Source organism: Rhinoderma darwinii, chromosome 2, assembly GCF_050947455.1.
Source record: "Rhinoderma darwinii isolate aRhiDar2 chromosome 2, aRhiDar2.hap1, whole genome shotgun sequence".
Taxonomy (NCBI): Eukaryota; Metazoa; Chordata; class Amphibia; order Anura; family Rhinodermatidae; genus Rhinoderma; species Rhinoderma darwinii.
This window is the reverse complement of record NC_134688.1, coordinates 291,872,087-292,016,265: the sequence shown is the minus strand read 5'-3', so window position 1 is coordinate 292,016,265 and position 144,179 is coordinate 291,872,087. Positions and strand designations below refer to the sequence as shown.

At 43.9% G+C, this 144,179-nt stretch overlaps 2 protein-coding genes and 1 long non-coding RNA gene across 4 annotated transcripts in view; 2 read left to right on the top strand and 1 right to left on the bottom strand.

Annotated features, from left to right (window-relative positions):
• LOC142741189 (uncharacterized) overlaps positions 1-62,819 on the bottom strand; it is a 69,848-nt gene extending 7,029 nt beyond the window's left edge. Inside the window, exon 1 of the long non-coding RNA XR_012881027.1 lies at positions 62,595-62,819. This is a non-coding gene — a long non-coding RNA (uncharacterized LOC142741189). The remainder of the gene's footprint in view (positions 1-62,594) is intronic.
• LOC142743733 (pancreatic secretory granule membrane major glycoprotein GP2-like) lies at positions 14,840-46,081 on the top strand. The gene is made up of 7 exons (XM_075854757.1): positions 14,840-14,861; positions 15,813-16,021; positions 29,895-30,049; positions 37,409-37,645; positions 39,893-40,049; positions 44,404-44,476; positions 45,996-46,081. Exons 1-7 carry the CDS (start codon positions 14,840-14,842, stop codon positions 46,079-46,081), a joined length of 939 nt encoding a protein of 312 aa, XP_075710872.1.
• Positions 62,820-77,199: 14,380 nt separating the features above from the next.
• CEP85 (centrosomal protein 85) lies at positions 77,200-142,933 on the top strand. 2 transcript variants are annotated; one of them, XM_075850579.1, is made up of 14 exons: positions 77,200-77,473; positions 77,754-77,822; positions 77,918-78,070; positions 87,242-87,753; positions 87,841-87,965; positions 90,594-90,711; positions 90,789-90,974; positions 91,067-91,219; positions 93,095-93,249; positions 93,328-93,457; positions 93,882-93,932; positions 140,683-140,790; positions 141,275-141,500; positions 142,274-142,933. In XM_075850579.1, the coding sequence occupies exons 2-14, from the start codon at positions 77,768-77,770 to the stop codon at positions 142,432-142,434; spliced, it is 2,133 nt and encodes a 710-aa protein (XP_075706694.1). In that variant the 5' UTR covers positions 77,200-77,473; positions 77,754-77,767; the 3' UTR covers positions 142,435-142,933. The 2 variants fall into 2 exon arrangements, with proteins under 2 accessions (XP_075706694.1, XP_075706695.1); XM_075850580.1 differs by lacking the exons at positions 77,200-77,473; positions 77,754-77,822; positions 77,918-78,070 and adding an exon at positions 84,534-84,594.
• Positions 142,934-144,179: the final 1,246 nt, after the last annotated feature.

Below are 144,179 nucleotides of genomic sequence, written 5' to 3'. Positions count from 1 at the left end.
CTGAGAGGCAATCGGGACTGGCGAATGCTGTTATGGCAACAGGAGACACAATGGTCTCCTGCTCTGCCATTACGGAAGCCGATTTAGGCCCCGCCGGGAGGCGAAGCCTAATCGGCTTGCTGTCAGTGAATGACTGACAGATCTAATACATTGCACTACATAGGTAGTGCAATGTATTAGAAAACAAAAAATCTGACCGTTGGACCTTCAAGTCCCCTAGTGGGACTTGAAGAAAAGTGTAAAAAAAGTATAAAAAAGTGTAAAAAAAAGTGCAAAAAATAAAAGTTTGAAAACAATAAAAGTTTCAAGTAATCAAATAAAACACAATCCCCTTTTTACTCTTATCAAGTCCTTTATTATTGAAAAATAATAATAAACCATATGTATTTGGTATCGCCACGACCTGAGGTATCAAAATATTATATTATTTATTGCACGCTGTGAACAGCGTAAAAAAAAAACCGTAAAAAACTTTACCAGAGTTTGTTTTTTGGTCACTTTGCCCTACAAATATTACAATAAAAAGTGATCAAAAAGTCGCACGTATCCAAAAATGGTACCTATAAAAACTATAGCTCGTCCCGCAAAAAACAAGCCCTCATACACCTCAGTCGACAAAAAAATTAAAAAGTTATGGTTCTCACAACTTGGCGACAGAAAAAATACATTCTTTTTACAAAAGTAATTTTATTGTGCAAAAAGTTGTAAAACATAAAAAAGTGCTATAAATTAGGTATCGCCAGAATCGTACTGACCCGCAGAATAAAGTTAACATGTAATTTATAACGCATGGTGAACGCTGTATAAAAAAAATGAAAAAAGCTGTGCCAGAATTGCGGTTTTTTGTTTACCTGGCATCCCAAAAAATAGGATAAAAGGTGATCAAAAAGTCACATGTACCCCAAAATGGTACCAATAATAACTACAGCTCGTCCCGCAATAAACCAGCCCTCATACCGCTACGTCTATGAAAAATAAAATTAGTTATGGCTCCAATAAGTCAGGAAATAAAAAAAATATGCAGTTGTGCCCGAGGGGAACATTTCTTCTGTTTCAAGAGGCGATTTATCAAGGACCTAAAATTAGGGAACCAGGAAGGGGAGAGCCCAAACATATCCGCTGGAAGCGACGGTGCCCGTATTATACCAGGACAACACTTTCCCAGCAAAATTCCCCAAACTACAAAAGGTGCGGAGTGTGGACCAAAAGGGGGATAAGAAATGACACCATTTATCAGTGCGACACTGGCCTGTGCGGAAAGTATTGCTTCACAGCATAACACACATCTATGGATTATTTTATTTTTTTATACCACCTGACTATGCCCCTTATATACTCCGCCCCGCTTACATGTACCCCCACATTATAAAACACCAGCAATACTCAAACAAATATAGTACCAAGCAAAATCCGCTCTCCAAAAGCCAAATGGTGCTCCCTCGGCTCTGAACCCTACAGCGTCCCCAAACAGCAGTTTCCTTCAACATATATGGCATCGTCATACCCGGGAGAACCCTTTTAACAATTTTTGGGGTGTGTGTCTCCAGCGTCATAAGCTGGGCATGACATATTTGCCACTGAATGGCATATCTAGGGAAAAATATAAATTTTTAATTTGCACCATCCGCAGCGCATTCATTTATGGAAAAGACCTGTGGGGTGAAAATGCTCACTACACCCCTTAATAAATGAGGGGTGCAGTTTCCATAGTGGGGGTCACTTATCAGGGGTTTCTTTTTATTATTTCACATCTGAGCCTCTGCAGTTGTGAACCAATACTTTGTAAATCGCCAAATTAGGCCTCCACTCCGCATGGTACTCTTCACTTCTGAGCCCTGTCATATGTCCAGACAAAAGCTGAGGGCCACATGTAGGGTGTTTCTAAAACCGGGAAACACTGCATAATAATTAGAGAGCTGTCTTGTTATGGTGGCACAAGCCGGGCACCACATATTGGCATATCTATGGAAAAAATCCCATTTTCACTCTGCAACATCGAGTGAACACTAATTTCTACAAAACACCTGCAGGGTTAAAATGCTTACTACACCCCTTGGTAAATGCATTGAGGGGTGTAGTTTCCAAAATGGGGTCACTTCTGGGGGGTTTCCACTGTTTTGGGCCCACAGGCGCCCAGAAACCAATCCAGCAACATCTGCACTCCAAATGGCGGTCCTTCCCTTCTGAGCCCTGCCGTTTGCCCAAACAGCAGTTTATGACCACATATGGGGTATTGACATACTCAGGAGAAATTGCTTTACAAATGTTGGGTTCTTTTTTTCCTTTATTTGTTGAGAAAATGAAAAAATTTGCGCTAAAGCTACGTCTTATTGAAGAAAAAGGACTGTTTTTATTTTCACTGCCTAATTCTAATAAATTCTATGAAACATCTGTGGGGTCAAAATGCTCACTACACCCCTAGATGAATTCCACAAGAGGTGTAGTTTCCTAAATGGAGTCCCTTTTTGGGCGTTTTCATTGTTTTGTCCCCTCAGAGGCTTTGCAAATGTGACCTGGCCTCCGCAAATCATTCCTGCTAAATGTGATCTCAAAAAGCCAAATAGTGCTCTTTCCCTTCTAAGCCCTGCCGTGTGTCTAAACAGCCGTTTATTACCACATGTGGGGTATTGTTTTACTCGGGAGAAATTGCTTTACAAATTTTGTGGTGCTTTTTCTCCTTCAGTCCTTCTGGAAATGAGAAAAAATTAGCTAAACCTAGATTTTTTTTTAAAAAATGTAGATTATTATTTTCAGGGCCTACTTCCAATAATTTCTGCAAAAAAACTGTGGGGTCAAATCGCTCACTATACCCCTAGATAATTTCCTCAATGGGTGTAGTCTCCAAAATGGGTCACTTGTGGGGGGTTTCCACTGTTTTGTCCCCTCAGGGGCTTTGTAAATGTGACATGGCCTCCGCAAACCATTCCTGCTAAATGTGAACTCCAAAAGCCAAATAGCGCTCTTTTCCTTCTCAGCCACGCCGTGTCTCCAAACAACCGTTTATTACCACATGTGGGGTATTGTTTTACTCGGGAGAAATTGCTTTACAAATTTTGTGGTGCTTTTTCTCCTTCAGTCCTTGTGGAAATTATAAAAAATTAGCTAAACCTACATTTTCTTTGAAAAAATGTAGATTTTCATTTTCACAGCCTACTTGCAAAAATTTCTGCAAAAAACCTGTGGGGTCAAAATGCTCACTATACCCCTAGATAATTTCCTCAAGGGGTATAGTTTCCAAAATGGGGTCACTTGTTGGGGGTTTCCACTGTTTTGTCACCTCAGGGGCTTCGCAAACCATTCCTGCTAAATGTGAACTCCAAAAGCCAAATAGCGCTCTTTCCCTTCTCAGCCATGCCGTGTCTCCAAACAACCGTTTATTACCACATGTGAGGTATTGTTTTACTCGGGAGAAATTGCTTTACAAATTTTGCGGTGCTTTTTCTCCTTTAGTCCTTGTGGAAATGAGAAAAAAAATCGCTAAACCTACATTTTCTTTGAAGAAATTTTGATTTTAATTTTCACGGCCTACTTCCAATAATTTCTGTAAAAAACCTGTGCGGTCAAAATGCTCACTACACCCCTAGATAATTTCCTTGAGGTGTCTAGTTTCCCAGATGGGGTCACTTTTGGGGGATTTTTACTGTTTTGTCGCTGCAAGAGCCCTTCAAACCTGACATGGTGCCTAAAATATATTCTAACAAAAATAAGGCTCCAAAATCCACTAGGTGCTCCTTTGCTTCTGAGGCCGGTGCTTCATTCCAGTAGCAAGCTACGGCCACATGTGGGATATTTCCTAAAACTGCAGAAACTGGGCAACAAATATTGAGTTGCATTTCTCTGGTAAAACCTTCTGTGTTATAAAAAAAAATTGTATTCAAAATTTATTTCTGCAGAAAAATATGAAATTTGTAAATTTCACCTCTACGTTGCTTTAATTGCTGTGAAATGTGTAAAGGGTTAAGACATTTTCTAAATGCTGTTTTGAATACTTTGAGGGGTGAAGTTTTTAAAATGGGGTGACTTTTTGGGGGTTTCTAATATATAAGGCCCTCAAAACCACTTCACAACTGAACTGGCCCCTGTAAAAATAGCCTTTTGAAATTTTCTTGAAAATGTGAGAAATTGCTGCTAAAGTTCTAAGCCTTGTGAGGTCATAGAAAAATAAAAGGATGTTCAAAAAACGATGCCAATCTAAAGTAGACATATGGGTGATGTTAATTAGCAACAATTTTGTGTGGTATAACTGCCTGTCTTACAAGCAGATACATTTAAATTGAGAAAAATGCTAATTTTTGCAATTTTTCGCTAATTTTTGGTGTTTTTCACAATTAAATACTGAACATATCGAGCAAATTTTGCCAGTAACATAAAGTCCAATGTGTCACGAGAAAACAATCTCAGAATCACTTGGATAGGTGAAAGCATTCCGGAGTTATTACCACATAAAGTGACACATGTCAGATTTGAAAAATTAGGCTCTGTCAGGAAAGTCAAAAGTGGCTAAAGAGGGAAGGGGTTAAGATGGGGGAGAAATACTCACATACACATGTGAATGTCTCTCCCTCTCCTATCTCACTCCCTGTTCCTTCCTTCCAAGCCTAGTATGGGAACTAAGGTCAAAGATAGCTCAACTTAGAAACATAAAAACCTGTCTTAAAGGAGTAAAGACTTTCTTATTCATTGCAAAAGAAACAAGATGGGGACTCCAGACAAGATGTCCACTGCACAAAATGAAATCATTTAAACATTATTTTAAATCACCTTCACGTTGGTCTATGTATCCAGCCGCCCTTAAAAGACTATGTAAACCTTTGAAGGGCCTCTGACACGCAGGATCCACATGTAATCTATCACATCCACCTGTAATCTATCAGATCTAAGTTTATAATTTAGATGTGATAGATTAGAGAAGGAACTTGCGTATCAGAGACACACAGGACCAGCTGACACTGAACCCGTCAGGTCCGCGGGACTGATGGATTCAGGTCAAAGAGAACGACCCAACTGCTCTGTATAGAAAATACAGAGCAGCTGTATCTAGAAAAGAATTTGTAATAAAAACTATTTATAAATTTACACCAAATACACTGACTGATCTGTTTATTAAATAAAAATGCCCTGCTAAGGTTTACATAGTCTTTAATATTCGCATGTGCAATCCCAGCTACATGACTGAGCTTTTAGCAACAGAGGAACCATGAACTAAAAATGATTGGTTCCCAATCCCGTGATAACAAACCCCCCCCCCCCCCCCCCTCATTACTATATATTACATGTAGGCGTAAGACAATACCCATTACTATATATTATATTCAGCATGTAGGCTAAAGACCCCCCTCCCTTCTTACTATATATTATGGTATATGCAGGCTAGAGACCCCTCACCACCATTACTATATGTTATATGCTGGCTAGAGACTACATCCTCATTACTATATATTACATGCAGGCTAGAGACCACTCACCCCATTATTATATATTAGATGCAGGCTAGAGACAACTCACCCCTATTACTATATACATACCTCCCAACCTTCAAGTATTACAAAGAGAGACAACCTATGCGGTGCGCATAGCGTGGAAATATTTTTTCCTTTTAAGACACACCTCTAATCCCGTCCAATCCCTGCCCATAAACACCCGGTCCAGCCCACATATTATCATGCACTCATAGTGCCTCCCACACAGTATAATGCCCCCATAGATGCCCCCACACAGTATAATGCCCCATAGATGCACCCATACAGTATAAAGCCAACACAGATGCCCCCATGCAGTGTAAAGCTCATGCAGTATAATGCCCAAACAAATTCCCCTATACAGAATAATGCCCCATAGCTGTCCCCATACAGCATAATGCCCATACAGATGTCCCATACCATATAATGCCCCCTCAGCTGCCACCATACAGTATATTGCCCCCTTAGCTGCCCCATACAGTATAATGCTGCCTAGCTGCCCCTACTGCCAGTGCCCACATATAAGGTGCCAGTGCCCATCATATAGATAGTGCCACCCTGCCCATGTAGATAGTGCCACATACAGTGCCCATGTAGATAGCACCATAGTGTTGCCTGTAGATAGTGCCCCTATATAGTGCCACAGTGCCCATGTAGATAGCGCCACCGCCCTGTGGATAGCGCAAATCCCCCTGTAGATAGCGCCATTGGGACTGCCACTGGGAGCTGTGGTCGGGACAATGACATCGGGTGTTCCCTCTAGGAGCGGTATCTTCCGCCAAAGCATTGGCAGCGCTCTAGCCAGGGATTCGGCTCCTGGAGAAGCCACTGACGTCACTGTCCATAAATGGACAGTGACATCAGAGGTTCTCTCTAGGAGCAGAATCCCTGGCCAAAGCATCGGCAACGTTCAGGCAGGGGATTCCACTCCAGGAGTAGACCCTGACATCACTGTCCATATATGGATAGTGATATCAGAGGTTCCCTCCTCTAGGAGCAGAATCCCCGGACATTGCGTCGGCAACGCTCTGGCAGGGGATTCTGCTCCAGGAGTAGCCCCTGATGCCACTGTTCATATATGGACCGTGATGTCAGGGATTCCCTCTAGGAGCGGAATCCCTGCTCCTAGAAGAAACCCATCTAGGCAACGCTCTGGCAGGGGATTCTGCTCCTGGAATCCTGACACCATTGTGCATATATGGACAGTGACATCAGGGGTTCCTTCTAGGAGCAAAAACCCCTAACCAAAGTGTTGAGAACGATCTGGCAGGGGATTCCACTCCGGGAGCAGTCACTGACGTCATTGTCCATATATGGACAGTGACTTCAAGGGCTTCCCTGGGCTCAGTGCTTACAGTAGCGCTGTGCCCGGTGAGTCCGCGATGAGCGGAGGAGCTCCCTCTGCTCCTCCACTCTGTACTAAAGCTGAAGAAGGAAGCTGACGGTTCCCTGCTTCAGCATTGGGTTCAACTGTATCTGCGTTCTAGAGATGCAGATACAGTTAATACCGGGACATACCACTGGCCGCCTGGGATAGCAGGACACCGCCCGGAATCCGTAACTGTCCCGCTGAATCCGGGACTGTCCTGCTGAATCAAGAACACTCGGGAGGTATGCTATATATTACATGCAGGCTAGAGACCCCTCACCACCATTACTATATATTAAATGCAGGCTAGGGACCCCTCATCTCCATTACTACCCCCTCCAGTGGCTTATGTACATTATTTTTTTTATTATTAGATATTAATTAACCCTTTCAGGACTGATCCTTTTCTGCTTTTTCATTTTAATTTTTCACTCCCCGCATTCCAAGAGCCATAACCTTTATATTTTTTCGTCCATAGAGTGGTGTGAGGGCTTATTATTTGCGGGAGGAGTTTTAGTTTCTATTGACATAATTTAAAGTACCATATAATGTACTGGGAAACTGAAAATAAAATTCTTTGTGGGGTGAAATTTGAAAAAATTGTGATTTCTCCATTCTTTTTTGCGTTTCGTTTTTACGGCTTTCACCATGCAGTAAAAACATCAACTTAACTTTGTTCTGCATCTCCATACGATTACGGTGATACCAAATTTATATAGTTTTTTTTTATATTTTACTACTTTTACAAAGAAAAGACTATTTGTTAAAAAAAAAATTGTTTTCTATCACCACATTCTGAGAGGCATAACTTTTTTATTTTTTGGTTGATTGAGCGGTGTGAGGGCTTATTTTTGGCAGGACAAGCTGTAGTTTTTATTCGTATCATTTTTTGGTACATGCAACTTTTTGATCACTTTTTATTACATTTTTCTTTAGAGCTAAGGTGACCAAAAAACAGCGATTTTGGCTTTTTGATTCCCTTATTCCTTACGGCGTTCACTGTGCGCTATAAATTATATTTTGCTTTATTCTGCAAGTCGGTACGATTATGGTGATACCATATGTATATAGTTTTTTTTTTTTATGTTTTGCAGCGCTTGCACAATAAAATCTCTTTTTTATAAAATAATTTATTTTTTGTATCACCATATTCTGAAAGCCATAACTTTTTTATTTTTCAGTCAAAAAATCTGTGTAAGGGCTTGTTTTTTGTGGCATGGGTTGTCGTTTTTATTGGTACTATTTTGGGGGAAATGCGACTTTTTGATCACTTTTTATTCTATATCTTGGGAGGGGTGGTAACCAAAAAATAGAGATTCTGGCATTGCTTTTTGTTTATTTTTTTATGCGGTATTCACAATTTGGAAAAAATAACATTATAGTTTTATAGTTTCGGTCGTTATGAATGCGCTGATATAAATTATGTGTACTTTTTTTTATAACGTTTTCATTTTTTTACTATAATAAAATACTTATATGAAAAAAAACTGTGTTTGATTTTTTAACTTATAACTTTTATTTTTACACTTTTATAAAACATTTTTATAAACTTGTTTTTTACTTGTCACACTTTTTATTTTGATCTGCAGCATTGATCGCTGCTAGAATACATTATACTACCTACGTAGTGTAATGTATTCCAACTGTCAGTGTGCGTCACAGTCACTCTGAGAGTAAACCTATAAGGACCAGCCAAAGGCTGGTCCCTATAAGCTTCCATACATGGCAGACCTGGAGGCTGTTGTTTGGCCTCCAGTTGCCATAACAACCATCAGCAACCCCCACAATTGCATGGGGGCTGCCGATGTGCTACAAACCCACAAAATGTGGTGATCGCAATCGATCGCCGAATTTAAGGCATTAATTGCCAAAATCAGCGTTGATGAACCGATGATCGGCAACAGTGGAGTGGAACAGTGTCGGAGTCAGCTAACCTCCCGGTTCCTGATGCACACTGTCACCGACTCAGTGACTTCCTGCCACTCTGACAGCAGCCTATCAGGATCGTGACCGATCGCCGCATTTAAGCGGTTAATTGCTGAAATCCGCAGCAAAGAACCGCTGGCCAGCAACAGTGGAGTGTCAGCTGTCGGAGCTGTCACCGACAGTGTGCACCGGGAACGACTCAGTAACTATACATCCTCGTGCGGGAAGTAACCTCCCGCGACAATGTATAGTTACTGAGTCGTACGAGTAGAGGTTAAACTGCTCAAGCTAGCCCCAGTAATACACATATAATTTAACCCCCTTTTGCTTACCCAAACCTTACAGGTCTTCTATGCTAAAACCCCATCAGGCCGCCTATTCTGCTATGCCTGCGTCTTCGCTGCATGGCTCTCAATATATTGGTCAGATACCTGTTCTACTCAGCTCTTTACAGATTATCACGGTGCAGACCCTGCAAGAAAATACAGAACTTATCAGATGCAGTTACAGGCAGAATGCAGAACAATTAAAGAGAATCTGTCACCTCCCCTTAATTTGTCTGTTTTACCTATGAAATAACAATTCTGGAACATCTTTTTTAGATTTCTGTATTGTGGCATTCCTCTGTTATTCCTCCGGGAAATGTAGGAATAAATCAACAACAGGGTGATAGCATTCTTCTTGTCAAAGGGCTGTGTCCCTACAAACTGACAGTATCAGACTGTGTAGGGACACATGCTGTTGATAAGGATAAGTGTCAATTGTCCATTAGGCCTGCACTACACAGAAACTTTTTGTAGCGCTACTAATTGATTTAAACTATCGAGTGCATCTCTGAAGTTAAAATCAGTTTGTTAAATCACGATAAGTCTCAGTATAGGCCAGGCTTTATGCATTCACTTCCAGGAGGAATAACAGAGGAAGGCACAACATAGAGTAGACGCTCTAGAATTATTACCTCATTAGGAGAGGTGACAGCTCCTCTATAAATTCAGTTACACACAGGTGACATTGTTCGCTCTCCTTTTCTTCTTCATCCAGGACAGACCACCATCATGGCTTTCCCGACTACTGCAGTGTTTCCTGCCAAGACATCTTTGGCCCCTCACTCCTGCAGACATTCTAAACCTCTATAGCAACACAGATAAATTCATACCCCAGACCAGACTCCTAAATCAATGCAGAACCCAGAAATATAAAAATATATATATATATTTAGACCTCAGATCAGACACCTCTTTATACTCACAGCTCCCTCTTCTGCTGCACTGTATGTCCAAGCGGGCGGCACCTGATGTAATGTGCCATGGGTGCCCTGTTCTCACAATCGGTGGGGCCCCCGGTGACGAGACAATTATTACCTATCCTGTGAATAAGTTATAATTTTTTATTCAGGGCTAGGAACTGGAAAACACCCATCTGTTCCCCCCTCCCAATTCTCCAATATCAGGAGGCAGATACAAATGAACTAAATTCTGAAACAGGCAACCATCAGCTCCCTGCTTCAAAATTAGTTCAGAGCGGAGGAGCAGAGGGAGCTCCTGCATGGGTCCACGACATAGCGCACATAGAGAAGAGGAGAATCCTGCTCTCCTATCGCTATCACATATACAGTGAAGGAAATAAGTATTTGATCCCTTGCTGATTTTGTAAGTTTGCCCACTGTCAAAGACATAAACAGTCTAGAATTTTTAGGCTAGGTTAATTTTACCAGTGAGAGATAGATTATATAAAAAAAAAAAAAAAAGGAAATCACATTGTCAAAATTATATATATTTATTTGCATTGTGCACAGAGAAATAAGTATTTGATCCCTTTGGCAAACAAGACTTAATACTTGGTGGCAAAACCCTTGTTGGCAAGCACAGCAGTCAGACGGTTTTTGTAGTTGATGATGAGGTTTGCACACATGTTAGATGGAATTTTGGACCACTCCTCTTTGCAGATCATCTGTAAATCATTAAGATTTCGAGGCTGTCGCTTGGCTACTCGGATCTTCAGCTCCCTCCATAAATTTTCGATGGGATTAAGGTCTGGAGACTGGCTAGGCCACTCCATGACCTTAATGTGCTTCTTTTTGAGCCACTCCTTTGTTGCCTTGGCTGTATGTTTCGGGTCATTGTTGTGCTGGAAGACCCAGCCACGAGCCATTTTTAATGTCCTGGTGGAGGGAAGGAGGTTGTCACTCAGGATTTGACGGTACATGGCTCCATCCATTCTCCCATTGATGCGGTGAAGTAGTCCTGTGCCCTTAGCAGAGAAACACCCCCAAAACATAATGTTTCCACCTCCATGCTTGACAGTGGGGACGGTGTTCTTTGGGTCATAGGCAGCATTTCTCTTCCTCCAAACACGGCGAGTTCAGTTAATGCCAAAGAGCTCCATTTTAGTCTCATCTGACCACAGCACCTTCTCCCAATCACTCTCAGAATCATCCAGATGTTCATTTGCAAACTTCAGACAGGCCTGTACATGTGCCTTAATAATAATAATAATAATAATAATAATAATAATAATAATAATAATAATAAGATTTATATAGCGCCAACATATTACGCAGCACTTTACAATTTAGAGGGGACATGAAACAAACAATATCAGACATTACATAGTGACAAAGTTCATTTACAATTCAAACCTGGGGAGTGAGGACCCTGCTCGCAAGAGCTTACAATCTATGAGGACATAAGGGAGACACAAAGTGTAATAGTGTTTGTTCTGTACAATGGTCCGGCCAGTTTTATACACATGCGGTGGTAACATAAAGCTGCATGAGCCGGTCACCAGCCAGTATCCGTGTATGACAGACATGAAGAGAAGGAGTGTGAGGGAATCTTATTCTGATGACTAATCTAAAAGGAGGGCCATGGAAAGCAGTCAGATTAGGGAATGTTATAGGCCTGTCTAAATAGATGTGTTTTCAGGGCACGTTTAAAACTGTGGATATTGGGAATTAATCGGATTGACTGGGGTAGTGCATTCCAGAGGACTGGTGCAGCACGAGAGAAATCTTGGAGACGGGAGTGGGAGGTTCGGATTATGGAGGATTTTAATCTAAGGTCGTTGGCAGAACGCAGAGCCCGAGTAGGGTGGTAGACAGAGATGAGGGAGGAGATGTAAGGAGGTGCAGCACTGTGGAGAGCTTTGTGGGTGAGAGTAATAAGTTTGAATTTTATTCGGAAGGGGATGGGCAACCAGTGCAGTGACTGGCACAGATTAGAGGCGTTGGTGTAGCGGTTGGTCATAAAGATGAGCCTGGCTGCTGCATTGAGGATAGATTGGAGAGGGGAGAGTTTAGTGAGGGGAAGACCGACTAGTAATGAGTTACAGTAGTCAAGACGAGAGTGAATCAGAGCAACAATGAGAGTTTTGGCGGTTTCCTCCGTAAGAAAAGAGCGGATTCTGGAGATATTTTTGAGGTGAAAATGACAGGAGCGTGAAAGTGATTGTATGTGAGGAGTAAAGGAAAGATCTGAGTCAAAAATAACCCCGAGACAGCGGGCGTGCTGCTTAGGAGTGATGGTAGTGCCACACACAGAGATGGAGACATCAGGTTTAGGGAGGTTAGTAGATGGTGGGAACACAAGGAGCTCAGTATTAGAAAGATTCAGTTTCAGATAGAGAGAGGACATGATGTTAGAGACAGCGGACAGACAATCACTGGTGTTCTGTATTAGAGCAGGGGTGATGTCACGGGAAGAGGTATATAATTGGGTGTCATCAGCGTAGAGATGGTACTAGAAGCCAAATCTGCTGATGGTTTGTCCAATAGGAGCTGTGTAGAGAGAAAAGAGCAGCGGACCTAGGACTGATCCCTGAGGAACCCCGATAGCAAGGGGAAGAGGAGAAGAAGTGGAACCAGCAAATGACACACTGAACGAGCGGTCAGAGAGATAGGAGGAAAACCAAGAGAGAGCCGCGTCCTTGAGGCCAATAGAGTGGAGCATGTTAAGTAGGAGTTTGTGGTCTACAGTGTCAAAGGCTGCAGAGAGATCCAAAAGAATAAGGAGAGAGGATTTACCGTCCGATTTAGCCACCAAGAGATCATTTGAGACTTTAGTAAGGGCAGTTTCTGTGGTGTGTAGAGTGCGGAAACCAGATTGTAAGGGGTCAATAATGGAGTTAGCAGAGAATTAGCAGATAAGGCGAGAGTAGACCAAGCGTTCCAGGAGTTTGGAGATGAAGGGCATGAAGGGCCTTCTTGAGCAGGGGGACCTTGCGGGCACTGCAGGATTTTAATCCATTACGGCGTAATGTCTTACCAATGGTTTTCTTGGTGACTGTGGTCCCAGCTGCCTTGAGATCATTAACAAGTTCCCCCGGAGTAGTTTTCTGCTGAGCTCTCACCTTCCTCAGGATCAAGGATACCCCACGAGGTGAGATTTTGCATGGAGCCCCAGATCGATGTCGATTGACAGTCATTTTGTATGTCTTCCATTTTCTTACTATTGCACCAACAGTTGTCTCCTTCTCACCCAGCGTCTTGCTTATGGTTTTGTAGCCCATTCCAGCCTTGTGCAGGTCTATGATCTTGTCTCTGACATCCTTAGAAAGCTCTTTGGTCTTGCCCATGTTGTAGAGGTTAGAGTCAGACTGATTAATTGAGTCTGTGGACAGGAGTCTTTTATACAGGTGACCATGTAAGACAGCTGTCTTTAATGCAGGCACCAAGTTGATTTGGAGCGTGTAACTGGTCTGGAGGAGGCTGAACTCTTAATGGTTGGTAGGGGATCAAATACTTATTTCTCTGTGCACAATGCAAATAAATCTATATAATTTTGACAATGTGATTTTCTTTTTATATATATATAATCTATTTCTCACTGGTAAAATTAACCTAGCCTAAAAATTCTAGACTGTTCATGTCTTTGACAGTGGGCAAACTTACAAAATCAGCAAGGGATCAAATACTTATTTCCTTCACTGTATATACAACACCAGAACAAATACAGCTCAATTTAGTGCAAACCCTGCCGTATATGTTTGTATGGTGTAAAACTACAGGTCCCAGCATGGCTTGAACAATGGTAAGGATATGCTGGGAGATACTGTTTCACACAAAAAATCATACCACCAATCATCTTGCTGCAGATCACACAGTGACTACACTACTGGTTAGAGGCAGAATAATCATTTACATTAAGTGACTCACCGGTGACGTCTCAGATTCTCGTTCTTTTTCCTCTCTCTCTCCGGTCCAGACCTCTATGATGGATTTCTCCTGGCCACGACCCATTTCTGCAGTTTTCTGCTCAAAAGTCTTCAGCTTCTCACTTTTAAAACACTTCTGCACCTATAAACGAAGATAAAATTCTCAACACCTCTAAATATAATAGCGTCATACACTGCACCTCTAACTATAATAGCGCCATACACTATGACCATGATCATAATGGTACCATACACCGTGTCCCACACACACCGTGCCCCGTGTAGATAGTGTCCCCATAGCCCCCTGTAGATAGTGACCCCCATAGAGCCTCTGTAGATAGTGCCCTACATAGAAGCCCCTGTAGATAGTGCCCCACATACAGCCCGATGTAGATAGTGCCCACAAATGGACTTCAGAGCTCCAAGGCAATAGTGCTATTCACTGAGCCACCGTGCTGCCCTACATATAGCTTCCCCTATAGATAGTGCTCCACATATAGCCCACCTCTGTACATAGTGCATCACATAAAGCCCACCCCTGTAGACAGTGCCCTACATATAGCCCCCTGTAGATAGTGCCCAACAGGGAACCCATCCCTGTATATAGTGTCCCACATATAGCCCACCCCTGTAGATAGTGCCCTACCTATAGCTCCCCCTGTGTATAGTGCTCCACATTCCCACATATAGATCCCCCCTGTAGATAGAGCCCCCATTGTAGATAATGCCCAAAAAAAAAAAACCTTTACATACTCACATGATCCAGTTCCCACGCCGTCCTGTGGCAATGCAGATCTGCTCTCTTCTGAGCAGGTCTGCTGGAGCTGAACGACGCAAGTGGCGCGTCGTTGAAAGGCGCTGATTGGATGGGCAGAATGACTTTCCCCCTCAAATCAGCGCCTTTCAACCACGGAAGCGGCGCAATGACGGAATCATGCCGCTAGCGTCGTTGAAAGGTACTGATTGGTGGTGCAAGTCATTTTGCCCCGCCAATCAGCGTCATTGTAAGGTGCTGAATGTTCGGGCACTGAACGTGCCCGGCAATTCAGCGCTAATGCAGGTATTTGTACCTGCGTGCTATAACCCAGCCCATAAATGTTAGAGGCTTGGCAGCGCAGGCCCCAAAGAAACGGCCCCATAATGGTTGCTTGCGGCTCCACCGGGCATGTCCATGGGGGCGGACATGTGGTTGGGTGGCATGGGCCCCTACGGCTGCTACTGCGGTAGTTTCGCCACTGCTACTTACTTCCATTGGTCTAGCTCTTATGCTCACATGCCTATTGTAGGTGCTTTTGACAGTGAACAGGGGTCAGCACTGGAACCTAGAGCAGTTTTGGATTATAGCTTGCAATTACTTTTTTTTAGCAATTTGTGCTGCAATAGCTCTTCTGTGGGATCGGACCAGACAGGTACGCCTTCACTCCCTTCGCGCATCAATGAGCCTTGGGTGTTTATAACCCTGACCCCGGTCACCGGTTGTCCTTCCATGGACCACTTTTAGTAGGTACTAACCACTACGTACCTGGAACACCCTACTCGGCCTTTTGTTTTGGAGATGCTCTGACCCAGTCGACTGTTCACAAGCTCTCTAAGGCTGTGTTCATAGGCTGCGGTCAATTTGTGTTTTTTGCTGAAATCTCTACAGAACTGCAGCAAAAAACAAGTTTTGACTGTGACGTGTGAACACAGCCTACAGCCCCTTGGCAGGTGTTGTTATAAAATAATAAACTTTACTCACCTCACCCTACTCAGTCAGTGGTTTTAATGTTGAATGGTGTATGTTATAATTTATTTTGAATAAAATATATAAGGCCTAACAGATTTCATGCTTTATTAACTCATTACATCTATAAACTTTATTACATCTATATATGTTTGTCAAGTGTATTTTTCTTTCTTTTTAACAGGCAGTGCCCCATCACCTACTGTTAACTGCAATAGTGGAACTATGAGTGTCTATATCTCCAAATGTTGGCTGGAGAAAAATAAATACAACACCACAAATATAAGACTGCAAAACGCTACATGTCTAGCTGGAAGAGAGATTGTGAATGACACTGCTCTCATGACTGTCCACAGACCACTGACTAGTAATGACTGCGGTAACAATGTATATGTAAGTCAGTACCATAAAGCATTATTACTATTTGAACATAAACTAAACTCTGAAATGGCAGTAATCAAGGAACGTGTACAGTGGTCCCTCAAGTTACAATATTAATTGGTTCCGGGGCAAAGATTGTAAGTTGAAAATATTGCAACTTGAGCTCATATCTCTATGGAAAACTAGGAATTGGTTCCAAAGCCCCCAAAATGTCAACCACAGATAAGAAAAAAGCTGATTTAGCAGATAACTAATACAGATAAAGCAAGTTCTCACATACAAAAGTCAGAATTACTGTAGCTGCTGGAAGCTGTAAATCACTTTATATGATGAGGACAAGAGCTTCTTCAGGAGTCCGTACTGTACAGTGTACCAGAAATATAACATGGAGTTGCCCTCACATGGTGTCCAAAGGAACAAATCATACTGTCGCAGGTAAAGAGCTGTACAGGACATGCAGTACTGTACTGTAGAGAGGCGCTACTAGACAGCCAATCAGGGCATGCACCACATTACAACAGGTGTTTTACCAGTAAAATGCCCATGCTGATTGGCTGGATCTCCCAGTCAATCACACGCGCCTGAGATCCAGACCTTTTGTGGCATTGTATGTTGAATGTGGTTTCACGTTACAATGGCCAAGGAAAGACCATTGTATATTGAAAATATTGTAACCTGAGGCCATTGTAACTTGAGGGACCACTGTATTTCCTTATACAGAAAGCTATACTGTGAATTGTGCTAACTGTGAGCATAGCAATAAACTATTAATACTTCATAATCTATATTCACAAATAATTATCTGTGGAAAGTGATAGATCCACCTGCTGTCGATAACATCTAAGTTCCACCTTTTATCGATCACATCTAAGTTATGAGCTTAGATGTATTCGATAACAGCTGGATCCAGGATCACGCAGGACCCGCTGTCACTGAGGCCGTCAGTCCCGCTGACCTGACAGATTCGGGTTTCAGCGCACGATACAGCTTCTATGTATCCAGCATAAATAGAAGCTTTTTCCTCCCCACATTCCAAATGCCATAACTTCTATATTTTTCAGTCGCAATAGCCGTATGAGGGCTTGTTTCTTGCAGGACAAGTTGTAAATGTTATTGTACCATATAATATACTAAAAAAAACGGTAAAAAAATGTATTGTGGGGTGGAATAGAAAATAAAAACAGCAATTGCTCCATTAATTTTTGGGTTTTGCTTTTACTAAGTTCACTATGCGATAAAAACGACACGTTCACTTTATTCTGCGGCTCAATACGATTCTGGAGACACCAAATTTATATAATTTCTTTGTTTAATGTAATAGTTTTACAAAGAAAAAATTATTTGGTAAAAAAAAAATTGTTTTGTGTCGCCATATTCTGAGAGCCATAACTTTAATTTTTTTTTTATAGAAATAGTAACATGTTGCGGAGTTAGACCAAAGCTCCACGGCGACATATCACTTGCAAGAAGTCGTGAGATTTTGCCTGTAATGTAAGCTTATGGGGGCTATGATATTGCATGTGCACATGCAATGTCATGCGTCCACGATTGCAAAAATTCAAACAATGCAGTTAGCGCAAACCACAAGTGTTCTCTCTCACCATAGGTGCTATAGTATCTAAATACATATGGCGTTTGGGCCAAGCATTGTAATTTTAAAGCACTTTTGTCATTTATTCTAACAAAGGGCAATACATGACAAAAAAAAGGGCATTTGAAAAATACAAATCTAAGGGTACAGCTGTAGCCTTTGTAAAATATAAAGAGCTTAATAAAATCTGTAAAAAGGTAATAAAATCAGCAAAAATACAAAATGAAAAGGCATGTGGCCAAGGATAGTAAAACAAATCCCAAAAAATGCAAAAAAGCCAAGGTCTGAACATGTGGGACCCCTAGATAATGGTAATGGGGAGTTGGTCACAGGGGATCAAAAGAAGGCAGAGTTACTAAATGCGTTCTTCCGCTCTGTATATACAACAGAAGAAAGAGCAGCTGATGTAGCCGCTGCCAGTGCTGTTAATATATTAGTTGATATACTGAATTGGATGAATGTAGATATGGTGCAAGCTAATTAAATAAAATAAACGTACACAAGGCCCCGGGACCAGATGGGTTACACCCTAGAGTTCTTAAAGAGCTCAGTTCAGTTATTTCTGTCCCCCTCTTCATAATATGTAGAGATTCTCTCGTGACTGGTATAGTGCCAAGGGACTGGCGAGGGGCAAATTTGGTGCCTATTTTCAAAAAGGGCTCTAGGTCTTCGCCGGGGAATTATAGACCAGTAAGCTTAACATCAATTGTGGGGAAAATGTTTGAGGGGCTATTGAGGGACTATATACAGAATTATGGGACAATAAATAGTATTATAAGTGACAGCCAGCACGGTTTTACTAAGGACAGAATCTGTCAAACCAACCTGATTTGTTCTTATGAAGAGGTGAGCAGAAGCCTAGACTGAGGGTCCGCTGTGGATATAGTGTTTTTGGACTTCGCAAAGGCATTTGACACTGTCCCCCATAGACGTCTAATGGGTAAATTAAGGACTATAGGTTTAGAAAGTATAGTTTGTAATTGGATTGAGAATTGGCTCAAGGACCGTATCCAGAGAGTTGTGGTCAATGATTCCTACTCTGAATGGTCCCCGGTTATAAGTGGTGTACCCCAGGGTTCAGTGCTGAGACCACTATTATTCAACTTCTTTATTAATGATATAGAGGATGGGATTAATAGCACTATTTCTATTTTTGCAGATGACACCAAGCTATGTAATATAGTTCAGACTATGGAAGAGGTTTGTGAATTGCAAGCGGATTTAAACAAACTGAGTGTTTGGGCGTCCACTTGGCAAATGAAGTTTAATGTAGATAAATGTAAAGTTATGCACCTGGGTACGAACAACCTGCATGCATCATATGTCCTAGGGGGAGCTACACTGGGGGAGTCACTTGTTGAGAAGGATCTGTGTGTACTTGTAAATCATAAACTAAATAACAGCATGCAATGTCAATCAGCTGCTTCAAAGGCCAGCAAGATATTGTCGTGTATTAAAAGAGGCATGGACTCACGGGACAGGGATGTAATATTACCACTTTACAAAGCATTAGTGAGGCCTCATCTAGAATATCAGCATTGTGAGAAAATAGACATGGACCGCACAATCCACAATATATACGTTGATCTGAGCCGCTAGGCATAATTTAGAAACATGAACATGAGGTTCTTTGTAAACATTTTGATCAAACTGTATAAGGCCACTTGCCACTTCACGGCGACCTCTTTAAAGGGGGTCCCTACTCTATCAGCTGCAGCACCGCATGGCGGCCCACGCCACCGCAGCACCGCTCCCGCAGAGGGAGCAACCCAGTGGTCCAAAAGCACCCATGCTAACAGACCGTGCCAAGCCACCTTGGCTCTGGGCCACACCCCCCCACAAGTGCAGCACTACAGCAACAGACACCACCATACAGCACCACAACATGTGAACAGATGGAATGAGCTCACCTTATCATGCGCCCCCAGTGGCCAACTGAGAGCACAAGCAAGAGCAGGAACACTTATGAGGTCATTCCTGAATTAAAATCAGCTGGGTATTTTTTCAAATACATGGAGTGCTGGTGCCAAGTAAAACAAAAGAAATGAGGAGGATAGTCTATACAATATCAGCATTGTGAGAAAATAGACATGGACCGCACAATCCACAATATATACGTTGACTGAGCCACTAGGCATAATTTAGAAACATGAACATGAGGTTCTTTGTAAACATTTTGATCAAACTGTACTCTCAGTTGGCCACTGGGGGCGCATGGCAAGGTGAGCTCATTCCATCTGTTCACAACTTGTGGTGATGTATGGTGGTGTCTGTTGCTGTAGTGCTGCACTTGTGGGGGGACGTGGCCCAGAGCGTATATATTGTGGATTGTGCGGTCCATGTCTAGTTTCTCACAATGCTGATATTGTATAGACTATCCTCCTCATTTCTTTTGTTTTACTTGGTACCAGCACTCCACGCATTTGAAAAAATACCCAGCTGATTTTAATTCAGGAATGACCTCATAAGTGTTCCTGCTCTTGCTTGTGTTCTCAGTTGGCCACTGGGGGCGCATGGCAAGGTGAGCTCATTCCATCTGTTCACATGTTGTGGTGCTGTATGGTGGTGTCTGTTGCTGTAGTGCTGCACTTGTGGGGGGACGTGGCCCAGAGCCAAGGAGGCTTGGCACGGTCTGAAGGCATGGTTGCTTTTGGGCCCCTGGGTTGCTCCCTCTGCAGGAGCGGCGCTGCGGTGGCGGTAGCCGCCATGCAGTGCTGCAACCGTTAGAGTAGGGACCCACTTTCAGAGGTCGCCGTGAAGTGGCAAGTGGGCTTGCATACAATTTGATCAAAATGTTACAAAGAACCTCTCGTTTTATATATTTTGCCTAGCCGCAATTGATCATTGTATACAGTGGATGTGCGGTCCATGTCTTTTCTCTCCCCTTTGATATGATACAGAGTCTATCCCCTCTGTTGTTTTGTTTTACTTGGTACCAGCACTCCACACTTTTGTCCCAGCTGATTTTAATTTAGGAATGACCTGATAAGTGTTCCTGCTCCTGCTTGTACTCTCAGTCGGCCACTGGGGGCGCATGGCAAGGTGAGCTCATTCCATCTGTTCACATGTTGTGGTGCTGTGTGGTGGTGTCTGTTGCTGTAGTGCTGCACTTGTGGGGGGACGTGGCCCAGAGCCAGGGCCGCCATCAGGGGGGTATTAGGGGTAGTGGTGTGAGGGGCCCGGCCAAACCTAATTGAAAGGGGGGCCCGGCAACTGCCTCGACATTCTTTTGGTAGGAAAAAACGGGCCCCTGCAATGGGGCAAGTTTTTCTCACCAAAAGAATGTCGTGAGCTGCTGCTGCTGCTGCGGGCCCCCTCCCCTCGTCATGGGGGGCCGTCAAACCGTCCGCCCGCGCGCGCGCACCCGATCGCGCGCACAAGGAAACTCCCGCGCGTGCGCACTCGCGAGCGCGCATCCACGAACGCCCGCACTGGAGACCGCCCGCGCGCGCGCGCACCCGCGATCGGCCGCGCGCGCGCGCACCCGCGATCGGCCGCGCGCGCACCCGCGAACGAAGCGCGCGCAGCCGCGGACACACATGGACAAAACTTACCTGGAGCCTGGCTGGAGGTGAAGGACTGGACGTCTGGACCGAAGACCTCCCCTGGAAGACCTCGCCGGAAGAGGACTGGAGTGGGAGCAGCTCTTCTGACACAGTGAGTAAATTATCTCAAAGTGCTGATCATGTATGGCCCTGTTCACACAGTATTTTGCAGGCAAAAAAAAATCTGCCTCAAAATTCCTTAAAGAATTTTGAGGCAGATTTTGACCTGCCCACACTATCTTGCCGCGTTTTTTTGCCGCGTTTTTTGCTTGCGGCGATTGAGGACAGCAGACAAAAAACGCAGCGAAAAATGCATTTTCTGCCTCCCATTGATTTCGATGGCAGGTCAGAGGCGGAACCGCGGCAAGAAAGGACGTGCTGCTTTTTCTTTTTTCCGCGACTGGCTCCCATTGATTTCAGATTAAATCAATGGGAGGCGGTTTTGGAAGTTGTTTGGTGCTGATTCTGACGCAGTGTCCGAGTCAATATCAAGGCCCAAAAAGTCTGTGAACTGGGCCTTATTGTTAGGGCTTATTCAGACGAACGTGTAATACGTCCGTGCAACGTGTGTGATTTTCACGTGCCTCGCACGGACCTATGTTACTCTATGGGGTCGTGCAGACTGTCAGTGATTTTCACGCAGCGTGTGTCCGTGTGTCCGCTGCGTAAAACTCACGACATGTCCTATATTTGTGCATTGTTCGCGCATCACGCACCCATTGAAGTCAATGGGTGCGTGAAAATCACGCCCAGCACTGCCGCAGCCGTATAAACTATCAATGAAAACAGAAAAGCACCACGTGCTCCAAACATACAAACAGAGTGTCATAATGATGGCGGCTGCGCGAAAATCACGCAGCCGCGCATCATACGCTGCTGACACACGGAGCTGTTATGGACCTTTTGCATGCGCAAAACGCCACGTTTTTTGCGCGTGCAAAAAGCACACGCTCGTGTAAATCCGGCCTTAGGGTAGGAACACACTAGGCATGAACGCTGTGGATTTTATGCAACACATTTTATTGTGGAAAATCCGCAGCGTATCACAGTCGCAGCAGAGTGGGTGAGATTAGAACAAATCTCATCCACACGCTGCAAAAAAAATGGACCTGCCGTGTGGCTTTTTAAGCCGCAGCGTGTCAATGTATACTGTGGAATCGCTGCTCCTCTGTTGCGGAAATGCTGCGGTTCTGCCGCAAAAATCACACGAGAAGAAAAAAAAGGTACTTTTTTAAATTGATAAAGTTTAGACTTGCCCCGGCCGTAGTCCTGGTGACGCGATCCTCTATTCTTAGCGCAGCCCCGCCTCCTGTCATGACGTTTCATCCCATGTGACTGCTGCAGCGGTCACATGGTCTACAGCGTCATCCCAGGAGGCGGGGCTACGTTCAGAAGAGAGAGATGCGTCACCAGGACTACGGCCCTGGCAAGTCTAAACTTTTTTTTCCCTGCAGGATTCCCGCAGCGGACACGCCTCACGAAACCTGCGCCACTATTTGGTGCGGTTTTGCTGGCAGAATTCCCTGCGGCTACCAGGGCGGATAAGCTGTGTAGTTTTACTCAGCATATCCGCCTAGTGTGTCCCTTATGATGTCGCTCCTGGAGCTGCTGCCGGTCTCTAAATAGGCAGTTGGTTCAGTAGAATTTGGAATTATTTTTTTTTGTGAACCAGCTTAAAAAAATACAAAACTTTTGTGTTAGGGCCTGTTCACATCACTGTTCGCTTCCGCTCCGGGGTTCCGTCTGAGGTTTCTGTCGGGTGAACCCCGCAACGGAAAGTGAAAGTGACAGCACAGCTTCCGTTTCAGTCACCATTGATCTCAATGGTGACGGAAACATCGCTAATGGTTTCCGTTCGTCACCAATCCGGCTGGTTTTCGGACGGAATCAATAGCGCAGTCGACTGCGCTAATGGTGATGGAAACGGAAGCTGTGCTGTCACTTTCACTTTCCGTTGCGGGGTTCACCCGACAGAAACCTCAGAAGGAACCCCGGAACGGAAGCGAACGGTGATGTGAACAGGCCCTAACACAAAAGTTTTGTATTTTTTTAAGCTGGTTCACAAAAAAAAATAATTCCAAATTCTACTGAACCAACTGCCTATTTAGAGACCGGCAGCAGCTCCAGGAGCGACATCATAAGGGACACACTAGGCGGATATGCTGAGTAAAACTACACAGCTTATCTGCCCCGGTAGCCGCAGGGAATTCCGCCAGCAAAACCGCACCAAATAGTGGCGCAGGTTTCGTGAGGCGCGTCCGCTGTGGGAATCCTGCAGGGAAAAAAAAGTTTCGACTTGCCCCGGCTGTAGTTTAGGTGACGCATCTCTCTCTTCTGAACGTAGCCCCGCCTCCTGGGATGACGCTGTAGACCATGTGACCGCTGCAGCAGTCACATGGGATGAAACGTCATGACAGGAGGCCGGGCTGCGCTAAGAATAGAGGATCGCGTCACCAGGACTACGGCCGGGGTAAGTCTAAACTTTTTTATAAATTTAAAAAAGTGGCTTTTTTTTTTTTCTCATTTGTGATTTTTGCGGCAGAACCGCAGCATTTCCGCAACAGAGGAGCAGTGATCCCACAGAATAAATTGACATGCGACTTAAAAAGCCAAAAAGTCACACTGCAGGTCCATTTTTTTTGCAGCGTGTGGATGAGATTTGTTTAAATCTCATCCACTCTGCTGCGACTGTAATACGCTGCGGATTTTCCACAATAAAATGTGTTGCATAAAATCCGCAGTGTTCATGCCTAGTGTGTTCCTACCCTGAGGCCGGATTTACACCAGCGTGTGCTTTTTGCGCGCGCAAAAACGTGGCGTTTTGCGCTTGCAAAAGGTCCATAACAGCTCCGTGTGTCAGCAGCGTATGATGCGTGGCTGCGTGATTTTCGCGCAGCCGCCATCATTATGACACTCTGTTTGTATGTTTGGAGCACGTGGTGCTTTTCTGTTTTCATTCATAGTTTATACGGCTGCGGAAGTGCTGGGCGTGATTTTCACGCACCCATTGACTTCAATGGGTGCGTGATGCGCGAACAATGCACAAATATCGGACATGTCGTGAGTTTTACGCAGCGGACACACGGACACACGCTGCGTGAAAATCACTGACAGTCTGCACGGCCCCATAGAGTAACAAAGGTCCTTGCGAGGCGCGTGAAAATCACGCACATTGCACGGACGTATTACACGTTCGTCTGAATAAGCCCTAACAATAAGGCCCAGTTCACAGAGTTTTTGGGCCTTGATATTGACTCGGACACTGCGTCAGAATCAGCACCAAACAACTTCCAAAACCGCCTCCCATTGATTTAATCTGAAATCAATGGGAGCCAGTCGCGGAAAAAAGAAAAAGCAGCACATCCTTTCTTGCCGCGGTTCTGCCTCTGACCTCCCATCGAAATCAATGGGAGGCAGAAAATGCATTTTTCGCTGCGTTTTCTGTCTGCTGTCCTCAATCGCCGCAGGCAAAAAACACGGCAAGATAGTGTGGGCAGGTCAAAATCTGCCTCAAAATTCGGTGCGCGGTTCCAGGCGGTCGCCGGTGCGCATGCGCGGGAGTTTGCGGGTGCGCGTGATCGGTCGCACGGGCGGCGGTGTTTGACGGCCCCCATGATACCCAGGGCCGCCATCAGGGGGGGTATTAGGGGTACTGATGTGAGAGGCCCGGCCAAACCTAATTGAAAGGGGGGCCCGCAGCTCATGACATTCTTTTGGTGAAAAAAACGGGCCCCATTGCAGGGGCCTGTTTTTTTTTCTACCAAAGGCAAGTCACGGCAGTTTGCCGGGCCCCCCTTTCAATTAGGTTTGGCCGGGCCTCTCACATCAGTACCCCTAATACCCCCCCTGATGGCGGCCCTGGGTACCATGATATAGTACTGGACGGAGTACCGTTAACAGGCGGTGCCACGGTAGGGGGGCCCAGAAAATGTAGCTGTAGGGGGCCCTGAAATTCCTGATGGCGGCCCTGCCCAGAGCCAAGGAGGCTTGGCACGGTCTGTTAGCATCTGTGCTTTTGGACCACTGGGTTGCTCCCTCTGCGGGAGCGGTGCTGCGGTGGCGGGGGCCGCCATGCGGTGCTGCGGCTGATAGAGTAGGGACCCACTTTAAAGAGGTCGCCGTGAAGTGGCAAGTGGGCTTATACAGATTGATCAAAATGTTTACAAAGAACCTCATGTTCATGTTTCTAAATTATGCCTAGTGGCTCAGATCAACGTATATATTGTGGATTGTGCGGTCCATGTCTAGTTTCTCACAATGCTCATCTAGAATATGCAGTCCAGTTCTGGGCTCCAGATCATAGAAAGGATGCCCTGGAGATGGAAAAAATACAAAGAAGAGCAACGAAGCTAATAAGGGGCATGGAGAATTTAAGTTATGAGGAAAGATTAAAAGAACTAAACCTATTTAGCCTTGAAAAAAGACGACTAAGTGGGGACATGATTAACTTATATAAATATATGAATGGCACATACAAAAAATATGGTGAAATCCTGTTCCATGTAAAACCCCCTCAAAAAACAAGGGGGCACTCCCTCCGTCTGGAAAAAGAAAGGTTCAACCTGCAGAGGCGACAAGCCTTCTTTACTGTGAGAACGGTGAATTTATGGAATAGACTACCGCTGGAGCTGGTCACAGCAGGGACAGTAAATGGCTTTAAAAAAGGCTTAGATAATTTCCTAGAACAAAAAAAATATTAGCTCCTATGTGTAGAAATTTTTTACTTCCCCTTTCCCAACCCTTGGTGGATGTGTGTCTTTTTTCAAACGTTAAAAACTATGTAACATCTGAATAAATATGATTAATTTCCTTAGGACGCAGATACAATTGAATATTATGGCAGAGCAGGAAACTATCAGCTCCCTGCTCTGCCATTTACTCCTCCTGGAGCGGAATCCCTGTCCAGAGAGTTTCCGACGCTTTGGCCGGGAATTCCTCTCCTAGAGGTGGTCCCTGACGTCATGGTTTATGTATGGTCAGTAACATCAGGGGTTCCTCTAGGAGAGCAATGCTCTGGCTCGGGATTCCACTCCTAGAGGGAGCCCCAATGGAGCTATCTACAGGGAGTGGGGTGTAGCGCTATCTACAGGGGGGTGGCGCTATCTACAGGAGGGTGTGTGTGGCACTATCTACAAGAGGTTTGTGTGACACTATCTATAGGAGGGTGTGTGTGGCATTATCTATAAGGGGGTGTGTGGCACGATCTAGAGAGGGCACTGTGGCATTATTCATGGGGATGTGTGGCATTATCTACAGAGGGCACTGTGGCATTATCTACAGAGGGCACTGTGGCACTATCTAAAAAGGGGCTGTGTGGCAGCATCTACAGGGGGCTGTGTGAGTCTATCTACAGGGGGCCATGTGGCACTATCTACAGTGGGCACTGTGGCATTATCTACTGGAAGCAGTGTGTGGCAATATTTACAGGGAGCCGTGTGTGGCCCTATCTACTGTGGGCAGTGTGAAGCACCATCTAAAAGGGGCACTTACTGTGGCACTATCTACGCTGTTTTTTATGCAACCAGTAGAGGTTGGCACATAGCACCCAGCCCCGGTGATAAAATAAGACATCACCTGCCTGTAAGCAACCGGAGAACCAGAGAGAGGTACTGGCCACCGTAATAGTTGTTAGTCAAAGTAGTGATGACATTTTTGTTCATTTATTTGTATGCAGAAATTCTAGGAAGAAAGCCACGCCTCATGAGTCACTCCCACCAAATAAACCATGCCCCATAAGACACACCCATCAAAGAACTAAACCAATATGGAGGACGAACACAATCCCCCTCTTCTAATAATCTAATAAATATGTCATGAATCATATATGGAGAAGGGCATATGTAAGCCCGATACTACATCACCAGTGATGACTTATTGAAATGGTAATAATGACCTACAAAAAGAGTCAATACCACACCTCATTTATTTGTATGCAGAAATTCTAGGAAGAAAGCCACGCCTCATGAGTCACTCCCACCAAATAAACCATGCCCCATAAGACACACCCATCAAAGAACTAAACCAATATGGAGAACGAACACAATCCCCCTCTTCTAATAATCTAATAAATATGTCATGTTTCATATATGAATCATATATGGGGAAGGGCATATGTAAGCCCGATACTACATTACCGGTGATGACTTATTGAAATGATAATAAATAATAATGACCTACCAAAAGAGTCAATACCACACCATTACTATAAAACATATACATTTTATTGTTTACAAAAAACATAAAACTACAAGGAAAATATATCAAAGATGATTGCCACAGTGTGATGGAGGCCAGACAGCACTAATCTTGAATAGTTATGAGTATATGCAAAATGCATGTATGTGTAGTATCAAATGTAAAAAGAGAAAGGATTAAGAATCCATAATCAAAAAGACCAATTATTAGTCCTGTATGGTCTGCAGGACTATAAGGTCAAACGGTAGTATAGATATATTTTCAGGAAAACAGCAGCACAGCCACAAAAGATTCTTCAGTGTGGAAGAACAACTCCCCAAACATGGGTGGTGCACGCAGCAAAGAATCCCAGGTCCAAGGGAGACAATCAATATGCAATTGAAGAAAAGAACTGTAGCACTCCAGATAATCCAAACAAGTGTATTTGATTTATTCACCAAGCATAAAAACAGTTGCAACGTTTCAACCCATGAATGGGTCTTTATCAAGCATAGTATAGATATATTAGCATTTATAATTAGTATTAATGAAGTGATAACAGAGGACACAGACAGCTAGCGGCCCCTGTGCAAGAACAGTATATGGGCCTCTTGTTTTCCAATATCTTATCATAGATCACCCCCTATGGCGCTCTAACAATCCATCAGTAGTTGTTAGTCATAAAATGTATTAGGCCTCATGCACACTTCCTTCACCGTTTTATCGGCCGTTTTTGACGGATTCATGTGTCAGTTTTGTTATCCGTGTGGTTTCCGTGTGCACTCCGTGTTTCCGAGCGCCGAGCATGGTACTGTCCAGGGTGCTGAAAGAACATGGTTGTTCAGCGCTAGTCACTGTACAGGGTGCTGAAAGAGCTAATGGGCGGCACTGATCGGCGGTAACGCTTTCAGCACCCTGGACAGTGACTAGCGTTGAAGAATGACCATGCTTGGCGCTCGCAAAATACAATTCTAATGAAATAAAAAAATAACAAAATCAGTTCATACTTACCCTGCACTCCCTGCTTTTTCCTCCTGTCCGGCCTCCTGGGATGACGTTTCATCCCATGTCACTGCTGCAGTCAATCACAGGCTGTAGTGCCAGTCACATGGGATAAAAGTGATAACAGAAGGCCGGACTGGATGAAGTCAGAAGGCCGGCCTCCTGGGATGACGCTTCATCCCCTGTGATCGCGTTTGCAGCAAATCACAGGCTGCAGCGGCCACATGGTCTGCCACGCCATACAGGAAGGTTGGACTGGAGGAAGAAGAGAGACTCGTCACCAAGACAACGGGCGGGGTACATATGAACTGCTTTTTATTTTATTTTTATCAGCAGCCTCTTCTCTCTACCAGTGCTGGATAGAGAGAAGTGACTGCCGATTAGTGTAATATCTCTAATGTACTTCTGCCCACCCGGTCGTTGCTAGGTAACAGCTCCGTCACACACAGACGGCATACGGATGCCTTCAGTTTTTTTGACGGCCCCATTGACTTGCATGAGCCTCACGGTCTTGGAATCTCGGACCAAAGTAGGACATGCTCTACTTTTGTCGGAACGGAGCAACGGGACCATCAAAAAAACTGACGTGTGCATTGCCCCATTGAAATGAATGGGTCAGGGTGCTAGCCATCAGAAAAACGGCTAGCACCCTGAAGGAAAAGACTAAAGTGGGCATGAAGCCTTACCCCAGGCATTCACATGCAATCTAATAGACAGAAGGAGGCTACTTTAAGGTGACAGTGAGCCCCTTACCTACTGGGCCCCTGTGCCACTGCACATGTTGCACCAATGGCATGTCCGCCCGTATGTGTGTGTGCGTGTGTTTGTGTGTGTGAGTAATGTCAAAACTACTCTACATAAAGATACATATTTATATATCATACATGCATAATAGTAATTCAACCGAGAGACTAAATACATATGTAATACAAAATTATAATAGATGGAAGCTTACCCATAAGAAAAATAACTGGCTGCCTGGTGTCACACCCCATGTTAATGAACCCTAAGGCCCTGTTCACATGGAGTTTTTTGCAGGTAGAACAGGCAGAAAATGCTGCCTAAAAATTCTGTTTGGAATTTTGAGGCAGATTTTGATCTGCCTGCACGTCGTTTACCGCGCTTTTCAGCCTTTTTCGCCAGAGGCCATTGAGCGCCGATGGGCAAAAACGCAGCGAAATACGCTTTCTCTGCCTCCCATTGATATCAATGGGAGGTCAGAGACGTAAACACCTCCGCCTCCCATTGAAATCAATGGGTGGCATTTTCAGACTTTTCTTGCTGCAGTTTCCAACGCGGTTTCCGTGTAAAAAAAAAACTTGTAAAAAAACTTTGTGTGGACTGACCCTAACAAGTAGGAGTGTTTTTACTGCACTACAGTGAGTATTCAAATTGAAAATGGAGTTAAAACATAAAAAAAATAGTGAGAATTGATTACACTGTTGTTACTGCTTCAATTTAGTTACTTTTCTTTACTTTAGAGTTATTATAAAGTATAAATTGATAGATGTGCTTAGCTACTTTCTCTATGTAAACTGTGACTATGTTTCTTTGTTTTTCCAATTTTTCACAGATAAATTCAACCCATGTCACATACTCCAATAAATTGTATATTTATGCAATGACAAGTCCAATCGCGTTCAGAAATGATGTGATTTTAAACGTTTCCTGCATTTACGCCCTCAATTTGAATGTTCAACTGAACTTTACATTGAAGCCAATAATTGGGTAATTATAATTCAATAAGGCTGGGTTCCCACACAGCATAAACACTGCTTAATTTCTGCAATGGAATTCTGTGCGGAAATTCCTTAGCATTTACAGTAGCGGCAAAGTGGATGAGATTTCTGGAAATCACAGCAACACGCTGAAGGAAAAAAAATGCAGAAAAGTCGTGTGGAGAGTGTTCTGTGGTGCAACTTTCAAATACCCAACATGTCAATTTTTTCTGCAGGTTCTAAACAGAGTTTCTTTGTGTTTGGGGCATTGACTTGAACGGGGAGCATGAATTCTTCACTAAAATACGCAAATTGAATTTTGACGCATCTTGTACCGCCATTACACACTGTAAAAACCATTGGAAATCCGCAGGTGCATATAAAGTTTGCTATAATTATTGATTGACACTAAGGCCGTGTTCCCACATAATGTAAAAATCTGCCGCATTTACAGCAAAAACATTCATAAAATTGACATGTGGTGTGTTTTTTTAATCTGCAGCATGTCAATTTATGCTGCAGAACTGTTGCTCTTTTGTAAATAGCAAATGTTGACTTTTTTTGTGGTGGAAATGCTGTAATTCCGCCACAAAAATTCAAAATCTGAAAAAAATTACTTTTTTTTGTTTTAAATTTAATATAAAAGAATATACTTACCACCCTGGCATTATCATAGCGACAGCTCCTTTTATTCCCGGCTGTTCTACATGCAGCCAGACCTCCTGGGATGACGTTTCATCCCATGTGAGCTGCATCAGGGCCGGCCTTTGGGGTGTGCAACCTGTGCCATCACACAGGGCGCATCACTCCAACAGGTGGAAGGAGGTGCTGCGCTGGCTCCCTTCCCCTGCTTGTGTTTCTGAAGCGGTAGATACGTGGAGAGCAGAGAAGGAGTGCCCGTGCAGAAAGGCAGCTGCAGAGTCGCTAGGCCCAGGAGTTTCTTTTCTGCTCTCGGCGTAACTGCCGCTGTAGCAGATGTAGCGGCCGCTACGTGGCCCACGGCATGAGGGGGCCCATGCCATCCGCCGGGAAGGGCCCCCTATTGCCCAGTGGCACAGCTAGCAGCCGCTATGGCTGCTACAGCGGTAGCGCAGCCACATTCAATAGTATCTGCAGGGGCGTAGCTAGGGGGGGGGCAGGCGGGGCATGTGCCCCGGGCGCAACCCGGAGGATAGGGAAGGGGGGCGCCGAAGAGCAGTTGATCGCTGCTGACAGGCACCCCGTATGTCGGACACCTGCAGCAGCTTAGAAAGAGCCAGGACATTACGGCGTTCTGACTGGGGTCTGTGACGGCCAGGGAGTGGATCAGTCCAGTCACCTGACCTCACGTCAGTGGCATGAGGTCAGATGACTCAGGTCAGGGGACAGGTCCACTCCCGTGCTGCAGCCTTCCAGCTCCGCGCTCTCTCGAGAAGCAGAGAAGAAGCTCCGCCCACACACAGCCCGTCCTGACCTGTCAGCAAGGAGACATAGTGAGTGTCTGTGTGTGTAATGTGTGTATCTGTGTTTGTATGTGTATATGTTACAGTGTGTGTGTGTGTGTCTGCGTGTGTTTGTCTCTTACATCTACTATATTATCTGTACTAAGAGCGTTATCTCTGTGGTGTTACATAGGACTGCAGGGAACATCTACTACATTATCTGTACTGTGTGCTAAATTACAATCTCAGCTCTGCTACACAGTACAGATAATGTAGTAGATGCCTGCAGTCCTATGTAACACCACAGATAACACATTGTGCTAAATTACAATCTCAGCTCTGCTACAATGTGTCATCTGTGGTGTTACATAGGACTGCAGGCAACAGCTACTACATTATCTGTAATCAGAGTTATCACTGTGTTATCTGTGGTGTTACATAGGACTACAGATAACATCTACTACATTATCTGTACTCAGAGAGTTATCACTGTGTTATCTGTGGTGTTACATAGGACTGCAGGTAACATCTACTACATTATCCGTGCTGTGTATATATGTGCCTGTGTACATATATGGGTCTGTTTATGAATGTGTCTTTGTGCTTGTATATTTGTGCCTTTTATGTATTTGTATATGTTCCTGTCTGTGTATTTATATGCCGGTGTGTGTGCGTATATGTGTCTGTACTTATATGATATGTATGTATATATATATATATATATATATGTATGTATTCCAGAATGTGTGTATGTATATTTGCCTGTATGTCTAAATATCTGTCTTTATGTATGTACAGTATATATGTGCCAGCGTGTCCATATATGGGGTTCATTTTTTGTTTGTGTAGGGGGCAGCAATAGAGAGTCCCACACAGGGCGCCATCCAACCTAAGGCCAGCCCTGGCTGTCACCAACCCTAGTCAGAAGGAACTCCGTCGCTGCCTGCGCCGAATGACCTCCTCGGCTCCTCCGGTAAGTCACACCAGGCAGAGCGGAGAGTGGTAGCGGTAGGCTACTGCTCACCGGTCTGTTCACAGTGTGGCGCTAAGTACAAGGGGTGGGAGTGTGGCGATATTTAAAAGGGGGGGGGGGAGTGTGGCGCTATTTACAAAGGGGCAGCGGGCTGTGTGTGGCACTATTTACAAGGGGTGCTGTGTGGCACTATTTACAAGGGGTGCTGTGTGGCACTATTTACAAGGGGGGCTGTGTGGCACTATTTACAAGGGGGGCTGTGTGGCACTATTTACAAGGGGGGAATGTGTAACTATCTACTGGGGGCTGTGTGTGGCACTATCTACAAGAGAGGGGCTGTGTGGCGCTATCTACAGGGGGCTGTGTGTGGCCTCTTTAATTTATTTTATTTTAATTTATTTTTATGTTAATTACATTATAGAACTATATCGCTTGTAAAATGTAGAAATGCTTTTATACTCAAGTTACATTAAAAAAATTGTGAACAAAAAATTACATCTCATTGTTTGGTAGGGAAAGAAAACATGGCGAGGGGGAAGGAGATGTCGGGAAATAAGTTGGGGGGGGCGCCAATCTGAATCTTTGCCCCGGGTGCAGGAGAACCTAGCTACGCCTCTGGTATCTGCATCCCTAGGACACACATACTATTGAACACTATTACAGAGCAGGGAGGTATCTCCCTGCTCTGCCATTTACTAGGCTACAGGCCATTCGGCCTGCAGACTATTAAGTGCAGGGACAGGATCCCTGCGCAGGCCCTCGTGGTGACATCACCGGCCTATGCAAGGATCCCGTCGCCGTAAAGCAGCTCCGTTCGTCGCAGGAACGGGGCCTAGGTGAGTATAACGTTTTTGTTTTATTTGTTAAGGGGGCACTATCTACAAGGGGGTGGTGGGGGGCTCTATGGCACTGTCTACAAGTGGGAGGTGGGGGCTCTATGGCGCAGTCTACAAGGGGGAGGTGGGGGGCTGGCACTGTTTACAAGGGGAAGGTGGGGGGCCATATGCGGATATCTACAAGTTGGAGGTGGGGGCTGTATGTCACTGTCTACAAGGGGGAGGTGGCGGCTGTATGGCGCTGTCTACAAGTTGGAGGTGAGGGGTTGTATGTCACTGTCAACAAGGGGGGGTGGGGGCTGTATGGCACTATATACAAGGGGGAGGTGGGGGCACTGTCTACAAGGGGGGACTGTATTGCTCTGTCTACAAGGGGGAGATGGGGGGCTGTATAGCACTTTCTACAAGGGGGAGGTGGGGGGCGGTATGGCATTATCTACAAGAGGGAGGTGGGGGCACTGTCTACAAGGGGAGGTGGGGGGCTGTATGGCACTGTCTACATGGGGAGATGGGGGTCTGTATGGCAGAATCTACAGGGGGGACTGTATGGCATAATCTACAGGGTGACACTATATACAAGGGGGGCTGTGTGTGGCACCCAGGGGAGAGGAGGTGTGACATTATACTGTGGGGGGCACTAAGGGGGCATTATACTGTGTGGGGGACACTAAGGGCACATTATACCATGTAGGGGCACAATAGGGAGCAATATACTGTATGTGGCACTTAGGGGGCATTATACTGTGTGGGCACACTTGGAGGACAAAATACTGTGTCCTTAAAGAGGTTATAATCTATTATATTAAATATTATTATTATTATTATTATTGCTATTATTATACTGTATGGGCAGCTATATGGGCATTAGAATGTATGGGGGCCACTGTAGGGCATTATACTCTATGGGGGGCACTAAAGGGGCATTATACTGTGTGGAGGCAATATAATGTGTAGGGGCACTAAAGGGGGCATTATACTGTGTGGGGGCGCTATAAAGGGCATTATACTTTTTTATGGGCCATTTTTTTTATGATGGGCTGGGCGCCGAAAGAAAATTTTGCACAGGGCGCCATCTATCCTAAGGCTGGTCCTGAGCTGCATTATCATCACAGGATGCCAGACTGCATGGAAAACCAAGGGGCTCATCACTTTGGCAAAGCCAGGGGGAAGTACTGGCTTTTTTTCACCTTTGTTTACTGCAGAGGCAACTCCAGTCGAAAATCTGTACCACAATTTGGGGGGGGTTTTTTGTCCGGATTTCCTTGTGAGTTCTTGGTCGAATACGCTTTATTACTTTTAAGCAGCGTATCTGACCTGAGGGAAACATACCCTAAATCTCCAGGTAAAACTGCTGAGGAAAATCCGCAGCATTTTCGCAGCAATATGCACAGCCAAACTTTTTTCTGCGTATTTCTGTGACTGATTTAGGCCCCATGCACACGACCGTATTTTCATCTATCCGTAAATACTGTCCGTAAATACGGATCCGTAGTCATTCGTAGTTCATCCGTATATACGGATCTATAAAAAAAAGATGGAAGCTGAAAATGATGTCTCCAACATGTTGCATAGCAACATTTCCGTAAATACGAACGGTTTACGGATGCACATTCGAAGCTGTCCGTATTAATGGAAGCACCCATAAGCTTCCATGGGAGAGTCTGTGCCGTAGTTACGGACAAGTATAGGAAAGGTTCTATAATTTTTTCAGCACAGACACCCATCAGTAAAAATACTGAAAGATGTCCGTGGCCAATAGAAATGAATCGGTCCGTAATTACGGAAAAAATTTACGGTCATGTGCATGTGGCCTTACCTGCGTTTCTGCGTTCTGGAAAATCTGTATTACTCTATATACAGGTTGTAAAGACATATACATTTGTAAACCATTTAAAACTGAGCCAGGAGCAGATTTTAGTACATAATTCTAAATTATGTTAAGAGGTTCCACACAAATCCAGTATTTCTTCTAATAGTGTACATATCTATGCTCAATTCCGGTATACAACTTTTGCTGTTAGAATTCAGATGCCAAATATAGACTATACCATAGGAAGGAGTTTTGTTTATTAGAACTAACATTGAGATAAGTCTGTCTTTTTAAAAGTTCATAAATTGAAATGAAAGAACACTACAACAAACTCTTAAAAAAAAAAGTACAGCTTTAGCAATCCTTATCTTGACTCTCATAGCTTGCTGAAGTGTGATCACTTAAAGGTTATGCAGACCTTTGACAGTTTTTAAAAATATAAATGACTATCAGTTTGTTTGTTTGGTGCAACTTCCTAAACACATTTTATTTTATTTAAAATAATTAGACTTTTTGAGATACAGCTGCTTTGTATTCTGTATAAAGAGCAGCTGTATCTTGAACTGAATTATGTATTCATCAGGTCCGCGGGACTGACGGGTTCAGTGTCTGCGGGTCCTGCATGTCGGAGCTGTTAAAGTTCACAACTAAGTTCATAGCTTAGATGTGATCGATTACAGGAGGATCCTGCGTGTCAGAGAAATGTAAGACCCCCTGTCACTGAAACCATCACCTGACGAATTCAGGTCTTAGCGAACTATACAGCTGCTCTGTATACAGGATACAAAGCAGCTGTATCTCAAAAAGTAAAAATACATTTTAGTAAAATAGATTTAGGAAGTTGCACCAATCACATTGATGCATAATTTTATTTAAAAAACAAAAACAAAAAATTATATCAAAGGTGTACATAGCCTTTAAGCCATTGAAAAAGTCAAGTTAAAAGAGTTGTTCAGTTTGGTTTTGTCCACAGGATAGGTCATCAGTGCTGGGTAACTGCAGTTCTGCTCCTAGTCACTTAAAGTATAGCTAAATGTTTGACAAACTTCTGACATGTCATAGTCACATGTCAAAAGTTTGTATTGGTGGGGATCCGAGCACGGAGACCCCCACCAATCGCTAGAACGAAGCAGCTGAAGCGTTCGTGTGAGCGCTCAGCTACCTCTTTCTGTTTGGCTTTTTCCAGAAATAAATGTATCGGAGTACGGGCTCATAGACTTTCTATTGACACCGATACATTTATTTCCGGAAATAGCCGAACAGACACAAAGCAGCTGAGCGCTCACACGAACGCTTCAGCTGCTTCGTTCTAGCGATTGGTGTGGGTCTCCGTGCTCGGACCCCCACCAATCCAAAATTCTGACATGTCACTATGACATGTCAGAATTTTGTTGAACGTTTAGCTACACTTTAAATAGGATCAGAGCTGCAGTACTGCAGCACGGCCACTATACAGTGGTCGTAGCCATACAAGTCAAGTTAAAGGGAGTCTGTCACCAGAATGTCAGAGTTAAACTAGTAACAGGGTATTGTAGAGGAGACTAACCAGTTTCTAGCGTTTATTTTCATTTTCTGCTTACTGGCTCCTTTGTAGAGAAATATGTAAGGAAATATGTTTTATTAAGTTTATGCTAATGAGCATTTAAGTGCAATAAGGGCGTTACAAATGCACCAAAATGCTCTTACTTCGCTCCCCAGTTCAACTCCCCTTCCTTCTTACATTGATTGACAGGGGCAGCGTAATCAGTGCGTTCATGCCTGGCCTGCCTGCAACGTGTGAGTGTCCCTGCTCCTCACTCGGCGCATGCGCAGTACGATCTTTCTGCTCGATGTTCGAATCGGCAGTACTGCGCATGCGCCGAATAAAGAGCAGGAACACTGCACATGCGGAGTACTGCCGATTAGAACGTCGGCATTTAGCTGAGTGGTTTTTCCACTCACTATTAATGCAGCGTGTGGATGAGATTTGTTCTATCTCATCCACTTTGTGCTACTGTATTATGCTGCAGATTTTCCGCAACTAAGCCTGTTGCGGAAAATTCGCAGTATTTATGCAACTGTCCTTAAAAACTTTTTCATTTTTATTTTATTTCCATTTAACTGCAGTGCAAAAATGGTTGGGGACTGCTGCCCTAATAAACTCAACTATATGAGGGATCTGGGAAATCAGGTCCTGCATGGATGCAAATCAACAGTGAAAAACGGAATTTTTTTACAGCCGATTTGACACCTGTTCGTGTGAAAAAGTCCTATGGGAGGACACATCTGGATGGTGCAAAAGTACTAAGAGCTAGGTGTCAATTATTTTATGTTGTATTTTATTTTTCAGGTCCACAGAGATAAATGTCCCTGGTACACTCAGTTCCTTCACAGTGAATATGGTTATTTATACAGATGCGGATTTTGGCGTATTGCTGACTGAAAATGAGCAGGTATATGTGGAAAGCACTGTCTATGTTTCAGTGATCATACCAAGTCTGGAAACAGAAACTTTTAAACTTAAAGTGCTTGACATATATGCTGAAGTCTCCGAATCCGGCCCAACATACTATCTACTAAAAGATGGGTAAGTTTGCAGCCCACTTAGCTATGGATTATGGATAGTAAATACAGATGTAACAGAGCGGAGTTTGTCAGAAGACTTGATCTTGTCCTCAGACACAACATGATATCTTAGAGTGTTTGCTGTCGTTCTACATAGGACATATTATACTATCTCACCTCAGACAGATAGTAACACGATGTATAGTCACAATACAGTCACAAATTTATATTCACCTCTTCAGCATCTGTAGCTATGTTTGCGCTTGTGTTGTTATAGATAATTGCATGAAAAGATAGAAATGGAGCTCCAGCCCCTATAAAGATATTCTTTTAGATTTATCGATATAGAATCTTGGACCTATTCAGATATAATGATAATATTCTGGCTGCCTGTAGATGCCAATAGCAGCCACTTGCTTCATATACAGCTCCGGTTTAGGACGAGGCACCATTTAGCCATTTTTAGAACGCGTCAAACGGTCGTAACACTCATTTGTTGGGCTAGCAACGTGACGTTTTTTTGTGATCAATGCAGGTTTATTTTCTTAAACACATAATTTTTGCTTTTGTAGCATTTTTAGTCTTCTAGTTTTAAAAAAAATATATATATATATGCTTTTTTTCATTTTTAGCTCATTTATTCTGGTACTAATATAGTTGAACCTTAAAATAGACTTTTTATTTGTGATCATCAATGTCTACCATAAATTTTGAAATGCTGCATGTCTATTTTAGGGTAGTTTGGCCCAGGCTAGCGTTCCAACTATGATTGCCACAGTGGAGCGCTTTTTTTCTTTTTTGGGGGGGGGGGGCGGATATATTATGTGTAATTTATTATTTAATTTAAAAAAAATTACACTATACCTTTCCACTGTAACTGGTGCACAGCAGCCGTGTTACAGGGGAAATCAGCCCTGTCACAGTGAATATTGTCATTTATAGTGGAAGGTTGTTGCTGGGTCTAAGACCCAGCAAAGACCTAGTGGCATCCCGGCAGGACCAATAGAGGCAGCAGCCTCTTTTCTATACATAGCGCTCTTTGAGCGCTGTGTACGGGAGTACAGACAGGACAGAAGCGGCAAAAGCTACTTCTGTCTTTTCTCCAGGGTATCTGGCAGCCTCTCACTGGCTGGCACCCGACATTCAGCTGCCCAATTTTTCTGCAAGCTTAAACCCGTGCCATATATATACAGTGGGCAGTACTCAACCGGTTAAATGAAATCTTTATAAGGCCAGGATCACACACATAATTTTGATACAGTTTTTGGTTCAGATTTTTGAGCCAAACACAAAAGTGGTCACAAAATAAATGAGATGCACCAGTCTTTACTTTATAAATTTTCCACTTCTTGCTTTGGCCAAGAAAAACGGAGCCAAAAACAGCATCAAAACTGTGTGTGTGATCCTGGCCTAACGCTATGTTCACACAGCGCCATTTGAAGGCTGAAAAAATGATGCGTAAAGCACAAGCGGTTTTTAAGCTGTTTATCAATAAATCGTGTATTTTGATGTGTGTAGGAGGCTGTTTTACAGGCGTTTTTTTATGTGTTTTTGTCTACCCTGAAATTCAATGTTTCACTGAAAGAAAAAAGGGGTACAAACAGGTGCAAACATAGGGCATTTCCCACGTAGGATGTGGAACAGGCGATGGTGATGGTGATATCGACCCCTGTTCTTTAGGTTTGTAGATTTTTTCAGGGAACTGCAAGCCACGGTTTTTGCCAGAAACAAAGGCTTTGTCCGGTCTTGAAATGATAGCAGTATTCAAGAATGGCACCTTGGACAGATGAAGATATCTAAAAAAAATCAGCCCTTGGATCGGCGCTATGCCCTAGCAACTCTACTCCCTCTGCTGCTGCCACAGTGAGGACTCCTCCACGGATCTCAGGACTCTGTATCAATATATGTATTGCTTCTCACATTTCCTTTATCTCTGTGATACTGCCTGAGGAAGGAGCCGGTTCGTCTCCGAAACGCGTCGCCTGTATCGTACTTATTAAATAATTTTTGATCTACAGAATGTCTGCCTCGTTACCATGCGACACTAGAAACCAGCACTACATTGCGCTTAAAGGGAACAGCGCCGATCCAAGGGCTGATTTTTCAGGTATCTTCACCTGTCCAAGGTGCCATTCTCGCAATACTGCTATCATTAAATTCAATGTACGTATGACACAACACTTAGAATTATCCAAGATCCAACGATCCCATTGAAATGACTTTTCTACACAATGAGTAATGTAATTAAAATTTTGTTTTTTTTGTGAAGATGTACAACTAGTGGACTAACTGCTGATCTGATGAGTGTGCTGAGTAATGGAATATCCTCGGAATCACGGTTTTCAATGAAAGTTTTCCAGATTTCTGGTTCTTCCATTGTCAATCTCTACGCTAAAGTTAAAATCTGCACAGACGATTGTCAAACAGTAAGTTCTATAGATGTCATAGGTGATTTTATTATCTGAGCCTAAGAAACAATGACATTACTTTATCATTTCATTTAAGTACTGCAATATGTCAGTGATTTCATAGTTACATAGGACAAAGGAAAATTCTATCTTGCATCTACCCTACAGACCTAGCTGATTTCATAACAGTCGCTGGTAACCAGAAGTCCACACCTACCAACATTTAAATCCCCAAAATCTGTACAGTATTTTGCCCCGACCCCATTGTGCCCAGGAACACACCCAAAATGCTTGGCAGCCCCCACCTTGCATGCAAATTTGCATAAAACCACCCCTTTCAGTGGTCCGCTTTGCGGGATTGTCACACAAAAAATTTAATCGTTGGCAAGTTTGGAAGAAGTCTGTAGTCTGAGAAAGAAGGACATTGCAGGATCTGAGATAGGCCTGCTCTTCTGAGAAGAGCCCAGTGTGATCATACTGTTCCGTATGCAACATGAAGATTTTTCTAACAACCCAATATAAACATATTCATTAAAGTGGTTTTCCCATGAGGGGAATTTATGACATATCCACAGGATATGTCATAAATGTCAGATAGATGAGGGTCCCACCATGGGACCCGCACCTATCTCTAGAACGGGGCTGCCTAAACCCCGTTCTGGCTTTTTGTGCTCACACTGCCTCCCGGCCACTTACTGATTACATGGTCTGCATTTACGAAACAAGCGTAACTCGCTAAGCTACGCTGTTTCCGTAACTCCCATAGTAGTGAATGGCAGTTACAGAAGCAGAATAGCATGCGAGCTGTGCTGTTTCCGTAACTATCATTCAGTTCTATGGGGCTTACGAGCACAGCGTAGCTCAGCGAGCTACAATGTTTTCTCCTTCATGGTCGGAAATCAGCCAGAACACAGAGAGGTAGAACGGGGGTTTAGGGGCCCCATTCTAGAGATAGGTGCGAGTTCCAGTGGTGAGACCCACATCTATCTGACATTTATGACATATCCTGTGGATATGAGGAAACAAAGTTTGATCAGCACATTCCAACAAAATCAAACAAAACATGTATAAAGCAGCAAAGAAGCCTAAGACTGCAAACAATACATTTTCCAAAACTGGCGACAGCACATTGAGAACGCTAATGTCACCTAAACACTATGAATAAATAAATAAATAAATAAATAAATATGCATTACTGCTGAATTTACTTACAATAGTGAGGTTCTTAGCGCACATTTTGATCAAACTGTGTTTGCCCACCTGCCACAACAAGGCATCCTCTGTAAGGTGGGAACCTACTCTGCACATACACCCAGGACTGGGACTAAGCCTACATATGTCCAGGGATGGTAGGAACCAGCATTAAACTAATAAGTGTATGTTCACACGCACTGTTTTCAGACGTAATTCGCTCCATTACGCCTACAAACATCTGCCCATTGCTTGCAATGGGTTTTACGATGTTCTGTTCCCACGAGGTGTAATTTTACGCGTCGCTGTCAAAAGACAGCATGTAAAAAGACGCCCTCATCAAAGCATGTCACTTCTTGGGACGTTTTTGGAGCCGTTTTTCATTGACTCCATTGAAAAACAGCTCCAATAACATCTGTAAAAAACGCAGAGAAAAACGCGAGTAGTTACAAAAACGTCTGAAAATCAGGAGCTGTTTTCGCCTGAAAACAGCTCCGTAATTTCAGACATATTTTGTTAAGCCGTGTGAACATACCCTTAAAATCACCCAGGGTAGAATGGGAGGAGTGCAAGATCAAAAAATGCAGGCAGTCAACCCCACATATATGCAACACATAAGAGGAAACAAAGTTTGATCAGCACATTCCAACAAAAGGAAACAAAACATGTATAATATTTTTTTTACTTTTTGAGATACAGCATCTATGTATCCCTGATACATAGAAGCTGTATCTTGCGCTCACACCTGAATCTGTAAGGTCTGCAGGACTAACGACTTTGGTGACAGCGGGTCCTTCATGCCTCTGACACACAGGACTTACCTGTTATTGATCACATCTATGTTCATAACTTGGATGTGATCGATAACATGTGGATCTGACACGCAGGACCCGCTGTCACCAAAGCCGTCATTCCCGCTGACCTTACAGATCCAGGTTTCAGCACAAGATATAGCTTTTATGTATTCAGGATACATAGGAGCACTATCTCAAAAAGCAAAACATTTTTTTTAATAAATACCAATTACAAAGTTGCAATAAATACCACATTACTACTAATAATAAAAAAAAATAAAAATGTATTTACTAAAACACAGTTTTTAAAGGTTTACATAGCCTTTACAGGGGTTGTCCAGGCATATTCACACAGTGCGTTTTGCTGTTTTTTTGGTGATGTTTTTCAATTTTTCAAAATACAGCATGCGCAAAAGAGATAAAAAAAAATCTAATTACCGGCCCTCAAACACTACCCAAAAATGGTATTTGAAAATGTATTTATATAAAAATAGATAAAACAGACAAAATTTACTCTATCATACATATACCACAAAATCTATCAATAAAAACAATATATCAAATATGTAGCATGAATATATATTTCACAATAGAAATAGAATATTGGATCGCAATAGTTTGACATAGGTGTATGAACCTAATTGCAATAGAAGCTCTCTACTTGAATTCTTTAGGTTTATAATTCTGCTATAATGAAATGCGCTATGTATATCCGCTGCAGGGCTCTTGCTATACGGACTAATTATAATTCCTCAAATCCATGCATTTGTACACGACTAGTCCGTATCACAAGGGCCCTGCATCAGACATACATAGCGCATTTCATCTATAGCGCACCATAAGTGTGGAATATTGTTATTGATAATATTGTGGTATACATTTGATACAATATATTTTGTCTGTTTGTATTTCTATAAAAATGTATATAAAAAGCATTGTCAAATACCATTTTTGTGTGGTGCTTAAAGAGGCTCTCACAGAAAAGATTCAGAAGTGTCAGGATTCTGAGTACACATGACGTCCAGGCTGGATTTCATGTGTATTCATTATCAGGACACTTGATTAACGTTAATCTCTGTGTATGTGGCTGCACATCGCTGCTGTGTAAATGAATGGAGAGGAGTGTATGATGCTGACTGGTCACTGATTGGTCAGCGTCATACACGTAAACACGCCCAGTTAAAAACACAATACACGCCCAGTTGGACATACGAAAAAAAACACGCCCAGTTGTCCATTTCAAAGCTCATTTGCATATATATAAAATAGCTCATAACTTGGCCAAAAATGAACGTTTTTAAAAAAACAAAAACGTTACTGTTATCTACATTGCAGCGCCGATCACATGCAATAGGCGATAGGGATTTGAGAATCTGGTGACAGAGCCTCTTTAAGAGCAATTGATTTTTTTATTTAAATATAAAATTCACTACATACAACTGTGTTTTGGTTTGTGGCGTTTTCATAGCTTTTTTTATGGTCAGTGTTTTATTTAAAACGCAGCATGCTCTGGTGGTGGAGTTTTTTTTTCCCAAAGGCCTCTCTATAGCATTTTCAAAACTCCAGAAAAAAAAAGTACAAAATAACACTAAAAAAAAAAAGTAACACCACTAAAAACGGCATAACAAAAGCCATTCCATTTTACAAAATGCTGCCATTTTAACGTGCATTTTTTTTCATGCAGTTCAAAACGCCATAAAAAAAACTCTGTGTGGTATAAAAAAAACAAACATATACTTTCTGCATACATTACCGTAATAAATATTATAAGGCTGGAATCACACGTGCCGTTTTTGTGGTGGTTTGCCATTTAGCAAAGAAAAATATACATCCACATGTTGCTCAATCAAAGTCACATTGTATCCCTAACCTTTAGGACACCCACAGACGTAGACGATTTCTTGCCAAATTTCTGCCGTGTATACGCAGCATTTCCACAGCACAAATTCGAACATGTTACATGCAGATTTTGCTGCGGATTTTGCTGTGGATTTCACTCCTACTGCATTGAAAAGAGTGAAATTAGCAGTGAACATCCAGAACAAAATAATTATGCTGCGTATTTGATAATCCACAACATCGTCTCTGATTTCCTTGTGAAAAATATTCAGCAGCATGTGGATGAGTTTTTTAAATCTCAACAACTTGCCAGCGACAGTCTTCCACTGCGGATGGTAAATCTGCAACAAATCTGCTATGTGTGCAGGGGACCTTAGAGAAAAAATTTTGTGAGCTGTACGTCATAAGGTGCATTTAAAAATGTTTTAATTTTGTGCACCTTTGTTGATTTATAAAAGGAGCCACAATTCGGAAACATAGGAAGGAAGTGGGTGATCCGGCTAAAGGACTGTACAATTTATCTTATAAGAAATTTTTGTTTATTGCAGAATTGTACCGCAGGAACAAAATCATCATCCAATCAGGACCAGACTGCCTTATTAAATGTATTACTATATGCAGGTACATTCCCTATTAGCAAATGTGTTATTTTAACATCTGTATATAGAGGTGAGGGGGCCATTGCAAAGATTAAAATAGCACCCCCTATTGGTGCTGGTTAACACTACCACACCCCTAACTACTTGGGACAGAAATTTACACAAAATATGCAGAACCAGTAAGAAACCACTCAGGACACACAGACCAATACACAATATAATTGAATGCGGTTGCCCACTTTGAACATGCCCTTTCCATATGCGCTAACATGTCAAATGGAGATAATAGAGGGTGGTCCTCTATTTAGAATTAAAAGGGGAAGAACCTCCAGCAGCTCTTGATTTGGAAATCTGCCGGCATGACGACCATTCATTTTAATGAGAGCTGTGTAATATCTGATTTTCCCCTGCAACACTGGGGAATTGAACACTCGGTGTCTGGTTTCCCCAGTGACAACAGCTAAATGGTGTTCATTTACAAGCATATAGCAACCCTTATGTAAGCGCTGTCCTTTTGATGGTCAAAGTACGCAGTGCATTGATAAAATACAGTCCGCTGAATGGATGCTCCTGTGTAAATACACAACGGACATTTTTACTATCGCAGTCCATGCTCGGGCCTCAAATTGGGACACGTAAATGACAAAGTTCCTCAACCTTTTATGGGTTCATTTATTGTATATGAATACAAGTTAAAATGAGATATAAAAAGTCCCCCACATCTAATATCAAATCTAATTCAGTAAAATATTAATGTTTTGAAGGGGTTATCCCCCTTTTACAATCCCTTTTGTTGAAAGCATCTCTCGAAAATACAGAAAGCTGATGATAATCCGTAATCTGTAAGGGAAACCAGTAACAAGTGTGATATTCCCCTACAGTTCCACCACAGTAAAAATAAAACATTACATTGTGGTCATTAAAATCAATGGACTGTCCATGTAATGCTCAGATTGGTCATGTCTTCCAAGAGTGAGAGAGACTTCCTAGCAGCACTTTACTTAGGTTGATTGATGGAGATTCTCAATGAGGGACTCCCCTCTATTCAAGAATTGACAATTATCAACTATCAACAGGATAGGTGATCATTGTTTGATTGCTGCAGACCCCACCGATCGCACGAATGTGGGTCCTGAACCACAGTTCCTCCTCACTACTTGACTGCAGTGAGGAGGACTTTAAATGGAGCGGTGGTTGACCATACGCACTGCTGCTCCATTTAAAATTTATAGGAATGGCGGAAACAGCCGAGTACAAAGCTTGGCTGTTTCCGTCAGCACCGCAGACATTGAATGGAGCGGCAAGCGCATACTTGACCGCCACTCCTTTCAATCTCCTCCTCACTGTAAGAGGTGGCCCGAGGAGAAATGGGGGGGTTTGGGATCCTCGTTCAAGCAGTTGGTGGGGGACCAAGCTTTGCAGCCCCTAGCGAACAGACAATTATTGTACAACCACTTTAACTCAAAATATGCTAATAACATGCCCCTAAATATAAAATATTTAAAATGAACTCTATAACAGATTTCACATACCACTCATAGTTATCAGCGACAAGAGCTCTAGCGCATACATTTTCTTGGAAAATATGTTTTACAACTCTCATAACAAACTCAATGATTCATGGTAAAATTGCACATTTTAACAACCTCAAGGCTATGTATTGATGAAAGGGTGGGAAATGCAAAGTTCTTGTGAAACAGTCAGTTATAAGCCAACATTTTCAGGTCTAACTAGTATATTTCATTCTGAAACATCATATCTAAGTGTATACTTTGCTTTTTTTTTTTTCAGATGAAAAATTTGTGGATAGCTCTGTTAATGGTAAGTATACTGTTCTGTGAGAGTATATATAAAGAAAATTGTAGATATACAGGTATATTCAGACATTGCGGTTGAGGTGCAGTTAAAACCACATTAAAAAAAATGCATGCAAAAACTGCATGCAGTTTTACACCGATTTGGTGAGGGTTTTTTTATGCACTTTTAACTGTACCAAAAGGCCCCTCTGCCACATAACAAGACACCAGTTGTCTAAATGGCACATAATAGGTGAGGGGTCTTGTTACAGATTTTGCATTGGGGCCCAGAAGCTTTAAAGGCTATGTACACCTTTGAAGACTTTATTTTAGTAAAAAAAAAAATATATATATATATATATATATATATATATATTTATTATAGTGTTTAATGCAACTCTTTAAAAAAAATTGTGACAGTTTTTTTTTTTACTTTTTCAGATACAGCTTCTATGTATCTTGAATACATAGAAGTTGTGTCTTGCGTTGAAACCTGAATCCATCTGGCCAGCAGGACTGATGGCTTCGGTTTACGACGGGTCACGCATTATCCACCTGTTATCGATCACATATAAGTTATGAACTTAAATGTGATCGATAACAGGTGGATCCTTCGTTTAAGAGACACGCAGACACGCAAGACCCACTGTCACGGAAGCCATCTGTCATGCTGACCTGACGGATTGAGGTTTCAGCGCAAGATACAGCTTCTTTCTATATATCCAAGATACATAGACGTTGTATCTCAAAAAGTATCAAATATTTTTAATAAAAACCAAGTACAAAGTTGCATTAAACACTATAATGATACATTATTTTAGTAGAAGAATAGTCTTCAAAGGTGAACATAGCATTTCTGAAACACTCTACACATAAGAAAGATAAGTATACCCTCTCATATGCTGCTGAGGAGGCTGTGGAGCTGCTCCGTGTGTCACAGGAACGGGGCTAGGTAAGTACATGCTTTTTTTTTATTTGTTTGTGGGATGTGTCTACAAGGGGGGGCTGTGTGTCGCTATCTACAAGGGGGCTGTGTGCCATTATCTGCAAGGGGGGCTGAGTGGCACTGTGTACAGGGGGGCTGTGTGCCACTATTTGCGATGGGGCTGTGTGGTACTATCTACAAGAGGGGGATGTCTGGCACTATCTACAGGGGTGTGTGTGTGTGTGTGTGTGTGTGGCACTATCTACAGGAGGCTGTGTGGCTTTATCTACAGGGGGTGTGTGGCAGTATCCACAAGGGGAGCTGTGTGGCACTATCTACAAGGGGGGGTGACACTATCTACAGTGGTTTTGTGTGTGTGTGTGTGTGTGTGTGTGTGTGTGTGTGTGTGTGTGTTACTATCTACTAGGAGGGGAGTGTGGCAATATCTACAAGAGGGGGCTGTGTAGCACTATCTACAAGGGGGTGTGGCACTAACTACAAGGGGAGGCTGTTCATTATGTCACCATACAGTCTCATTAGCCTCAGTTATACAATCTGTTATAGTCCGGCACTGACCTCTTTATTTATTTTCTTTAAATTTATTGTTATGTTAACTCCCTTATATAACTATATTGCTTGTAAAATGTACAAATGGTTCTATGCTCGAGTTACATTTAAAAAAATGCATTACAAAGGGGGAATTCTGCCGTGAAAATCCCCACCTTTTTGTTTTTTTTCTTTTGCAAAAGAATGAGCATGCTGCGGATTTCAAAACAGCAGCGCACTCTAATTTCCACACAGATTATTCCGCAACATTTGGATGGGGTTTTTTTTTTTGTATTTTTTTTAAATACCCTTTTTATTATCAGTTTTCACATTTTCTTACAAACATTTCACGTAAAAGTTACATCATGAGTGCGCAGCACTCTACTGTCATGGAATTAACTTTGAATTAAATTCAACATAACACATAAACATATAAACATATGAACATGGCATAATTGTCTATCTTCAGATGGACCGAAAGCATGACTTCCCCCAACCCCGACACGACCTAGGTCATTAATAAGTTTCTACTCATCCTTTTTCCCCCAGCTGATTCAGAGTTGCAACCCCCCCCCCCTAAAGTGCCTGCCAAGAGCTGTGTACAATACCACTTTGTGTACTGGAAGGGCCTAACAATTTCCGCTATTTCGGCTGCTGTACATTGCGATTCTATGAATGTTTGCCACTTATCAAATAGCTTCTTGGTTCCCGTTTCCTTCCGCCTTTCCACCTCCACCCTCTCAAGAACCAATAACTGTTTCAGCCGCGACACAATCATTTCTAATCCCGGCATGTCTGCCTCTAGCCATTTACTCAGGAGGCATCTCAAGGCTACCAGTAGAACCGTGTGCACCAGCACGGGAGGTGATCTCACTCCTCGAACACCCTCTTCCTCCGGCGGCCGCGCCTGATGGAATAGTAGCGCTTGCGGTGTCATTGGGAGATTCGTTTTCCAATGGTCCTCAATATATTTCTGTACCATCCCCCAAAATCGTTTTGTATGTACACACCCCCACACTCCATGCCACAAATTCGTCAGTGGTGTATTGCACTTGGGACAACTTGTAATGCGGTCAGGGAAAGATTGTGAAGGCAGAATATTAAAGCCATATATAGCTGCATGCATCAACTTAAAATAGGTTTCCCTCCAGCTCTCATTTATCACACTCTTCCGTACCGTCTCCCAACCCCCCAGTATGATCTCTCCTATACCTGGATCCTGAGTCCACCGTTCCCAGCTTTTAAAACTAATCCTTGATTGCGGCCAAACAAAACCATCTCTCAATGCTCCATACAGCCCCGAAATGGTCGCCTGCCCAGTTGTTGGACCCATGACCTCATCCAGAGTGTGCGAGGTAGCTTCCTTACTCAAATCCCTGAGCCTGGAGGTGCAAAATGCTCGTACCTGAAGTACTTGCAAAAAATTGACCCTCCCTGCTATGTGTCTGAGTTTAGTGGTGATTTCCTCCCCAGTTAACCACCTCTTTTCCTCTGTGTGCATAAGATCCCCTGCATTTCCCATGCCTACCCTCCCCCATGAGGCAATTCCGTCCCCCTTGTCTATTCCCGGTAAAAACTCTGGATGTCTGCTTAACGGCATATATTTCGAGACCAGGTGAGGCAGCCCAAACTGTTTACGTACCACTTTCCAAGCTAGAACTGTATCTCTCAATACAATGGAGGTTTTGAGAAGGCACGGAAGAGAAGCAACTCTACAATGTAACAAAGCTTTTAGGTTCCAGGGTGAGGCATACTCCCCTTCCAGATCTAAGTTGGAATAATTGCTTGTCTCATGAAGCCAATCTACTACATGGCGAAAAAGACAGACCACGTTATAACCCCTGACATTCGGAAAGTTCACACCCCCTTCTTGTTTACCCATCATAAGCTTGGTAAGTGCTATGCGCGGCCTTTTTCCTGCCCATATAAATTTAGTGAATGAAGCCGTCAGTTTCAAGACATCCACATGCTTCAATAATAGAGGAAGTGTTTGAAAGGGGTATAGCAATCTGGGGAAACTAACCATCTTAATCAGATGGCATCTTCCCAGGAGGGACAACGGCAATTGGCCCCATCTAGTGAGTTCCGCTTGTATTTTTTTAATTAACGGGGGATAATTTAGGCCATACAGAGTGTCTGGTGCCCTCCCTATTTTGATACCCAGATAAGTAATGCAGTGCTCAACCGGTGATATCCCGCAACCCAAGGATTTCCAAAAGGTCTTAGGCAATGGCCTGCCCAACTCCAGCAGTTCGCTCTTAGCTATGTTGACTTTATATCCCGAGCATTGTCCAAATTCCTGTAAAAATTGAAAAACCTTCCCTAAATGCTCTTGAGGATTCGACATAAAAAGTATGACATCATCAGCGAACAGGGCTAATTTCACTGCACAAGACCCTACTTGAATGCCTCTGAACATATCCGATTCCTCCAGGTATCTAGCCATAGGTTCCAATGCCAGATTGAATAACAGGGGTAATAGGGGGCAACCCTGTCGTGTTCCTTTATGTAATTGGAAGGGATCTGATAGGAACCCTGAGGAGTGAACACGTGCTTGCGGGCTATTGTAGACTCCCTTCAGGAAGACCCGGAAGTCTCCCTGAATGTTCATTTTGTCTAGCACCATCCCCAGCCATTCCCATTGTATGTTATCAAAGGCTTTCTCTGCATCTAGCGCTAAAAGTGCCGGCCTGGTACCTGGATGGGGATCATGCCTGACTGTTTCTAGCACCGTCAACACCTTGCGTAGATTTGTCACTGCTGCCCTGCCCTTTACAAAGCCTACTTGGGACTTTCCCACCAGTATGGGTAGATACATAGCCAGCCGATTGGCCAGAATTTTTGGGAGCAATTTCTGATCTTGGTCTATCAGCGAAATGGGACGGTACGCCCCCGGGTCAAGAGGATTCTTCCCCTTTTTGGGTAGCACCTTTATATGCGCTACTTTAGCTTCTGCTGGTAAAGCCCCCGTGCCTAGTAAAATATTATAGTATGCCACCAAGGTAGGACTGATTTCCTCTCTCAGAGATTTAAAAAACTCCCCTGTGAATCCATCCGGACCCGGGGCCTTTCCGTTAGATAAGGTCTTAATGGCGCTCCAGACTTCCTCTAATGTAATCTCTGCGCTCAAGTGACCATTTTGCTCCTGGGTGAGCCCTGGCAGCTTCACCTTCTCCAAAAATTCCCTCCCTTTTTGGAGATCTATGGGTGTTTCTGAGTAAAGGGCTTGGTAGTACTTACTTAATATGGTATTGATTTTTTTTGGGTCTGAAGTAGGAGTTCCATTTGATTCGTTAAGTGTTGATATGTGCGACGGTGCATACCTCCCTTTTGCTAATCGCGCTAATAATTTGCCCGCTTTATTGCCGAAACGCATTAAATCGGCATCAAATTGGGACCGGTAAATACTCTCTCTTTTGTCTAACCACTGATCAAACTGTCGCTTGGCTTCCCTCCATTCCTCCCCCAATGGCAGTGATGGAGAGTGTAGAAATGCTGTGTATGCACACCGTAATCTGTCGCTCGCTGCCTTGTATCCTTCGGTCGTCTTACGTTTAAGATTAGACATATATTGCATGATTTTTCCTCGTATTACCGCTTTAGCTGTACGCCAATACAATGACGGTTCCGAGCGATGCGATACATTATCCCCATCAAATTCCATCCACCACCCCTTAAGCTTCTGTATAAAGCCCTCATCCTTTGCCAGAAAGGCGGGAAACCTCCAGATAAAATCCGTTTCTCTAGCTACTGTGTCGGCCAAGGTAATGGTAACCGGAGCATGGTCCAAAATGACTAGATCTTCAATTGTCGCTTCACGTAAACGCCGCGATAATGCGTCACTAACTAGCAAGTAATCAATACGCGACCATGACTGATGAACATGGGAGAAATGTGTATATTCCCGCGCATCTGGGTGTAGACTCCTCCACGCATCTATTAGGGCCGTGTGTCTTAAAAAGTCGGGCAAGATCTTATCTCTATTTCTCTGCGAACTAGTCCCTGCGCTCCTATCCTCCTTTGAAGATCTTACAGTGTTAAGGTCTCCCCCTAGAATCAAAAACCTAGTGCGATCCTGCTGGAGTTGGGATTCCAAATGACCAAAAAAACCAGTGTTAACCGTATTTGGGCCATACACATTATGAATACTGACGGTTTCCCCTGCATGCTCCATCACTAGATGGATCCAACGGCCCTCGTCATCCCGCTCCTGGGACACCAGTGTAAACACAAAATTTTTATTTACCAAAATTATAACTCCCGCCTTACCCTCCCTTGCCGACGAGCCAAAAACCTGACCCACCCAGAATTTTTGCAAATACTTAAAGGAACAGTGTCATCACAAATTATTTTTTTATATGTTAAAGATGTTAGTGCTTTATTAAAAACGTTTATATTCATTTGTGTGTTTGTGTTTTACTTTTTCTTATTTTTACACTTTTTCTTCCCTATGGGGGCTGACCTTTTTTGTTCCATTTCTGTGTGTGTCGATTAACGACACATACAGACATGGAATACGGCAGCCACAGTCCCATAGGGACTGCGAACGGCTCCCGTCCCATTGACTTCCGTGTACGGCGTCTGTGTGGGAACTGCGCATGCGCCGCTCCCACACAGTCCAATTCGAAATTGGCGCCGTCCGGCGCCATTTTCCTGTGGACCGGAAGTCGCGGGCGGACAGTAATATTACTACTTCCGGTCGCGGCTTCCGGATTTGTGCACTTGGACCAGCGGCAGCAAACGGAGCGGACGGGCCGGAGGGAGCCGCAGCGGCAGGAGCAGGTAAGAGATTTCAATGTATGTTCGTGTTTGTGTGTGTTTACTACTGTATGTAAACCTACTACGCTGTGTGTTAGCTCAAAAAATGGCGACACACAGTGTAGGAGGTTACACCGTTCAAACCCCTCGTTTATCCCGGCACTAGCCAGGATAAAGGAGGGGGGGATGCTGAGAGCTCACTAGAGCGAGAGCTTTTAACCCAATGTTGCAATGCTGCAATTTTGGGAAATAGCTCCATCTAGTGACCAAAAATGGGTAGTATTATAAATTAGAAATAATTTATAATATTTCCTGACTCGTGAAAAAAATAAAAAAAATGTGAACAATGTTTAATCACCCACACACTAAATGTTTAATAAAAAAAAAACAAACATGTTTTTCGGGCAACACCATGCCTTTAAACTCCGGCTCAGTAAGGTGAGTTTCCTGCAATAGGGCCACATCTGGGTGCAATCTTTTCATGTGTCGTAAAAGTTTGGTCCGTTTCTGTGGGGATCTCAGCCCTTTAACGTTCCAAGAGACTATTTTCATGTTATTGGGCCATGTATAAGATGAGCTAAAGTGCCTAAAAGTCGTGCTAAGTTCGGGGAGTCAGATCCGTCTTTTTCCAAGAGCCATGTATAAACATTAACAACATAACCAAAACCCGGCGTATAAGCCAGAACCAACAAGGCCAACCCCCAGCCCTTATCTAACGAAACCCTCAAATCACCTGCGGCAAGGGTTAGCAGCCCCTTCATACCCACTGGTGTACGTGACTTCACTTTTTTCTGTTATGTCAGAACACGCCCCTCCCTCCCCCTCCCCCCCAGCCTACACATATGACTCCTTCCCTGAGGAAGTAACACTTGCCCTTGCCCCCTCAATAACTCTTTGTCGCCTGTGCACACTCTTATACATTTCCATATCATCAATTTTAACAGCCTAGCGTCCGTTTGGATTATATCTTCATGACTTTTATGCAAACAGACTTAAAATCACATATCCACATGAATCTTGCTTCGCCTCAAGGTTTCCCTACCTTCTTTTCCCATATCTTCTATCACAATTTCCCCCAATCTGCCATCTGTGACAGATACAGCTAATCCCTTGCGTGGGGGAGGCATTGTCTCATTCCCGATCAATCCCACCCACAAGGAAAAATCTCAGAGCCTGATCTAACTCCCTCACTAATCTCCTGTACTGAAAATGCAGGGAAATACCAGAGTGCATACATTTCAACCTTATAACATTGTAACATTATAACCATAGGCCAGCTGTTGACCGGTACAGAGTGCCGTATACTACCGCCAAATATCTCCCTCAAAACTTTCAAATTATCTGTAAACTTATCTGTATCTGGTCGGAATCTGCAATTGGTCTACAGCGTCCACAAAATCATCATCACATCAGCTGAAATAACATGTGCTGAAAAGATCTTCGTCCGTCAATCAGGAGACGTGGATCGGGTGCGGTCCCGCGTACGCCTCTGCGGTTTCGGAGAATCCCCTCCATTTCCGGCTCGACCCCCCCCCGGGATCTTCCAGGTGTGGGCATTAAAGCTTCTGCCCAGGTTCGCTCCATATTTAGTCGGTTCCGTTTGGCTTCTCTCGACTTGTGATTCAGACTGTGTACTGGACTGTGACTCTCCTCTTGCTGTGGTCTGCGCCTACAAAGCTCCGTAAGTGCGTCCTCCGCTTCCTGTGGCGTGGTGAAAACCTTGTTCCGCCCGTTCTCTTGAAGCACCCGCAAGATGGCTGGGTACTGCAGGTTAAAACGTATTTTCGCTTGGAACAACGCGGTGCAGATCTTGCTGAAAGCCCGCCTTCGTTTTGCAACCTCCGCCGAGAAATCCTCAAAAAGTAGCACTTTCATGCCCAGTATTTCCAAGGGACGCGATCTGCTGCGGAATGCTTTCATAAGTGCCACCTTATCATTGTAATCCAACAGTTTAAAGATTACTTGTCTGGGACGAAGCGAACTGTGGTCGTCTGTTGCTGGGAGGTTTCTGGGGTCCGGCCCCACTCTATGCGCCCTCTCCACCCGGCATGGACGGGGAAGACCTAAAGCTTCTGGCAATGTCCTCTCACACACTTGTTGCAAATCAGAAGACATCACCGCTTCTTTCAGCCCCACCAGTCGCAGGTTGCTCCTCCTGGAGCGGTTTTCCAGATCCTCCACCTTGTCCCCCAACTGCGTAGTAACAGACAGCACCCCTCTGAGTTTGGATTGCAGACGCTCATTTTCATCCTCCAGCAGCGTCATACGCTGCTCTAACTCATCAGCTCTGAAAGTGACTTGTGCCAGCTCCGCATGCACGCAGTTTAGGGAATCTTGCACCGTTTTTTCGAGCGCCTTTTGCAGGTCTGCCGCTATCTGTTTGGCTACTTCTTGGGCCAGGGCTACATAATCAATGGCTGCAGGAAGAGCGGACATTATGTGCTCTGTCGGGCTTGAAAGCTGGGACTGATGGTGCTGCAGCTCATCTTCCTGTGTGTATAGCAGGGTCGCAGTGGCGGGAAGCGCCGCCATCTTACCTCCCTTTACCACGGCCGCGGCTGAGTCTTCCATGGCTGGCTTCTGCGCGCTTCTGCGGAGGTACCTGTCCATACAGGCACCACCTGTGATGATTCCGTGTGCAGGGCTGGTGACTTCACCGCTGATTGTCGCCGCCGAAGCGACTATTGCAAGCAGATAGGCTGGACGGGAGCGGGAGCTCAGTCACTCGCGTCCTGCATCCCCAGCACCGGAACCGGAAGTCTGGATGGGGTTTTGAAGCTAGTAAGTTTCTATATATATATATATATACTCTGAACTCATAGCTCAGAGGTGACAGATCTGCTTTAACTCCTTACTGACATTTGATATACATTTATGTCATAGTCGGTATATGGGGAAGTATATGCCGATGGTTTTTCTGGCAGCCTAAAGAAGGCTTCCAGGTCTGCAATCTTTGTGCTCCTATAGAATTAAATAAAAATCACAATATACTGCAATACATAAGTATTTCGGTGTATTGTACCAGTGATCAAACAATCACTTGTTAAAGTCCCTTAGGCCCTATGCACACGAACGTGCTTTTGCGGCCGCAATTCCCATGAAAATCCACGGGAGAATTGCGGTTCCATTCATTTCCACGGTCCGTGCATGGCCCAGGAGCCTGGACCGCAGAAAGAACGGACATGTTTTATTACAGCCGTGTTCTGCGGCCCAGGCTCATAGAAAATAATGAACGCAGCCATGTGTCCTGCCCGCGACTTGCGTGCGGCTCGCGGGTGACACTCCGTGGCTGGCCGACCCGAAATCACAGCCGTGCACATGGCTACTGTCATGAGCATGAGGCCTTAGGGTGATTAAAAAAATGTAATAAATAGTTTTTTGTTATATAAAAAAAATATTAAAAAATTATAGAAAAAGCTGATCTTACTTTTCCCCTAAAGTAATTAAAAAAATAAAGAAATAAACATATTAGGTATAGCTGCATCCATAAGGGAGGTTTTACACACAGCGTTTTGCTGCTGTTTTGCAAAGCTTTTTCATGCAGTTTTAGGTGCAGTCAGATGTTACATTAAGGGCTTATTTACAGAAACGTGATATACGTCCGTGCAACGCGCGTGATTTTCACGTGTGTCGTACGGACCTATGTTAGTCCATAGGGCCGTGCAGACAGTCCGTGATTTTTACACAGCGTGAGACCGTTGCGTAAAACTCACAACATGTCCTATATTTGTGCGTTGTTCGCGCATCACGCACCCATTGAAGTCAATGGGTGCGTGAAAATCAGGCGCAGCACACGGAAGCACTTCCATGGGACGAGCGTGATTCGCGCAACAGCTGTCAAACTATGAATGTAAACAGAAAAGCACCACGTGCTTTTCTGTTTACAAACATCCAAACGGAGTGTCCTAATGATGGCGGCTGCGCGAAAATCACGCAGCCACGCATCATACGGGGCTGACACACGGAGCTGTTAAGTGCCTTTTGCGCACGCAAAACGCCGCGTTTTTTGCTTTGGTTAAAATGCACACGCTCGTGTAAATCCGGCCTAAAGTCGATAGTAAAATCTCAAATGCACTACACACAACTGCGTTTTGGTCAATGGCGGTTTTTTTTCCAAACACTGCATGCTGTGGGTATGGTGCTTTTTCAAGCGTTTTTCCCGTAGATTTTTTAAAACGCCAGAAAAAAAACATATTCAAAATGACACCACATAAAAAACATAACGAAACACCACTAAAAAACACCATAAAATTTGCAGTTTAATTGCCAGAACATTTCTGTGTGAAGGAAGCCTAAATATCTGAACTGTTCTAATATAATGTTATTTAACGCACCATAACAAAAAGAAACTGCCAGGATCGCTGTTTTTTGGTCAATGTACCTCCCCAACGAAAGTAAATAAAAAGTGATCAAAAAGTCATATGTACCCCAAAGTGGTACCAATAAAAACAGCTACCACCGCAAAAAAAAAAAAAAAAAAATAACAAGCCTACAGAAAGCTTCATCCACAAAAAAATGTTACATTTATGGCTCTAAAAAAAATTTGTTAAAAATTTTTTTTGTTTTGCCATATATTGACTGTGGTGGTAAGGGGTCAATGAAATAGATGATCCCTCCCATTCTTAATTCTGTATGAAGTGGCTTCCAAAGTGTTCTATTGAAGTAGGAAAAACATTGCAGTATGTCGACTGATCGCTCCCTTTTCAAGAGCAAAACATAGTTTCTCATAAAATGAACAGACAGGATTTTGGAAAAAGGTTTTTATTGCTCTTAAAAGAAAAAACTAAATAAAAGTATTGCAATTACTGTATGATACTTTTCAATAGCTTACTGAAATAAAAGAAAATATGTTAAACAGCAAGCTTTTGAGACTACCTAGGTCTCTTCATCAGGCATGGTATATCTAAACACACACGTGCACACGCACACAGTGTAATAAATGTACATTTAAAAAAAAAAAAAACAGCGTTCATAGTGAGTGCTGATTAACTTGTTATATCGGCGCTCGTTTAAAAGTTTTACACGGGCCCATGCAAACTGTAAGGGGATGAACAATCGTTAGTGCGATGGTTCGGTCCCCATCCAATTTGTATATTGTCGGCAGCACATACCCTGTTTACCTCCTGCATTATTGCGGACAATGATAATGTTATAGGTGGCATAAAAAGTGCGATCAGCCGACAAATGAGCATTTGCTTGTTTGCCAGCTGATTGTTGACATGTTTACATGTACCAATGATCGGGAACGAGCAATCGTACGAACACTCATTCGCCCGATAATTGGCCCCTGTAAATGAGCCTTCACTCCATAATTAGTTGCCAGATAAGTAGTGTGAAAGTTTTATTGTCTCCATATTTATGTTTTTTCAGAGAGCTGATGCTCATAATATACATAGAGCAGTAACCTTAGATGTTGTAACATGACACAAAATCCTGAAACAAATTCAGTCCTGTGTTAAGTGTGTCATCAATATCTTTGGGATTGCCTCTTTATATAACATACTGAATGTCCAATATGTCCTGGGCTACAAAAAAAATGTAGTCATAGGTAAATGTATATTTCTCTTTAATTGTGTGGCAATGAGACCTCATCCTTGCATTCAGTTTCTGTCCTGTTTCTCCAACATAGGGTCACCTAATAGTACATTTAGTACACAGAATCGGGTACATAACATTGGATGTAGAACATGTGAATGTGCCAGCAATCCTTTAGTCCTGCTGTATGCTGGGGATCTCTATCCTGCCTGTGGTCATAATATGGGAAGGTTTTGCAGCTCCTTACATTGCAGGGATAGGTTCCGGTTTGTGTGTCAGAGAGTTATGAACTCCTGATCATAGTGTTTCTCAAATTTGGAGGTTGTCTGTAACATAGTAGAGGACGATAAAATTTTGCCATGGTCATCCTTGTGTAGGATATGATGTATTTTTCTTGCAGCTCTCCTTAGTACCTCTAGCTGTGGATTGTGCATTACAGAATATTATGTATTTTGCTGTTTTAATTTTCTATGCTTGTGTCCAGAAAGTTAATTGCCATATGAATAGCTCAACGGTTTAAATTGGGATGAAATTCATTAAATTTTTCATGGAATTATCTAGACTGGGGGTCTCAAACACGCGGGCTGTGGGCCGCATGCAGCCTGAGGCTGTCATCTGTGGCCCGCAGGGCACCGTAGCTCCCTTGGGAGAGGAGAGAGCAGGCCGAAGGAGGAGTTCACCGATGCTCCTTCATGACATCATGAACATCAGTACCTTTCCCGCGCTGGATCGTTGGTGGTAGGTGAGCAATGGCCACACAGCCCCCTGTAGATAGCGCCCCACACATCCCACCCTGTTGACAGCGCTACACCCCCCCCCCTCCCTGTAGATAGCTTCTTAGGGTCTCACTCTAGGAATGGAATCCCCAGCCAGGGCATTGCCGACACTCTGGCCATGGTTTACTCTGCTGGAGAAGCCCCTGAAGTCACTGTCCATATATAGACAGTGATGTCAGGGTCTTCCACAGAGCCGGAGTCCCAGAGCAGAGCCTATACTAGACTATACTTCTCCGGGACTCCTACCCTGGGGAAGCCCTTGACATCACTGTCCATATATGGACAGTGATGTCAGGAGCAGAGCTGGAGTCCAAGTCCGAGTGCTATAAATGGCTCTGCTCCGGGACTCCAGATCTGGGGAAGCCCCTGACATAACTGTCAATATATGTACAGTGATGTCAGAAGCAGAACAGGAGACCAAGACAGAGCGCTAGAAGCGGCTCTGGCTCTGGGACTCCGGCTCTGGCGAAGCCCCTGACGTCACTGTCCATATATTGACAGTGATGTCAGGGGCTTTCCCAGAGCTAAAGTCCCAGAGCAGAGCTTATACTAGCACTCTGCTCTGGGACTCCTGCTCTGAGGAAGCCATTGACATCACAGTCCATATATGGACAGTGATATCAGGAGCAGAGCTGGAGACCCAGTCTGAGGGTGCTAGATGCTGCTCTGCCCCGGGACTCTGGCTTGGGAAGCACCTGACATCACTCTCCATATATGGACAGTGATGTCAGGAGCAGAGCTAGAGTCCCAGGAAAAGCGCTACTAGTGCTCTGCCCGGGACTCTGGCTCTGGGGTTGCCCTGGCATCACTGTCCATGTATAGACAGTGATGTCAGGGGCTTCCCCAGAGTTGTGGAGCGTAGCGTATACTAGTGCTCTGCTCTGGGGTTGCCCCTGACATCACACTGTCTATGGACAGTGACGTCAGTGGCTCCTCCAGCAGAGGAGTCCCTGGCCTAAGCGTCAGCAACGCTCTGGCTGGGGATTCCACGAGGGTGCCCCAATGGAGCTATCTACATGGGTGTGTGTGTGTGTGTATGTGGCACTATCTATAGGGTGTGTGTGTGTGTGTGTGTGTGTGTGTGTGTGTGTGGCACTATTGCCAGAGCGCACTGTGGCATTATCTACAGAGGGCGCTGTGGCATTATCTACAGAGGGCACTGTGGCATTATCTACAGAGGGCACTGTGGCATTATCTACGGGTGGGTGTGTGGCATTATCTTCAGAGGGCACTGTGGCATTATCTCCAGAGGCCACTGTAGCATTATCTACAGCGAGCCCTGTGGCACTATTTACAAAGGGGCTGCCGAATCTTTATATTCTTGTGTCTGCCAAATGCTGCCAACTGAGCAGTGACACTTAAACTGGAAAACTGGATTGTTAAAATAAGCACATGGAGTAAACGCGCAAATTTCCGTTAAGTTTAAACCTAGCGGTAATATTATAGTAATGTAGTATTATTACAGTAATGTAGTATTATACTAATGTAGTATTGTTATTGTAGTAATGTAGTATTGTTATAGTAATGTTGCATTATTATAGTATTGTAGTATTGTTATAGTAATGTAGTAGTATTAGAGTAATATAGTATTATTATAGTAATGTAGTATCATTATAGTAATGTAGTATTGTTATAATAATGTAGTATTGTTATACTAATGTAGTAATATTATAGTAATGTAGTATTATAGTAATGTAATGTAGTATTGTTATAGTAATGTAGTATTATTATTATAATGTCGTATTATTATAGTAATGTAGTATTGTTATAGTAATGTAGTATTGTTATAGTACAAATAACTAATTGATTAACAATCATTTTGTATTGTATCAAATTTGAAAGTAATGCAGCACGTCAACTTCACATTTTTTCTATGTGCGGCCCATTTACCCAGCCGAGTTTGAGACCACTTGGTCTAGACTGACTGGAAAAAACAAATCACATTACAGTTTCACCATAAAAAGATTGTTGTATTATGACCCTGGCCGTTCCGGTGGGTTGTAAATATATTTATTTGCCAAAAGAGAAATAATACATGAAAAACCTAAGAACATGACACAATATTTCTATCTTATGCCTTTCCACTGTGTTTTACTGAAAGTGGTTTTGTTTTCTTACAGGTTTCACTGTGTCCTGGAAATTGAGCTCAATTCTCTTTACAATGCTCTTGGCAGAATTAATGTAAATGCACAGCAACATACAACATTTACCCTTATGCAATGACAGTATCGAAGCTGATAAATCATCATAACAGAGGAGTTTATAGGAACTTATATTTCTACATATGTGTGTGTGATTAATTTATGTAAACTTCATGTGCATAGTTGCTCTGGCCAATCCTTTGTAAACACCAGTCGATGAGTTTCAATAATAGTATAGGGTAAGGCCCCCTGCACACTGCCATTGCCCAGACGGCCGCGGAAAGTCACACGCATTTACAGACCGTGTTCCCATTATAAAAGTATAGGAGCACAGTCTGTAAATTCCAAAAATAGGATAAGTCCTATTTTTGCGGATCCTTTCTACGGCACGGACACCTTCCCGTAAATATACGGGAAGGTGTTAGTGGGCAATATAAATTAATGGATCCGTACATTAATCCGCAATTACGGATCCGTAATTGTGTATCAAAAATACGGTCGTGTACATAGGGCCTAAATGGACAATAATAAATCAAGATAAAAAATATTGCCTTAAACATCTGAAGCTCCATCACTTCTCAATCAAAACCTTAACTTTCTTCTCATTCTTGAGCTGTAAGGCAACTGCTGAAGCTTGCTTATAAGTCATTTTCACCCAAAATATAAAATTGGCTATATATTAGGAAATGTTCAAGACTAGAGGATAGCCAAAGGGTGATTATAATGTTTTATTTGCTTAATCCTTTCATGGCTGGGGGTGTTAAAAGGCTATGTACACATTTGCACAGTTGTTTTTTTGCTTTTTTTTTTTATTGCATTGTATGATTTTTTGCAAAATAAAACACATATATGGTCTTAATTAAAAATTGTCTACCGTTTGTCTTCTGTACCTGCAGTGTGTTTCAGTACAAGGCCAGCTGCTGTAGTCAGTTCTCTCTGATTCGTCAGTCAGCTCCCTGACAGCAAACTCAGCAGCTCCTCCTTTGTAGACTTATGTACGAGCAATTAGTGTGACATCTGCGCATGTGCAAGATCCTACTCACTGGTGTGTACTGTGCAGATGAGAATAGGTCCCCTTCAGTTATTCAGCAGCCACTTTCTTCTCTTCACTACAGTGCATGCCCAGCGATCTCTCCCAACCACAGATAGCTGGGTATGCACAGTGCAACATGTCCCCTGTGTCAGCAGAGAGCTATAGTGTAGTATGAAGATCGTGAGCAAAAGCTCAGAGAGGGAGGGGGGACAATGGAAAATACATAGACACGCTGTGTAACTGTGTGGGTGTGGTTATGCAAAACGGAAGCAGAAGAAGGGACGGGGAGAGCTGAGGGGAGAGCAGAGAGAAGGCTGTGCTCATGCATGAGAAATCCACACAGCCAAAGAAGAGAACATCTGACCAGCGCTGGTGTACTCCCCTAGAGGAAAGAACATGTGACCAGTGCTGGGGAACACCCCTAGAGAAGAAGTTTGAATGGAGAATAGGTTGCATACTGATTATGAGAGCTTCTGAAGTCATAAAAAGGAAAGTTCAAAGCATAAAACAGATACGTCAGTGCAACTTTACGGTATGTGGACCCACTAGGCCGCTCCGCCGTAGCGGGGAGGCAGCTGGCCAGGTCACAGTCTACACAAAAGTCAATAGCAGATAGCAATGCTTGGGTACCTGAACTAGTCCAGACGGTGGCTTCAGCACGGATGGAGGCCGGTGCGGCAGGTAGCGCCAGACGTGGCGAGCAGTATCCGATGTAGCAGAAGACACTGGACGTGGCAGAAGACTCTACGGGTCACAGCAGAACGGAGCATTAGTGAGCGCTGGCGTCTCCTAGGAAGGAGATGGGGACCGGCGCTCACGGATCCATCGCTGCGGAGCGTCGGCAGGTTACATAGTTAGTACGGCTGAAAAAAGACACATGTCCATCAAGTTCAACCAAGGGACGGGAAAAGGGAAGGAAAAATTTCTACACATAGGAGCTAATACTTTTTTGTTCTAGGAAATTATCTAACCCTTTTTTAAAGCCATCTACTGTCCCTGCTGTGACCATCTCCTGCGGTAGGCTATTCCATAGATTCACAGTTCTAAAGGTAAAGAAGGCTTGTCGCCTCTGCAGGTTGAACCTTTTTTTCTCCAGACGGAGGGAGTGCCCCCTTGTTTTTTGAGGGGGTTTTACAAGGAACAGGATTTCACCATATTTTTTGTATGTGCCATTAATATATTTATATAAGTTAATCATGTCCCCCCTTAGTCGTCTTTTTTCAAGGCTAAATAGGTTTAATTCTTTTAATCTTTCCTCATAACTTAAATTCTCCATGCCCCTAATTAGCTTCGTTGCTCTTCTTTGTATTTTTTCCAACTCCAGGGCATCCTTTCTATGAACTGGAGCCCAGAACTGAACTGCATATTCTAGATGAGGCCTCACTAATGCTTTGTAAAGTGGTAATATTACATCCCTGTCCCGTGAGTCCATGCCTCTTTTAATACACGACAATATCCTGCTGGCCTTTGAAGCAGCTGATTGACACTGCATGCTGTTATTGAGTTTATGATTTACAAGTACACCCAGATTCTTCTCAACAAGTGAATCCGCCAGTGTAGCTCCCCCTAGGACATATGATGCATGCAGGCTGTTGGTACCCAGATGCATAACTTTACATTTATCAACATTAAACTTCATCTGCCAAGTGGATGCCCAAACACTAAGTTTGTTTAAATCTGCCTGCAATTCATGAACATCTTCCATAGATTGAACTATATTACATAGCTTGGTGTCATCTGCAAAAATAGAAATAGTGCTATTAATCCCATCTTCTATATCATTAATAAATAAGTTGAATAATAGTGGTCCTAGCACTGAACCTTGGGGTACACCACTTATAACCGGGGACCATTCAGAGTAGGAATCATTGACCACAACTCTCTGGATACGGTCCTTGAGCCAATTCTCAATCCAATTACAAACTATATTTTCTAAACCTATAGTCCTTAATTTACCCATTAGGCGTCTATGGGGGACAGTGTCAAATGCCTTTGCAAAGTCCAAAAACACTAAATCCACAGCGGCCCCTCTGTCTAGGCTTCTGCTTACCTCTTCATAAAAACAGATTAGGTTAGTTTGACAACCTCTGTCCTTAGTAAAACCGTGCTGGCTGTCACTTATAATACTATTTTTTGTCACATAATCCTGCATATAGTCCCTCAATAGCCCCTCAAACATTTTCCCCACGATGGATGTTAAGCTTACTGGTCTATAATTACCCGGGGAAGACCTAGAGCCCTTTTTGAAAATCGTCACCACAGTCCCTTGGCACTATACCAGTCACTAGAGATTCTCTGAATATTATGAAAAGGGGGACAGAAATAACTGAACTAAGCTCTTTAAGAATTCTAGGGTGTAACCCATCTGGTCCCGGGGCCTTGTGCACATTTATTTTATTTAATTTAGCTTGGACCATATCTACATTGCTTGGACCATATCTACATTGAGCAAACCCGACGGCCCGCGGCCATGGATGCTACAGTATCTCCTCTTACGCCCCTCTTCTTGGGGCCAGAGCGAGAGAGGAACTTTTTAATAAGAGCAGGAGCACTGAGGTTCTCTTCTGGCTCCCAGGACCTCTCCACAGGACCAAAACCTCTCCAGTCCACCAAATAGAAAGTCCTTCCTCCTACCCTTTTGCAGTCCAGGATCTCCTTTACCTCGAATATATCAGAAGGACCGCTGGGAGCAACTGTGGTACTAGAAGTCTTGCTGAAGTGGTTCAGGACCACTGGTTTCTGGAGGGACACATGGAAGGAGTTGGGGATTCTAAGGGTAGGAGGCAGCCGCAGCTTGTAGGAGAGAGGGTTGATTTGTTGCAGAATCTCGAAAGGAACCTGGGGTCAAACCTGTATGAGGGCACCTTCAAGCGTATGTTTCGAGAGGACAGCCAGACTTTAGTCCCCGGACGATACTGAGGCAGCTCTCTTCTCTTAGTATCTGCTTTTCGCTTCATGCGATCTACTGCCAGCAAAATAGAGGACCGGGGCCTGTTGCCAGATTTGCACGAAGTCCCCATATGAAGAGTAAGCAGCGGGTACCTGAGATGAAGTCGACATAGGAAGAGGGTCTCTAGGATGTTGACTGTATACCATGTGAAATGGAGTGGACTCACTTGTGTGGTTGTTGTATGAGAACTCGGCCCATGGAAGCTGTACGCAGTTATCGTGCTGTGAGAGATGAAGTGGCGGAGATAATTCTCCATGATCTGGTTGATCCTCTCAACTTGCTCATTGGACTGGGGGTGATAGGCTGAGGAAAAGTCCATACTCACCTCCAGGAGTTTACAGAGGGCTCTCCAGAACTTAGAGGTAAACTGAACCCCCCAGTCGGACACAATGTGAAGAGGCAAGCCATGCAAGCGAAAGATGTGTTGAATGAAGAGACTCGCCAGTCGGGGAGCAGAAGGTAGGCCAGTCAGCGGGATAAAATGTGCCATCTTAGACAACCGGTCTACCACCACCCAGATGGAGTTGCATCCTGCTGAGGGAGGAAGGTCTGTGACGAAGTCCATTGCAATGTGCTGCCAAGGGGCATTGGGTACAGGCAGAGGTTGAAGCAGGCCGGCAGGCTTGGAGTGAGTAACTTTGTTAAAGGCACACACCGTGCAAGAAGAGACAAAGTCCAGAAAATCTTTAGGTAGCGTGGGCCACCAGAAGTGACGAGCAATCAGGTCTTGGGTTTTACGGACACAAGCGTGCCCAGCCAGTTTAGAACTGTGTCCCCAGCGGAGAATACTTCTCCTGTCTGCCAACCAAACAAAAGTTCTCCCGGGAGGGATGTCTCCAATCTGCAGAGGATTAGCAGTGACAACACAGGACGGGTCTATGATAGTCTGAAGGGACTACACCGTGTCTTCCATCTCAAACGATCTGGACAGGGCATTGGCCCTCACATTTTTGTCAGCGGGACGGTAGTGGAGCAGAAACTGGAAACGGGTGAAGGACAGCGACCACCTGGCTTGAAGAGGATTCAGTCTTTGAGCGGACTAAAGGTAGGTAAGGTTCTTGTGGTCGGTGTAGATCAAGATGGGGTCAGCTGCGCCTTCTAGAAGATGTCTCCACTCCTCCAGAGCCAATTTGATGGTAGCTCCCGATCTCCAATAGAGTAATTGCGCTCAGCAGAAGAAAAAAAGTATTGAGTAGTAGCCACATACTACTGCCTTTCCTTTGGAGCTCCTCTGAAACAGAAGTGCACCTGCACCAACAGAGGAAGCGTCCACTTCCAGTGAGAACTGCCGAGATACGTCAGGGTCATGGAGGATCGAAGCTGAAGTGAAGGCTTTCTTGAGGCTAATGAATGCGGACTTTGCCTCTGGAGTCCACACCTTGGCGTTCACATCCTTCTTGGTAAGAGTAGAGATGGGGGCCGTCAGAGATGAAAAGTTTGGAATAAACTGCCGGTAGAAATTGGCGAATCCCAGGAACCGTTGTATGGTCCTTAGGCCTTGAGGACGTGGCCACTCCAGGACAGACTTTAGTTTCTCAGGGTCCATCTTAAGACCTTGATCCGGGATGACGTAGCCCAGGAAGGGCAAAGACTTTTTTTCAAAGACGAACTTCTCCAACTTGGCATATAAGCGATTCTCTCTTAGTCGCAGAAGAACTTGACGGACATGCCTCCGATGGGTCATCGGATCTGGGGAGAAAATCAAAATATCATCGAGATAAACTACAACACACATATAGAGGAGATCTCGGAAAATATCATTGACGAATTCTGCGGGAGCGTTACACAGTCCAAAGGGCACCACTAAGTATTCGTAGTGCCCATCGCGGGTGTTAAATGCCATCTTCCATTCGTCACCCCAGCGAATCCGGATTCGATTATAAGCCCCCCGTAGTTCTAGCTTGGAAAAAATTTTGGCTCCTCGTATGCGACCAAACAGCTCGGATATAAGCGGGAACGGATATTTGTTCTTGACCGTGATCTGGTTGAGACCACGGTAGTCAATGCAGGGTTGAAGAGATCCATCTCTCTTCTTAACTAAGAAGAAGCCGGCCCCAGATGGGGAGGAAGATTTTCTAATAAAACCCCTCTCCAAGTTCTCCTTGATATAGGCTGACATAGATAAAGTCTCTGGCAAGGAGAGAGGATATACTCGTCCATGGGGAAGAGAAGCATTAGGAACCAGTTCAATGAGACAGTCATAATTCCGATGTGGAGGCAACGTCTCAGCCTCTCGTTTGCAGAAGACATCCACAAAACTGGCATACTGAGATGGTAGACCGGAGAGTGATTGAGGCAGAGGTGGCATAACAGGACGTACTTGTGTCAGGTAATGGCTATGGCATCTGGAACTCCATTGAAGAACCTCTCCGGAATTCCAGTCAAGGACCGGGGCGTGTAGGCGGAGCCATGGCAGACCCACTAGGATAGGATTGATAGCCTTAAGTAGTACCAGGAAGGCGATCTGTTCTGAGTGAAGAGCTCCGACCCGTAGTGTCAACGGCTCCGTGATGAGCATAATCGGATCGGGCAATGGTAGACCATTCACAGAGACAACAGCCAGAGGTCTCTCCAGATGGACTGTGGGTAGGCGTAAACGATCCACTAGATCCTGCTGGAAGAAATTAGCAGCCGCTCCAGAGTCAAGATAAGTGAAGGAAGGATGTGACATTTCTGCGGAGACGATGGCCACAGGAATCGATAATCTGGAAGAGGTTTTAACGTTTGGAGACGTTCCACCTAGAGTTGCCTCTCCAACCAACCCTAGGTACTGGAGTTTCCCGCTTTCTGTAGGCATTGGCGCACAAAATGACCCTTAAGGCCACAATACATACATAGTCCAGAGGAGCGTCTTCGCTGCTTCTCCTGTTCAGATAACCGGACTCTGTGTACCTGCATGGGTTCTTCAGGTAGCGCACTAGGGGAAGACAATACTGGTCTCTGGACCGAGGGTGCTGGTCTGTGGGTTCGGCTCTCCTGTCGAACCTCTTGAGTGTATTCCCGGATTCTCATATCAACCACGGTGGCTAACAGGATGAGGGCATCCAAAGTAGAAGGAAGGTCGCGGGTCGCCAGTTCGTCCTTGATGTGAGCGGACAGTCCCTGCCAGAAGGTCGCCACCATTGCCTCATTGTTCCATGCCAGCTCAGCTGCTAGGTTACGGAAGGAGATAGAATACTCCCTTACTGTGGAGCCCTCTTGCTTGAGGGTCAACAGAGTGGCTGCGGCAGAGGATGTTCAACCCGGCTCCTTGAACACGGCACGAAAGGACTGCAAGAACAAGGCTAGGTCCGAGGATACAGGTCCTTGTTGCTCCAGGATTGGGTTCGCCCATGCGAGGGCCTTGCCATCGAGGAGGGAGATAATAAACGCCACTTTGGCCTCCTCGGAGGGGAAGAGCTGAGGACGCAGCCTAAAATTAACCGTGCATTGATTAAGAAATCCTCTACATGCTCTGGGATCACCGTCGTAGCGAGAAGGAAGAGGTAGAGGAACTGTGGATCCGGAACAAACAGGAGGAGCAACGGGCAGTGGCACAGCAACAGCCTCAGGAGGAAGAACCGGGGGTGGAACAGTGAGTAGATTCAGGCAGACCAGGATAGAATTCACAGCCTCAAGGAGTTGATCCTGACGTGTGCGTAGGTCATGCATCTCTGTCTGTATCTACTGGACTGCGGTCTTAGGCTGGCCAGCGGGTTCCATGGCCTGAGCGTACTGTCACGGTCACAGGGTATGTGGACTCACTAGGCCGCTCCGCCGTAGCGGGGAGGCAGCTAACCAAGTCACAGTCTACACGAAAGTCAATAGCAGATAACAATGCTTGGGTACCTGAACTAGTCCAGACGGTGGTTGTGGCTTCAGCACGGATGGAGGCCGGTGCAGCAGGTAGCGCCAGACGTGGCGGGCAGTATCCGATGTAGCAGTAGACACTGGACGTGGCAGAAGACACTGGACGTGGCAGAAGACACTGGACGTGGCAAACTACACTGGACGTGGCAAACGACAGCAGGTGCAGTAAACACGACTCCAAAACTGGTAGGCACAGGAACAAGAACAATACGGGATACAGGAACGAGTAACAGGGCACGGGTAACAACTGGAACGGGGAAACACTAAGGGACCATTTGCAAGACAGACTGGGATAGACTAACAACGCTCAGGAAAGGATCAGAAGGCCTGGGGCCTTATTAAAGACCAGGAAATCATGGCAGTTGATGATGATGACGATTTCCTTTGTACGCGCGCTGGCCCTTTTACGCAGACCAGGAAATCATGGCAGTTGATGATGATGACGATTTCCTTTGTACGTGCGCTGGCCCTTTAAGCCGGGCACGAGCATGCGCGCGCACCCTACGGGACACAGCAGAACGGAGCGGAAGTGAGCGCTGGCGTCTCCTAGGAAGGAGATGGGGACCAGCGCTCACGAATCCATGGCTGCAGGCGTCGGGAGGTGAGTAAACCCAACGGCCCGTGGCCATGGACGCTACATGGGCTTTATGGCAGAGAGGTCAGAAAGAAGCCTCTTTGTAGTAAAAGACACATAAAAGCCTGCCTGGAGTTTGCAAAAAAGCACCTAAAGGACTCTCAGACTGTGAGAAACAAGATTCTGTGCTCTGATGAAACTAAGATTGTTTTTTGGCCTCAATTCTAAGCATCATGTCTGGAGAAAACAATGTACTGCTCATCACCTACCCAATACCATCCCTACAGTGAAGCATGGTGGTGGCAGCATCATGCTATTAGGGTCTGTTTTCAGCGGCTGGGACAGGGAGACTGGTCAGGGTTGAAGGAAAGATGAATGGAGCAAAGTACACCGTGTTCCAAATTATTATGCATATTGGATTTAAGTGTCATAAACATTTAATTATTAGTTTTTCGATTAAACTCATGGATGGTATTGTGTCTTAGGGCTCTTTGGATCATTGTAATCAATCTCAGACACCTGTGATAATTAGTTTTCCAGGTATGCCCAATCAAAGGAAAACTACTTAAGAAGTACGTTCCACATTATTAAGCAGGCCACAGGTTTCAAGCAATATGGGAAAGAAAAAGCTGCCGAAAAGCGTGAAATAGTGCAATACCTTGGACAAGGTATGAAAGCATTGGATATTTCAAGAAAACTTAGGCGTGATCATCGTACTGTGAAAAGATTTATGGCTGATTCAGAGCACAGACGGGTTCGTTGAGGAAGGTTTCTGGCAGACAAATTAATAGGATTAGGAGACCAGCTGCTAAAATGCCATTGCAAAGCAGCAAACAGGTATTTGAAGCCGCTGGTGCCTCTGGAGTCCCGCGAACCTCAAGGTGTAGGATCCTCCAGAGGTTTGCAAGTGTGCATAAAGCTATTATTCGGCCACCCCTAAACAATGCTCACAGGCAGAAACGGTTGCAGTGGGCTCAGAAATACATGAAGACTAATTTTCAAACCATGTTGCTTACTGATGTGTGCTGTGCAACCCTGGATGGTCCAGATGGATGGAGTAGTGGATGGTTGGTGAATGGCCACCATGTCCCAACAAGGCTGCGACGTCAGCAAGGAGGTGGCGTAGTCATGTTTTGGGATGGAATCATGGGGAGAGAGCTAGTAGGCCCCTTTAGGGTCCTTGACGGTGTGAAAATGACCTCTGCAAAGTACGTAGAGTTTATGACTGACCACTTCCTTCCGTGGTACAAAAAGAAGAACCGTGCCTTCCGTAGCAAAATTATATTCGTGCATGACAATGCACCATCTCATGCTCCAAAGAATACCTCTGTGTCATTGGCTGCTATGTGCATAAATGGAGAGAAACTCATGGTGTGGCCCCCATGTTCCCCTGACCTCAACCCTATTGAGAACCTTTGGAGCATCCTCAAGCAAAATATCTATGAGGGTGGGAGGCAGTTCACATCAAAACAGAAGCTCTGTGAGGCTATTCTGACAGCCTGCAAAAGATATTCAAGCAGAAACTGTCCAAATACTCACAAATTCAATGGATGCAAGAATTGTGAAGGTGTCAAAGAAGGGGTCCTATGTTAACATGTAACTTGGCCTGTTAAGTTTTTTTTGATTGAAAGAGCTTTTGATTTCTGTACATTTCTGTAAATACCTCCTGATGCTGCAAATTCAACAAATTACCATTTTAGTTCTCTTTACAACCTTTAAAATGTTTTGATCTCTGTTGTGCATAATAATTTGAAACAGTGCGTTTTGAGTGTTTTACTTGCATTATACTCCAACGGTTGATGGCTTGAAGATTATACTGACTGTCATTTGCATCGACTATTTAGGAAAATCAGCGAAAAATAACATTTGCATAATAATTTGGAATGCGGTGTATGTGAACGCACCCTTAGTGACAGGGGTCCTGCCCAACATGGCTAATGACACAGGTGCAGACACAATCAGCAGAGGGCCCATCAGCAAGAAATAGTTGTGATGTCACAGCAGATCACCCGACTAAAACACACTGATGTCAAACCTGACTAAAACACACTGATGTCACAGCAGATCACCTGACTAAAACACACTGATGTCACAGCAGATCACCTGACTAAAACACACTGATGTCACAGCAGATCCCCTGACTAAAACACACTGATGTCACAGCAGATCACCTGACTAAAACACACTGATGTCACAGCAGATCACCTGACTAAAACACACTGATGTCACAGCAGATCACTTGACTAAAACACACTGATGTCACAGCAGATCACCTGACTAAAACACACTGATGTCACAGCAGATCACCTTACTAAAATACACTGATGTCACAGCATATCATCTGACTAAAACACACTGATGTCACAGCAGATCACCTGACTAAAACACAGTTGTGATATTACAGCAGATTTCCTGACCGAAATCTGCCTATGATATTACAGCTCCTTGCCTCACTGAAACACTCTTATAATATAACCTGACTAAAACTAGTTGTGATGTCACAGCATCTTACCCATACATCCTAAGTTTCAAGTATTGTAAAAAGGGACAACTCCTGCGGCACCGCAGCAAAAAATTTTTAACATGAAGCTGTGCCTCTAAGCCTGCCAAATCCCAACCCATACACATCTAGTTCTGCCCACAAAGTCTCATGCCCCCACAAAGTATCATGCCCCATAGTGCCCCCCACAAAGTATACTCTCCCGATAGTGGCCCCTACACAGTATAATGTCCCCATAATGCCCCAACAATGTATCATGCCCCCATATTGCCCCCCACACACAGTATACTCTGCTTATAGTGGCCCCCACACAGTATAATGCCCCCATAGTGCAGAGCTGTGCGTGTATACCGTCGGGTGTGCAGAGCTGTGCATGTATTGCACTGGGTCTACAGGGCTGTGCGTGCATTGCACCAGGTGTGCAGAGCTGTGCGTGTACTGTTCCGCCAGGTGTGCAGAGCTGTGCGCGTATTGCATTGGGTGTGCAGAGCTGTGCGTGTACTGTTCCGCCGGGTGTGCAGAGCTGTGCGCGTATTGCGTTGGGTGTGCAGAGCTGTGCGTGTACTGTTGCGCCAGGTCTGAAGAGCTGTGCGTGTAATTCGTCGGGTGTGCAAAGCTGTGCGTGTATTGTGCTGGATGTGCAGAGCCCGGTGTTTATTGCTGTGGGTGTGAAGAGCTGTGCATGTATTGCACTGGGCTGGGTGTGGTGCTGTGCGTATTAGGCCTCATTTACACGAGCGTGTGCGTTTTGCGCGCGCAAAAAATGCAGCGTTTTGCGTGCGCAAAAGGAACTTGACAGCTCCGTGTGTCATCCGTGTATGATGCGCGGCTGCGTGATTTTCGCGCAGCCGCCATCATAGAGATGAGGCTAGTCGACGTCAGTCACTGTCCATGTTGCTGAAAGAGTTAACTGATCGTCAGTAACTCTTTCAGCACCCTCGACAGTGAATTCCGATCACCATATCGAGTAACCTGTTTAAAAAAAAAGAGGTTCGCACTTACCGAGAACTTCCCGGCCGTTGCCTTGGTGACGCGTCCTTGGTGACGCGCCTCTCTTGACATCGGGCCCCACCTCCCTGGATGATGCGGCAGTCCATGTGACCGCTGCAGCCTGTGCTTGGCTTGTGATTGGCTGCAGCTGTCACTTGGACTGAATTGTCATCCCGGGAGGTCAGACTGGAGGAAGAAGCCGGGAGTTATCGGTAAGTCAGAACTTTTTTTTTTTTTTTACACGTTCACGTATTTTGGAATCGGAAGTCACTGTCCAGGGTGCTGAACCAGTTTAAACTCTTTCAGCACCCTGCACAGTGACTGTCTCCTGCCGGGTTCGGTCAAAACGAGTTCGGCCGAACCCGGTAAAGTTCGGTTCGCTCATGTCTAAGACACTCCGTTCGGATGTTTGTAAACAGAAAAGCACGTGGTGCTTTTCTGTTTACATTCAGTTTGACAGCTCTTGCGCGAATCACGCAGTTCGCACGGAAGTGCTTCCGTGCGACCTTCGTGGTTTTCACGCACCCATTGACTTCAATGGGTGCCTGATGCGCGAAAAACGTACGATTATAGAACATGTCGTGAGTTTTACGCAACGCACTCGCGCTGCGCAAAATTCACGCATCGTCTGCACTGCCCCATAGAGAAATATAGATGCGTACGACACGCGTGAAAAGCACGCGCGTCGCACGCGCGTATATTACGCTTGTGTAAATGAGGCCTTATACTTAGGGCTGATTCAGACGACCGTGGGTTTTTGCGCACGCAAAACACGCAGCGTTTTGCCTGCGCAAAAGCCACTTGCCTGCTGTGAGGTAGCATAATATGATGCGCGGCTGCGTGATTTTCGCGCAGCCGCCATCATTATGACACGCCATTTGGATGTTTGTAAACAGAAAAGCACGTGTTGCTTTTCTGTTTACATTCATCCTTTTGACAGCTGTTGCGCGAAACAGGCAGTTCGCACGGAAGTGCTTCCGTGCGAGCTGCGTGGTTTTCACGCACCCATTGACTTCAATGGGTGCGTGATGCGCGAAATACGCCGAGATATTGAACGTGTCGCACTTTTTACGCAGCGGACAAACGCTGCGCAAAAAGCACGGACTGTCTGTACTGGCCCATAGACTTCTATTGGTCCATGCGTGCCGCGTGAAAACCACGCGGCCTGCACGGACGCAATTCACTAAGGGTAGTTTTACGCAGCGTATCTGACCCAGCCTAAAAAAGTTCCATCTGCCCACTTTGATGACAACTTTTAGGGTGTATTCACACAGTGCGGTTCTGTCGCATTTTTTGCCACGAGGCTGAATACTTCACTGAAAAAATGATTTTTTTCCGGCAAATTGCCGTGTTTTTGGGAGGCAAGTATACGTTTTTTGTTTTTTTTTTAAATCTTAGCTGGTTTCCACAGCACGATTTAGTGCAGATTTTCTGGCAGATTTCCTTGCGAATTCTGAGTTGCATTTGCTGCAGAATTTTCTGCAGCAAATTTGATCCATGTGTACATACCCTAAATGGACACAAAAGTTACAAATTCTCCACTAGTATACAGGTTTATGCCACCCAAAAACAGATGTAAACCCCCCCCCCCCCCCAAAAAAAACATTCATATACTTCAGCACAGTGTGAAACTGCACAGGAGTCTTTGCATATATTATACTGCATGGGGGCATCTGTGTGGGCATTATACTGTATTATGCTGTATGGTGACAGCTATGGAAGCATTATACTGTGTGGTGGCAGATATGGGATTATTATACTGCGTGGGGGCAGCTAAAGGGCATTATACGGAGTTGCTACGCGCGCCGCATCAGTTTTCCCTCTTTGTGATACTTGAAAGTTGGAAGGTATGGTGGAATCCCCAGTCAAACCGTTGCCGACGCTCTTCCTCGGGATTCCGCTCCTGGAGTAGCCCCTGATGCCACTATCCATATATGGACAGAGACGTCAGGTGCTCCCCTAGGAAGCCCCAATGGCGCTATGTACAGGGAGGGAGTGTAGCGCTATTTAGAGGATTGTGGATGTGGCACTATCTACAAGGGGTGGGTGTGGCACTATCTACGAGGGGAGCGCGGCACTATCTACAGGGGTGTGTATGGTGCTACTTACAAGGAGCTGTATGTGGCACTATCTACAGGGGGCTGTGTGTGGCACTATCTACAAAGGGGGTGTGTGGCACTATCTACAAGGGGGGAGTATAGCACTATCTACAGGGGGCGGTGTGGCACCAGTGGCGTAGCTATAGGGGTTGCAGCGGTCGCAGTTGCGACTGGGCCCACAAGCCTGGAGAGCCCACAGGGCCCCCCCCGTTGCCACGCAGCGCGCTAATACAACGTTTGTATGTGCCGTGATGCCGGCACTTCCTGGTTACGACCATGGTTTGTTTAGATGTCACATTGTACACTCAGTGTACCATGTGACCGTGACATCACGAGAGGGGGCGTTCCAGCCACTGTGGAATAGCTGATGCGGAAGAGCATGGAAGACTGCAGGTGAGCTGCAGAGGGGGCCCGTAATGTATGTGTGTTTTATTGCATTTTATTGTACTGTCTGTTGTATTGTACTGTCTGTGTTTGCGGTGGAGAGAGGAGAGGGGGGCTTTAAATTACAGGCCCCCCTCTCCTCTGCAAACACAAACTGCACGACACAATACATTACAAACTGGGGGTCGCGAACCACTCACCGAGGTCCTGCTTCCAACTGTATTTGCGTCCTCAGGACGCAGATCCAGTTGAATTTAATCCTGGAGCAAGGCGTTGACGGCTCCTTCCACCAGTATTCACTGCCGTGAGCTATTAGCGGCTCGGCGCAGACAGGCGCGATTTAGTGACGTCATCGCGCCTGTCTGCGCCGAGTCACTCATAACACAGGGCAAAGGAGGAGAAGGATAAAGATAGGTAAGTAACTTTATTATTTTTCTATTATGTACATATGGAGGAATTATACTGTATAAGGAGGGGGGATGATATGGTGGCAGCTATGAGGGCATTACTGTATGGGAGGCTGATATGGTGGCAGCTAGGAGGGGCATTACTGTCCGGGGGGCTGATATGGTGGCAGCTATGAGGGACATTATACCGTATGGGGGCATTATACTGTCGGGGGGGCTGATATGGTGGAAGCTATGGGGGCATTACACTGTAGGGAGACAGCTATGGGGGGCAGCTAAAGGGGGCATTATACTGTGTGGGGCTGCTAAGGAGGGCATTATAATGTGTGGGCGCAGCTATGAGGGTCATTATACTGTATGGGGCTGCTATGGGGGCATTATACTGTATGAGGGCAGTTATGGGGGCATTATACTGTATGGGGCAGCTATGGAGGCATTATACTGTATGGGGCCGCTATGGGGGCATTATACTGTATGGGGGGCATTATACTGTGTGGGGGCAGCTATGGAGGCATTATACTGTATGGGGCTGCTATGGGGGCATTATACTTTATGGGGGGCATTATACTGTGTGGGGGCAGCTATGACGGGCATTATACTGTATGGGGGCATTATACTGTATGGGGTCTGCTATGGGGGCATTATACTGTATTGGGGCATTATACTGTGTGGGGGCCAGCTACGGGGAGCATTATACTGTATAGGGGCAGTTATGGGGGGCATGATACTGTGTGGGGGCAGCTATGGGGGGGCTGTTGGGCAAGGCGGCTGCCCATAGGCACGGCAGGGGTCTTGTGGTGTTGGGCCCAAGCTAAATTCTTGCACCAGGGCCCATGAGCCTTTAGCTACGCCCCTGTGTGGCACTATCTACAGGAGGCTGTGTGGCACTATCTACAAGAGGAGGCTGTTCATTATTTCACCATATATATTCTCATTAGCCTCAATTATACAATCTGTTTTAGTCCGGCACTGACCTATTTAATTAGTTTCTTTTAATTTATTGTTATGTTAGCTTTTTTCTACAACTATATCGCTTATAAAATGTACAAATGGTTTTATGCTCGAGTTACATAAAAAATAAAATGGAAAAAAATTTTACGTCATTGATTGGTAGAGATAGCAAACGTGGCGAGGGGGAAGGTAATGTCGGGGAAGTGGTTGGGGGGGCTGCCCCGGGTGGTGGAGAACCTATCTACTCTGATAGAAAGTGATGTCAGGGGACGCTGGAGTCCAGGGGCAGAGCAGACACCCCCTCCCCAACAGACCCCTCCCAAACACGTACCATACTCCCCTCCAACTCAGACCGTCCCCCTCAACACAAACCCCCAGAGCAGACCACCCCGCTCAACACAAGTATGAAAGGGATCGCGTGAGCGCTGAGACATGTGGTCGCGTGACGTCAGAAACTCCATGGAGCACATACACTCTAGCATCTACCATCGTGGAACCTGTGATGTATTGACCTAGTGACTTCCGGGTTTGGCTGCGTTGCCTAGTGCCGGCGTTATTCCTGCTCATCAAAAAAAAGCATGCAGAAATGCTGCATAGACGCGAACCAATCACTGCTTTGTTCTAACACAGAGTATTCTAACAAGCTCGACGATTGGCAGCCTGTCCCGAACGCGAATGGCGGAAGTTTTGTATGGGCGTGGTTATGTGCGGCGGGGAAACGGTTTGAAGACAAGCCCCGCCCAGTTTCCGGGTTTGAGCTGCCTATTTGTTACTGAGGGTCGTTATTACCGGTGCTAAGCCGCAGGTGATATTACTGTGTATGGTTTACGTTATGGCGGTCTTATCTGTAGTCATAGAGCACTGACATCGCTTCTGCTTTTCTGTGGCGTCGGCCATATGCTCTTATGCTATGTTACTGATCTTGTAGTGTTAACGCAGGAGGAAAGTTTGCCATTGCCGTAAATTGGAGTTTTAAAAAGTCACATTTAATTGGGCCATGCTATGGTTATGTCCACCATGTTTATGTCGTTTTGGTTTTTCCACCCACACTGACTTTACTATACGTTGTCTTTATTAATGTCCAGCTCCATAGATCACAATGGCGGCTCAGGATAGATACAAAGACTCGGGGTTCCAGCAGCTCAGTAGGACGGGTATGTGATCCTTTCTTTTTATATTCCTGGTATGATGGCCATGCCCTCAGTTTTGTCTATTTAGGCTGATAAATCTTGGTTTTATTGTGTTGCAGCATGTGGACTTTCGCATGGGATCAGTTCTCCCTACACAGAGTGGCAGACTCCTCAAGTGTCAGGAAAAGCTCTTACTAGAATTGCTGTATCTCACGGAACCCAGAAAGATGCAAGTCTGCCTGATGGAATCTCTGCTTCTGAATATGTTGCTGGTGAGTTATGAGGCACTCCTTCTTAAAGAGAACCGTATAGCATGTAATGGGCAGGGCTGCACAAACCTTGGGGCTCTTTAAAAAGTTTTACTATCCTCTTTGGTTATTTAGCTATCGGTGCCGTTATATTTGGTGGCCGATATGGAAATAACTGACTGAACTGTCTGGGGCGTGTAATTGGCAAGGGGACGAGTAACATCGCTGTGACGTAGTCTAATCGGCTATGAACGGTGTCGCAGCAAGAGCTGGAGAGAACACGCACACACACACGCACAGCTCCGCAGCTGAAGATACTCCCGCCGCCATGGAACAGAAGAAGCATTCACCTACTTCTCCTGTTCTGTGGCGGAGCTGCACTCGTGTGCATGCACACTCTCCTCTCTCCAGCTCTTGCTGTGACACTGTCAGTAGCTGATTGGACAGTGTCACAGCGATGTTACACTCCCCCTTGCCAAGTACACGCCCTATTGACAGTTCTGGGGGTTATTTACATAACGGGCACTAAATTTAACCCCTTCCCCCTGCTGGCATTCTGGGCCCTAATGTCCAAGCCATTTTTTAGATTTTTCCATTGTCACATTCGAAGAGCTGTAACTTTTTTATTTTTGCGTCGGCATAGCTGTATAAGGTCTTGTTTTTTGCGGGACGACTTGCAGTTTTTATTGGTACCATTTGAGAGTAGATGCGACTTTTTGATCACTTTCTATCACATTTTTTTTAAGTCAGGATTAACAGAAAACAGCAATTTTTCCATTGTTTTTTATTTTATTTTTTACGGCGTTCACAGTGCGGGTTAAATAATGTAACAGCTTTATAGTCGGGGTCGTTACGGACGCGGCGATACCAAATATGTGTAACTTTTTTGCTTTATTGTAGTTTTTTTTAATAGTAAAGCATTTTGTAAGGGGAAAAGCTGGGTTTTTCATTTTTTTTTTTTCACTTTTTTTTTAAATTAACTTTATTAAACTTTTTTTACTTTTTTACTAGTCCCACTAGGGGACTTCCCTATCCTCCGATCGCTATTATAATACACTGCAATACTTTTGTATTGCAGTGTATTACTGCCTGTCCGTTTAAAACGGACAGGCATCTGCTAGGTCATGCCTGCGGCATGATCTAGCAGGCATTCGCTGCAGGCAGACCTGGGGGTCTTTATTAGACCCCCGGCTGCCATAGAAGACACAGACACTCGGCGATTTTATCGCCGGGTGTCAGTGAGATGAGAGGGAGCTCCCTCCCTCTCTCCAAAACCACTCAGATGCGGTGCTCGCTATTGTGCACCGCATCTGAAGGGTTAAACAGGTGAGATCGATACTAATATCGATCTCACCCGGCAGAGCAGGGACGCCCCCAGCCCTCAGCTGCTTCTGGCAGCTGACAGCAGGGAGATTTCACGGCTCCCTGCTCTGTTTACTTTATTCTAATGCAGCGACGTAGTTTGGCGGCGCTCTAGAATAAAGCCCACTAATGACCGCCGTAAAAAGACGTATCGGCGGTCATTAAGGGGTTAACGCCACCGATATCTAAATAATGGAGGAAGATAGGAAAACTTTTTATACTCAGACAGGGTTTGTACAGCCCTGTCCATTAATTATATGGTGCACTCAGCTGCACATGTATGGGCAGGAGAAAGGTTCTCTTTAAAGGGATAGTCCCAACTGGACAACACTTGTCTATATGTCCCCCATCTCAGGACCCCTCCCCCCTTCTATTAGCTATAGCAAAGAGCCAGTGCAAATAGCGGCTCTTACTCTGGTAGACTTGAATTGACCAAGTATTACATGGGTGTCCGTTTGTATTTCTCCTACGCTATTCCATACCTCAAAAAAGGCATATTTTGGCCTCAGTCGGGAAAATAGAGGCCTATGGACATGTTTAGCGTGTGCTCCAAAAGCTTTCCTGGTCTACACGATAAACGTAGGGTAGAAACATTGTGAATGGTTTTAGCCTTCGTTATGTTTTTACTGGAATTGCATAGTTCAATAGTCTTACTGCTCTTACAGTAAGGACTCCCTTTCTATGTTTGTTTATATTTCGCTACGCATGCAAAATTAAAAAGTAGTAGTATGAGGGCTGTGTTTTGTGGGGTAAGCTGTAGTTTTTATTGGTACCATTTTGGGGTGTATATATAACTTTTTTGTTCACTTTTGAGGGGGGGGAGGGTAAGGTGACCAGAAGACAGCAATTCTGGCGTGGTGTTTTTTTGTGGCTATCCCCCATTAGGGTTAAATACATTTATATTAGAATAGGTTGACCTTTTACGGAAGTGGCGACACTAAGCTTTTTCTGGTCTACACGATAAACGTAGGGCAGAAACCTTGTCAATGGTTATAGCCTTAGTTATATTTTTACTGGAATTGCAGAGAGTTCCATAGTCTCACTGCTCTTACAGTAAAGACTTTCTTTCTATGTTTGTGTAGAAACCTTCTTTCCACTAGACGTAGAGGATGCCCCCTTGTTATAGTTAGTCCTGGGTATAAATAGATCATGAGGGAGATCTCTGTGTTGACCTTTGATATATTTATACAAAATTATTAACCCTCTGCCTAATTTTCATAATCTTTCTGGGTACTGCAGTTCACCCATTCCATTTATTACTTTGGTTGCCCGCCTTTGAACACGTTCAACTCTACTATGTCGGTCTTGTGCACTGGTGCCCAAAACTGCACATAATGGGGCAGATTTTCGATTCAAAATGCACCATATTCCTGACTCGAATTAAGCCGGAATTCTGGTACACATGCCCTGCTTTAAATTTATTAACTGATTTAGACACTTTTTGCATCTTGTTTTACAAGGGGGATATGGTCTAGCAAATATGTGCCACCGTGCCACAGAATTGTGCAAACTAAGCCAATTAACAGGTTGTATAAGGAAGAGAAAAGTGACTTACGTGTCTAGCAAGATTCGCCAAACTTATACAGCATTCACTTCTAGGGTATGTTCATATAGGGGAGAGAAGCTGCATATAAGTGCACAGCTTATCTGTCCTGAAACCCGCAGGGAATTCCACCCGAAAAAAAACCCACAAAATTGTGGTGCAGGTTTTCGGGTAGAATCTCTGGTGCGGAAACCGTGCTAGAAAAAAAACGTACTACCTGGGCATTGTCATAGTGTTGCGTCCCTCTGTTCTCTGTTCACCCCGGCCTCCTGGGATGATGATTCAGTCCATGTGACAGGGTTCCGTTGTTCTTGACGGAACCAATAGCGCCGTTGACTGTGCTATTGATTCCATCAAAACTACGGAACCCTGTCACAATGGTGACAGACGGAAACCATTAGCAACGTTTCCGTCACCATTGAGTTCAATGGTGAGGGAAACGGAAGCTTAGGTTTCCGTTTGCCTTTCCGTTGAGGAGTTAACCCGACGGAAACCTCCGACGGAACCCCTCAACGGAAGGGCAACAGTGATGTCAATAGGCCCTAAGGCCCCATGCACCCGACCATAAAAATCGACCGTAATTGCGGACCGCCATTACCGACCCATTCACTTCTATTGTACATGGACACCTTCCCGTTTATATACAGGAAGGTGTCCGGGCCGTGGAAGTGTACCACAAAAGATTGGACATGTCTTATCTTTTGCTTTTTACGGGCCGTGCTCCCATACTTTGTATGGGAGCACGGGCCGAAAAATGTGGCCGGCCGTGCCCGCAATCGCAGCCCGTGATTACGGGAGAGGCCGTGTGCATGGGGCCTTACCCAGTATTTTTCCATTTAGTATGTAATGGTGACGTGTATTTTCCCCCCACTGGTGCATAACCTTACATTTATCGGTGCTAAACCTCATTTGCCACTACTCTGGCCAAACCTCCAGCTTTTGCAGATCCATTTGTAAAAGAATACTGTCCTCCTTTTGTGTTAAATATTTTTCTAGATGATACTAAACAGTGTAAACTAATTATTATACTGTGCATTCATTGTGCAAGGTCATTATCAAATCTATCAAAGTATAGGGCCCAAAACTGACCACTGTTGTAAATCACTAGTAACGGTGACCCAAATTTGGGATGTGCCATTCACCCCTCAATGGCCAGCCTATTTTAGACGTTAATGACCAAGCTATTGCGTTTTACCATCGTCTCCTTCCAAGAGCTATAACTTTTTTTTTTTTTTTGCGTCAAAATAGCTGTATAAGGTCTTGTTTTTTAGTGGGACAAGTTGTTTTTTAATAGCACCATTTTGGGGTACATATAATTTATTGATTAAGGCCCCATGCACACGACCGTGCCCGCAATCACGGCCCGCGATTGCTGGCACGGCCGGCCGCCGACTGACAGCCGCATTTTCGGGCCGTCCTCCCATACAAAGTATGGGAGCACGGCCCGCAAAATGCAAAAGAACGGCCATGTTCCATAATTCCCAGAACATTTCCACGGCACGGACACCCTTCCGTAGTGCTGCGGAAAGGTGTCCGCGTTCAATGAAAGTGAACGGGTTCGTTTTTTCGGACCGCAATTGAGGTCCGCAAAAACAGAGGTTTTTTACGGTCGTGTGCATGGGGCCTAACTTTTTTGGGGGGTAATGGAAAAAAAACCATACATTTCGCCACTTTTTTTTTGTCTCAGATTTACGCCGTTTACTGTGTGGTATAAATAACATAATAACTTTATTCAGTGGGTCATTACAATTGTGGCGATACCAAATTTATATAGATTTTGTATGTTTTACTGCTTTTACACAGTAAAAACCCTTTTTTTTTCAAAATTATTTGTTTTTGTGTTGCCATGTTTTAAGAGCCATAATTTGTTTTCTTTTTACGCCGATGCAGCTGTATGAGGGCTTGTTTTTTTGCGGGACGGCTTCTAGTTTTTATTGGTACCATTTTGGAGTACATGTGACTTTTTGATCACTTTTTATCACATTCTTTTGAAGGCAGGATGAACAGAAAACAGCAATTCTGACATTGTTTTTTATTTTATTTTTTACGGCGTTTACCTTGTGGGTTAAATAACGTAATCTCTTTATATGTGGGGTCTTTCCGGATGCGGCAATACAAAAAATGTGTAATTATTTTTTGTTTTTTTCATATTAAAGTATTTTATAAAGGGGGTTTAAGGGAGGTCTCTGTCTGCCTTGAAAATGTAATGTAATTGTTCTCGTGAATTGCTTATTTGATGTTTGGAATATGTATCACCACATACGTCTTTTCTTTCTGTCATATATGATGGTGCCTGGGGGGTTAGGGGAGGGTTTTGTTTTGTACTGTATCATTTTGAATCTTCAATAAAAAAAATATCTGATTTAAGAAAAAAAAAAGTATTTTATAAGGGAAATGTGGGTTTTTCATTATTAACTTTATTAAACTTTTTGATAACTTTTATTTTTAGTCCCACTAGGGGACTTCACTATGCGATCTTTTAATCGCTCTTATAATACACTATAATACTTCTGTATTGCAGCGCAGTATTCCCGGTCGGTGTAAAACAGACAGGCAGGTGCTAGGTCATGCCTCAGGCATGGGATTAGCAGGCATGCACTACAGGCAGACCTGGGGGCCTTTGTTAGGCCCCCGGCTGCCATAGAAGCCATTGGCACCCTACGATTGCAATTGCAGGGTACCGATGGGTTGAGGGAGGGAGCACACTCCCTCCAAAACCACTTGGATGTGGCGCTCGCTATTGAGCGTTGCATCTAAGGGGTTAAACGGGTGAAATCGATGTTGAAATCGATCCCACCCGTTAGTGCAGGTGTCCGGCTGTCTTTAGACCGCCCGACACCCGCTTTAGCCGGCAAAGGACACCCGTGCCGGGCTTGTGTCAGCGCCGTGAAAAGGAGGCGCTCTGGCATAAGTACCATTAACGGCCGCCGTGAAAAGGCGTATTGGTCGTTAAGGGGATAATAACCACCCTCTGTTACTGAGCCAGTTACTTAACCACTTAGGCCCCATGCACATGACCGTAGATTTCGTCCAGAATTACTGTCTTCAACTACGGACATATTCATTTCTATTGACCACGGACACCTTACCATATATTTGCGGGTAGGTGTCTGGGCCGTAGAAAGCCTCCGCAAAAGATAGGACCTGTCCTATTTTTTGCTTTTTACGAACTGTGCTCCCAAACTTTATAGGTGAGCATGGGCTGTGTCCGTGCCCGTAATAGCGGACCGTGATTTCGGGCACGGCTGTGTGCATGAGGCGTTACCCAGGTCCAGTCTAGAACTTACCTCTTCATAGAAGCTGATCAGATAAGTTTGACAGGACCAATAGCTCATAAACCCATCCTGATATGGAGTTATAAATTTATTTTCATTGAGATACTCCAGGATAGCATCCCTTAGAAAGCCTTCAAATGTTTTGCCCACAATAGAGGTTAAACTTACAGGCCCATAGTTTCTGCGTTCACTCTGAATATTCGCACCACTTTTGCCATGTGCCAGTCTTGTGGACCAGACCACATCATTATAGAATACTTTAAAGGGGTTTTGCAGTAATCCTCATTTATCACCTATCCACAGGAATAGAGCAGTGGCCAAGCATGCATGATAGCTCAGTGGTTGAAGCCCAGCGACAGTGGCAGAAGGTAGGACGGGGATCAGGGGGCGTCCTACCTTTGGAACCCGCACCTATCGGACACTTATGGTATATCCTGTGGATATACCATAAATTTCCGAGATGGAGATACAATGTTTATGGAGAATTTGCATAAATTTGCTTTCTCCTCCGTACCCTCCATAATTTCTCCCTCGTGACTTTTTAAAGGTCCCACGCGTTTAACCTTTTTACTGCTTATATAATTGAAGAAACTTTTTAGGGTGAATTCAGATTTTCAGTGCAGATTCTGCATTAAAAATCTGCAGCAATTTTTACAGTACAATACATGTGGATGAGGTTTTGAAAGCCCAAGCCACATGTAAAAATCTGTATGAAATTGAGGGAATGCTGCAGATTTTCAAATACCCTTTTGCCATTTTTCCCCTAAAGTAATGTAAAAAATAAAAAAAGTTAACAAAATTGGTATCGCTGCATCCGTAAAAGTCTGAACTATTATAGTATAACGTTATTTAACGTGCACGGTGAACGCCATAAAAAATAAACCGCCAAAATCGCTGTTTTTTTGGTCAACTTGGCTCTCAATAAAAATGTAATAAGTGATCAAAAAGTTGTACGTACCAAAAAATGGTACAGTTAAAAACTGCAGCTCGTCCCGCAAAAATAAGCCCTCACACTGCTCAATCTGTAAAAAAAAAAAAAAAAAATGATGGCTCTCCGAATGTGGCAACACAAAACGTTATTTTTTTACGTTTTTTCTTTCATCAATAAAGGTAGTAAAATATAAAAAAAACTATAGAAATTTGGTATCACCGTAATCGTGTTGAGCCGCCGAATAAATGTTATTGTTTTTACCGCACATAAAGTCGTAAAAATGAAACCTAAAAAACTATTGAGGAATCGCAGTTTTTTTTCAGTTTCCCAGTACATTATGTGAAACTTTAAATGGTACCAAAAGAAACCAACTCCTCCCGCAAAAGATAAGCCTGCTCATACCACTCCATTGACGGAAAAATAAAAAAGTTATGGCTCTTCGAATGCGGGCAGTGAAAAACGAAAATGAAAAATAAAAAAATGGCTCAGTCCCGGAGGGGTTAAAAAAAATGGTCAAAAAAGACCTGGTTCTTACAATAACAAGGTTACTAGTGGCAAGTTTTTTACTGGCTAGCCTGCTAACCACACCTATTTTACTGACCTACCCACTAACCACAGGTGTGCATAGAAAAATGCCAATGTTGCCCATTAATAGGCATAAACGGAACCTGTGGTTAGTGGGTACGTCAGTAAAAATGTGTGGTTAGCAGGCTAGCCAGTAAAAAACTTTCCGCTAGGAACCTTATTGTAACTACCAGGTGTTTTTTGACAAATTCTTTCATATCTATAACCACCAGTGACTTAAATGGAAGATCACGGTCATTATATAGCAGTAAGGAGCAGTGTAGCTGAGAATTCAGCACTGGGGTTAGAAAATGTTACCCGGAAGCTGCAGTACATCTGTGTGTTTCTCACTCTGCGCCTCCCTCTGCTTAGGCTTGTATCGGTAGCTCCTGCTCCCCTTTCCCTAGACTTCCTTTCGCAGGCAGTAAAGAGGACACCCCTACTTACTGCAGTACGTCAATTCTGCTCTGTAACTAGGGACAGAATTTGCTAATTGGGGTGGACAGCTGATTACAGGAAGGGAGCCACCTAGTGGCAGTAGTTTCACAGAATTTTCATGAATAAAACTTTAACAGTAAGTAAAATAGAAACGTGATATGTCAAGTATAATATTAGATTAGCATTAGTTGCATGAAAAGTGTACATTTAACTCTATATGAAATTCTCTGGAAACAGTCTTATTTCTAATGAAAAATATCAGTTTTCCAGAAACCTTGTTGCACCATATACTGTTCCAACTAATTTGTTATCTATCGCCTGACAGATCTTTAAATTTTAGGGCATCCGTAAGTTGCATTACTAAAGTAGAGATATCGCCGATTGAAAGACAGGGGCCTTCACATGAGCACCCTCGACCAATAAGGAGTATAGAGAGGGATTTAAAATCTTGCTTTGTATGTTTTCTGCTATTCCTAAGTCTTAGGCCAGATGTGATGTTGGTGCGGATTTACCTCAGATTTCACCCGTTTGAAGTGAAAATCTGCAAAAGAATTGACATGCTGCGGATTTGAAAATCCACAGAACGCCTTGAATTCTGCACGGATTATTTTCTGCCGCATGTAGCTGGGGATTTGAAAACCATATTTGCATATATTGTATTGTAAATTGACTTGAATTTTTTTATGTCCTTATGTCCAGCATGACCGTGAATGGTTCTGTCAGGCCTCAATTATACTCTTATTGCATGCACCCTATGCAGCAAATTGCCACAATGTCTGTAGGACTGTTTTGAACTTCTGAGGTGTGACGATATTACTACTTGTCATGTGCTTCTCAAGTGGAGAGCTGAGACAGCCATGATGTTGAACGCAAAACTTGGCCCTCTCATGGGTTCGAGAATCACAATTGAGACGTCCATAATTAAATACACTTGTGAATTTGATTTGTCTGTCTACTTTTTGTTGTCTTTGAACTACCATAAATATTATATATACCCTGATATAATTTAAAGTTACTAATTACATGAGGTATATTTTCAAGTTATTATTTGGCCAACTAATTTATTTATTTTTCTTTCGTAGATTTTTACAATTCCAGTGGTAGTATGTCCTTTCAGCCAATCAGAAGTCAGGTCACCATTCCAACAGCGCACGTTGTGCCTTCTACTGTGGCAACCTCTTTAAGTAACATACGAATATATGACAGAGCTGGGCTTTCCACAGAATCGGCTGTACACACCTTTGTAACGTCGGCAAACCCTTCCCCAATTGAAGACACTAGAAAGTTCGAAATGCCCAATATTGAACCTACCATGAACCAGTCTGCTTTCTTAAATACCATTTACACAGATGGTAGAACTGACTTCCCTACTGCAATGCTCAACAGAGATGTTGAGCCATACAAGGCTCTTCCTGAAAGCAAGGAAATTGGGGGAGTGGAGCTAACTAACAGAGCTAGATATCAGTCTTCCCATCTGCAAAGTCAGGGTTGGCGGCCAGATTCATATAGCACACAGCCAGCAGTAGAATATAGCTCATGGAAACTGCAACAACAGTATGCAGACGACTTCAGAATGAAGATGGAGAAACTGCAGGTAACTTTAATGTACAGTATGTGTGGTGTTCTACCGGTGTGCCTATATCTCTTCCTGTATGTCTCACTTCTGTCAAATGTCTTACAGCTTGTGAGGGACTATTCTCCAGCTCCAGTGTATTCTTCTGGACTTCATCCGATTCCAAATGAGTGGGAACGTGTTGTGAAGGCTAGCGACAACATTCTACTAGAAAAGGAGATGATGTTGGAAAGGTAGGAGAGGACATAGTAAATGAGGTTGGTATGCCTGGGCGGGGTTCAGTATATGGGTTATGTATAGTAGCCACGTACCATCTGTAGCTGTAATACAGATGCAAAAATGTGCCCGTATTATGCACGTGTGAAACTGGGCGAAAGTAAAATCGACACTGATTTAACTTTTTGTCCATGAAGGTGTTGTAGGTTATTTCCCATTCCCACCTCTCCACCTTCCCTAGGGATTGGTGCCTTTTTTTTTTTACTTGCCTGTACACTTGGAAAGACTGGTTTCCACATCACTGTAGACACTTTGAAACAGGGTCGACCGGTCAGGATCCAGACTGACCTTTTCACGGCAGTTGCTTTTTTGAACCACCAGGGTGGTATAGGAGTGGGGCAATTCTGTTGGAATCGTCTAAGATCCTACTGTGGGCGGAGTAGCATATTCCAGTGCTGTTGGTTCTCCACATACCAGTTGTGGGCAATTGGGACACAGATTCCGCTGTGAGAGACTAGATCCGTGAAAATGGTCTCATCACCCAAAGGTATTTCATCAACTGTACCACAGGTGGGGCTACCCGCATGTGGATCTATTTGCATTCCATCTCAACCACATCTTAAGTGGCAAGGGCACAGGATTTTAAGGCCATTGCAGTTGACACTCTGGTCACTCCATGGAGACAGTTTTCTCTTTCCTGCATCTCTTCTTTCCACTTCCATTCTAGCCGAGAGTACTCAAGAGGGAATGTGTTCCTACGATTCTGGTGACTCTGTACTGTCCATGCCGGACCTGGTATGCAGACCTAATCTACCTTCTTGTAAATGCGTCTTGGAGTCTTCAGCTCCTTCCTGACCGCCTTTCCCAAGGTTTGCTGTTCTACCCTTCTCAGATTCTTTTAACTGGATGACTGTTGAAGTCGGGGTTCTGATGGCCTGGGTCTTTCTGAGCTAGTCATCCAGACGATGTTAAAGGACCCATCTCCGGAGTCAGCCAAGGTGTACCATCGTATGTGAAAGACTTATTTTTGCTGGTGGGAACGCAATAATTTCCATCAAATAAAATGTTCCATGCCTAGGGTTCTGTCCTTCTCGCAATTGGGCCTTAACCAGCGACTTCGTTTATCCTTCCCTAAAGGGGTTAGGTATCTGCTCTCTCCATTCTTTTTCAGAGAACTTTTGGCTTTTCGTTCTCCGGCAAAGACTTTTCTTTGGCCTGGGGAGGCTCATGTGGTCCCCCCTTTCAGACATCCCATTGAGTCTTGGAATCTTAATTTGGTCCTCGGGCTCTTCAGGTGGCGCCTTTTCAATACCTCAATCCGACGTGTTGTGTTCTCCCTTCTTTTTGTCCCTCCCGATCTCATCTGAGGGAGCGGACTTTTACATTGCCTTGATTTGGTAAGAGCAGTCCAAGTCTGTCTGGCTGAGACTGAGTCTTCGGCCCTCCGCTTGTTTGTTTTTTATTTTATTTTTTTAATTCCTGAAGTGCCACACAAGGGGTTGGCAGCATACAGGGCTACCATTGCGTGTGGGATGTGGTCTGTGTTTTTCGATCCAGGGATAAAGTTGTTCCCCTTTGGGTTACTACAATGTCAGGACAATCTTCAGTTGCCCAGGTTTGCTAGGTTGTTACCTGGGCTTCTGTGCACACTTTCACAAAGTTTTACCAAATTCATTCTTTGGCCTCTGCCGTCGCTAGCCTGGGTTGCAAACAGTGTGTTAGTTGGGTCGCAAAGCTGTGCTTTTATTTTTCTCGCCCTCTGGGACGGCTTTAGGATGGCCCATGGTGCTGTTTTCCCCAATGATTAATGAGAAAACAAGATTTATTTTTTTTTTTTTTTTTTTTTTGTACTAGCTGTGTAATCTATTTCTCGTTGAATCGATTGGTGGACATAGATTCTGCCCTTTTCTGTTTATTCCAGGCTTGGAACCTTGTGTTAAGTTTCCTTCCGGGACCGTGGATATGTTTGTCTTTCCTACCTAGTGTTGCTTCCTAGCAGCAGGAGAATATACCATGGTGCTTTCTCCCCCCCCCTCCCTCAATGGATTCAACGAGAAATAGATTTTATGGTGGGTGCAGAAATTTTGCTTTTAATTTTTAAGAGTTGATTAAATGCTGCCAGGGCTCGTGGAGAACCTGTGCGTACTGCTTTCCCCATCCACACACATTAAATGACAGCCTTTTCTGTATGCAAACTCATACAAGAAAATCATAGAATGCTATTTATCTCCCTCTATCTTATGCTGCCCTGACACTCGCTTTAGAATTATGGCTTTCATTAATGCAAGTCTGTGTTGCAGCCGATGCTCTGTTCACTCTTCCAGAGCCATCTAATGCCCACTCTCCGTAGGACGTTTTTGTAAATTATGCACTGTTAGATGACCACTAGTTACTCATTACACCACAGGTCACAGAATAACTTGCACTTGTACTACTACAACCATTATCTACCATATGATCTGAGGGTGAAGCAAGTGGGTACAGAATCTGGTATCCATAAGTATGAGGAGCTGAAAATAGAGATAATTACAGCTCTTGCTCTAAATCTATAAGATCATTAGCATGTTTATTAAAAAAACTAAAACAATGTGGCCAAAACCTTTCATATAACATAACATGTTCTTTGTTTGTTTTTTATATTCCAGGCAGCGCCAGCACATTGCAATCCTGGAACAGAAACTAAGGGAGGGAGAAGTGCAAATCCATGGCACACTGCTAAGCCAATCTAGTCCATACAATGACATGTGCCTGATGAGGTTACAGGTAATTTCTTATGACCAATAAAGTTTGTCATCTCCGTAATAAAGTAGAGGAAAGGCTCAGGTATTCTGTGTTTTCAGGACCTACAGCGAGAGGTTACATTCTTAAGAGCACAGTTTGCCGAAAAGACTGATTCGTCTAGCAGAGAGAAGGCCGAGCTGGAGAAGAAACTATGTGCCATGGAGGCAGAGAGTAGGGGACTAAGAGAAGCAATGAAGGAGGCAGCACAACAACACTCTGATGAAATTAAAAAGCAAGAGGAGCGTGTGAGTTCTTATAACCTTTCTGCTACTAAAAATGTCCATTTCAGTCTAAAAGATATGTTCTTAAAATGATTAATATCTATATACTATGGCAGGTAAAAGGGAGAGAACGGCATATTAATTCATTGAAGAAGAAATGTCAGAAAGAAGCAGAACAGAATAAAGAAAAGCAGCAGAGGCTAGAGACTCTGGAGAGATACATGGCCGATCTTCCCACAGCACAGAACCACCAGAAACAAGTGCAGCAGGTAATCTCCTACACCATGTGCACTAAAACTTCAAGCCTGACAAATTGTGCTCGGACCCCCACCAATCCAAACTTCTGACATGTCACTATGACATGTCAGAAGCGTTTAGCTACACTTTAACTCCCTGAACTGTCAATGGGGCGTATACTGGCAAGGGGGCGTGTTACTATGGCTGTGAGACTGTCCAATCAGATATGGACAGTGTTACAGCAAGAGAGAGAGTGTGTGTGTGCGTGTGTGTGTGTGTGTGTGTGTGTGTGTGTGTGCGCGCGCGCACGCACTCTCTTCAGCTTTGAAGATCAGTCTTCTGCCAAACTGGCAAGGGAGCGAGTCACTGTTACAGACCGTGTAAGGGCTGGGGACACGCCCCTTTGCCAGTTCGGCAGAAAAATACAAGACTGACCTCTCAAGAGATGAGTGTGCATGCTCTCCTCTCCACAGCTCTTACACTGTCTGTAGCAGTGACACGCCCCCTTGCCAGTTCGGCAGAAGACTAATTTTGAAAGCTGAAGAGAGTGAGAGCGTGCGCGCGCGCAGTCTCTCTCCTCGCACTTGCTGTAACACAGTGCATATCTGATTGGACAGTGTCACAGCCATAGTAACACGCCCCTTTGCCAGTACACGCCCCGTTGACTGTTCAGGGGGTTATTTAAACTTCGGGCGCCAAATATACCAGCACCGATCTCTAAATAACGGAGGGAGGTAGAAAAAAAATGTAAAGTGCCCCAGGGTTTGTGCAGCCCTCCCCATTACATGCTGCATTCAGCTGCACATCTATGGGGAGGTGAAAGGTTCTCTTTAAGCATTAATTACATAAAACCAGAAGAACCCTTTATGGCTGGCTGCAGTAGACTACATAGAGCCATACAAGGCAGTACACAGTCAGTCCGTTTTAACATGGAAGCAATGGTTGTAGACTGTTAGACACGCAGCATTTTAGGTAATAAGAATATATGGACATTTTTGAGTAGGCAATAGGCCAAATACTAGGCAGTCTGTGCTGCAACATCTGCAGAAGATAGGAACATTACAAAGTGAAGTACATTATGGATGATGCAGCATGGTGATTGTAGTGAGAATTTTTAACGAATAATTACCCTGAAAAGCTTCCTTATAAGATATCTCGGAGATAAAAGGATATCCTGAGCAGGAAAATGTTAGCTATAGCAGGTGGCAGTGAACCTATATAATGGATGACTTTTATAATACATTTACTAAATGAGAACCTCTCTGAGAAAGGGGAGACTGCGTGAAAGGTCATCTTTGTATGGACCATAAGGAATTATTCGACTATTTCTGGAATTTCAAAATAAGGTCACTTTTAGGCTATGTTCACACGGAGTATTTTGCCGAGTTTTTTTTACGCGGAAACCGCGTCGCAAAACTCGTCAAACGGCCAGAAAAATGTCTCCCATTGATTTCAATGGGAGGCGTCGGCGTCTTTTTCCCCCGAGCAGTAAAACTGCCTCGCGGGAAAAAGTGACATGCCCTATCTTCGGGCGTTTACGCATCTGACCTCCCATTGACTTCAATGGGAGGCAGAGAAAGCGTATTTCGCTTTGTTTTATGCCCGCGGTGCTCAATGGCCGCGGGCGAAAATCTGCCTCAAACTTCCAAACGGAATTTTGAGGCAGATATTCCTCCTGCAAAAAACTCAGTGTGAACATAGCCTTAAAGGGCAGTATTTTGGTCAGTTTTTAGCATCCGTGTTTTTAAGACCAAGCCAGGACTGGAACCTAACAGAAAAAAAAGTATAATGGAAATATTTGCACCCTTCCTCCATGTCTTGGACCAACTCCTGGTTTTGTTTTACAAATACGGCTGTGTGAGAGTGGCCTTATTGTCCTCCTATGGAATGCATTTTTTTTCTTGCAGATGAAAGAACTTCAGGAGCAGAACCACCTACTGCAGGAGCAAGTGAGTGATCTGGAGCAAAAGCTAGGAGAATCCAGAGCAACCTGCAGGGGGAGTGAGACTCAGCTTACAGCTGAAAAGCTGAACGGACAGGAGTATTTAAGGACAATTGAAAGGTACCAAGCTGGAAAAAAGATTACATGACTTACGTTTCATTTTTCTCAGGTTTGATTTTGTTTTTTTGTTTTTTTTAGTTTACAGAAGGAAATAAAGAAGTTGGAAACAACCGACTGGAAAGCAGAAGAAAAGCGTCTCACAGAAGAGGCAGATAATTTACAACATGAAGTAGAAACTTTACATAAAGCGCAGGATTGCTTAAAAAAAGTAGGTTATAACATGTAAGAGGATTTAGGCTCGGCCACTTCATGATTACTTTCCCAGATGTGTGAAGAACCGTATAATAAGCCACTTGCTAATACACTGTTAGCTGATCAGTGCCGATGTCTTCGTTTGTAAAGGCTCACCCCCTTGTTTAGCAAAGTATTTTTCATAGATTACACGGTAACCCTAAACATGGCCAATGATGGAGGGGCATGTGACTCGACATGTCCATCAGCGTCTGTGGAGAAGACTGTACTAAACAAGGGTGCAGGGCTTTATGAATGAAGACATCGGAGCTGATCTGCTAACCGTGTATTCGTAACTTGCTTATATTACTGTTCTTTGCACATCTGGGAAAATCATCATAATGTGACCAACCCCTTTAAGATATCCAGCGTGCACACATGCTCACTTTGTCATCCTTCAGGTGATAGAAAACCATAAGAAGAAAATGGAACAGATGTGCAGTAAAGTGAAAGTAAGTAAGAGATTGGATAAATGACTATTAAAGTGTACAAAATTTAAAGAGGAACCCCGTACTTCGGAAGCAATCCGAAAAAGTGATAGACCACACTATAAAACAAACCTATACTTTTCTAACTAATAATCTGGCTCCCAGCAGTCCAAGTCTCAAGAGTTTTGACTGCTCTTAGATTTGTGGTCTCTTAGCTGGGAGCAACCACTTGTGGACTGAAGTCTTATTGTGACTGGTCGGCTCAGACAGAACATTTGCCTTTCTAAATAATAACTTGTTCCTAACCATTTCTAAAGTTACTTCAGAAGTAATAGGTCCTATTCAAGCTACAAAACTGATATCATTCACAAATGTTTAAATGCTTTTGGGATTAAGCCGTGAAATGAAGTAGCTGCAATTGCTAGAAAAAAAAAGTTATATGCAGTGTTTAGAGCAGGGGTCTCAAACTCGGCCGGGTAAATAGGTCGCACAGAGAAAAAATTTGAAGTTGATGGGCCGCATTACTTTTAAAATTGATATAATACAAAATTATTGTTTATCAATTCGTTATTTGAACTACTATAACAATACTAGATTACTATAATAATATTACGTTCCTATAATAATACTACATTACATTACTATAACCATACTAAATCACTATATTAATACCGCCAGGTTTAAACTTAATGGAAATTTGCGAGTTTACTACACGTGCTTATTTTAATAATCCAGTTTTAAGTGTCACTAGATGCAGTCTGGCTGCTCAGTTGGCAGCGTTTGGCAGACACAAGAATATGAAGATTGGACAGCCCCTTTTTAGATAGTGCCACAGTGACCTCTGTAGATAATTCCGCCCCCTAGATAATGCCACGGTGCCCCCTGTAGATGGTGCCCCCTGTAGATGGTGCCCCCTGTAGATGGCTCCATTGGGGCTCCCTCTAGGAGTGGAATACCCAGACAGAGTGTTGCCAACACTTAGGCCGGGGATTCCTTTGTTGGAGGAGCCCCTGACGTCACTGTCCATGGACTTTGACGTCAGGGGGATCCTTCTGGAATGTGATGTCGGGGTCAATCCCAGAGCCGGAGTCCCAGAGCAGAGCACTAGTATAGGCTCAACTCTGGGGAAGCCCCCTGACATCACTGTCCAGTCCCGGGCAATGCCTACTAGAGCGCTACTACCGTGTTTCCCCGATAGTAAGACACCCCCGATTGTAAGACGTATCGGGGGTTTCAGGGGGGTCGGCTAATATAAGCCGTACCCCGAAAGTAAGACATATGTCTTTCGGGGAAACACGGGGGTATTGCGGCCTCCTGCCCACTTCCGCGCCGCCCCCCTCTCCATACGTCACCGCGCCGTCCCCTGCACTTGCTCCTGCTGCAACTGCCGGAATCGAAGCGCTCGCCGATTCCGGCAGTTTAACCCATTAAATGCCGCTGTCAATAGTGACAGCGGCATTTAATGTGTTTGACAGAGGGGGGAGCTCCCTCTGTCACCCGATCGGCGCCCCCGCAAACAAATCGCGGGTCGCCGTCGGGTTTCCATGACAGCCGGGGGTCTAACAAAGACCCCCAGGTCTGCCTTCAGCATCTGCCTGTTAGGCGATGCCGGAGGCATGACCTAATAGGTTGCCTGTCAGTTTTACACTGACAGGCAATAATGCTTCGGTATACTAAGTATACCAAAGCATTATATATGCGATCGGCACATCGCATAGTGAAGTCCCCTGGTGGGACTAAAAAAAAAAATGTAAAACAGTTAAATAAAGTTTGTGAAAAAAAAAATAAATAAATTCGACAATTTTTTTACAATATAAGACATACCCCGAAAGTAAGACATAGTGGGGCTTTTGGGGATAAAAAGAAAGTAAGACACTGTCTTACTTTCGGGGAAACACGGTAGTGCTTTGCCTGGGACTCTATCTCTGCTCCTGACATCACTGTCCATATATGGGCAGTGATGTAATCGGCTTCCCTAGAGCCAGACTCCCAGAGCAGAGCGCTAGTATAAGCTCTGCTCTGGGACTCTGGCTCTAGGGAAGCCCCTGACATCACTGTCCATATATGGACAGTGACGTCAGGGACTTAGTCATTCGCCGGCGCACTACTCCTTCGGCCTGCTCTCTCCTCTCCCGAGGGAGCTACGGTGCCCCGCGGGCCGCAGAGGAGAGCCTCAGGGGCTGCATGCGGACTGTGTGTTTGAGACCACTGGTTTAGACCCTATCCTCTAGTGTGGAAAATGTACGATCCGTTCTTTGGTTTACGAGGGATTAAAGGTATTGTCTCACCACAGACATACCCCTCTCTTAATTAACTTCAGCACTTAAAAAAAAAAAAAAATGCTATTGTCAAAAAGATTTATTTTGCCTAGCTAGATATTTGCCCTAGATTTGTGAATTGGAGACTGAGTTTTTACTTTAGTTGTCAGATGTTACGTACGCCTTCTGTACATCTGTAAATTGGATGTGTGTGCTCAGCTCACTGCGCTGTTTCCTGATTCCGCTGCTTTACTATGTATGTGCAGTGCCATTTATTTTAACTATCCTGTATACTACTAGATAGGAGCAGGAGGGCTCTCCCATTCTGCAATTTTCCAAGCTGCCCTGCTCTTATCGAACGATGTCATAATTCTTTCTTCTATGTCTAAACTTTCTGTGCACTTGCAAGGAAAAGGCAAAAAGACAGACTTCAAAATGATTTCTTCTACATTTCCTTCCTGAAAGTTGAGACTAAGACACTAAATATAACTCCATTCCTCTAGATGTAACTGCTGCATTACCTAATTTACACAGTTAAGCCATAAACTTAGAGCCGTTGTGCGAGAAACGTCAATTCACTTATCCACAGGATAGGTGACAATTGTATGATCGCTGGGGCCCCACCGATTGCGAGATATGGGGTCCATTACTCGCAGATCCTCCTCACTGCGTATTTTGGCGTTGCGGAGGAGCTTGAATGGAGCTGTGGTCGAGCATGTGCCCACTGCCCCATTTAATATCTGAGATTGACAGAAATAACAGAGCGCTGTTTGTTTTAGTCAGCCTCCACACACTTTAAAAGAAGTATCAGCGTGGGAGGCGTGGCCGGACCCAGCCCATGGAGGACGTGCATTGCTGAGCTCCAGCTCTGACAAAGTAATCCAGCGGAATCCTGCTCTCCCTTTCTTCCAAGGAGAAAGATATACTGATATTCGGTGTCACCGGAGAGAGGGGACACCTAGATTGAACCCCTCCGGACATTTTTAAATTTGCGGCTTAGCGCCGCGTGTGAAACCGCGCCTTAGATTTGGGAGCGGGGCAGCCCGTGGATCCACCCTCGGCCGGGACCACGGCTAGAACACACAAAAAGGTGAGCACCCATTCCCAACACTTCTCCTGCCTGTGGGAAAACAGTGGTGGCCAGATAATCGCGGCAGAAATAACAACTAGAGGTGGCTTTCCTGCAGCTTATTTACAATAGACTCTGATGGGGAAGATTGCGCTGGTAAAGAAATAGGACTGATATAGGCTGGCAGTATTCCCCACTTAACATCCCAATGTACCCACATCAAGGCTTTCTACCCAAGGATCCACTGAATACTCCTGGACTTCTTTCCAAGTCCAGATTTAACTCTGTGATGCTGTATATACACTACCGTTCAAAGGTTTAGGGTCACTTCGAAATTTCCTTATTTTTGAAAGAAAAGCAGTTTGTTTTTTTTTCAATGAAGATAACATTAAATTAATCAAATACACTCTATACATTGTTAATGTGGTAAATGACTATTCTAGCTGCAAACGTCTGGTTTTTAATGCAATATCTACATAGGTGTGTAGAGGCCCATTTCCAGCAACCATCACTCCAGTGTTCTAATCGTACATTGTGTTTGCTAACTATGTTAGAAGGCTAATAGATTAGAAAAAACTTGAAAACCCTTGTGCAATTATGTTAGCACCGCTGTAAACAGTTTTGCTGTTTAGAGGAGCTATAAAACTGATCTTCCTTTGAGCTAGTTGAGAATCTGGAGCATTACATTTGTGGGTTCGATTAAACTCTCCAAATGGCTAGAAAAAGAGAGCTTTCATCTGAAATTCGACAGTCTATTCTTGTTCTTAGAAATGAAGGCTATTCCATGCGAGAAATTGCCAAGAAACTGAAGATTTCCTACAACGGTGTGTACTACTCCCTTCAGAGGACAGCACAAACAGGCTCTAACTAGAGTAGAAAGGGAAGTGGGAGGCCCCGCTGCACAACTGAGCAACAAGACAAGTACATTAGAGTCTAGTTTGATAAATAGACGCCTCACAGGTCCTCAACTGGCAACTTCATTAAATAGTACCCGCAAAACGCCAGTGTCAACGTCTACAGTGAAGAGGCGACTCCGGGATGCTGGCCTTCAGGGCAGAGTGGCAAAGAAAAAGCCATATCTGAGACTGGCTAATAAAAGGAAAAGATTAATATGGGCAAAAGCACACAAACATTGGACAGAGGAAGATTGGAAAAAAGTGTTATGGACAGACGAATCGAAGTTTGAGGTGTTTGGATCACACAGAAGAACATTTGTGAGACGCAGAACAACTGAAAAGATGCTGGAAGAGTGCCTGACGCCATCTGTCAAGCATGGTGGAGGTAATGTGATGGTCTGGGGTTGCTTTGGTGCTGGAAAAGTGGGTGATTTGTACAAGGTAAAAGAGATTTTGAATAAGGAAGGCTATCACTCCATTTTGCAACGCCATGCCATACCCTGTGGACAGCGCTTGATTGGAGCCAATTTCATCCTACAACAGGACAATGACCCAAAGCACACCTCCAAATTATGCAAGAACTATTTAGGGAAGAAGCAGGCAGCTGGTATTCTATCTGTAATGGAGTGTCCAGCGCAGTCACCAGATCTCAACCCCATAGAGCTGTTGTGGGAGCAGCTTGACCGTATGGTACGCAAGAAGTGCCCATCAAGCCAATCCAACTTGTGGGAGGGCCTTCTGGAAGCATGGGGTGAAATTTCTCCCGATTACCTCAGAAAATTAACAGCTAGAATGCCAAAGGTCTGCAATGCTGTAATTGCTGCAAATGGAGCATTCTTTGACGAAAGCAACGTTTTAAGAAGAAAATTATTTCAAATAAAAATCATTATTTCTAACTTGTCAATGTCTTGACTATATTTTCTAGTCATTTTGCAACTCATTTGATAAATATAAGTGTGAGTTTTCATGGAAAACACAAAATTGTCTGGGTGACCCCAAACTTTTGAACGGTAGTGTATGTCAGTATCTTTACACAGTCCGAACGGGTGCATACCATTGAACTAAGCCAGGCTATACAGGGAGAGCGCATCTAAATTGTGGGGTATTGCTCAACAGAGCACAGAGCCAGGCAGAACTTAAAATCTTCAATATCAAACCAGGCCATAACTGTTAATCCAACACCTGTTTCCTCTGCCTTCATGTTTCAACGGAACATTTTTTCTGACACATCATACGACGCTATAACAGAAAGTACCTCTTTTGCTAACAAAGAGGATGCCTCCAGCTCACCTTGTATGTGGACTTGTGTTTTGTAGTCCCTGCGCACGGGTCCTCGTGTCGGCACACGACTGGCTGAATATGAATGAAGGAAAAGAGTTGGATCCAGCGCTGTTTAGAATTTAAAAAGAAACTAATTCCAAGTTTTAATTGTCCATTGTTAAAACAGGATCGAGGGAAAGTAATGATGGTGTCCTGGAATGCAGAGAGTATATAAATGAGGTAGGTAGCCTATGCGTTTCGAACGCTTGCTGCGTTCTTATTCATGGCCTTTGTTGAGCAACAAACAAAGGCCATGAATACGTTTATTTTTAAATTCTAAACAGCGCTGGATCCAACTCTTTTCCTTCATTCATACCTGTTTTGCTCTTCTACAGTCAATTTGCTCCATTTAATGCCTTAACCTGTTATGTGATCTGACACGCCACATACCCTCCTACCACGGACCTGAATTAACTCCATAACAGCCAACTGACTACAAGGTCTCCGGACTACGACCTAATGCCAAAGCTGGGCAAGACCCCTAAAACATCCTCAAACCAGTCCTCCATCCCAGCTATATTTCGCAGAAATTCTCTGCCTATTTTGCTTCAAGACACAGACTCTGAAATGTCCGCATCTCAGGCGTCACTCGTTGAAGATCCATAACCTTTACCTCAAAGAACTTCAAAGAGAAACTCACCCTCAATTGTACCTGATACTGCTAGGGAAGACTAGACACAATGTACTTTGTTAGTGGTAAAATTTGGTCAATATATTCTGTGTTTATTTGTGAAAAAAAACAAAATTCAGAGAAAATGTGCTTTTTTTTTTCTCAATTTAAATGCATTTGCTTGTAAGACAGTAATACCACACAAAATAGTTACTAGTTAACATTTCCCGTATGTCTACTTTGTTTGCATCGTTTTTTAAAAGTCTTTTCATTTTTCTAGGACGTTACAAGGCTTAGAACTTTAGCAGCAATTTCTCGCATTTTAAAGAAAATTTCAAAAGGCTATATTTTAGGGAACAGTTCAGTTCTGAAGTGGCTTTGAGGGCCTTATATATTAGAAAGTCCTCATAAATCACCCCATTTTAAAAACTAGAACCCTCAAAGCATTAAAAACAACATTCAGAAAGTTGTTTTTTTTAACCCTTTAGGTGTTTCACAGGAATTAAAGCAAAGTAGAGGGAAAATTTGTCAATTTTCTATTTTTATTTTTTTTGTTTTGCCAGAATTCACTTGGTAATACATTTTTTTTTTCTTTAACACAGAGTTTTACTAGAGAAATGCAACACCATATTTATTGCCCAGGTTCTGCAGTTTTTAGAAATATCACACATCTGGCCCTAGTGCGCTACTGGACTGAAGCACAGGCCTCAGAAGCAAAGGAGCACCTAGTTAATTTGGGGCCCGCCTATTTTTAGAATATATTTTAGGCGCCATGTCAGGTTTCAAGAGGTCTTGTGGTGCCAAAACAGAAACACCACAAAAGTGACCCCATTTTGGAAACTTCACCCCTCAAGGAATTTATCTAGGGGCATAGTTAGCATTTTGTCCCCACAGTTTCTTTACTAAACTTATTGGAATTAGTCTGTAAAGATGAAAATCTAAAAAAAAATGAGACATTTTACTAGGAATAAATAAGAAAAAGCACCCCAACATTTGTAAAGCACCTTCTCCCGATTACGGCAATGCCCCATATGTGGTAATAAAGTGCTGTTTGGACCTACAGCAGGTCTCACAAGGGAAGGAGCACCATTTCAATTCTGGAGAGCAGATTTTGCTGGAATAGTTTTCAGTACCATGTCATGTTTGCAACGTCCTGGAGGGACCAAAACAGCGGAAACCAGCCAAATGTGGCCCATTTTGGAAACTACACCCCTCAAGGAATATTTCTAGGGGTATAGTTAGCATTTTGACCCCACATGGTTTTGCAGAATTTATGGGAATTATGCTGTGAAATTGAAAATCTAATTTTTTTTTCAAATAAAATGTAGTTTTAGCTCATATTTTTTTATTTTTACAATAGATAAAAGAGAAAAAACACCCAAACATTTGTAAAGCAAACACTTCTGAGCACAGCAATACCCCATATGTGGTAATAAACTGCTGTGTGGACACACGGCAGGGCAGAGAAAGGACAGAGAGCCATTTGACTTTTGGAGCTCAAGTTTTGCTGGAATGGTTTGTGGCACCATGTCACATTTGCAAAGCCACTGAGGTGCCAAAATAGTGCAACCCCCGCCTAAGTGATCCCATTTGGGAAACTACACCCGTCGTGGAATTTATCTAGCGGTATAGTGATCATTTTGACCCCACAGTGTTTTTGCTGAATTTATTGGAATTAGGTAGTGAAAATGAAAATCTACATTCTGTCCACTAAAATGTTGAATTTTTTTCATTTTTGCAAGTAATAAAGGAGAAAAAGCACCCCAACATTTGTAAAGCAATTTCTCCCGAGTACGGCAGTACCCCATATGTGGTCATAAGCTGCTGTTTGGACACACGGCAGGGCTCAGAATGGCAGGAGTGCTACTTTACATATTTTTTGGGCACCATGTCGCATTTGCAGAGCCCCTGAGGTACCAGTACAGTAGAAACCCCTGAGAAGTGACTCCATTTAGGAAACTATACCCCTCAGGGTAGTCATCTAGGGGTGCAGTGAGCATTTTGATCCCACAGGTGTTTCATAGATTGTATTAGAATGAGTATATAATTCACTGTATTTTACGATATTTAACTTGTGCTCCCACAACGTACTAAAGATTGCAATTCACTGAAGTGATAAATGAGAAACTTATAATTTTTATTAGATAACTCTAAAAACAGGGGTACAATCACCACTGTGAAAAGAGCCCCACCGTGCTTGTTAAAAAAAACGTATTAAATGTATACTGCAATTACTGGTTCGTTTGTGAACCCTTCTCTAATTGAGTATGCTTGAAAAATATGAGATCAGCGTTTAAAAATTGGTGTATCAGTGGATGGGTCCCTGCAACACACCAGAGCCTGCAGTTACCGCTCCTAAGTACCCCAGTGCTGGGGTTGCCCAACAATGCCACTGTCACCTACGCTATAATCCCTCTCTCGTCTGACCCTACGCGTTTCTATACATTATTTCATCAGGGGTCTATGTCTTTGTCATTCTGGCTAAGGCGCCAGTGATATCATACTGTAACAGATATTCTGCTACACACACCGAAGCGTGCTCGCATGGATGTTAGCGGCACGCTTCACTCAGGACTCAGAGTTAATATAACTAATACTTCTCCCCTTGGGCTGAGGCAATGCCTCGTAAACGGCAAATCAGTGTCGCCCATGTCATCCGTGACGTATGGTCATGCGCCTCCCGGCGCGTCACTTCAGGCTCTGGTGTGTTGCAGGGACCCATCCACTGATACACCAATGTTTAAACGCTGATCTCCTATTTTGAGGGAGTAAAAAGAAAAAAAAATTCCCCAAAAATATGTCGTTTTGCACCCAATTTTTTTTTCCACAAGAGTTAATAGGAGAAAAAACAACACACCATTTGTTACCCAATTTCTCCCGAGTACGGCAATACCCCATGTGTGGCCCTAAACTGCTGTTGAGGCACATGGCAGAGTTCAAAATGGAAGGAGCGCCATTTGGCTTTTAGAGCGAAATTGCAGGTGAGGCCTATTTTGGTGATTTTCGCAGCATTAGCCCACAATGGCAGGGCTCTGGGGTCAAATAGTAAAACCCCCCAAGTAGTAACCCCCCCCCCCCCCCCCCCATTTTAGAAACTGCACCCCTCAAGGCATTTTCTAAGGGGTGTAGTGAGATTTTGACCACACAGGCTTTGTTTTTTTATTAGACATGAATGCTCAGTGGATGGTGAAAATTGCAAATTTCCACAGGTATATGCCATTTTAGTGCACAATATGTTGTGCCCAGTTCGTGCCACTGAAGACAAATACCTAAAACTGTTAAGCGGGTTCTCCCGGGTATGGCGATGCCATAAATGTGGGTGTAAACTGCTATTTGGGCTGCTGGACTCAGAAGGGAGGGAGCGCCATTTGGCTTTTGGAGCACAGATTTTGCTTAGTTGTAGTTTTGGTATTTTAGTTCATGATGTGGGGGCATAATAAGTAAGCTGTGCAGGGTACATCAAGGTATAATAATGGGGTAAATAAATAATAATTCATAGATATGTGGCTTATCTGCTTTTGGAACACAGCACATTTTGCATCGCCATATTCTGAGCGCCAGAATTTTTTTATTTTTTTTCTCCACGGGACCTGTGTGAGGGCTTGTTTGTTGCGGGACAATCTGTAGTTTTCATTGGTACCATTTTGGGGTACATGCGTTTTTTTTGTTTTTGTTTTTTTTTTACGGCGTTCGCCATGCGCTATGAATGCCAATTTTGCTTTATTCTGCGGGTCGGTATGGTTACGGCGATACCATATGTATATATGTTTTTTTGAATGTTTTGCAGCGTCTGCACAATAAAATCACTTTTGTTTCAAATTAATTTTTTTTACGCCGTATTCTGTGAGCCATAACTATGTATTTTTCCATCAAAGCTGTTAGAGGGCTTGTTTTTTGTGGGACGGACTGTCGTTTTTAATGGTATAATTTTGGGGTACATGTAACTTTTATATCCCTTTTATTCTGTTTTCGGAGGGGTAGTGACTAAAAACCAGCGATTCTGGAATAGTTTATTTTTTTACGGTGTTCACCGTGCTGGTAAAATAGCAAGTTATTTTTATAGTTTTGAGTCATTACGGACGCGGTGATGCCACATACGTGTACTTTTTTTTTTTTATGTGTTCTGTTTTTTCCTATAATAAAAGACTTATGGGAAAAAAGGCTGTTAGTGTTTTTTAACATGAAAATTTTTTACAACATTTTTAATAACTTGTTTTACAGTTTTTTTTTGTTTTTTTTTGTCCCACTAGGGGACAGGCATGAAGCCCTGATCGCTATTCGAATACACTGCACTACCTACATAGTGCAGTGTATTAAAGATGTCAAATTGTTACAAATGTATTCAATGTCTTGAATCTGCTAATTTTTTTTATTTTAATCTATTTTGGCGATTGTTCCCTCCCCTTATGGGAAAAGCGGTACCGGCTGAAAGCTATTCACTGACAGCAAGCCTATTAAGCTTCGCCTCCCGGCGTGGCCTAATAGGCTTCCGTCCTAGGAAGCGATTGTTAGTCTACGGTTGCCATTAGCAACCATAGGGTGCGATCTAACCACCTAACCTAAGGGGTTAATCAGCTGGATTGGAGCCTAGCTCCTGTCCTGGCCGTTACAGTGGGGTGTCAGACAAACGATAACCGGCGGTGATGGCGCTGGCACAGCTTGAGCCAGCGCCATCACATACACGTTCTCATGGAGCTGTGATTGGTCAGTCTGCTGTGACTGATCAATCGCCGGCCGCAGACCGCTGTGATTGGTCCTCTGCCGTCTTACTGTGCCGATCATCTGTCATAAACCGTTGCCGGCACAGTTCTGTCACCCTGTCCTTAGGGTGATCGTTTTTAGCCGGGATGCACCGGTGCGTCCTGGTGCGGTAAGGGGTTAAAGTCATGTCTAGAACCGATACATTTGGAAGACTTAGAAAACTGATCTAGAAGGAATAACCTACGCTTACGAGGAGTTTCTGAAACTATTGAAAATCTAACAGGATATGCAATAGAACTCTGACTTTTTACTATCAAATTACCTGACGACTCAGTTTCTGATGGACCATATCCATCGCGCACTTCGACCTAGGCCTGCTATCGGAGAAAGACCATTAAACCACTCATCGTCTCCACTACTTTACTGTTAATGGATGGAGAGGAGTTGGACCAAACATATTGCAGTGTTTTTTGCCTTTCTTGGTAAATGTATTTTTGTACTTTTCAAAAGCTACCCTAATTTTCAACATGTCAATAATTTCTTAATATACTTAATACTGTGGTGAGTCGGCCAAGGTTTCGGTGACTCCCCCCGTATTCGTTTTGCTAAGCTTGCTCAGGGTCCAATTTAAAGGGCACTGGATTTTCTCGGCAGAGAAAATTAGAGCTATAGAGACATTGATTGGGTTACGTGGTGGCGTTTAGCCAACCTCCGCTATTGTTTCTATGTTATGAAGTTAACTGTTACAAGTTTTGTTCTCACTAGGTGCAGCTATATATTTTTATTTGTCTTTATAGTTTAACTTTCATGTATTTCTATGGCTTATACTGTGATTACACAATGTAAAAGGATTTAACAGCTCGACAGACGAGTGGCTTTCTCTAATTAAAAGAGGCTTCATGGTGACGTTATAATGTTACAGAAAACGCTCTTCACCCATTCCAGTTATCCTAGATATTTTGACAGATAATTCCAGAGAGTTTACTTATCTACCTCCGACACAAAGAAAAAAGGTGTAAATTCTCTTCAGGAACAAACTTGCATATATGGTAACAGACTCCATTATAGACCCTGATGGTAGATACGTTATCCTTACAGGTTAGCTAGCGGGACAATGTCTTACGTTTGCGTCAATTTATTCATCTAACTCCTCTGCAACCACCTTCTTTACTAGTTTCTTCCGACAGCTAGAGAAATTCTCAGACTCCTATATTATTCTTGGGGGAAACTAACCTAGTAATAAACGTGCAATGGGATCGACGCAATTCCAACACCACGGCGCCGTCTGCTCCAAAATCATTCAAACGTAGTATAAAACAATTATCACTTGTAGATTTATGGAAACCGGATCATCCCCTAGACAGGGAGTACTTTTACTCTACAGTACGTGACGGTTATTCTAGGATAGATTATATTTTAACATCCTCCCACCTGTACACTAGACCACATAATACTTCTTACATCCAATGTGCATGGTCGGATCATAATATTCACTCACTACATGTATGTATCGGTAACTCCACACGTATACAGTCATGGAGACTTAACGATTCCCTTGTATCTCACCCAGAAGTGGTCACAACCCTTACAAACTCCCTACAACAATATTTTACCACAAACACTCAACCGGATTCATCTCCCGCTCAGATATGGTTAGCACATAAAGCTGTGATACGAGGACTATTAATGGCTCAGGGGTCTAGACTTAAATAATTACAGTTACAACTTCTTAATACACTGTTATCGACCCTCATCAGATTGGAACGTATATATAATAATACTGGTACTACTCTATTAACTCAAATAATGGAAGCTCGCTCTTCTCTCAGGGCGTTAGAGTGTAAGGCTGAAAAAGCGCTCTAATGCGGCAAAGAAAACCTATATGCATATTCCAACAGAGCTACCTCCTACATTTGCGCGAAAACTGAACTCCCACATTAGAGGCAAACCGATTTACCAACTGCATAACACCCAGGGAACTCTTACTACGAATCCACTCAACATATTAGATAACATGAGTAAATTCTGTAGTAATCTATATGGTGGGCCCTCATCTTTGCGCACTCACAACCTGCATGAATGGCTATCAATTCCTTCTCTGACAGATGAGGCGCGATTCAAATTCTCTGATTACAGCCGATGAGGTCGCTGACCGCATAAAAACCCTCGCCTCATCAAAAAGCCCTGGTCCTGATTGGTACTCCGCCCTATATTACAAAACCTTTTCACATATATTGACTCATCACTTAACTACATATTTCAATACACTTATGGAATGCGAAATGCCACCCTCTGAGTTCTCTCATGCCAATATCTCTTTAATCCCAAAACCTGGTAAGGATGAAACTCACTGTACTAATCTTCGTCCTATTTCGGTACTCAATGTGGACTACAAGCTATTTACGAAAATACTTTCAACTAGACTTGCACCTTATGACACGGTTAATTTCCCCTGATCAAACAGCTTTCATACCAACACGACAATCGACAGACGACATTAGACTTGCTCATAATATTATTATTCAGGCTTCCGCACTCAAACGACATTTACTTGTATTGAGCCTCGATATTCAGGAGCCATTTGACTGTCAACTAGAACTATTTATATAGCGCACTTATGGATATGCTAACTCGCTTTGGATCATATTTGGGATTGGTAGTAAATCCGATTAAATCAACTGCTATGCATATTATGTCACCACATTAAGTTGAATTAAGAAAACTTAATTTTGGCTTTCAATGGAAATAGTCCAACATGACATATTTGGGAATTACCCTTACTAGAGACCCAAATAATTGATATCTTGGTAAGAACCCTAAAAAATTTGCATCGCTCAAGCACTAGAGACGGACTTAGTCTTCCAGATCTGAAATTATATTTCTATGCCTCACAAATAGCCTGGAACGTTATCGCTACCTCCAAATACACCACTTTATTTCCGTATCTTCCTTTATACCACAAGACTTCAGTCTAACTTTTTATGAAGTTACCTGTTGTGGCTCACTTAGGGAAAAGGGGCTGATTTCAGTCCTGTATTCACAATTTAGAAGCTCAACATACAACAGTCCTACTCCATATATGCCAGCTTGGTAAAGAGAACTAGGGACTTTACCGGATTCGACCTCGTGGCAACAGATATTTGATAGAACTACAGTCTGCTTATCAAACCACATTAAAGAAACTTCATATAAAATCTTAACGAGGTGGTACCTCACTCCTGACAGAATAGTCAAAATATTCCCGGGTAGTCCTGATACCTTTAGAAATTGTGGAGAAAGAGGAACTATGGCCCACATGTGGTGGTACTGCCCTGTGGCACAGGCTCACTGGAAAAGAGTAGAATGCCTGATTCTAAATTACATTTTCAAATCAAGTGATCTCCTTGGTCGGCACTACTGAATGCGGACATCCCGGATATACCTAGACCTAGTAGAAAGGTGCTCTCACATATTCTATTCGCTGCAAAATGGACAATAGTAAGAAGTAGAAATGCATGACTATTCCATTCTTGAGGACACTTAATAAAATTAAAGAGAGACACCAGTTTGCGAGAATAGTCCGTATCCTCAAATAGGCTCCCAAAATGTGATACTCAATGGTCAGGTTGGTCCTCGTAAAGATTTCCTTGAGAAACTTGTTTGTTTGTGGAACACTTACTCATGAAAGAACCAAAGTACTTCTATAAAGTTAGTTGCACAAGATTTAGAATATATATTTAACTAGTTTTATTGAACAATAAACACAATACAATTCGTGTATCAATAAAGAAATAATGGCATCACATCATGTGTACATATGTACTGGTATGATGTAACCATATCGACTCATCGAGAAGACAAACCTCCATGGTTGATGTCTTTCTGGCCATCACTAAATTCAAAACCACGCTGTCTTCCTTGTCGCTGCAATTGGGAGGTCTGAGTGAGGATGTGGGGCTTATTCGCCGTGATTTACAGAAGGTCTGAGATAGGATATCGGAGGTGGAGGGCCGTATTAGTGAGACTGAAGACGCCATCTTGAAATTACAGGCTAAGGCCGATGATTTGGAGAACAGACTCCGACGGAACAATATCCAATTGGTGGGCTTGCCTGAACGCACGGATAGTAATACCCCGACTGAATATGTTGAGATCTGGCTGAAATCTACTTTTGGTGATACAATTTTGTCGCCCATGTATGCTGTGGAACGTGCTTACAGGGTTCCCATGAGACAACTTCCGCCAGGGTCACAGACCCGGACTATGCTTGTCAAGCTCCTGCATTACCGTGATAGGGATGCCTTTCTGAAAGCGGCCAGAGATATGAAAGTTGTCACTTTTGATGGCCATCATATAGCATTTTTTCCAGATTTCTCGGCGGATATCCAAAAGAAACGTCCCTTATTCCAGGAGCTAAAGAGGCGATTACGTACTCTCCAAATCCCATATGCGATGTGTCCTGCGAAGCTTCGACTGGTTGCCTTGGGAGAAACGCATTTATTTGAGAACTCGAAGGACGCTGTGAAATGGCTTGACCGCAGCGAGCGTCGTATTCGTGATTCAGATGGATAGAGGGTGGAACAGGCTTTGATATCTGCTAATATTTTTCGAGGGAGCCGGTTGCTCCGAAACGTATGTGCTCCTTAGATGCTGATTCGACGGACTTTCCTATGAATCAAGGAGTGGTTACAGGACGCTGTAGTTGTTCCTTTTGGATCATGTCATCCAGGTTCAAGGACGACTGGTGCCCCAGCTTGCTTTGGCTAAAGCAGGTATCTCTCTTGCCAGTAGATATTAAAATCATCGCTAAGTCTATAGCCGTTCGCCTCTCTAAGATCATCACGACTGTAATACATTCTGATCAAACTGGCTTTAAGCCTAATAAGTCTACAACTTATCTTAGAAGGCAATTTTTGAATTTACAACTTCCAGCTGATAACTCAGGTAAACGGGTGCTCTGCTCTTTAGACGCAGCAAAAGCCTTTGATAGTGTGGAATGGGCATATTTATGGGCAGTACTTCGGAAGATGGGCTTTGGGGACTCGTTTATCTCATGGATTAGGATGCTATATGATAGACTGGTGGCTAGACTTCGGGTGAATAACTTTCTAACTGATACATTTCCATTGGGTAGAGGTACACGGCAGGGTTGCCTGCTTTCTCCACTGCTCTTTGCCATAGCTATTGAGCCATTAGCAGCTTTGATTCGGGGTTCGGTAGATATTGTCCGGTTTCGTCATGGGGAGCAAGAGGATAAACTAGCATTATACGCTTATGACATGTTACTGTTATTGGAAGATGATGCTACCTCCTTGGATGCAGCGATGTCTGCTATTGGAGAGTTTGGTCAATTCTCCGAATTGACCATTAATTGGTCCAAGTCTGTTCTGATGCGGGTGGATGATACGCAAGCACAGATGACATGTGAAGATCTCCCTATGAAGTGTGTTACCTCCTTTTAAATATTTAGGTGTGGAAATATCCATAAAAATGGAGGACTTTGAAAAATGTAATTTGACTCCCTTACTGGCCCGATTTTTTAAATTTTAAGCTCTGTGTGGCATAAATTATATCTCTGTTATTGGCAGGTGCAATTTAATCAAAATGGTATGGATGCCTCAGTTATATCTTCTGCACAATGCGCCTATATGGTTACCACAACATTGTTTTTATACGGTAAACATGTTATTTCGATCTCTCATTTGGAAGACTGGGCATGCACGCATAAAGTTGGAAACTTTGTAAAGGGATAAGACAGACGGGGGTCTGGCAGTTGCGAATTCTAGATTATACCATTTGGCTTCTCAGCTGCAGCATCTCCGAGGTTGGGATATTGATGACTCAGTGGATTCCATCAAGCTGATGTTACAACAATTTTTATGTTCGGATTCACTATATGAATCCGAACATACTAAAAAATATCAAACATTCTATTTGATGCACAAAATATGGTGGTGTTAGGAATATGCAATGTATTATGGGATGTACACTGTATACAGCTATTTGAGATACACCGTGGTTGTCTCATGACTGCCCTAACAGGCTTTGCTTTGTGGCAGAACGAAGGGGTCCGTAGACTAGTCCAGTTGTTGATAAATCAAGAACTAAAGTTATTCTCATGTCTGCAGTCAGAATTTGGTCTCCCTCATACTCAATTTTATAAGTACCTTCAGCTTTGCCACGTGTACGGAATTGAGAATAGGAATACTGATACCACAGTACTGGACAATGTCCTGATAGGAGTTTAGTATGGCTGGTCACACTTCTGGCCTTATATCTATTCTGTACAAAAGTCTTTTGACGAGGTTCCTAGATGGATTTCCTTCTGTGTTGAGGAGTAAATGGGAAAAAGATCTTGGGCCCATAGAAGAAAGTCAGTGGGATGTTGTTTTATCGCGGATTCCTAGATTATCCATGAATGAGGCACACTGTATCTCTCATTTATTTCTAATACATCGGGTTTATAGAACACCAGTGTTTCTGACTGACATTGGGTTTAGGGACTCCTCAGACTGTCCCAGATGTGGTGCGGAACCGGGCACGTTGATACACATGATGTGGCAATGTGTCCAGCTGCGACAGTTTTGGTCTGAGATAGTGGACCGTATTTCTTCTGTGTATCAGGTATCTGTAGATTTCACACAGTTTGTTTGTGTTCTGGGGTACGTGGAAGATATTTCTAACTCTGAACATGTCAACCTAGCTGTTGCCCGTATGTTATGTCACTCGAAAGCTTATTTCACAACATTGGCTAGATGAGCGACCTCCTACATTATCAGAATTTTGTAATAAAGTCACTTGGCTAACGCGTATGGGAAAAATATTTTTATGCATCTAGAAATGCTAAACACACGTTTGATAAAATATGGTCTCCTTGGGTGGAGAGGCAGGGCCTGAATTCCTTGCCTGATGCTGTGGCTTAGTTGCGTTCTGGAACGTGATGACCTTGTGCATATGTGATACTTAATGTAGCTTGATTGGCCTATGTAGGATTATGGTAATCATTATATGTATGTACAATTAAATTATACATGTTATGCAATGTGTTGTTATACGTGAGAATACTGTGTACTCATGGTCATACATGCTCTGGAAGATGGGGGAGGGGGAATTTGTATTTGGGGTGTTGTGTTGTATCCCAAATGTTTTCTTTTTACTGAAAAATAAAAAATTACTTGATTTAAAAGACCAAAACATAGTATCCGTAAGTAGAGCGATATGAGAAAACATAGGGTTTCCCCCAGAGAGGTATCGTGGGATGGAGGCCGTGGTAGTGAGATATTTCTTTAGCTGCCCTCCATACCTGAACAGCTAACTTGTGAAGTAGCAGTAAACGGCGAGGAAACAGGCCTAGCTTCTCGAGGACTGGCCATAATGTACCCATCTCCAAATAGTGCGCTAAGTAGTATTCAACAGTACTTGAAGATGTTTAGTCCAGACATGAAGGAAGCGGAGTTGGCCAGCCAAGAAATATAGATAAAAGTCTGGAAGGGCCATGCCCCCTTGGGTATTTGGCCGTTGTAAAATATTCACACTCCATTTATGTCTGTATTTTCCCCATATAAATTGTCAGCAGGGACTGTAATTTGGGGAAAAAGGACCTAGGAATGGGACCTGAGGCATGTTCAAGGAGGTATAATCCTTTTGGAAGGAGTATCATTTTAATTAAGTTAATGCGTCCAGGAATGGACAGAGGTAAAGCACCCCAAATCTTACATTTTGGGTTACTCAGTATACTCTAGCAGAGGGTATGATCTATATTAGCTTTATGCTAATGAGTTTCTCAATGGACAACTGGGCGTATTTTACTATATGACCAAGTGGGCGTTGTACAGAGGAGTGTATGATGCTGACCAATCGGCGTCATATACTTCTCTCCATTCATTTACACTGCAGATAGCGATATATCTATATCGCTATTTGCTGTCACATAAACACACTATAACGCTACTCATGTGTCATGACAATAAATATACATTACCTCCAGCCAGGACGTGACGTGTATTCATTCTTCTGACCACTTCTGTAGCGTCTGTGTGATTTACAGCACAGCGAGATCCCGCTGTGAATGACCGTTTACAGCGTAATCTCGGGAGATTACGCCTGCTGTGTTGTAAATCACAGAAACGCTACAGAAGTGGTCAGGAGAATGAATACACGTCCTGGCTGGAGGTAATATATATTCATTGTCATGACACATGAGTAGCATTATAGTGTGTTTATGTGACTGCAAATAGCAATATAGATATATTGCTATCTGCAGTGTAAATGAATGGAGAGAAGTGTATGTCGCTGATTGGTCAGCGTCATACACTCCTCTGTACAACGCCCACTTGGTCATATTGTAAAACACGCCCAGTTGTCCATTGAGAAACATTAGCATAAAGCTAATATAGGTCATAACTCCGTAAAAAATGATAGTTTTTCTAAATAAAAAAACACTGCTGTAATCTACATTAGAGCGCCGATCACATCATGTACAAGATAGGCCACTTATAATGTGGTGACAGAGCCTCTTTAAGGAGAATCGGTCCTATGTTCTCTGAGTATCTAGCATATACCTCCAGTGGGAGACCGTCAGGTCCCGGGGATTTACCTCTAGCTAAGTCTGAAACCGCCAATTCTATATCCGCCAGAGTGATATTGAATCAAAAAGTTGTTGTACATCTGCTTCTGATCATTTGGGAAAGGAGATCTCATTCAAATGTGTCCAGTTCAAGCTGAGATTTGGAGTATTGGGTGGAATAGAGTTGATTATGAAATTCTCTGAATCGATTTTAAGATTAATTGATTATCCATGAGAATTTCCCCTTGGGTCGACAATATTTTAAGAATAGCTGGTGAGGCATTATTGTGGTGCACTATATGAGATAGAAATGTTCCTGCCTGATTACCCAACTAAAAGTAGGCCTGCTTAGAGAAGAATAGCTTCCGTTCCGCCTTGTCTTGCAGTAGCGTCAAGTATTGGTAACCTGAGCTCAACCATGCCTGTTAGTTTGAATCACTGGGATCTAATATAAATGTTTGCTCTTTAGTCGAACAATCCTGGGCCAACCTTTCTTCATCTCTAGCAGATTCCTTTTTGATTAATGAGATAGCGGATTTAAGGAATCCACGAAGGTAAGCCTTCAGTGTTTCCCATACAATAAGGGAGTTGGCAGTACCAGCGTCTCAGCCTGTAAAAACATGTAATTGGTCAGGTATCCTATCCTGATCCCCTATTAAGGTAAGCCAGAAGAGGTGTACCGTCCATCCAGATCTACAATCTGCACCTGGGTTTTGTAGTTCTAAGCATAGGGGGGAATGATCTGATAGTCCTCTAACAGCATATCGAACGTCTGACACAGAGACAGACGATGTGCCAAAAACAGTCAATACGTGACAAAGCTCCCCTCCCTGGTGTATAACAGTATTGCCTCTCAGAAACATACCTACTCCTCCATAAGTCCACCCACCCCACTTCATCTAAGAATTTCTTTAAAGCCGTAGATTCTGGAGGGGTAGCATTTACATTCTGCAACACCTGTAACCTATCCATCAGCACCATATTACAATCTCCCATACACACCCCCCGTGCATCAGGGAATTGGACAGAAAACAGTGCGGCTTGATGTATTATAGACATGCCTGATGCTGGGGGTATGTACAAGCCCAGTATGATATATGGTGTGCAATTAATGTATGCGTGTACAAATATATATAGCCCATCGGTGTCAATAGAAACCCGTCTCATCTCCCATCTCAAACTCTTATGTATAAGAAGTGACACTCCTCTGGAGTATGAAGTGTGAGTAGACTGTCTGGACCACTGTACCCAGGATTTATTAAGAAAACTGGCTGTATCCGGTGTCAAATGAGTCTCCTGTAGGCAGACAATATGTGGCAAGAAATGTCTGATGTGGGATAGCACATCAATTATTTTCTCAGGCCTACCCATACCCCTAATATTCCAGCTTATAAATTTTACGGTAGCCATCCAAGCGTAAAGACATTATACTTATCAGGACCAGGAGGGTCACATGCATGCCCCCCCCCCATCTATATATACAGTGAAGGAAATAGTATTTGATCCCTTGCTGATTTTGTAAGTTTGCCCACTGTCAAAGACATGAACAGTCTAGAATTTTTAGGCTAGGTTAATTTTACCAGTGAAAGATAGATTATATATAAAAAAAGAAAATCACATTGTCAAAATTATATATATTTATTTGCATTGTGCACAGAGAAATAAGTATTTGATCCCTTTGACAAACCAGACTTAATACTTGGTGGCAAAACCCTTGTTGGCAAGCACAGCAGTCAGACATTTTTTGTAGTTGATGATGAGGTTTGCACACATGTTAGATGGAATTTTGGCCCACTCCTCTTTGCAGATCATCTGTAAATCATTAAGATTTCGAGGCTGTTGCTTGGCAACTCGGATCTTCAGCTCCCTCCATAAGTTTTCGATGGGATTAAGGTCTAGAGACTGGCTAGGCCACTCCATGACCTTAATGTGTTTATTTTTGAGCCACTGCTTTGTTGCCTTGGCTGTATGTTTCGGGTCATTGTCGTGCTGGAAGACCCAGCCACGAGCCATTTTTAATGTCCTGGTGGAGGGAAGGAGGTCGTCACTCAGGATTTGACGGTACATGGCTCCATCCATTCTCCCATTGATGCGGTGAAGTAGTCCTGTGCCCTTAGCAGAGAAACACCCCCAAAACATAATGTTTCCACCTCCATGCTTGACAGTGGGGACGGTGGTCTTTGGGTCATAGGCAAAATTTCTCTTCCTCCAAACACGGCGAGTTGAGTTAATGCCAAAGAGCTCAATTTTAGTCTCATCTGACCACAGCACCTTCTCCCAATCACTCTCAGAATCATCCAGATGTTCATTTGCAAACTTCAGACTGGCATGTACATGTGCCTTCTTGAGCAGGGGGACCTTGCGGGCACTGCAGGATTTTAATCCATTACGGCGTAATGTGTTACCAATGGTTTTCTTGGTGACTGTGGTCCCAGCTGCCTTGAGATCATTAACAAGTTCCCCCCGTGTAGTTTTCGGCTGAGCTCTCACCTTCCTCAGGATCAAGGATACCCCACGAGGTGAGATTTTGCATGGAGCCCCAGATCGATGTCGATTGACAGTCATTTTGTATGTCTTCCATTTTCTTACTATTACACCAACAGTTGTCTCCTTCTCACCCAGCGTCTTACTTATGGTTTTGTAGCCCATTCCAGCCTTGTGCAGGTCTATGATCTTGTCCCTGACATCCTTAGAAAGCTCTTTGGTCTTGCCCATGTTGTAGAGGTTAGAGTCAGACTGATTAATTGAGTCTGTGGACAGGAGTCTTTTATACAGGTGACCATGTAAGACAGCTGTCTTTAATGCAGGCACCAAGTTGATTTGGAGCGTGTAACTGGTCTGGAGGAGGCTGAACTCTTAATGGTTGGTAGGGGATCAAATACTTATTTCTCAGTCAAAATTATATATATTTATTTGCATTGTGCACAATGTGATTTTCTTATTTTTTTTTAAATATAATCTATCTCTCACTGGTAAAATTAACCTAGCCTAAAAATTCTAGACTGTTCATGACTTTGACAGTGGGCAAACTTACAAAATCAGCAAGGGATCAAATACTTATTTCCTTCACTGTATATATATCTCAATAGGTGTATAGAATATATTATCTACATTTTAACAGGGGAATTTACCCAAATGCTCCCAAACAATTCCCGAGAAGTACGAGTGCGCAACAGCATATCACATGTGCAGCGGAACGCAGAACCGTCAAACCGCTCAACCATTGAATAAAAAGATAACCTAATTTAAAAAAAGTAGTAAGTAGCAAGTTTACAGGGGTTACTTGTGAGGCAAAAAAGAAAGGTGTTGGTTGTCTCACAAGTAAATGACAATTCTCTCGTGTCTTCTAGTAACTGACAGAATACAAAATGGTATACATAGAGATACTAGTAGCCGTGTCCCTACACTTCGGTAGACTTTATTATTATGAAATATACTAGCAATACACACCTAAGAGCTAACTGTCCAACAGTGTGTCGCAGCCTAGAAACAAATAGTACTATATTCACAGTAGTGATGATCATATGAATTAGTCACATTAGTTGTAGAATCACGGCTGCAGCACTCCTGTAATAGTATAGATTCCTTAACATGAATAACATCAACAGAAGTATTACGGAGTCAGTGATCAGGTAGTACAATTGCTAGTTATCTATTATAGTGTACAAATGTAACACATCAAATATTCTAACTTCAATATGAGAATAACCAATCATCTCTTAAGGAAACCGCCCATCTTGAGATTAAAAAGTTATATCTAGAGTAAGAACAGGTTGGATTGTAAGGGGTACTACATTTCGAAGTGTAGATGTGAAACCGGGAAAGTCAAAGTAGTAATGCGAGGATATGTTACCAGTCCACCGCTTTCCATTATTAGGAGGACGCACGACCCAATCCTCCGCTTCAGCCTGATCCTGAAAAAAAAAAAACTTTATCTCTATCTACAACTCTGAGACGTGCAGGATAAGCCATGGAGTATGGTACATTAGCTTCACGTAATTTCCCCTTGGCAGATACAAAAGTTGCTCTCCGCCTTCTGTAATTAGGCAGAGAAATCTGGAAATATTAGTACGGACGCATTCTCAAACCGGTTTTCCTTCTTCCATCTAGCCCATTGCAAAACAAGGTCACAACCTTTCCAGTTGAGCATCCTGGCCAGCAACGGTTGGGGTGGAGCTCCAGGTGATGGACCCCGGGCTGGTAACCGATGTGCCCTTTCCACCGCAAATGCTAAGGAGAAGGAAGCCTATGGAAAAGTATTTTTAGGCCATGCCTCCAGAAAGTCCGTCCGGTTTGTACCTTCATCACGTTCCGGAAAGTCCAATATCCTAAGATTATTGCGGCGGCGTCTATTCTCCATGTCATCACGTTTTTTTATGCCAGAGCTCGACTTTCCGTTCCAAAGTAGACGCGCTGTCTGACGATGGCGCGACGGTATCCTCCAGCGTCAAAATAAGAGCTTCAGTTTCCTTAACTCTATCCCGAACGTTATGTAGATCTTGTCGCAACAAACTTTGGTCCACTTTAACTTTAATACATTTTTCCCATAAGGGAAGTATTGCTAGTAGCTATGGCAGCCAAAAGTTGTTCAGACACTTGTCTCAAAGTTGGTTTTGAGTCCATGGTAGGGCTGGAAGTGGGAGCAGCATTGAGCTTTTGGGTAGAAGATGAGCTTGTGCCTTTGTCAGGTGAGTCTCTAGCAAAGTCTTTAAGTTTGGCTACCGTCGTTGCCGGTGGAGGCTTCGTCATGGTATTGCTAGATTTGGTTTTGTGTAGTCTAAATTGGTACATTGAAATTTTGGCGGTTAGCAGAGTTGACAACAAGATATTGAAGTCACGAGAGTTCGTCTGAGGTGGTTAGCGGGACTTGTACATCACAGACTGAGCGGTAAGGCTCTGCAGGATTTACACAGAGGCATTCAGCACAGAAATAGCAACTCATAACGTCACGTTCCATAGCGTAAAGTTCCTATGTGCCGTATAACATGCTTGAACTAGAACAAATTCCCAATGGGGGTACGTAGGTGCAATAATGTATAACATCCACCGGATGGCAGTAGTAATGCACAAATAGCACTTGCAGATGCACACTATACAGAATAGTTGATGAAGACTATATATGCAGCTGTATATATGGTACAGCACAAATGCAGCACTTCAAGTAGCTACTCAAGGTTACGTTACACGTTCATGCACGTCGTTTGAAGCTGTAGCCAGGTGTATATTATAGGAAAGGATGTAACTGGTACACTGTGGAGTAATGCAAAGAAGTACACAATATGTCTTCCCATCCAGTGCCTAGGGTCTCAGTCGTGGTGTGGTAATACAGAACCAGCTAGGTGCTCAGTCGCTGGCATCAAATGTCACATGAACCTGAGAGTTAGTAGGTCGCACAGTCCGCCGTTAAATTGAGGGTGGGATTCCAGCCCCTCCACCGGGCTTTGCTCTCCACTCCAGCCCAATCTGCACAATAAAGAGGATAATATTCCTGATACGGATCCACGACCAGCGGTCCAGTCCCCAGCTCTCGGATCTGAGTGGTTGTGCTCCGCTGCCCACGTGCAAAGCCACCGCGCTCCATGCCGCTTAAAAATTTAAACTGGGGATCCCGCCCGCCCAGTGGGCCCGACTCACTGAATGGCCGAATCCCGCTCCCAAGGTCTCCAAAGTTGCAGCAACGGATGGTGGATGTGGGGAAGTGAGTTTCCCCGCTGTTCGAGGCCACCGGGCAGAGGATGACCAGAGATCTGAGGCAATGCTAGCGGAGCCTCTCCAATGTGCGTCCCGCTCGTGCCTTAGCCACGCCCCAGAATGTTTTTTATTTTTACGTTTAAATCTACTTTAACCCCTTTAAGGACGCAGCCTAGTTTGGGCATTAACCCCTTCCCGCTCAGCTCAGTACTATTACGTTGCGCTGAGCACATCGTTCACGCTCAGCTCAGTAATATTACTGACCTGAGTTAACATGGCGCCATTTCTCCCCGGCGCGTGTTTGAGCTGTGATACCTGCTGTTTCCGACAGCAGGCTATCACAGCTCAGTGTGCAGGGACCGATCGTGGTGGTCCCCGCCAATTAACCCCTTAGAAGCCACGTTCAATAGCGATCGCGGCTTCTTAGGGGTTAAGCCACAATCGACGGCCCGCTACACGATAGCGGCCGGCGATGGCTACTATGGCAACCAGAGTGCTAACAATGGACTCTGGCTACGCCATCGACGGAAGCCTAGTGGGTCCTGACAAAGTCAGGACCCACTACGCTTGCCTTGCGGTCAGTGAGTAGCTGGCAGCTCTAATACACTGCACTACTCATGTAGTGCAGTGTATTATAATTGCGATCAGGGCCTCCTGCCCTCAAGTTCCCTAGTGGGACAAAGTAAAAAAGTTACAAAAAAAAAAAAGTTGTGTAAAAAGAAAAGTTTTAAAAGTAAAAATTCACCTTTTTCCATCAGTCCTTTATTATTAATATAAATAAACAAATTGTACATAATTTTTGGTATCGATGCGTCCGTAACGGCCTGACCTACAAAATTATGTTATTCCGCGCGGTGAACGCCATAAAAGAAAATAATAATAAACCGTACCAGAATCACAATTGTTTGGTCACTTCATCTCCCAAAAAATGGAATAAAAAGAGATCAAAAAGTTGCATGTACCTAAAAATGGTCCTGATCGAAACTACAGTTCGTTACGCAAAAACCAAGTCATCACACGGTTTTCTTGATGGAAAAATAAAACCGTTATGGCTCTTAGAATAAGGTAACACAAAAAGAAAATGATTTTTTACAAAAAGTATTTTACTGTGCAAATGCCATAAGAGATTTAAAAAAAAACTATAAACATCCGGTATCGCCGTAATCGCATCGACCCACAGAATAAAGTGAATGTAATTTATAGCGCACGGTGAACACTGTAAAAAAAAATAAATAATAAATAAAGAGAAGTAAACAAAAATAGGGGGGGGGGGAACAAAAACATAACAGTCATAACCGTTACTATTAAGCTCATTATATCCATAATTCCAATAAGTCAGGTGAGGGGATCTACAGATTAGGCAAGTGCAGGCTCTCCCCTCCTCGTCGGGTTTTCAACCCCAGTGTGACGATAGCATGGGCATGGAACCAGCCAAATACCCTGTGCCAGTCCCACCGATATGTTATCCAAAAGCTTTCTCCGAGAAGTGAGATCGCCAATTAGCAGATCAGAGGCGTAACCCCCGCAGGCATCGTAAGAATCCGAATCCCCGACAACTCATCAACTCGTAGTGAACACTCGTTACATTATAGGTGCGTCCCCCATAAGTAGCTGTTCGTTAAACCATATAGTGGAGTCAAAGCAGTGTTTTATTTTCATTTGCACGTTCCGCGGGAGGAGTGAGATAAAGGATTCCCAAGTATTGAAAAATTGCTTGACCTTTTGCTCTTTATGGAGAGATGCCTCCATCCAATCCATCTTCATCAGATAGGAAAGCTTGTCAAGAAACATTTTGAGCGGCGGGGCCTGATCGTGAAGCCAGGTTTGTAGGATAGCCTTTACCCCCGCTGCCGCCACGTAGTGCAATAGTCTGTGCGCCCCGGGGGAACAGTGGTGTGTATCAGGGTCCAGGTACCCAAAGATTGCCCATAACGCTGTGTTAGGAACAAAGTTTGTGAGGTGTTCAGAGGTGAATGATTGTATTCTGGACCAGAAAGTTTGGATATTTGGGCAGGACCATAGACAGTGATAGAGGTTAGCCTCAGGTGTGTGGCATTTGAAGCAATGCGAGGTGGGATAGACGCCTATTTTGTGCCCTATATGCGGTGTTAGGTATGACCTATGGGAGACTTTCAATCTCCTCTCCAGGAAACGTGCCGAAGGGAGAAATTTATGAGCCTGCGTCAAGGCCGCTAAAATGGTTGTGTAGGTGAGCGTGTGGTCATCTGTTTGCCATTTGGTTAGGGGGGTTTGGGTTTGAGAATAATCTAAGGGAACGTGGATAAATTGGTAATTACGAGTGATTTGACCCCTGAGGTAGTTTTGTTTTGAAAAATGATGTCGCAGGCATTGGTTCCATTCTTGGTCAGGTAGCGGTGGTAGTATCTTTTGTTAAGTAGCTTTTGACTTGCATATAGCTAAAGAGATCAATCTGGTGATTCGGAAACTTAGAACATATCTCCGTAAAGGAAAACATCCTACGATCGACTTACCTGCATCCTAAGATCGACTTACCTGCAAACGCTGATGCTGCTGCAGAATCCGCTGTAGCCTCTGGTGCCGATGTGGCCGTCACGATGCAGGACCTGTGAGTGACGTCACAGATCTGCACTGTCACAAGCTGGGCGTTCTGAAGAGAAGAGGATGTTACTTCTCATCAGAGCGCCCAGCTAGTGAAAGTATTAAAAACGCCCCGATGTACGCACATAATACACACCCACTTGGACTTGTACTTTTAAACACACCCACTTGGACTTTTGCAAGCCTCATTTGCATAACTACAAAAATGGTCATAACTTGGCCAAAAATGCTCGTTTTTTTAAAATAAAAACGTTACTGTAATCTACATTGCAGCGCCTATCTGCTGCAATAGCAGATAGGGGTTGCAAAATCTGGTGACAGAGCCTCTTTAATATTGGGGAAGTTGATACCCCCGTTACCCCTGGGCTGCTGCAGGATGATATAGGCTATTCTGGATCTTTTCCCTCCCCAGATAAAGGTTCTATAGAGAGAGTTGATTCTGCGCTCGTCTTTGGGTGTGAGGTAAATAGGGAGAGTGTGGAAGAGATACAGGAGGCGTGGGAATTCTGTCATTTTGAGTAGATTTGCCCTGCCCAGATAAGAGAGTATAAAGTGTTTCCAGGAGAGGAGCGTCTTCTCCAGTTCCGTTATATAGTGCGATATGTTGGTGTTATAAAGTGCGGACGGGCGTTTAGTGATTCGAACTCCTAGATATGTGAGGGCCTGAGAGTTCCATTTAAATGGGAATTTCCGTGACCACAGGGGTGCGGAGGGGCCTTTCAGTAACATCGCTTCTGTCTTATCTAGGTTCAGGGTGTAACCGGACAGTCGTCCCACCCCCTCCAATTCACTCAAAAGAGGGTCTAGAACCTGTTTGGGGTTAGATACTGCTAACAAAATATCGTCCGCAAAAGCGGCCACTTTTATTTCTATATTACGTAGTTTAATGCCCTGAAAAGTAGGTGTCTGGGAAAGATGACGCAAGAGGGGGTCTAAGGCGAGATTAAAAAGGAGGGGGGATAGGGGACAACCCTGCTTGGTGCCCCTAAAAATACATATCGGAGCCGTGTTTTTGCCCATTGACCGTCACACTAGTTGCACACCCTACACGAAGAGATTGCAGGAATTGTGTAACAGTCGATCCAAGGCTCGTTCGCTCCATTACCTCATCGAGAAAAGGCCACGCGACCGTGTCGAAGGCCTTCTCAGCGTCAAGGCTCATCAGCATGTTAACTGGTTGATCCTGCTCCTGCGCCATGACTGTGGCAGCAACAGCTGATCTTATATTCTTGATACTAGTCCTGCCTTGTGTGAAACCCATTTGAGCTTCGCATAAAAGGTCGGGGAGAACAACCTGGAGTCTGTCAGCCAATATCCTTGCCAGTAATTTGTAATCTTGATTGAGTAGTGAAATTGGCCGATAAGATTGGGCCAGAAACGGGTCCTTATTTGGTTTTGGTAAGAGAACTGTGCGAGACTCCGTGAATCGGTCAATGGGCATTTGGCGTATAAAGGCGTCGTTAAATTAGTGAGTGGGGATTATTTGGGGGGCCAGTATTTTATAATATTCCGCCGGGAATCCGTCCGGACCCGGTGTTTTGCCATTGGAGGTCAGAGAGATGGCCCGTCGCACTTCCTCCTCCTTTATGTCCGAATTCAGCAAAGATGGCTGATCTTCAGATATGGAGGGCAAATTTATGGTGTCCAGAAAGGTATTGATATCTGGGAGGGATGCTGGGGCCGCTCTATAAAGATCTTCGTAATAGTCAGAGAAAATCTGCGCTATATCAAAAGCGTCGGTGACCAGGGAGCCGGTGGTAGGGTGCCGCAGGGATAAAATGGGTTTGAATGAACATCTTTGCTTAGTTAGGGTGGCGAGTAATTTTCCAGTTCTATTTCCCCATCTATAAAATTTATTGTCTGTGTTTTTTACCTGCCAGTGGGATTCATCGTGGACAAATGTGTCTAGTAGATGCCTAGCCGTCTGATAAACAGTTTGATTATACGCAGAAGAATCTGCTGCATATGTGCGCTGAGCGGTCAGTAAAGCCTTATGTAAGGCGTCAAAGCGCTCCCTTATCGTTTTCCGCCTACGGGACAGATAGCTGATGACATGACCTCTCATTACAGCCTTAGAAGTCGCCCACAACAAGGGGGAGTCATCCGTATGAGAGATGTCGTCGTCCAAGAATTGACTCCAATATGTTTGGAGATAGTTTAACCCCTTAGTGACCACTAATACGCCTTTTTACGTCGGTCACTAATGGGCTTTAGGCTAGGCTGACGCCTTTTCACGTCAGCCTAGTCTAAGTCCTGCACGGGTCTCCCGTGCAGGCAGGAGCCGGGGCTCTGCTGTCTGATGACAGCTGAGCTCCTGCTCCAACGCCCGCGATCGAAGTTTACTTCGATCGCGGCCGTTTAACCCGTTAAATGCCGCCGTCAATAGCGACCGCGGCATTTAACTTTGTTTACAGAGGGAGTGCGCTCCCTCTGTCACCCATCGGCGGCCCGCGAATGAAATCGCGGGTCTCCGATGGGGTGTCATGGCAGCCGGGGGCCTGATAAAAGCCCCCAGGTCTGCCCTGGACATATTCCTGTTAGGACGCGCCGGAGGCACGTCCTAACAGATTGCCTGTCAGATTTACACTGACAGGCAATAATGCTCTGGTATACGAAGTATACCAGAGCATTATAGCAGCGATCGGAACATCGCACAGTAAAGTCCCCTAGTGGGACTAATAAAATAAGTCATCAAAGTGAAATAAATATTATTAATAAAAAGTACAGTAAAAAAATAAATAAAACCATTTTTTTCCATAAAAAGTGGTTTTATTTAGTAAAAGTGTAAAAAAAAAAAAAAAAGTACACATATGTGGTATCGCCGCGACCGTAATGACTCCATTAATAAAGTTAATATGTAATTTAAACCGCAAAGTGAACACCGTAAAAAAAAACCGCAAAAAAACATGGCGAAATTGCAATTTTTTTCCATTGCCCCCCCAAAAAGTCCTAAAAATGAATCAATAAGTCCCACGCACCCCAAAACAGTACCATTCAAAACTACGTCTTGTCCCGCAGAAAACAAGCCCAAAAAATCACTACATTGATGGAAAAATAAAAAAATTACGGCTCTTGGAAAGCGACGATTCAAAAGCAAATAATTTTAGTTCAAAAGTGTTTTTATTGTGCAAAAGTCGTAAAACATAAAAAAACCTCTACATATGTGGTATCGCCGTAATCGTACTGACCCATAGAATAAAGGTAACATGTTAATTACGTCGCACAGTGAACAGCGTCAATTTAAAAACGCATAGAACAATGGCGGAATTTCAGTTTTTTTGATAATCCCCCCCAAAAAGGTTAATAAAAGTTAATATAAAAATTATATGTACCCAAAAATGGTGCAATTAAAAAGCACAACTAATCCCGCAAAAAACAAGTCCTCATACAGCTATGTAGACGAAAAAATAAGAACGTTATAGCTCTTTGAATGCGACTATAGAAAAACGAATAAAATAGCTTGGTCATTAGGGCCTAAAATAGGCTGGTCACTAAGGGGTTAAAGGGGTTGTCCGAGATACCAAAATTTTTTCAAAAACTGTGTCATACATTACCCCTTATACAGACAACCTAAATAAAGCATTATTTTTAAAAAAAATTCTACTTAGCACATTTCTTCTTTGAATTTAGCAATTTGTTTACATGCAGTTCAGGTTTGTTGATCTTTCCTTGTTATGAAACTTTTTTCCCGTGCACGCTCATTGCAGGCTGCAATGAGCGTGCACGTACATTCCAAGAGTTCATGTGAGCTGTCCTTGCTCCTCCCCGCTGACATCCTTCACTGGACTTGTCTCCTTGCTGACATTCTTGAAGGATGGTGAGCAAATGTTACCCCCCCCCCCCCCCATTGTTTTTCACATTTAGGTTTTCTTTCTCTTTTCAGGTCTATAAACCTCTTCGTGTCTCCCTCACCCTCGTCCGCCCTCTTCTATCTCATGTCTCTCTCCACTAAGGCTATGTTCACACAGAGTTTTTTTTGCAGGAGGAATATCTGCCTCAAAATTCCGTCTTGAAGTTTGCGGCAGATTTACCTCTCCCTGCACGTTGATTTTTGCGTCATTTTTCCCAGAGTTTTTTGCGCTGTTTGCGGCTTTGTTTGCGTTTTTGTCTGCCGCTTTGTTCGGGCCGTTTTTCGCTTCGTTTATCTTGCCGTTTTTTGCTTGTTTGTTTGCGTCTTTTTTTGCGATGTTTTTTGCTGTGTTTTCCGTTGCGTTTATCGTAGCCTTTTTCGCGTCGTTTATAGTTTCTTTTTTTGCGTCGTTGTTTGCGGCTATTTTTGCTGCGTTTTTCGTTGCGTCTTTCGTGGCGTTTTCCCAGTTGTTTTTCGCGGCGTTCTTTGCCTCTTTGTTTGCGGCTTTTTTCGCGTCTTTTTCCGCTATGTTTTTCGCAGCGTTTTCCGTGGCGTTTATCGTAGACTTTTTCGCGTCGTTTATAGTTTCTTTTTTTGCGTTGTTTGCGGGTTTTTTTCTGCGTTTTTCGTTGTCTTTCGTGGCGTTTTTCCCGTCGTTTTTCGTGGCGTTCTTTGCCTCTTTTTTCGCGGCTTTATTTGCAATGTTTTTCGCGGCGTTTATCGTAGCCTTTTTGGCGTTGTTTTTGCGGCTTTTTTTGCTGCGTTTTTCGCGTCGTTTTCCGTGGCGTTTTTCGCCCACGCCAATTGAGCGCCGCGGGCATAAAACAACGCAAAATACGCTTTCTCTGCCTCCCATTGAAGTCAATGGGAGGTCAGAGGCGTAAACGCCCAAAGATGGAGCATGTCGCTGCTTTTTCCCACGAGGCAGTTTTAAAAGACGCCGACGCCTCCCATTGAAATCAATGGTACGCATTTTCGAGCCGTTTTTTACGAGTTTTGCTACGCTGTTTCCGCTTAAAAAAAAAACTCGGCAAAATACTCTGTGTGAACTTAGCCTAATGCTGCCTCCGTTATTGTACTTCATGTACCATTCTTCCTCCTCCTCACATGCACTTTGTGCTGTGAGGAGGAGTAATTTTATTACATAGATGACACACTACCCCTCCCCCCACCTGTACCTAGCGCTATTGTGCGTAGCGCTATTGTAACTTATCGGAGTAGTGGAATCCCACTATGGTCGGGGATTCCGCTCCTGCACGCTTTGCTTGGACATAGACCTAGACAGAGACATGAAGCAATCCGTTGTGGACCGGAATCATAGTGGCGCTGTCTACCTAAGGGCGGATTTACACGAACGCCATATACGTCCGTGCAAACCGCGTCTTTTTCACACGTGTGGCACGGACCTATGCAAGTCTATGGAGCAGTGCAGCCTGTCATTGATTTTTGCGCAGCGTGATTCCGCTGCGTAAAACTCACATGTTCTATATTCTGGCGTTTTTCGCGCATCACGCACCCATTGAAGTCAATGGGTGCGTGAAAACAACGCATTGCCGCACGGAAGCACCTCCGTGCGAACTGGCTGTTTTTGCACCACAGCTGTCAAAAGGATGAATGTAAACAGAAAAGCACCACGTGCTTTTCTGTTTACAAACATCCAAATGGCGTGTCATAATGATGGCGGCTGCGCAAAAACCACGCATATGATGCTGCCTCACGGAGCAGGTAAGTGGCTTTTGCGCAGGCAAAATGCTGCGTGTTTTGCCTGCGCAAAAACGCCACTTTCGTCTGAATCAGGCCTTCTACACATTTTTAGGCAAGTTAGTTCAGACATTGATGAAAACTCCGCTGCGGACGATAGGTAGCGGTGCAGAAATTTCTAGCCGCAGCATGCACTGTCTGTTGCGGAGAAGTGGAATGGCACAAAGTATTTCAGCCTTTGCAATGCAAAAACTGAAATCTGTGGCAATTCAGCTGTGTTTTCTGCAACGTCTGAATTAACTGTCAAAACTGCAAATATTGGTGTAGATTCGTTGCGTAATTGCCCCTAAATCTGCAACAACATTTAAAGCATAAAAACTCTGCCACGTCTGAACGTGCCCTAATAATAACAGCCAGCGCTGTGGCCACCACAGTATTAGCGATGGTCAGCTACTGGATGTTACCCAGGTATGCTATTCCCAGTACCCCTGGTGGCGGAGGGTACCAGGGTCATAGTGATGGTTAGTGTTCGTCCAGCCCTGTCTTATGCCTCATGCACACTTGCGTGTAAGATTGACGGCCGTGAGAAACGCGTATGAATCGGGTCAGTTTGTGTGCGTTATACATCCGTGTGCTTAGCAAGTGGCATGTGTTATTCACGCACTCAGAAAGGCAATTTTTTTGTTACAACAAATTGCAGCATAAATCACGCACCAAACACGCTTGATTGGTGCGTGGTTTTCACGCATGCATCTATTTAATGTGAGTGTAGGTGCATGATAACGCACCAATAGAGGACATGCAGTATGTTTCACGCAGCGGACTCTCGCTGCGTGAAAACGGCCCCATTGAAATAAATGGGTTGCGTGTGCTGTGCGTGGTTTCGACGATCAGCACACGGACGAGATTCACCCTGGTGTGAATGGGGCCTTAGGCACGATTTACACTAGCGTGAATCAAGTCTCTGTGCTGTGCTTTGAAAAAACGCACAACACACGCGACCCATTTATTTCAATGGGGCCGTTGACACATGCGTGACTTTTCACGCAGCGAGAGTCCGCTGCATGAAACATACTGCATGTCCTCTATTGGTGCGTTATCATGCACCTACACACATTGAAGTCAATGCATGCGTGAAAACCACAAACAGCACACACGTGTTTGGTGCGTGATTTACACAGTAATTTGTTGTAAAAAAGAAGAAAAAAATGGGCTGGCTTTGTGAGTGCGTGAATAACACTTGACAATCGAAAAGCACACTGATGCATAAGGGCGGATTTACACGAGCGTGTGCGTTTTGCGCACACAAATACGGCTGTGTTTTGCGTGCGCAAAATGCACTTGACCGCTCCGTGTCATGTTCATACGGATGCGCAGCTGCGGTTTTCGCGCAGCCGCCATCATTATGACACGCCATTTGGATGTTTGTAAACAGAAAAGCATGTGGTGCTTTTCTGTTTACATTCATTATTTTACTGCTGTTGCGCGAATCACGCACGTCCCACGGAACTGCTACCATGTGGTGCGCCTGATTTTCACGCACCTGTTGACTTCAATGGGTGCGTGATGCTCGAAAAACGCAGAAATATAGAACATGTCGTGAGTTTTACGCAGCGGACTCACGCTGCGTAAAATTCACGGACTGTCTGCACTGCCCCATAGACTTGCATAGGTCCGTGCGACCCGCGTGAATACCACGCGGGTTGCACGGACGTATAGCACAATCGTGTTAATCCGCCCTAATGCAAACACACGGATTGGATTGACGCAAGTTTTTCACGCGCGGAAAATACACGCTAGTGTGCATGAAGCCTTACTAATGGACGCTGTTAGACAGTGGCCATTAATAATGAACTAATAATACATTTTTAAATAAATGAGAAGGACATAGAAAAAATATTGTAATAAAATAACACACACAACAGTGGTTGACAATTTTATTAAAAATAAAAAAGGTGTCATTGAAGTAGTCAAATGACGGCGCGTAAATAGACGGCCGCGCCAAAGAAGTGTCCTGTCACTACTTTGGCCGTAATTGAAGCCATTATTAATTGACTCCAATGAATAGCAGCGCCAATTACGTCCGTAATGGACGCGGCGTTCAAGCGTCTGCACATGCCGTTACGGCTGAAATTACGGGGATGTTTTCAGGCGGAAACATCCCCGTAATTTGAGCCGTTACGGACGCTGTCGTGTGAACATACCCTAATACAGGAATAAAAAGAATGTCATCTGGGGTCCTGTATCTAAGCCTACATTGTGTTAGGCTTAGATACAGGCTCCATGTGTGACACTGTTTGTTAGACCCTGTATCTAAGCCTAAGGGTATGTTCACACGCACTAATTACGGACGTAATTCGGGCGTTTTTGCCCCGATTTACGTCCGAAAATAGCGCTGACAAACATCTGCCCATTGAAAGCAATGGGCAGACGTTTGTCTGTTCACACGAGGCGTATATTTACGCGCCGCTGTCAAATTACGGAGCGTAAATAGACGCCCGCGTCAGAAGTGACCTGTCACTTCTTTGGCCGTAATTGGAGCTGTTATTCATTGACTCCAATGAATAGCAGCGCCAATTACGTCCGTAATGGACGCGCGTTCAAGCGCCTGCACATGCCGTTACGGCTGAAATTACGGGGATGTTTTCAGGCGGTAATTTCAGCCGTTACGGACGCCCTCGTGTGAACATACCCTAACAATGTAGGCTTAGATACAGGACCCCAGAAGATCTTATCTAGTTCAGGACGGGGCTATTTTGCGCCTTCACGGCCAGACACCATTTTTAGCACGTGTTCGTTAAATGGCTATACCTTTTTTATTTGTTGGGCTAACGACGTGTTTTTTCCATAGACAATGCAGGTTTCATTTTTTATCGTTTTTATACACACCTTTTTTGCCATTTTTTAATTTTCATTCATAAAGTTTGAAAATAATAGTAAAAAAATACACTTTTTTACGTTTCAGCTATTTTTTTTATGGTAACATAGTTTTACCCTAAAATAGACCTTTTATTTGTGATCGTCATTGTCTACCGTAAATTTTTATATATTACATGTCTATATTAGGGTAATAGGGTCAGCGCTAGTGGTACAACAATGATTGGCGGGGGGGAACGTTTTTTTTTGGGGTGGGTATTTTATGTGTATTTATTTAATTTTTTTTGTACTTTACTATTTTTTTATTACTATGGTCTGTCCCCCAAAGGTCAGAAAAGACCTTTGGGGAACTTTATATATTTTTTTTCTTTATTTTACACCATCTTTTCCACTGTAAATGGAGCTGCACAGCAACCCCAGTTACAGGGGAAATCAGCCCTCTCATAGTGACGATTGTCACTGATAGGGCTGTGCTGGGTCTAGTAAGACCCAGCAGCAGTCTGCCACTAACGGCACCCGGCGATCATGTGACCAGTCACATGATCACCGGGAGGAATAGGGACAGCGGCGCGGCGCTACTGTCTCTATTCATATACACAGCGTTCATTGAACGCTGTGTAAAAAAACATCGGAGAAGACCGAAGCAGCAAAAGCTGCTTCTATCTTCTCCTCAGGGTCCCCGGCAGTCACTGACAGCCGTAGACCCGACATTCAGCTGCCCGATCGCGCGGGCAGCAAGTTAAAACCCGAGCCGTAGAAAGTCTATGGCTCGGGTTTTAAGGACCCGTCCCTGACCGCTGGCCGTAAAAATACAGCCAGCGGTCGGGAACCAGTTGTTAAACAGTGTACTATTATAGGTTCTTCTCCAGGACTCGCCTGACATCGGAGCAGAGCCTATACTAGCGTAGTGCGGGTCCTACGGCGCAACGGTGTCCCACGGGCCGCAGATAACAGCCTCAAGGGCTGCATGCGACCCGTGTGCTGCATCGTATTGTATAATTCCCTATCAAAGCCTACTATATGTAGGCTTTGATAGGGGAAGAACTAAAAGTACAGATGCCACTGTACCTCTCTAGTCCGCAGGTGCCGTCCCTCTTCACTTTTTTCACTGTGAACACGCATAGGCGCGCTCACAGTGAAAAGATGCATAGGCTGGGCGGGCGGGCACCCGCAGAAACGACACGTCTCCAGTGACGTGTCGTATCCCATCCGAGGTCTCGCTGGGGCGAGACCATGTGATCGGGATACGACACGACAGTGGAGGAGGAAGAAAACGTGACGTCAGAAGACATGTGATCGTCAGAAAAGAGCTGCCAGAACGGAGAACAGAAGCAAGATTGCACAGGTAAGTATATTATGGAATATTTAATGTGTGCATTGTGTGTTTAAATATAAAATAAAAATATATCTCGGACAACCCCTTTAAAGTCATCAGAATCTGCCATGTATCCAGGAAATCTCCATATTCTAGTTCTCACATTAGATGGGGATAAGGATAATGACATTGTAATTGGAGCATGGTCTGATATGGTGATTGGATGTATACGCGATGAGTAATGTGCCTCGAACAGGGGGGAGGATGTTTTATGGGTTACAGAATGACACGTGTATTCTCTCGCCCCAGAGTCCATCACCCTCCAGGGGTCTCACACATTGAGGGAGTCAATGAGAAGAGTGAGGGAGGCGGTCGCTACCTGGGACTGAGGTGTAGAAGGGGACCTGTCTAGTGTGGGGCATTGTACAAGATTGAAGTCGCCTCCAATTATTAAGCGACAGTCGGGAAAGCTCGTTATGATTTGGAGAACCTCTGGGTAAAACGTGTGTTGGTCGTGATTAGGGGCATAAATGTTCACCAGTAAATATGCTATCCCGGCTATTAAGACCTGTAGTATTAGGTACCTGCCCTGAGGGTCCGCTATGGAGTTCTCTACAGTGTATTGAATGTCCCTTCTGAAAAGTGTCGCGATCCCCCGCGAAGAGGAAGAATGTGAGGCAGAAAGGCAATCCGCTAGCCATGGGGCTTTCAAGTTGCTTTGCGTGCCTGATCTCCAGTGAGTCTCCCGAAGAAAAATAATGTCAGGGGAGAGTCTTTTGAGATGATTAAGCACTTTTTTCCTCTTCAGGGGCGTGTTCAGTCCTGCTACATTCCAGGAAAGGAATGTAATATGAGGGTGGGTACTAAAAGTTTCAGGGTGTAGTGTGTTTGGGGTACTCATCCTGTGTCGAGGTGGTAGATTCTGATCAAAGGTAGTGAAAGCCAGATGCTGCACCCCACGGTCCCAGCGAGCCGCGAGTACAGCCCCTTCCCACTGATGCCATTACAAGCGGGAGTCACGCCTCCCATCACCTGAAAAAGGATAAAATACATGAGCGAGCATAAGTAACACAAAAAAGGCATAGAAACCACAAAACTTATAGCGGCATTAACAAGTAACTGGTGTTCTGCTATGAACACAACTGCCGCAGTTTGCGCTTTAATTCGCCAAGGTAAGCGAAGTAAGCACATGTCCATTGGTAGGAGGGCTAACTTTTCCTCTCAGAAGGTCTTCATTATCCTTCATCCCGCACTTCCAGATGGAGGCCTCTGCGGGCCAGGATCGGATCCTCAAACATCAGCGTACGGTCCCCCATTTGCACTTTCAGCTTGGCCGGGAAGAGGAGTTGAAATCGGGTGTTCTGTTCGTGCAACAGGCGGCAAATTGGAGCAAAGGCTTTTCTCTTCTGGGCGGCCGTCGCTGAGTAATCTTGGAAAATCAGGATTTTGGAGTCATTCACGTGGAGGTTCCCCTGCTGCCTGTATGCTCTCAAGACTCTTTCTTTTATCGCCCAGTGTAGGTACTTGGCGATTACTGGACGTGGCCTATTGTCTCCCGCATTCCCCCGGGTTCTGGGCGGTCCCAGCCTATGCACTCTCTCAATCATGAGGGGGTCGCGTCCCAGGTCAATGTTGATGGCTGTGGGTATATCTTTGGTGATGTAGTCCAGTAGCTGGTCGTTTGTCACGCTTTCAGGGATGCCCACGAAGCGCAAATTGCTGCGCCGATCCCTATTTTCTAGGTCATCCAATTTATCTCTTAGGGCTTGGGATGTGGCTTGACTTTGCCTTAAGGCGACCTCCATTGTGGCGATAGAATCTTCCGCTGTATTAAACCGTGTTTCCATATCTGCTATTTTTTGTGAATTCGAAGTGATTTGCGCCAACGCAGAATTTTTGGACGTGTGTAAGATATCCAGCCGCTTGTCGAAGAGAGGAAGCAGAAGTTTGGAGACCTCCTGTGCCACTAAGGTCGCCTGAAGTGAGTCAGTTTCCGAGTCATGCGAAGGACTGTTCTGTGTGGTTAGTCTGGGTGGCGTGACGTCGTCATCAGGAAGAAGTTCTGGGGTAAACTGATTTTGAGAGCTGGAACCTCTATTGGAAGAAGATCTGGGAGTCTGTTTATCCCCCTTCATATGGGTTTTGGAGGACGGGGGTATCCCGGGCGGCACAAGAATGGACAGGTTGATCTCTCAAAGATTTCGTCAAATATTTGTCCATGTCATGTCACGCTCCCCTATCAGGGGGGTAGCACGAAAGATTTTACAGACAATGAACAGGCAGCAGAGGCAAATAGAAGGAAAGTAGCCCACAGCACGTTACATCATTACAGATCCATCAGCATGTGCAGGGGTTTGGAGGGATCTTTATAACAAAACATGGTGTGTTCAGCAAACAATGTCCCGTGCAAACGATAAAGTGAACCAAGGCGGGTCAAAGGGGAAGTTTCTGAGGCGCAATAAATCCTCGATTCTTCCTACAATGTTGACGTAGTGCACACAGTTAGGAGAGTCGCGCTGAGTAGTCCCTGGCTGGGGGTTACACCGGGGTTTCTCCCCCCGTGCGATGTGTATACAAGTCCCTGGGCAGTAAGAATGGCCGTCAGGCCCAGCAGTGCCACCCGCGAGATCGTGCCCGGGTGTTTTCACGTGGGTATTGCCCCACACAAGATATTGGTCTGGGTCACAACTTGGCTATTTGGGGGTCCTCACCTGGGGGTCTGCCCCACTTCTCCCTTTCCCAGCACTTCTTTTCCTATCAGGCTGCAGTTGCCTTTATCGTGGCTTTTCAAGATGGCGGCCGGGGCGTGGCTTCTCGCGAGGTTTGCCTCGCACAAGATGGCGGTCGGGATCTTCCCCTGCCAGACCAGCAATGCCCCTCGGGGTACAATAATGGATAATCGGGGGGTCACAGGGCAGTCCACAGGCAAGACCTCCCTCCCCCTTATGATCTCTTCCTCCCCTCTTCTTACCGGCCGCACGATGTGGGTGCCGTTCAGCCACGGTCTGGCCGAGCCTCGCCTCCTCCAAGATGGCCGCCGGAAAGATTTTCTTCTGCAGGAGACCCAGGTAGGATGATTTGTGCCAGTTATAATGCTACTTTTGATGGCGGGTCACCCCGATCCACTGTCTCACCTAGCAGGGGGGATCCCCAATCCAGGGCTCTTCTCCCGCCGGGCTTTTATCTTCTGCCGCGTGACGGGGCCAGGGACGCCCGCGCTTCTTTCGGCGTTCCACGGCTCCGGGGCGATTCAAATCGGAGTCTCTCTGGGGTCTCTCGGAGCCCCCCGTGTTAGGGGAATTGCCTGCAACGTTCCCCGAGGCAGGATGGCCAGGATACAGCCCGGATGGTCTCAGGGCGCAGAGGAGCTCTCTCTAAAAGCGGCCATCCACGATGTCCCGCCCCCGGAAGTCCTCAAAATTGCTGTTTTTTAGTCACCACGCCTCTTAAAAATAGAATAAAAACTGATCAAAAAGTCGCATGCACCCCATGAAAATTACAATGAATTCCTCAAGGGGTCTTGTTTTAAAAATAGGGTCACTTTTGGGGGGTTTCCACTGTTTTGGCACCACAATCGAACATGGTGCCTAATAAATTAAATAAATTAAATTTCACCTCTACTTTGCTTTAAATTCCTGTGAAACACCTAAAGGGTTAATAAACGTTCTATATGCTGTTGTGAATACTTTGAGGGGTCTAGTTTCTAAAATGGGGTGTTTGATAGGGGTTTCTAATATATAGGCCCCTCAAAGCAACTTCAGAACTGAACTGGAACCTAAAAAGAAATAAAAATGAGGCAATACTTCGCTTCTTACATTATAATGATAATGAGCAATGCCCACCCCGAGATTACCCCAGTTTTGACCATTTTTATAAATGGAGACCCCTATTAGACCGTTTCAGTGGCCGGTTTTCCCAAGCATTCAGGCTCGGGAAGTGTATTTCTATTGATGAGTCCTTGGTACCTTTTTAAAGGGAGGATTCAATTCCACCAGTACCTGCCGAGTAAGAGGCCAAGGTATGGCGTGAAGATGTATAAGCTGTGCGTGAGTGCATCAGGGTATACCTACAAATCTAGGATATATGAAGGGAAGGACGCCAGTATTCAGCCCCCAGAATGCCCCCCCCCCCCCCTACTGGGAGTTAATGCAAAAATTTTGTGGTATTTGGTGCACCCACTGCTGGACCAGGGCTACCACCTCTACCTGGATAATTTTTATACCAGCATCCCACTCTTCAAGTGCCTCGCTTCCAGAAGTACTGCGGCATGCGGCACTGCTAGAAGAAATCTGAGAGTCCTCCCTAAGACTCTGCTTGGGCAAACACTCAGAAGGGGTGAGATCAGGGCATAATCTAGTAGCAACATATTGTGTGTCAAGTACAAGGACAAGAGAGATGTCCTTGTATTGATAACAATACATGGCCACACCAGTACCCATGGACCTGTACGAGTTACCAGTACAGAGACCCCCAAAACAGACTGCATCCTGGACTACAATAGGTACATGGGAGGGGTGGACTTGTCAGATAAAGCCCTGAAGCCCTACAGCACCATGCGGTGTGGTATAAGAAGCTGGCCGTGTACATCATACCGATGGCATTGTACAATACGTACGTGCTACGTCGATGTACAGGCCTGACGGGAGCTTTCCTGGAATTTCAAGAGGTGCTTATCAAGAACCTAATCTTTAGGGACCAGGAAGGCGGGGGCACCCAGTACTTCTGGAAGCGAGGCCACAGGCATCGTACCAGGGCAACACTTTCCCGGAGAAGTTCCCCAAACTGGCAAGAAGGGAAAAAGTCAAAAGGTGCAAAGTCTGCTATAAGAGTGGGATAAGGAAGGACACAATATATCAATGTGACACGTCCCGAAAAACCAGGGCTCTGTATGAAAGAGTTTTAAAATTTATCATACATCCCTTGATTTTTAATCTACCCCAGTTTTACTTACCCTGATGCACTGCGCACAGCTTATCCCCCTCCTCTTTCCACTTTGGGCCCTGCTGTGTGCCCAGGCAGCTGATAACAGCCGCATGTAGGGTATTGCCGTACCCGGGAGAACCCACATTACAGTTTATGGGGTGTATGTCTCCGGTGGCACATGCTGGGCACAATATATCGGACACTGAAATGGCATCTATGTATAGAAAATTGCAAATCCCACTCTGCACCATCTGCTGCGCATTATCTTTTGCACAATATTTGTGGGGTCAAAATTCTCACTACACCTCTAGATGAATGCCTTAAGGGGTGTAGATTTTAAAACCGGGTCACTTCTCGGGGGTTTCAACTGTACTGGTACGTCAGGGGCTTCTGCATACATGACTTAGCACCAGAAAATCCCCAGTAGGCCAAATGGTGGTCCTTTCCTTCTGAGCCCTCCCATGGGCCCAAACGGCAGTTTATCACCACAAATGGGGTATTGCCGCACTCAGGGCAAATTGGGCAACAAAATAGGGTATTTTGTTCCTTGTGAAAATAAAAAATTATGAGCCAAAACTACATCTTATTGGAAAAAAATACATTTATTTTTTTTAATACACAGCCCAATTCAAATAAATTCTGTGAAAAAACTGTAGGGTCTAAAACACCCACAACACCCATAAATTAATTCCTTGAGGGGTGTAGTTTCCAAAATGGGGTCACTTCTGGTGGGTTTCCATTGCTTTGATACCTCTGGGGCTCTGCAAATGGCACCCGAAAACCAATCCAGCAAAATCTGGCTTCCTAAGAACACCTAGCGCTCCTTTCCTTCTGAGCCCTCCCATGTTCCCAAACGGCAGTTTATGACCAAATGAGGTCTTGCCGCACTCAGGACAAATTGGGCAACAAAAATCGGGCAAAATGTTCCCTGTGAAAATAAGACATTTTGATCAAAAATTACATCCTATTGGAAACCTTTTACATTTTTTAAATAAAAATGGGGTCACTTTTGGGGGATTCCTACTGCTTTGGCACCTCAACACCTCTTCAAACCTGGCATGCTGCATAAAATATATTCTAATAAAAGAGGCCCGAAAATGCACCAGGTGCTTCTGTGGATTGTGTACATGTGTCCACGAGCACACTAGAGTCACATGTGGGACATTTCTAAAAACTGCAGAATCTGGACAATACATATTTAGTAGCCTATTTGGCAAACTACACCCCTGAAGGAACTTATCGAGGATTATAGTGGGCATTTAGATCTCACTGATTTTTTTTGCTGCATTTTGTGGAATTAGGCTGTGCAATTGAAAATCGCATTTTTCCGATAAAGGGTACGAATTTTTAATTTTGACAAGGAATAAATGAGAAAAAGCCACAAACATTTGTAAAGCCATTTTTCCCGATTTATGGCAATACCTCATATGTGGTCATAAACTGCTGGTTGGACAAACGGCAGAGCTCAGAACGGCTGGAGCGCTATTTGGCATGTAGATTTTGCTGGATTGCAGTACAGGGGAAACCCCTTAAAAGTGACCCCATTTTTAAAACTAGACCCCTTGAGGAATTCATTGTATTTTCATGGGGTGCATGCGACTTTTTGATCAGTTTTTATTCTATTTTTAAGAGCGTTCACCCTGCGCTATAAATGACATTCACTTTATTTTTCGGGTCGATACGATTACTGCGATACCATATGTTTATAGTTTTTTGATGTCTTATGGTGTTTGCACAATAAAATAATTTTTATAACAAATCTAACTTTTTGTGTTACCTTATTCTAAGAGCCATAACTTTTTTTTATTTTTCCATCAAGAAAGCAGTGTTTTGTTTTTTTTTGAGTAACGAACTGTAGTTTCGATCAGTAACATTTTTAGGTACATGCGACTTGTTGATCTCTTTTTATTCCATTTTTTGGAGGTGAAGTGACCAAAAAACTGTGATTCTGGTATGGTTTATTAGTTTTCTTTTATGGCATTCACCGCGCGGGATAGATAACAAAATACGTTTGTAGATCAGGCAGTTACAGATTCCTTTGTCCCTCTAGAGAACTTGAAGGCAGGAGGCACTGATCGCTATTCTCATACACTGCATTATCTGCGTAGTGCAGTGTATTAGAGCTGACAGCGAGCATAGTGGGTCCTGACTTTGTCAGGACTCACTAGGCTTCCGTAGATGGCATAGTCGGACGCCATTATTAGGCCTCCGGTTGCCATAGCAACCATCGCCGGCCGCTATCATGTAGCGGGCCGTCGTTGGTGGTTTAACCCCGAAGAAGCCGCGATCGCTATTGAACGCGGCTTCTAAGGGGTTAATCAGCGGGGACACCGCGATCGGTCCCCGCTGTAGGAGCTGCGGCAACTGCTGTACGAGACAGCTCCTGTATGTGTCGGGAGGACCGCCGAAATGGCCGTTTCTCACGTGATGTACTATTCCGTCATGGAGCGCAAACGATGTGGTCAACATGACAGAATAGTACGTCCAGGAGTGCAAACGGGTTAATAACTTCCAAGTCAGACGTGATATTCGAATACTTCTTGGAGATAACCCTTAACTAAGTTTTGAAACACAATGATCTTGAAATAGTTTGTGTATTGCATTTATGTCATACTTATGTATGTTATTGACTACACTGTAAAATTTTGAGTTTAGTGTACATTGGTTTAATTCTCATTCTACGTTGAAATGTTTCTACTACTGTTGATAGTGTTGATGTGTTGAAAGCAGGCAAAATGGGCAAGGGTAAGGATCTGAGCGACTTTTATAAGGGCCAAATTGTGATGGCTAGTAGACTTGGTCAGAGCACCACTAAAATGGCAGGTCTTGTGGGGTGTTCCCGGTATGCAGTGGTTAGTACCTACCAAACCTGGTCGAAGGATGGTAAACCGGCAACAAGGTCGTGGGCGCCAAAGACTCATTAATGCACATAGGAGTAAAGGCTAGCGAGGCTAGTCCAATTCCACAGGAGTGTTACTGTAGCACATATTGCATAAAAAGTTTAATCCTGGCTACGATAGAAAGGTGTCAGAACACACACTCAATCTTAGCTTGCACCATTTGCGGCTTGGAACCTGCTAACACTGGATAAGGGTGGTCTGGTCTGATGAATCACATTTTCTTTTACATTATGTGGACGGCCGTGGGCTTTGCTTACCTGGGGAAGAGATGGCGCCAGGAAGCAGAGGCAGTGTGAGGCTCTGGAAAATGTTCTGCTGGGAAACTTTGGTTCATGGCATGTACACGTAACACCTTCCAAAACATTGTTGCAGACTAAGTACGACCCATCATGGCAATGCCCTGCCACACTGCAAAACTTGTTCAGGAATTATTTGACTTGGCTTCCAAATGCACAAGATCTCTATCCAATCGAGCATCTGTGGGATGTGCTGGAATATAAAGTCCGATCCATGGAGGCCTAACCTCGCGACTAAGAGGACTTAAAGCAGCGGTAGGCAACCTTTATCTACTGTAATAATGCAGAAGGTTCTCAAGATCTCCTGTAAGATCTTGAGAACGTTTTTCACAAACATACAAGGCTGCAAGTCTTTCCTTCAAAAAAATGTAAATGGAGCAAAAAAAAATTTTCACTGAAGAACTTATTAGTTTGAGTAGAGGAGGGAAGAATGTGTGAGCCATAATGGTAAAGAACAGAGTATTCCTGTGGACCGCCCTGCTTTAGCCCAGAACTTGTGGACTGAAGTACCCTTAATACTCAGGTCTCGACCTACTAGTTGCCAAAGGATCTGCTGTGAACATATTGGTGCCAGATACAACAGGACACAACATTGTCTTGTGTAGTCCATGTCTTGACGCGTGAGAGCTGTATTGGCGGAGACCTACAAAATCTTAGGCAGGTGGTTTTAATGTTATGACTGAACAGTGTAAATTGTCATTCTAAAAAAAAAACTTTTTTTTTTTTTACAGTTTCTATAAGTTATATATTCCTTCCACACTTAGCGCAAAAAAATCAGTGCACATTTTCAAGTTCGCAGCATGTCTATCCGGCTCTTGCTTTGTCGTGGATTTCACCCGTTGTAATCCACTAAGTCCGTGGCGGAAAAAGTATTTGTGTGTGGGCGTGAAAGAATGCCATCCTTCAAAGCAAATCAATGGGACTTGATTTCAATGAGCATTTAGAAGACTTACTGCAATGTTTATCTTCCCAGCGGCACCTTCTCTGTCACATGGCTAATCGGAGTGACAACCGTGGATCTCCGAAAGTGCATGATTTTGTCATCCATGAGCCATGTTCTCTGTTTCTAAGCAGACACTAGAACATATGCTTAGTAAACCAATTCATTAAGGAATAGTTACAATGGTGTAATTCAGCTTACCAGTTCTCTGAAGCATTATAAAAAGACATATGGTTGAATTTCTGCTCTTGTAGATCTAAATATTGATTTCCTAATCTCTGGCTTTTGCAATGTCACTCTAGGATTTGGAAGAGCTGGTCTGTCAAGAAGAGGCTACAGGACAAGCTTTGAAGGAGGAATCTCTGCAAAAAGAAACTGCATTACAACAGCTGAAAGCTGCTGTAAGGGAGGTAAGTCACATGATAGATAGATTTTTTTAAAATATATATCGCACAAGAAAATGGCGACCGCACACTGTGAACACCAGTGCCACCTAAATACTATAAATAGATATACATTACTGCTGAATCTACTTACAATAGTGAGGTTCTTAGCGCACATCTTGATCAAATTCTGTGAGCCCACCTGCCACGACAAGACGACCTCTATAAGGTGGGACCCTACACTGCATATGGACCCAGAACTGGGACGAAGCCTACATATTCTTGGGGTTGGTAGAAACCGGCTTTAAACTAATTAAAATAACCCTGGGCAGAATGGGAGGAGTGCAAGATCAATATATATATTATATTGTGTTTAATCTAGCATGTATAACTATCAATTTTGATTTGACCCCTATCAAGTCCGATCCAAGGAGTCAGTCCTGCTGTGTATGGGAGGATATCTTCTCTTTTGTTCAGTCTTGTAAAGCTTGAAGTATTTTTTTTGTTTTAGTTGGCAACACAAAACCAGGACCTGATGGAGCGCAACGTCACAATACAGGAACAGCTGCGCCTTGTTTCACTAAAGGCACAGCCGTCAAATGTGGAATCCAGTCAACTCTTCATACTATATAAAGAAATGAATCGCTGCCAGAAAGATTTGAGATCCATATGCTGTCTCCTGAGCCAAAGAGTACAGGGTGTGGACCCTAACCTGTCCATGTTACTAGGAGTACACTGTGAGTGAGCCAGCTTGTATTTATCCTCTTTTATATCTATATTGAATTTAATAACATTTAAAGAATGTCTTAGATACTTTCGTAAGTAGCCAGATGTCACTAGAAATTGTTTCAAATATCGACATCAAAATATGTGAGTCTGCAGGAAATGTTTAAATTCCCTGACATTGCTCTTCTTATCCACACCACATACTATAGACTTCAGATGACGGAGCAGCTATATTAAGCTAGATATCATCATAACTATATGTAATGCGATATCTAGGGATAATAAAAGAGCAATAAAAAGGAAACGGACTGCGCTGGTGGTGGTCAGTTACTCAGGGTTAGTAGACTGTTGACAGAGGCATGTTGTGTAGTATTCTGTACGCTGCAGAGCAATCGGGTGTGCCCCTGTCCATCTGGTGTTGGGTGGGCTTGCCAGCTTTCAAGGCCTAGGTATAGGCCACCAATTTGGTTTTTTTCCAAGATAACCCCCGTAACTTAGAAAGTATTGATTTTGTTTCAGAAATCAGTTGAAAACAATTTTCCCTATTTTTTTTTTCTCTCTAATTTCCTGAATTAGGACCATGGCATTTAGGTTAAGCACTTTCAGATGTTAGATTACTAGATAAGAATTGTGCCTTTTTTTTTTTGCTTGCCAGTGCAGTATTGTGTGCTAGGTCAGATTGCTGTGACAATCCAGCCTATTTTGTGTTTTGTCCTTTCCTTTTATAAATGATTATGTGTAAAAGAGCTTTCAACTTAGATCCTTCTGCTTCTTTCTTTTCTAGCTGCCGCAGGTTTGGACGAGCAGGAAGATGATTTAGATTACTTCTCTGTAGAAAGATACCTGAATGGAGTAGAGAAGTTAAAGAGAGACATTGAGGAGCTGCGCACTACCATCAGTGATTGCTATGCACAAGATATGGGAGATAATTGTATAACACAGTGACTGCTTTGTGCTTTCTAGAAAAATGGGTGCTAAGGACAAAATAGAAAAATTGTATCCCCTTTCAAAAACAACCAAAAGGTGTCTTACACACTGGCTCAGTAATGTATAAGACCACCTATACTGCATTTGCAGTGACTGCGATTCCAGTGTCTTAAGATGTACCTCCAGATTTTTAAAGGTTATGTAAACCTGTTAAAAAAAAAAATAATTTCAAAAGAAGTGTGTATCCGAGCGTTTGGTGCAACTTTCTAATTAGTTTGTATAAAAAAAATATATTTTAACTTTTTGAGATACAGCTGATTTGTGTTCTGTATTCAGAGCAGCAGTATCTGACTGACCAGCTATATTATACTAGATCTCATAATAACTATATGGTGGTGGTCAGTTACTCAGGGTTAGTAGACTGTTTACTGTATCAGTCAGGTCAGCGACACACAGAATCCACTTATTACCGATCACATCTAAGTTATGAATTTAAAGAGGCTCTGTCACCAATTTATAAGTGCCCTATCTCCTACATAATCTGATAGGCGCTGTAATGTAGATAACAGTTTTTTTGAAAAACGATCATTTTTGAGCAAGTTATGAACAATTTTAGATTTATGCTAATTAGTTTCTTAATGCCCAACTGGGCGTTTTTTAACTTTTTACCAAGATGGCGTTGTAAAGAGAGGTGTATGACGCTGATCAATCAGCGTCATACACTTCTCTTCATTCCATTCCAGCTTGTTTCACTGCAGAGCGTCATCTCGTGTTCAGTCTTCCTCCCGCAGGTCCTTCACCGGAGCGATGGAAGTCCCGTCACAGCGTGATCTCGCGAGATCACGCTGTGCAGTGAAACAAGCTGGGCATGAATGAAGAGAAGTGTATGACGCTGATTGGTCGTTATACACTTTTCTTTACAACGCCCACTTGGTAAAAAGTTAAACACCCATTAGGGCATTAAACTAATTAGCATAAATCTAAAATTGCTCATAACTTGCTAAAAAATTATCGTTTTTCAAAATAAAAACCACTGCTGTTATCTACATTACAGCGCCTACCAGATTAGGTAGGAGATAGAGCATTTATAATCTGGTGACAGAGCCTCTTTAAGTTCATAACTAATAATCGGTAATAGGTTGATCCTGTGTGTCACAGACACACAAGACCCGCTGACACTGAACCCATCAGTGCCACTGACCTAAAAGATTCAGGTCCCAGCGCACGATACAGCTGCTTTGTATTCTGTAATCTCAAAAAGTAAAAATAATTTTTAATAAAATCTAATTAGAAATTTGTACCAAATACATTGATACACATTTCTATTGAAATTATTTTTAATTTTTTTTTAAGGATGTACATAGCCTTTAAAAAAAGAAAAAAAAGCTTGTTAGAACTTTAAAATCGATATATAATTGTTGCATAAATAACTGAATTTCACAATTATTTCATAATATAGTAAAATTCCCCTCATTTGGCACCCGATTGGTCCAGAAATCCATTTGATTGGCATGTAATAAAAATAGTCCCACGTCAGGAACGTCCTCATCATGTCGGCGCTTAAAGACCCCCACCACCTCTCTGGTCCTGAGAATTTTATCTTTATTTATTTTATTTTTTTCTTTAAGGTGAGGCTGCATTTTTCTTATTCACAGCTCCAAATTCCCTGCTCAATCTGCACAGGAAGCTTTATTAAATATTAAAATTCCTTCAGCCGTTAGAGGGCGCAATAAGCGCTTCTATAAATGTCCATCTTCACTTAG

Coding starts and splice junctions, on each gene's coding strand:
- LOC142743733 (XM_075854757.1), top strand. CDS start 14,840: ATGCCGCTAGCGTCGTTGAAAG. Junction 30,050..37,408: donor ACATTGAAGCCAATAATTGG/GTAATTATAATT, acceptor TTTATTTTTCAG/GTCCACAGAGATAAATGTCC. Junction 44,477..45,995: donor AAATGTATTACTATATGCAG/GTACATTCCCTA, acceptor TACCACTCATAG/TTATCAGCGACAAGAGCTCT.
- CEP85 (XM_075850579.1), top strand. CDS start 77,768: ATGGCGGCTCAGGATAGATACAAAGACTCGGGGTTCCAGCAGCTCAGT. Junction 87,754..87,840: donor TGAAGATGGAGAAACTGCAG/GTAACTTTAATG, acceptor AATGTCTTACAG/CTTGTGAGGGACTATTCTCC. Junction 90,712..90,788: donor TGTGCCTGATGAGGTTACAG/GTAATTTCTTAT, acceptor CTGTGTTTTCAG/GACCTACAGCGAGAGGTTAC.